Source organism: Labrus mixtus, chromosome 8 (genome assembly GCF_963584025.1).
Source record: "Labrus mixtus chromosome 8, fLabMix1.1, whole genome shotgun sequence".
NCBI classification, from domain to species: domain Eukaryota; kingdom Metazoa; phylum Chordata; class Actinopteri; order Labriformes; family Labridae; genus Labrus; species Labrus mixtus.
Genome location: NC_083619.1, coordinates 1,472,048 through 1,616,226, shown reverse-complemented (window position 1 = coordinate 1,616,226; position 144,179 = coordinate 1,472,048). Strand labels below are relative to the sequence as shown.

Sequence of the window (144,179 nt, the reverse complement as noted above, 5' to 3'; positions counted from 1 at the left end):
TAACTCATCCATTCACACACCGCCGACGAAGCAGCGGGAGCAACTTCAGGTTAAGTGTTTTGCTCATGGACAAATCGGACATGTGGCTGCAGCAGCTTGTAATCAAACCCCGGATAGGAGACGACCGACTCTACTAGTGTTATAGTACTCACAATCGGTCTTAGTCTCAAGACCGGTCTCGAGACCACCTTTTGAAGGTCTTCTCTTGGAATCAAAACCATTCTTACTCAATCTTGTCTCAGTCTCGGACTAGGCATATTTTAAATCAGGACTGGTCAAGACCACCACTGATCGGCTTTTTTTCCTCGTCATTACTGTGGTTAGAAGGAAAATGCCTCTTCCTTTAAATAACAAATAACTTCAATTTATTCATAATTTGATTTTTATCACCCATTTACTTGTCTTGGTCTCGCCTGGCCTTGGTCTCGGTCTAGTCTCATCTGGATCACTAAATGTCTTGGTCTTGTCTCGGTCTCTGAGCACAGCTCTGGTCTCAGGTATGTGTTTGTTGTGTCAAATCCCAATTCATTCACAAGAGCACATTCACACTCTGATGCACTCCAAACCTGCAGAGGGCGACCACATGCAAAATAAGTTGGTGGAACCCAAACTCAGCATGAAATGTTTGGAGGGAGCTCAGTTAGCCCTCTCACCTGCCCCTGGAAACAGGGCACGACCACAGCTCCTGATCAATCAGAAGATGCAACTGGTAGGAAAAAACAACTTTGAATGTAGATGATGTGTTGAGGTCATGCTTCTCCATGACTGTTTGGTTGAATTATTAAGTAAAATGCAGTTTAAGTTGGACAATTTTGGTTATGCTAATTTAAGCTTATGTATTTTGTTGAAACTTTGTGAACTTAATGATTAAGTATGTATATTGTTACTTTAATCATTACATTGGTTTGAGATCCTTGGTTAATTTGAATGACTTTGTTTGTTTGAGAAACAAGTAACGGTAACATTTATTCTTTAGGAAAACTTTGAGGGAAAATGTTTATTGGGATTTATTTGAGACTAATGCATGTCTTTTCTGTTTATCTTGAAGGTCATCAACCTATTCGATTCCCTCATATTCCATCATTCTGTTTACATCCATTGAAACCATCAAACCCAAAACCATCTTCAAGAAAATAAAAATCTAAGAATAAGAAGAATTGAGTTGTCATTTGCATCCTTCAGCAGTTGATCTAGCAGTTTTTCAAGTTTGGGCAGAGTTGTGGTCACAAAAACACACAGAACTTGACAGTTGATAACCAGCGTGGCAGTGAAGACTAGGATCAAAGGCCTGAAGTCAAGCTGTCGACGCAAAGGAAGGAAAAATTGACTGGAAACTCTTCACCATGGCGAAGGAAACTCTTGGGAAAACAGTCAAGCAACTGAAGCAAGAGAGGACCTTAGCTAAAACTGCCTTCACCAAGCAAGCGAACTACCTGAGCAGAGCTGCAGATGACATGATCAAGCATGAGCTACAAGAGGAGTTCAGCAAGCTCAGTTCCCTGGCAAGGCATGTCAGCAGTGCAAATAATGAATACAGGGCGGGGCTACTGGCAGACAATGAAGCTGGAATCGATGAGGGTGAAGAAGTCAAGCTTGGCAAGCAGCAGCAGGATGAGCTTGAAAAGACAATGGAAGAATGTAACGCGAAACTGGATAAAGTCCGGAAAGCAGTCCAATCCAACCTCTGGCAAAGGTATGGTGAAAATTAGGTAATCTCTGCAATCCAAGAAGCAGGGATAGCCTGTGAAAGAGCTCTTGCAAGCCCCATCACTGCTGTCAATAGAGACGGCTTTGAACTACAGCTGGAAGGAGTGAGGAGGCTTGTCCATGATGCAATTGCAAGCCTGAAAGACTGGGAAAGATGGATCCTAAAGTCCGTAAAGGACTTGTGAGCACTTGGCAACAACCTCGAAGCCAGAAGGGCAGAATTCCTCACTGCACAAAGAATCGCAGAGGAGGAAAGAAGAGGGAGAGAGCCTCAACTTATGACAGTTCCACAACCAGTGTTGAGAATAAAGCCGACCAGTCTACCTAAATTCACTAGGTTCAAGAGGAATTTCCACAGATGGAGGAGAGACTGGGAAAGCCTGCAAAGGCAGGGAGAGCCGACTGGCTCAGTGGAAGTGAAGAAGTTCCAACTCCTTGACAGTGTGGACGAGAGGATATGCAGAGACCTGCGCCTGTCAACATACAACAGTGCTGAAGACATATTTAGAGTACTTCAAAATAGGTATGGAAACAAGGCAACAATTGCCTTGGAAATAATTGAGGACCTGGAGAGGATCCCCCCTTCACACCAGCCAAGGAAGGTGATTGACCTAATTCAAGCTGTAGAAAAGGCCTTGAATGACCTCACTGAGCTTGAAAGCACTGGAGCCATCAAGAATCCCCTGGTGATCAGATCCATAGAGAGCAAACTGCCAGACAATATTAAGAGAGACTGGCTCACATTCATGGTCAATCCAAGAAATGGAGTCACACCTGACAATCACTTCGACAGCCTTCTTACATTCTTAAAGACTCAGGAGGACATTCTAGAGAAACTAGACCAACTGGGTGTAAGTGGAAGGTCTGAAAAGAAGCCTACTTACCTGGAAAAGAAGTATGCCTCCACAAAGTCCACAAGGAAAGGAGGATGTGTTATCTGTGGAGATGAAAGGCACAGTGAGAAGATCTTCTTTTGCAAGCGGTTCAAAGAACTAAAGCCTGGCAAGAAGCTAAATGCTGTTGAAAAGCTGGGAGCATGCAGAAGATGCCTCATATGTCATGCAGAGGATGAGGAATATATGGACACTTACCTGTGCAGGAACAGAGACTGCAAGAGAGGAGGCTCCTCAGACCACCATTTCTTTCTTTGCCGGAAAGGAGGATTCAAAGGGAAAGAATCTGAGAAAGTGGGAAAACCCAGCACCAGAAGGCAAGCACTCACGGAGGAACAGGAGAAATTAATATCTGAGCTCACCCCATGGTGGAAAAATTCAGGAAAGCTTTCACCAACATGGTTGCAAAATCACACTGCACTGAAAAGCACCTACCTGGAGTGATGGACTCAAATACATGTGAGTTACCAGTTATTCTTATGCTTTTGGAAGTAACTGCCAATGCAGGACAGAAAATTGGAACTGTCATTGACTTGGCGTCAGATACAAACTACATCACTCACAGAGCTGCCAGAAGACTGAACCTACGGAGTGAAAAGATCACGCTTGTTGTCCATGGTGTCGGAGGCATGGGCATGAAGGTAAAAACCAAAAGATACTCACTCAAGGTGAGAGTCAAGACACCTAGAGGCACGGAGAGAGCTCATGAGCTTATCTGGTATGGCTTGGATGAAATTGCAGAAGTGCACAGAGTAATCAAACCACAACAGCTCAAGAAGTTCTTCCCCGACACCAACCTGGAAGACCTTCAAAGACCAGAGCATGTTGAGCTTCTCATCAGCCACTGTGAAGGAAGACTCGCTCCACAAAGAGTAAAAGTAGTAGGAGATCTCGTCCTTTGGGAAAGCCCTGGCAGAGAGTTCTTAGACTGGTGGAAATGGGACAGCATTGGAGCAGCCTGCGAACCCATGTGTGGAGGATGCCGGTGCAGCAACTGTCAACCAGGAGGCAAAGACATGACTCTGAGTGAGGAAAGAGAGCTGGAGATTATCAGGCAAGGCCTCACCTATGTGAAAGTGGATGCTCACAGTCAGGAGCCTCACTGGGACACAAAATATCCCTGGGTTGAAGATTCAAGTTCCCTGCCCAACAACAGGAATGCAGTGGAGGCCACCTTTCTGAGGACAGAGAGACAGCTCAAGAAAGAACCGGAGTGGCGTGTGGCATACACAACTTAAGTCCATGAGATGGTGGAGAGGAAATCAGCCAAGAAACTCACCAAGGAGACCATCGCTGACTGGAAAGGCCCAGTATGGTACGTCAGCCACTTGGTGGCACCAAACCCACACTCCATTACAACACCTGTGTGACTGGTATGGAACAGCAGCCAGAAGTTTAAAGGGCTCAGCATGAATGACCTCCTTCTGAAAGGGCCTGATGTCCTCAATCCCATCCGAGCAGTGCTACTAAGGTTCAGAAGAGGAGTCCATGCTGCCCTTGGTGACATCAAGAAAATTTACAATTCTGTGTGGCTTGAAGACCTGGAGATGCACCTCCACAGATTTCTCTGGAGAGACAGTGAAGATGGAGAAATTGAGGAATACGCCATCACCAGAGTCAACATTGGCGATCGACCAGCAGGGTGCATCGCACAACTGGCCATGAGAGAGACAGCAAAGCTGTCCATGTTCACTCACCTGGAGGAGGAGCGTAGGATCCTTGAAGAGGATTCCTATGTAGATGACATCCTGACATCCCCCAATGACCTGGAAAAGCTAGACGAAACCACCAAAACAGTTGAAGAAATCCTGAAGGCAGGTGGATTCTCCCTCAAGCCGTGCGTCCGGTCAGGCCAAAGTGGGAGGCAGAAGGATGCATCAGAACATCCAGCATCATCAGATCAGGTCTTCATTCTTCCCAACCAAATGAGAGAAGGAGACAACAAAGCCCTTGGAGTTGGCTACCTGGTCGAATCAGACAAACTGTACCTCATGACCTCGATCAACTTCTCAAAGAGAAAAAAGATGAGAATCGGCCAAAATCTCCTTGGAGAAGAGGTGAGAGAAGAAGCTCCAAACCCGTTGACTAGGAGACAACTGCTTAGCCAAATAGCTAGCTTGTATGACCCAATAGGTCTTGCAACACCTGCCAAACAGAAGGGAGCCATTCTAGTCAGAAAAGCTTTTCAAGAAGCTGGAGGCAAAACTCTGACCCGAGATACATGGGACAAACCTCTGTCTGAGAGACTGAGAGAAGAAGCCATCCACCTGTTTGAGGAATACACACGCCTCAACCAAATAACCTTCCACAGAAGCCTCACACCAGTCAAAAGGATTGGAGGACCCTGGGGAATAACATTCTCTGATGGAAGTAACCAGAGCTATGGAACTGTTGCATACTTCAGATGGGAAACCGAACAAGGCATCCTGGTCCGGCTTGTTGAGTCCAAAGCAAAGCTCACACCACTTGACCAAAAGGGAGAACCAGTGAAGGCTGAGGTCTGTGGTGCTGTCGTTGCTGGAAGACTCAGAAAATACATCGAAAAGCACAGTCGAATGCAAGTTGAACGTTGGCTCCATCTGCTGGACAGTCAAACCGTGCTGGGAGCAATCCAAAGAGACAGCTATGGGTACCAGACCTTTTTCGCAAACAGAGTTGGTGAGATCCAGAAGTCCACATCTGTTGAAGACTGGAGATGGATTCCAGGTGAGCAGAACATTGCTGACCTCATAACAAGAGGAGCAACCCCAGAAGACCTCAAAGGGGACTCTCTGTGGCAAAATGGACCAGAGTTTCTGAAACGACCTGTGGAAGAGTGGCCGACAAAGTCAGCCAAAGACGTCGCTGCGTATGCCAAAGAAGGTATAAACAAGCTCCAAAGGAAATGTTTCACTGCAGCACTGACCTGGGCACAGGTGAAAATGTTTCCAACCTCTGCTCCAGCCAAGACTGACCAAAGCAAGGACCTGCAAAGCAGCCCTAGTGGAGAAGAACGCCAAATCCAAGTCCGGAGACCACCTGCTGGTTCTGCAGTGAGAAAATTCCTTGACAGCAGCAAGTTCAGCAGTTTAACCAAGCTGACCAGAGTCATTGCCTGGGTGTGGAGAGCTGCCACAAAATGGAGAAAAGTGCTGGCCAGAACCTCAGCCACAAGTAAGCCAAAGGGGGAGGGAATTCCTTCAGCCCAAAAGATCAGGTCCAGAGCCAAAGAAGCTGCACTTACCGTCAGGGAGTGTGAAGATGCACTCAGGGATCTCTTCCTTGCGGCTCAAGAGGAGGTAACCTTTCCAGACATCACACTCAACAGACTGACATGCAGAAAAGCCAAGGCCAGAAGATGCCAGCAGATCATGAGTGACCTTCCATCTGAGCGAATAACACCAGCCAATCCATTCGAGTACACAACAGTGGACTTATTTGGACCTTACGAAGTGAAGGATGAGGTGAGAAAGAAGGTGAAGCTCAAAGTGTGGGGAATTGTCTTCTGCTGCATGGCATCCAGAGCTATGCACACAGATCTTGTCAGTGACCAGTCAGCTGAAGGCTTCCTGTTGGCCTACCAACAATTCACAGCACTGAGAGGGCATCCAAGGAAACTGTGGTCGGATCCTGGAAAGAACTTTATTGGAGCCAGACCTGCCCTCAAAGAGCTCTACATGTTTCTGGACCAACTAGAAAAGTCAAACCTTGAAAATGAAGCCTCCAAACACAGCACAGAATGGAGCTGGAAAATCCATCCAGCAGACTCGCCTGACAGGAACGGAGCCGCTGAAGCTGCTGTCCGCACCGTGAAGCGGGCTTTGCACAATCTTGGAGGTAATGGAGTCTTCACATGGGGTGAGTTTCAAACCTTCCTTTATATGGCTTCCAACATCGCCAATGAAGGACCTATTGATGCCAGGACTCAGAGCCGGGAGGACTGTGTAGAATACGTCAGCCCAAATTCACTTCTGCTTGGAAGAACTGGACCCAGTGGAGATCCAGGGACCTTTGACTTTGAAGGCTAATCTTACAAGAGATTAAGAGCCATCCAAACAGAAGTTGACCGGTTTTGGAGGAAATGGAGCCAGTTAGCGGGACCAAACCTGTTTGTCAGGACCAAGTGGCACACAGCACACAGGAACATGGCCATTGGAGATGTCGTCTGGCTGGCTGACCAAAACACCCTGAGAGGTCAGTTCAGGCTTGCCAGAGTCATTGGTGTCAACACTGACAAGAAAGGAATTGTAAGGGATGTGCATGTCAGAACCTTCCCCAGCTACCCAGTTTCAATTAGGAAGCCCACTCAAAAGGTGAAAAAGCCATCAACCAAAATACCTGCAACAGTTCTTCACAGGGATGTCAGACGGATAGTTGTCCTGCTTCCAGTTGAAGAGCAGCAACAAAATTGAAAATGGAACAACTGAATCCGGTACATTATGCAACTGGTGTGACCTCCTTGGGTTGGAGAATCAGGAGGTCAAGTGGGAGGTGTTGTGTCAAATCCCAATTCATTCACAAGAGAACCCAAACTCTTGGAAAGTGCTCCTAGAGGGACCATATTCACCTGCGCACCTACTGGAAAAGCATGGCATGAAATGTTTGGAGGGAGCTCAGTTAGCCCTCTCACCTGCCCCTGGAAACAGGGCACGACCACAGCTCCTGATCAATCAGAAGATGCAACTGGTAGGAAAAAACAACTTTGAATGTGGATGATGTGTTGAGGTCATGCTTCTCCATGACTGTTTGGTTGAATTATTAAGTAAAATGCAGTTTAAGTTGGACAATTTTGGTTATGCTAATTTAAGCTTATGTATTTTGTTGAAACTTTGTGAACTTAATGATTAAGTATGTATATTGTTACTTTAATCATTACATTGGTTTGAGATCCTTGGTTAATTTGAATGACTTTGTTTGTTTGAGAAACAAGTAACGGTAACATTTATTCTTTAGGAAAACTTTGAGGGAAAATGTTTATTGGGATTTATTTGAGACTAATGCATGTCTTTTCGGTTTATCTTGAAGGTTATCAACCTATTCGATTCCCTCATATTCCATCATTCTGTTTACATCCATTGAAACCATCAAACCCAAAACCATCTTCAAGAAAATAAAAATCTAAGAATAAGAAGAATTGAGTTGTCCTTTGCATCCTTCAGCAGTTGATCTAGCAGTTTTTCAAGTTTTGGCAGAGTTGTGGTCACAAAAACACACAGAACTTGACAGTGTTGGTCTCATTTAGTGAGGTCTTGACTACAACCCTAGGCTCTACCAACTGGACCAAATCGTTTTTACAATCCTCCCAGAATTTGAGTTAGTGTTGAAAAAAATCACTTCAGGTGCAGAAAACCAGTGTGTGAGTAAAGCAGAGTGTGGAAGGAAGTGGGACGATGTAAAGTTTTATTTTTAATTGAAGGTATTAAGATGTAGAATTGATTATGGTTTTTCCAGCGCCGTGCGAGATGGCGGTCTGTTGCAGCAGCCCCCGTCGTCCACGTTGTTTTGTCTTAATTGTTGGTCACTTAAATGGATGGCAATGGCTTTGGAGTTTTTTTTTTTTGTTTCTATCAACCCTCTTCGCACAAAGGAGAGAGGGCATTGTTTTCACACGCGACCAGCTGACTGCGCTCTCCAAGAAGCTGCTACCGCCCGGAGCGAGGCCTGAGGAGGCGACGCCCAGGTGGCAGAGCTGGAGCTAAGAGAGGAAACATAAGCCTATCTGATTGAAAAACTGTGATTTCATTTTTCTAATGCAACGTAACGGGTCAGACGCTGTGATGTCGGAGGAAGCAGGTGGCGAACAAAGACTCGGATTAAATCCCCCCCCCCCCCCCCCCCCCGTTTCAGTGTGTGTGTGTGTCTATATTCTAGAGTGAAAAATGTAAAGATGAGCTTAAGGCCTGGTTTATGTAAATCCTCTCTTAATACGGGCTGCTCGGGAGAACATTGAATATTAATACAGAATATATTGACGTTGATAACATGGAATCAAAAATATGATTTGTGTGATATTTTCCACTCTAACCCGGACTAATCTAAACTGTCACTGTGAACGTTAGAAGTTAATGTGAGGAAATAGTCCTCGTGTTGGGACTCTAAATCTCCACCTTGATGCAGTTATTAATGCTGTGATGTGAAACTATTGATTCTGTGTTGTTTATTAGGATATACTGATGGCAGGAGCGTTCAGATGGAGTTAACGTTTAAGATCGTTTTAAAAACTTGGTTCAGTAACATAGTCCACGCCTCAAACACAACCCGTTTTTATTTCATATGAATTCAAGAATGCCTTAATCACTCCACTTACTCCTCTGACGCTGATTTCAAATCCCTCCCCCACAAAACCCCTCGGTGTTGTTCGACCCCGAACCCCCTCCTGTTTCTCCCTTCTCTTTCTCACAACCATTACTGTCATCCATCAATTTCTCGACCCTGACCTTCATCACAAGACCCTGACCTTCACCCCCTTCCAGACAGCAACGAAGAGACGGCTCCCCCACCCAGAATCTTGACCCCTCTGGTTTCCTCCCGTCATACCTAAAAAGGCTGACTCAAGTCCATCGTCCTTCTTCCATTCACCTCTCGACACTAACCTTCATCTCTTCATCCCTTCACCCTTAGCCCCCTCCCTTCATTTTACAACCAATATCTCTTTGCTCCAGCGAGCGGTGGAATTAGACAGCAGATTAGCATTTGGCTCGGGAGCCTCATTACATGTGATCTAAACAGATGGAAATCCTGATCTGCCAATAATGAAGAGGGAGAGTTAATGCTGTTAGCAGCCTGTTGGGTGGGGAGGGAAGCATCAGCCTTCACTTTCTGAAGATATAAAATGATTAAACATGGCCTCTAAGTTGCAGGAGGAGAAAGTGACTCTCCTGTTACATTTGCACTGAACCCCCGACATGCACACACACACTACCTCCATCTCCCAGAAACTTCCAAACCTGTGTGCGTGCATTAAACTCAGAAGACTGCCTCAAAGTGTGACCAAAAGATAAAAAACAGAGACTTGATGATGTGAAGAAAGAAAGAAGGAAAATAGCAGGCCGGGTGGATGGACAGAAGGATGCAGATTAATCTCTGCCCTCCGTCAGTGGAGGTGGCCTATAAAATCTGTTGTTAATAAAGCTTCTGCATTGGACTCCCTTAAGCTGCTGGTGCGGCTCAGGGCTGACAAGCTGTATTCCCCTGAAGACAAGCTTTCATTAACGTGCGTGTGTGCGTGTGTGTGTGTCCCTCGTCTTTCCTTCTCAGCTGCAGCTGGTTTGCCTGCACTGCAAATGGAAACGAGGGTACTTTCCCAACAGCATGTCTCCAGACCTCTAATAAAGTTTGATTAAAAAAGAGTTTGCTCATCACTTGCACTTCTAAGACAAAGCATATACTGAGCACCTGCTTTACTGCACATCTACAGGCTCTCTCTGTGACATAGATCTTTATCAAATTCATCTCATTTAGTGCCACCGACTGGTGATGAAAGTGTCCACTGTGCAATCAAACGTGGGGTTTGATTTGTTGTCCCACCACCCAAACACAGACAGTCTGAAATAGGTGGCTCAGTCTGACGCGAGACAGCCGACATATCAAACTCACAGTGGGCTGGAGGATGTGGAGAGAGAGTGCCAAAGAAAAAAATCAAAGGCTTAAAACCGTAGTAATACTCTAAACATGAACCAGAGCAGGCAGACAGAGCGGCAGCTGGTATGATATAAGAAGGAAGTCAGGTGGAAGGGCTGAGTCAACAGAACATCAGACTGCAGGTTTCCTGTTACCCTAGCTACAAATTGATGTAGCTGGAACCATTCCTCTGCAAACACACAATCATTTAATTCAAAGTTTCTGTTTGGCTCCAGAGCCGGGGGACAGATTCTGTGTTGTGTCAGTTATTTGTTGGACATGGTGTATGCAATGAAAAAACTTTCAATAAGTCTACATGTTCCAATCCTCATTTTCCAAAGAAGCTAAACCAAAACCTAAACTGACACTTCTTTCTGTACACATCGTCAACGGTTTGAGCTGGTGATGGGAAGCCCCGTTTCCACCAAGCGCTCTGGTTCGGTTCAATACAGTTTGGTACTTTAACTTGGTAAGCGGGGTGTAAGCTGGATGGCGATGGCAGCGCCAGCTACCTAACATCAAAGCAGCATGACACAATGTAGCCCGCCAAGAAATTCAACGAGGAAGAAGCTACACACTGACATTAGTCGCCAAAAAGACGGGAAAGTGACGAGGTGTGTCATGTGGGGAACTCCTGTTTAGTTCTTTTATTCCTTGTTTTGTTACTCAGCGGTCATTCCCTGCTTTATTTGGTCTTTACTTCCTCGTGTTTCTAAATTTCCCCGTGTGTTTACCCCAAGTCTTGTCCTTAGTTTGTTTTCTGTCTTATTTAGAAATGGTAGTGGAAGCTTTTGGACGTGTGCTCGAAGAAATTAACACAGTCCATTGATGTTGTGATTTGGATATTTCAATCCATTTATTTTAAACATGTCTCATCTATAAAGGAAAATATGACAAACCACTATGTCTATAAATAAAACAAACAAACTCAATGACCATTTAATTTAAGTTCTCCCACCAACCCGAGGACTGATCGAGTCTCGTCGAAACCGCAAATGTTGGCAAGTGAAACAAAACAGTACAACCCGTCAGTCTTCAATAATTAAGCACCAAATCAATACCAGCATTGAATGGAACTATAAATGTGTTGTGATTTATTGAAGTCCATTACTGTGAGCATGGTCTTCTACCGTAAACATTGTCACCTGATCATTTTGAACAAAGCAGCCGCAGGGTCAGATTAGCGTGTGATCACTCACCTTGTGTGAAGTTGTACCGAGCAGAGAAACCGATGTCCTCCAGCTCACTATCAGCAACAAACTTGATGTAAAGGTACCGCCCACTGGAGCGGACGTAAGCCGGACTCTCCTGCCCACAGTAGCGACCAATGATGGGTGAGAAACCAAAGGGCCCATCGCGGACCTCGATGTGGTCAAACTTGCACTCCCAAGACGGCTCGATGGAGTACCTTTCATCAAAGAATAAGTCGATGCACTGCCGTGGAGAGGCTGAGGGGGACAGGGGAGCGAGAGGAGGTGAGAAGGAAGAGGTGGGAAGTAAATACAAGGTAAAAAAAGAACAGTGTGAAGCCTCACCTTCTATGATGTACACACACTCCCTCTCAGCTGGGTATTTCTGAGGGTAGTTTGGCGAGGTGAAGTAGCCTCCTTCAGGCTCCTTTACCCAGGCCCCACACTGCCCCGCTGGGGTCACACCTGAGTTGTTCTTCACTGGTGACACAGGTAGACATTGAGAGGACAAACAGTCATCAAAACATTCACCCCCGTACAGTGTGTGCTGATCGAGACATGAGCTAATCAGACCTATTTGTTTTTTTGAACCAGGCTGTAAACATGTTAATCTCTGCTGTAAAAAAAGACTTTTTAGAATGGGTGTGTATGTGACTTCCTGTGCTTCTGCAGCCAGCCTCTAGTGGACACTCGAACTGGAACTGCAGAATTTTGCACTTCAGCATCAGCTTAATTTTTAAACACTGCAAGTTGCTGCTTGAGCTCGCTTCAATGTATAAAGTGCCTGTCCAATAGTTCCTGAGGTCCGACTTCTTGCTCGCTCGCTCACTCTCTCCCTCTCTCTTTCTCTTCCTAGCTTCGTCCTTCACCGTCTTCTTCCTCTTAACCTCAGACGTTGAGTCATATCATACAACAAGCACCCGCAAAGTATTCTAAATATAATATAAAATGTTCTCTAAATGAAGGAGAAAAGCTGTTAAAAGTGCTGCTGACAACCTGGTCTTCACTAGGAGCTATCCCAGAATGCTTTGCAAATGTTGATCAAGCTTATAAATTAATTGACGAGTTGTATTAACTTTTAATCTGACCTTTATTTCAGAGCGCTTGGTTTGATGGCTCACACTGTGACAGCTGAGTGTCAGTCGTAAGCATGTTTTCCTTCTCAAGCTGTAGTCTATTGTGGATTTAAACCAGACAGTAAGAAATGGGTTCACAGGGAAGGATGCACAGTGACTGAGGATGGATGAGGATGGGATGTGATACCTTGAGTTTTGGTTTTGGTTGTGGAGGCACCTGACAGCACAGGTGAGATGAGGCTGGCTGCTAAAGCTGAGGGAAGAGAGGAGACAAAAGTTTTTTTTTCTTCTTTTACAAAAGTCAAAGTCTTTAGCTCAAATCATAAACTGAAGATAAATGCAACAGCTTCACACACGACACATATGCTGAATTATAATCCTCCGATGAAGAATGACAGACTAGATTAGGAAACATGTTTGCAGCTGGAAACTTACCGAGGGGCAGCAGAACTTTGTGTACCATTTCTGTTCCCTGAGGACGGGCAGCTCCGTCTCAAATATTTCCATTAAACTTTCCTGACCAAACGTCCCATCGTTGTGGAAAAATGAATCGCATCCCATCAGTTTGTCCCAAAATCCACGAGCAATGAGTTTGACATTTCCATCCCCCTCTCTCTCTCTATGTGTGTGTGTGTCTCTCTCTCTGTCTCTCTCTATGAGTGTGTGTGTGTCTCTCTCTCTGTGACTGTGTGTGTGTGTGTGTGTGTGTGTGTGTGTGTGTGTGTGTGTCTCTCTCTCTCTGTCTCTCTCTCTGTGAGTGTGTGTGTGTGTGTGTGTGTGTTTGTGTCTCCCTCTGTCTCTCTCTCTCTCTCTCTCTCTCTCTCTCTCTGTCTCCCCGAGAGCTCAAAGGATTACAGTCCCACAAACGTTCACAATTTCTGCTCCACCTTTAGTCTGCATTAATCCTCTCATATATACGGTCATTGACAGAGCAATGAAGGCGTGTGTGTGTGTGTGTGTGTGTGTGTGTGCGTGTGTGTGTGTAAGTGTGTAAGTGTGTGTCATATACGTTTCTTGAACAGAGTTTCATCTGTTATGCTTCAAATGTTTGTACCCTAATGATGCTTAGATTTTGATAAATGATCTTGTAGCTGAACTAAAACCAAATGTTTCTTTCTACAGACTTTAAGGAAACTCACACAGCGGGTTAGAGTGAACGACTTCTTCTTGAAAGAAGGATACAGAATAAACACAGACTGCAGCTTGTTAATTGAACAGGAAAAACAGAAGAGAAAAGTTAGTGTATTTAACACCATGAGCACAGAGTACACGTGAGCAGACATGAACAGCTGTTATACAGTTCTCTCACTTTTACTTTTTATTTAGAAACAATTAAAATTCCTGTGAGGAGGAACTTTTGGTTTGTGAGGATTTTGGTGCCCCCCCTGTGGACTACGCAGACACAGATCTCTCAGCTGATCTCCTGTGTGAGTGGTGTTTCTGTGTAAGCTACAGGACAGATGCAGAGAGACAGGAAATGTTGAGAGTAGAGAGTGGGGGGGGGGGGGGTGACATGCAGCAGAGGGTCGAGGTCGGAGCTTGTATAGTGCTTTTCTATAGCCTTCTGTCACTGCAGGTCACACCTACACATTCACACTCTAAACTCTGATTGCTATGTAGTGAGACCATCAGCAGTAACTAACCCTGTTCATACACATTCAAACGGCGCAGACGAAGCAGAGGGAGCAACTTGGGGTTAAGTTTTCTTGCCCAAGGACACAGGGACATGTTGCTGCAAGAACCCGCGACCTTCCGGTTGAGAGACGAAGACTCTACCAACCGAGCCACAGCCGTGATGTGTTTGAACAGTCTGTTTTCTCAGGAAATATTCCCAGCAGGTGATTCATTAGACTGTGAAGTGCTGAATCGTGAAAGCATGAAGCCATTAAAAGTGAAATGGAATTTAGAAACAGATCACTCTGCTCATAAAGACAAACCTGTTGACTTCTGTGATGTTGACATACTGGTATGTTTTTGTTCTGTCTCAGGTCCAAACTGCACCATTATTCTTGACATTAATTTGACTGACTAAAAATGTTGATTAAACACCGTTTTCCATCAGACATCAATCCACTGCACTCAAACAGCGATGTGTTGGACAGACTCCGGTCTGTAGCCCCATACAGGAGCCTGATTTGAGTACTTTCTGAGGTAAATGAACAAAGGCCCTGCAAAAACTATTTCCCAGCATCCCCTGCAACATCTGACGAACTAGGACTCAATTCCCTCATTGGAGGAGATGTGGGCGATAACTGCATGGAGTCCCAAGCTATAAAAGATGTGGTCTCCCCTTTATATAATGTGCTAGCCATGTCATGGTTTTAAAGGCCCTGACACACCAAGCAGACGGCAAAGAACTAGTGGCGATGAAGGCCGGCTGTGGCGTCGCCTCATGTCGCCTTTCGTCTTGGCCAAAAAGTTGCACTTGAACACACCACAAAGACTACAGCCGACGGCCAACCACCACGTACATTCTTCAGTGAGAGGAAATAACTCTCCATGCCAGCAGGGGGCGGTAGTCCGTTGTTATGATACGAGAAGACCATTTTCACACCGCTGTCGCTCACCACTCTTATTATAGGTAGTCTACTAATGGAGAATAATGTCTGATAAAAAGTTGAAAATGGCGCTGGCGTTGTCACTTCTTTGTCTTTTAGTGGAAAAAGAAAAGAAGAGGCGGAGGAGACAAATAAGGAGAAACCGCACTAATGGGTGAAAGCATGGATACTACAGCGACATGCTCAAGGGGCCAATTCCAAAAAAAGGCGGGTTAGTGTTGTAGCTGGACACACCTCAAAAACTAGGCTGACCATCAATCTCCTTGGTTTGTCAGGGCCTTAAGAGTTTTGGCCCACATTCAGCAACAAGTGAGTTAATTTCACAACATTAGTTCAGGGGATGAGGATGCAAAGAAAGTCTGAATCTTGCCATTCAAGGTTTCATGAAATGGTTGACACATTAAAGAAACGTATTCACACGCCAACCACAATGCAGTGAGATTCAACACACTCAAATTCAACACAGTGCAACTTCATGAGATACAATGTGATTTTAATCAATTCAAATTATGACCTTTCACAAACAAGTCATGTGGGAGTTTTCTCTGTCTAAAGTTTACAGTACACATGAAAAACACCTGGCTCACCGAGTTAAGAAAGATGAACCACCAGGGGACGGATGTGTGGTATAGTGTGTTTTGAAGAGAACTAGACATACATTTGTCTGAACATTGTGTGCTGTAATGAAGAGAAAACAAATATCTCATGTGTATAGGAAGCTCAGAAATGTCAGATAACACTTGTCAAATCAAAAGACAGTGGGAACTGGAACTCCATAAAATAGTGGACGCTTGGGAAAACATATGTTGTAGAAGTCAAAGAGGGATTGGATGGCAGATATGGAAAGAAGGGTCCCACTAACAGCCTGTGTTTTTAAAAGTAACTCTTCTAATAAATGCTGGAGAAACTGTGATATGGTGGGTGACCATATCCATATATTTTGGTACTGTCCGAATATAAAAACCTTCTGGAGATGTGTCAAAGAGGAGATGGAGAAAATCTTGAAAAAATACATTCCGCTGTACCCGCTATTGTTCCTATTGGAAGTATCTCCTGATCCCTTGTTCACTACGGACAAACATTATACACTGCATGTCTTGTTGATGATTGAAAAAAACGTTTTACTATTAACTTGATGAAGCCTAGCCCCCCATCCCTTGACTAAATGGTTATGGACAGCAGTTACTTCAGTTAGGACTTTTCTGTTTTATCTTTTTGTCTAATTGTCTGTAGATCTATAGACTTATAGAAGTAAAGGTGTATATGTCACTTTCTGTGCGTGTGTTTATGCTTATGAAGGTTCATCCTCTGTGGATCATCAGGACACAGCTGCTCCTCTTTGCACCACCAGCGTCCTGATCGCTCACCTTCTGACAGAGATCAAATCTATCGCCATCTAATGAGAAAAGAAGACAGATCACAGAAATCATCAATCATTTTCTACACTGACTCCCTTCTTCAGCTGTAAGTCATCAGATTCCCCCATAGTGCTGTAACAAAGCTCCGTCCCTACTCCACCTTTGTACTTTTACACTGAACCACAGAACAGTTTAATATTGGTGTCTGAGTGGGTGATTTTACATTAAGTTATGGGAGCTTCATGTCAAAACACACAAACAGCGTCATTCTGTCCTCCCAGCTCCGAAATTTACACAGCCGACAATTCACCAGTTACTCTGCTGACGGCTCAACTGCAGAATCACTGCCATGACTTTAACACAGACAGTAGAAAGGGCCTGATGATTTAACACTTAATCTTTATTCATATAGCTTCAACTCATAACAAGTGTTACAGATGAAGCCAACCAAACCGCCCACCGTGGTGGGACCTCAACCGTACCGGGTCCTTGCCAGGACCGTGCAGGGTCCGTGACTCTAATGAGATCCCCCACTCTGACGTAGAGTGTCTGTGTCATTGCCATTAGGTAAAAATGTAATTTGAATTTTGGATTTGATTAGAATTATGTTTTTGAATACATTTATTCGTTTGGACTTTTTAATACTAGAACCGACAAGAATCTCTGACTGACCTTTTTTTTTTTTAAATGCAAATAATTTGCAAATAAATGGGTTGATGTGTTCTTGTGAGGGAAGCGCCATCTCCTGGCGAAATCCTGAAATTAAATACATGGGCATGTTTAGGCACACCCCCAAGGAAGAGGGGGGATCTCTCTTTGCCTGGGAACTGCATTGCCTGCTGACTGGCTACCGGCTTGGAGGGGCCATACTTAAAGGCTACCACTGTATCTCAAGACACTTTACAAAAAGCAGGTAAAAGACCTTACTTATTGCTATATTATATGATTATATGATGTACTGTATATGCACAGTGAGAGACAGTGTGAGAGAGAGAGAGAGAGAAAGAGAGAGGAGCTCAAGGTGCCAGTTCCCCCGGTAGTCTAAGCCTATAACAGCATAACTAAGAGCTGGTCTACACCAGCACCAGCCCTAACTATAACATTTATCAAAAAGGAAAGTTTTAAGTCTCTTCTTACAAATACAGACTGTGTCTGCCTCCTGGACCCCAGCTGGAAGACGATTCCAGAGGAGAGGAGCCCGATAACTGAAGGCTTTACCCCCCATAGTACACTTAGAGACTGTGTGGGGGCACTGGTGGCGCAGTGGTTAGTGCGCGCGCTCCCATGTATGGAGGCTGTAGTCCTCCAAGCGGGCTGCCCAGTTTCAAATCCAGCCTGTGGCTCCTTTCCCACATGTCATTCCCCTCTCTCTCCCTGATTTCTGAATCTATCCACTGTCCTATCCCTTAACCCCTGAGGCCCCTTTATAAAAACATACACTTTCGTCCCTAAGAACGAAACGGGTCCCTCTCATAAAAGTGTAATAAAAATCTTATATATGATTTTTTTTTTTACTTTCACCGCATCAAATTCTTTCAACTACTTCAGACCTAACCATAGATGTAAAGTTTTTTAGAATTCTTTTTTTTTTTTAAGCCCTTTTTGTCATAAGAATCCTGGACTTTTTCAATGGGAAAAACACAAAATATGCAATTTTTCCAAAAAAATGCTGCAAAGTGGAATATTTGGTATGAGGCTATTACAACCTTGACTAGGTCAATAATTAATCACAACATTGATTTTGATGCATTATTATTTTTGGAGCAATGAGAGTTTATTCACAAAAACGCCTTCAGGCGGACAGCCTGGAGGCAGGGCACAAAGGCCAGAAAGCCCAACCAAACACAAAGAGTAGTTCAGGTGGGCGGCCGGGATGCCAACCAAACGGGCAGACCAGTGGAGGTGGGCAGCTGGGAGACCAACCAAACGGGCAAACCAGTTTAGGTGGGCGGCCGGGAGGCCAACCAAACATGCAAACCAGTTCAGAGGGGAGGCCAGGAGGTCTTGGTCTGGCCTCCGACAGGAAAACTGGGGACCACAGGACCTCTGATGAGGACACAGAAGTGGGCAGAGTCGGCAGGGCCTCTGACGAGGGGACAGGTGTCGGCAGAGTCAGCAGGATCTCCGACGAGGGTGTAGGAGTCAGCAGGACCTTAGACGACGGCGCTGGAGTCGCCGTAACCTCCGATGAGGGAGCAGGAGTCGCCAGGACTTCAGACGAGAGCGCAGGAGTCGCCAGGGCCTCATACGAGAGCGCAGGAGTCACCAGGGCCTCAGATGAGAACACAGGAGTCAGCAGAACCTCTGTCGAGGGCACAGGATTCGCCAGGGCCTCAGACGAGAGTGGGACCTCCAACGACCTCCAACAAAGAAACAGGAGTGGGCAGATCCTCCCACGGAGACAAAGGAGTCGGCCGGACTGCCGAGGGGATGTCAGGAGTCGGCCGGACCGCCGAGGGGCAACCAGGAGTCGGCCGGACCACCGAGGGGGAACCAGGAGTCGGCCAGACCACCGAGGGGGAACCAGGAGTCGGCCGGACCACCGATGGAGAACCAGGATGAACCCCCCACTCTGTAACAGGGGGCTGGAGTCTCTCAGTAGGCACAAGGGGTTGACGGAGCTCAGTAGGCACAGTCAGCGCTCTGCCAGAACAGGAACAGGGGACAGACGGCGCTGGGATCTCACAGACGACACAGGGAGGCTGAGGCTTGAGCTGAGGCTTGAACTGAGCCCTAGGCTGAGGCCTGTGCTGAGACTTGGGCTGAGGCTCAGGCTGTGAAGATTCTGGGGCGCTGGACAGAGAAGGCAGAACATGGAGACGAGAGCCATGGTGGCCACTTCTTTTTCTCTGGCCTCCTCGGCTGCCAGAAAAAATGGCCAAGCGGGTGCCAGTCCAAGGAGACTGCTCTATTATTGCAGTGCTCCTGGCCAAACGAAAAATATCTTCAAAATACCTTATCTTTGCAAAAGGATCCATTCTATCAAAAGTTTCTGCTGGGTCCATTTTTCTGGTAAGATTATTCTGTCACGGATGTGGGAAAACAAGGGAGGTGGACCCAATTGCAGAAACTCCAAAGTAAATTTAATTAACACAAAAGACATAGCAAAACTTACTATCCAAATGTCCAAACTGAAAAATCCCCAAAAAGGGTAAAAATACTGAGAAACACTGACGTAGACTAACCAACAACTAACATACAATAATCTGACACAGAAGGGAAGAAACACAGAGACTAAATTGACACAGGGGTAATCAGACACGGGTGAGACTAATGACACAGGTGAAGACAATCAATCAATCAATCAATTTTTATTTGTATAGCGTCAACTCATAACAAGTGTTATCTCGAGACACTTTACAAGAAGCAGGCCGTTGACTGTTCTAGGCCGTCAACCGACAATCTTGAGGAGCCTAGGAGAGCTCAAGAGCTCCCAGGAAAGTAGGTGGTTAGTGACTGAGATTTATAGATAGATACATGCAGTAATATGATGTACTGTATATGCACAGAGAGCATATACACCAGCACCAGCCCTAACTATAAGATTTATCAAAAAGGAAAGTTTTAAGTCTATTCTTAAAAATACAGACTGTGTCTGCCTCCCGGACCCCAGCTGGAAGGCGGTTCCAGAGGAGAGGAGCCCGATAACTGAAGGCTTTACCCCCCATAGTACACTTAGAGACTGTAGGTACCACCAGCAGGCCTGCACTCCGGGACCGTAATGTTCTCGATGAGAACAATGAGGGCAATCACACTGGAGGCAGGATAAAACACAAGAAGCACTAAAGACAACTATGAAATAAATCAGGAAACACTGAAGACAGAGAGCTCGAAAATGTAACCAAAAACTAGAATATAAAGAAACACCAGGATACGAAGCTACAAAATAACACACGAAACATCAAAGACCAAACTAGAAAACACACAAGGCAAACACCAAGGAAGACTGAGAACTAAAAGATAAATACATCTAAACTCTGAAAAACAAAACCAAAACAGACCAAATCATGACAATTAATCTATTGTTCTACTGACAGCACTGATGATGAAAAGAAAACACACCTCAAATGTGCACACAACAATGTAAAATAAAAGGCTTTACTCTCGCTCTTATCCTGGCGTTGTCATTCAGGAACCTCCAGTCTGAGAGCCAGGTGATGTTGTGGCCCATAAACAGCAGGAAGGCCTTCACCCGGCTCACCTTGGAGCTGGCATTCTCCCGCATTTTGGGGCTGGTACCCGTCCAGGTAGGTCTCTGTAGATGCACATCATTTGTCATGTTAGCACATACAGCTGTGGAGAGCGATACACTCACAGGTAGCAATACTTTGAAATGTAATAATTTCTACTCACGCATGCTGGGAGGGAGGGTGATCAAACCTATATTCACTTAGAGGCTAAATAAAGGATCAAGCGCCTGTTCCCCCTGACCGAGGCCCTCGGGTCATTAACCCCAGTGGTGGGAAAGGCCTTCGTCCTGCTGCTGTTACAGGATATTTTCCGCAAAAATGACGATAGCCCTCTAACACAGCTGACAGGGCAGAGGTGCCACGGCAACATTAGAGGGTCAGTGTCATTGGAACATCTGACAGAGAACCTGGCAAAACAGGACTCCTTCCCTGTCCCCTTTACATTCGGGAGAGCCAGACTCCTTGTGACACGCAGTGGGTAGAATGTGACAGACGCCTTGAGCAGGGTTGGCGAGCTACAACATCAGATACTTGTCGGACATAAAGTACCGAGACATAAGGAAGACTAAGCGCCTGTATTGGAAGGAGGGCAACAATGTTGAGATCTTGGAGGCTGGCAAGTTACCCTCGCTCCAGGCATAGGCCGCAGCCTTGACAGGGGACATGTGTAACGTGATTGAAAGGAGGGGTCTCAGTTACGCACAAAACGTCCTGAGATACAGGGAGTGGGGGATGACCTGGATGGACAGTTGTCTCAGTTATCTCCCCATCTCATATGCAGATGCATTGAATGTCTGCACGTTCCTCAGCTTCATGGGGATGTTGATGAATGGGGACTATGTGTCTTTTGAACAACTGAAGACCCTGACTCTGGAGCTCCCATTCCTCCAGTCCAGGAATCCTTGGACTCACTATTTGGAGGCTCCATGAGAGCATACCGTTCAAGATGGCTCCAAAGGCTCTTCCATTCCAGAAGAGGAAGAAGGACGAAAAGGACCAGGACCAGGTCTGTCAGTCCTGATCACCAGATGCAGAAGGTAGGATGTTTTTGGTGATATAGTATTTAATTCATTAGATTTAATTTTCCTTTATTTGATTTCAGTGGTCAAACAGGTAAAAGCAGTAATTGCACATAAATGTTCCATTATAATCAACTGTCCTGAATTCATAACAGATTTAAAGGAACATTGAGGAGTTTTTAACTGGCGTCTATATGACCTACAAAAGTAAAGCGGACCATCAGGAACAATATGGACTATTGTAATATCCAATACCTGTTACCGAGACCACAATGCCAGTGTCAGATGAAGCAATATTCATCACACAGAACCTGTTTTTACATTCCCCAAGAAATAAAATAACAGCATTTCATGAGCTGACATTAAAAGACACTGTGAATAATTTAAGTCACACATTAGCTCACATTAAATGTTGAAAAGTAAGAGTACCCATTTTACAGATTTGTCCATTTCAGAATAATATATATTTTAATATATCACGTTCCGCTTGAGTCCTAAATTCTGATTGGCTGGAGGATTTTAATTAATAAGTAAAGTTTATCCATCCATCCATTTTCTTCCACTTATCTAGAGTCGTACCAACTGACCTTGTCTAATTTTTCTAACAGTGGAAATGTTCAGTTTGAGTAATATTGGATTCAGAGGTCACGGCAAAAAATATTCTTTGTCTTCGACGGAATTTTTTGAACAATTACGGAAAAATCGCAAGGCGGTCTGTCATTTTGACAGATTAGAATCACCGGGTGTCCACCGTTCCTTTCTAATTCTCACACAGCACTGTCATTAACCACATGTAAAGCACCCGCAGTACATCTCCACGTCCAGTAGGTGGCGAGTGACCATAATTAATTAGTTGTTTTCTTCTGTAGCAGGCTATCTGACCTCACGTGCATGACATCGTTGTCTAGCCAGTGTTGGAAGCATGGCGACTTTCTTGCTAAACCTGGCAACTTTTTATGTCAAAAGCTACTAGCGACTAATCTAGCGACTTTTTCTGGTGTTATTGGAGACGTTTATGGTGTTTTGGAGACTGACGTGAAAGCACGTAGCGCTCTGCAGTTACTGTCCTCAACGCTGCCGTGAGCCCCTCCCCCGTCGCAGAGCACTCACAAGGGGTCAGTCTCGCAGTAGACTCGCGAAGTAGTCCCAGCTGCAGTCAGAGCAGAGAGGAGTCTAGTGGCTGGTTGTTTTCATAGCATTGTAAAGCCTTCATTATGGAGAAATCCTGTAGTTTTGTGATTGAGTCTGACTAAAGTGACTCAAAATCAGCCATAAACTCAGTAAAGTAGCCGTCATGGTCTCTGTGTTGTTCTCCGATGTGCGGGCACGGATCTGACAGCGCGTAATTTTTTTTTTCTGGAGTCCGTCTGTCTTGTAAAATAAGCAGGCCTCATAATTACGTAAAGTCATTTGACCCTGTCCGCCAAAATGACAGACAACAAGAAAGTCTAGCAAAACCTCTGATTAGATTAGCTCAGTTTAAGAAATGTTCAGTCTAATGTTGTAACAGCTAGCTTAGCTCATTTTATACAGAATCTATTTTGATCAGGTAAAACCAGCAGGTGTCTGTCAGGAAGGTGATAGATAGATAGATAGGAACTTTATTAGGTGAGACTCTATTCAGAGACTTTACAGAACTAAAACACTGAAAGGAGCTCAGAGCTGATAACATTATTAAATTACCCATTTGAGGATATTTGACTTTTTCTTTATCTCTGTGGATCTTATATCTTAACTTTTCACAGGCCCTATGAAAGACACTGGGGACACAAAGGCTGGAGCAGGTGGGATTGAAGTATCCAGTCGTGATACGAGCTGTTGACACTGAAATCTTGAAATTGTCACCTGTGAACCACTGGAAGCCTGTTAGCCTTAGTGTCTTTTCTTGAGTTCTCAGCTTCCTGTTTCATATTTCATATGCTTCCTGTTTCATATTTCAGGCAATAACAGAAATCATGTCCTAACTCGGGGTGTGACCCTCAGCTCATGAGACGAGATTTTCGAATCCTAATATGAATCCTAATAATGTATCACATCCTTTGTTTTCTTCACCATCTACTCATTGATCCATTTCCAATAATAATAACACATCAGTTAAATGAAGCTGAACTCTTCAAAGTACAGACTGAAATATGAAAAGCTGCATCAATTTAAAACAGTATTTGTTCTCCTCCATCACAAACATCAACTTCACAAACACCGTTTGGATCCCCATTAGCTTCAGCATAGCCAGAAGCTATTCTTCCTGGAGTCCGCAGATTACTTTATGATAATGCATTTTACACATTCATGATATATATATATTCTTTTCACACTAAACACATTTCAACAACATATATCATATCTACAATAACTAAAAATGATAAAGACAATTGACATAAATGAAAACAAAAACAAAAGGAACAGACACAAAGGCTCTGTCTGAGTTAACAGCATCTAAAAGATAAGCATGGTTACACAGAAAGGCCCATCGTCCCTTTAGTACTGACTAAAGTTTCTCCGTAGATAATGTTCAGAAGCACAGGATCAGGGCAGCAGTAGCTCAGTCTGTAGGGACTTGGGTTGGGAACCGGAGGGTTGCCGGTTCAAGTCCCAGTGTGGACCAAATATGATAGTTGGTCTGGTAGCTGGAGAGGTGACAGATCACTGCCTGAGCACTGCCAAGGTGCCCTTGAGCAAGGCACCAAACCCCCTCCCCACCACCAGCCCAGGAGCGCCTGCTGTGGGCAGCTCCGTCACTCTGACATCCCTCCATTAGCACATGTCCATAGGTGTCCTGTTTGTGCATGTGTATATTTCAGCCTATGTGTGTGTAGCATGACTTATAGAGTGTAAAAACTGAAATTTCCCCTTGCAGGGATCAATAAAGTTAAATATTTAAGTATTTTTTCAAAGCTGTATACAGTGTTTCGTTATTTAACATGACTTGTTAGGGAATTCCATCCCAGCATGGCTATATACGTTACTGAGTGTTGAGATGATGATGTTTTTGATTCAGGAAGAATAAAACGACCTCCCACAGCACGCCTTGTTGGATAATGGTGTGTGTCAGTACTCAAGGATAATCTTCTACACAAGTTGGAGGTGTACAGAGCTATACTGCCCACTAGAGACAGAGAGGGGTAACTACAGTCACAGTAAAGGAAAAAGCATTTCATGTTTCCATGGTGACAAACAGGTAGAGAGGCTGTAATAGGTCAATTTAATGTGTGAAAATCAGTGATATAAAAGCTGCTACAACCACAAACTGTTGATTTACAGTCTAAATGTATCTCTGAGTCATATTTCTATGGAATAAATCAACATATCATGATATTTAAAACTATGATATAAAGGTAGTTTAAGCACCAAATCAAATGAATTAGTCAAAGGTCACTGAGATCTATGCTAAGCTAGTAATCTTTAACAGCAGTTGAACTGTTGTCAACATGATCACATTTAGCTGCTGCTTCATTTAGTCATATAGAAAAACAGACTGAACACAAGATGTGAGTTTATCAAAAATATAGTTTCTATTTACAGATAACAGCCAGGGGGAGATCAGTTAGCAGCTAAGCTAGCAGCTTTAGTAGCAGCTTTAGCTAAGGATAACTGTGCTCTATAAGCAGCTAGCTTAGCCTTGGTGAGGCTGGCAGGTAGATGACAGATGACACAGTCAGAGTGCAGTCACCGCAGTTTGAGTCACAACACATTTAAAAAGCAGTTTTTACAGAAATTAAACTGTTCTCTGATCTGATCTTTTTTTTAAAAAAAGGAAAGCAAACATCACAAAGTCTGATTCAGAGCAGAACTCTGCTTGGACCAAATATGGAGTCACTGCGTTTAGTCTTTGTTGGCTCGTATGACACATTAGGTCAAAGACTCCACTTGAGTTCAGTTTGGAGGTAAATATTTGTTCCTTCACTAAATCAATTTTCTGCCTCTTTAAACTTCTACTCCAGAACATCTCAGAGGTAAGAAATGACTTAATACTTTCATTGAGTTTGAACTCAGAGGAAGAACAAAGCTATGGACCATATTACTCAACACGGGAAGATTATTATTAGAGACCTGTCCTCTTTTTCTGTCCTCCGCTTCTCTTTTTTTAATATATTTCAGATCACATTAAAATGTTGTATTATTTATTCTACATTATATTCTTCTACATCAAAAAAGTAAAACTCTAGACCAAGTGAACAAAAAGATCCCAGCAACCTATTAGACACACCCATCCCCCCACATAGAACTGTCTGATCCTATGTCCCTGTTCCTGACCTCGGCCTACAATCGGCTCATCAGCAGAACCAAACCTCAGACCAATATCATCGTGAACACCAGTGTGCACCAGGGCGGTGTCCTCACTTTACTCCTCATTTCTACTCTGCAGACACCACACCCATCGCTCCAACACTTTGATACATTTGAAGATTCCTCATCAAATGTGGGTCTGTTATGGATAAGTGTAAAGAGCTTTCAGAGAGGAGGTCCAGACATGATCTGCATGGTGCACTGACAACAACCTGAGTCCCAACAGCAGCAAAACCAAAGAACTAATGTTTAGCTTCAGAAAGGAAAAAGTTTAACCACTTCAGGAGGAGGTGAATCAGGTTGCCAGTTTTTAGATTGTCCGAGTTCATGAATCTGAGGACCTGACCTGGAGTCTGAAGACCTGGTTCCTGGTAAGGAGGGCCCAGCAGACAACAGACTGCCTCAAACACTTTCCAATCATAACACAATATATCTGATATCAAAGCAGTAAAGGATCATCTGACACAATAAACAAGCTTCCTTCAATAAAATGTTATAAAGCTGTGACCTTTGATTCCCTGTTGCTGTGGTGATTATTAGACTTTGGTATGTCCTGGTGTCAGGAGACTTGACTTTGACGTTGTCCTGTTGTGATGCAGATCTGTTCTCCATGTTGAAGGTAAGAGACACTTTTTATACTGTTTGAAAGACTCATTTAATTTAAGTGTAAACAGAGCTGTAAGCTAACAGTTAGCCACCGGGATCATTAGCTTCTCTGACTAAAGTAAAAGTGAAGGAGACACAATGGGCCTCATTTACTAATATGTGTGTAGAAATGTTCTTACTATGCACATAAAATAAGTGCATATGTAAAATCACCGTCGCATTCATGACACGTGCATACCAGTCAATTTTGTTCTCACCACCAGGTGTATGTTAGTGAATCAGAATCATTCTAGATCAACAGGCGCGTGCACGCAGCCTGCAGTCAGCATACTACCACACCCCCATCTCTCCATGTAAGAGCATCCGATTGGTGTATCAGGACAAGAGCGGAGAGGTGGAGACATGTAGAAGTTTTTAGGAGATAGCCCCAAAAGGTAAAAAAGATTGTTGTGTCTGGGGTTTAGATGATGTTACAGTGAATTACAGAGCTGCAGCAGTATGTGCATTGGCAGACAGAATCAGCTGATCAGTCATTCGTCATACTCTTCAAACGTGTTCTGATGATCTGATGCGCTCTCTTCTGAAGGCACCAGCTGCTATTTGTTTCAGTAAGGTTGATCTGTACACTTTCTTAGACGTAAATCATAATCATGAATGTTCCCTGCATGCTCTTAAATATTCTCAGATTAATCAGATGGTTTTGGTATCAGATGTGATATTTCATGGCGGTGGGAGTGGTCGACGATTAGATTTCAGATTTTAGATTAAAAGATAAGGTGAACATTTCATGGTTATTTAATACATTTAGTAAATGCCTCAGTTAATTCACGTTTTTAATGCTTGTCTTTTCAACATTTTTTTAAAATATATATTTATATATAGCCTATATTTTTTTTTTTACTGAATGTATTTTTAACATGTCATGCATTTAGTTAAAAGAGTGTACGTTAACATTTTCTGAGAAAGCTGGTCAATCATTTGTGCGTACGTATGGTCTGAGGAGGTTCTATTTTTGTTCGCAGAGTAAGAACAAGTTCAAGTAAGAATATATTGATGAATCCCAAATATGTGCTTCAAACGTTTGTACGCACGGTTTAAGCACATATTTGTTTGTACGCACTGTTAGTGAATGAGGCCCAATGATCCTCAGTCACGATGCAAGCTATGCTAACCATGCTAACATGCTAACAGGTGGATTGAAGATGAGCCCGCTCTGGAAAGTTTCTTTCATTGAGTTCATCACCTTCTCTTCTGTGATCTAAAGATTTGAATTCAAACTAATCAGAGTGTTGTTCTCAACATCATTTTTCTCAATGATTATTTTTTTTACAGTGAAACTCATTCTGAATACATTCACAAGAAGTTGTAAAATCTCTCTCAATCAGCTGACTGTGTTCTTGGTTAATCAATAACAAGAAGGAGATGATGGCAGACTGTAAAAAAGAGTGATTCATTTCCTAGTTACAGACAGTAAATACACACAGAACCTACAACTACTTTAATACTTCAGCTGGATAATCAGACAAGAACAGAACATCTGAGAGTAATATAGACTGACAGTGAGGTGATGATGATGAAGGTGAACCAGGTAGATGTGATGTTTGTAGACTGACAGTGAGGTGATGATGATGATGAAGGTGAACCAGGTAGATGTGATGTTTGTAGACTGACAGTGAGGTGATGATGATGATGATGATGATGAAGGTGAACCAGGTAGATGTGATGTTTGTAGACTGACAGTGAGGTGATGATGATGATGAAGGTGAACCAGGTAGATGTGATGTTTGTAGACTGACAGTGAGGTGATGATGATGATGATGAAGGTGAACCAGGTAGATGTGATGTTTGTAGACTGACAGTGAGGTGATGATGATGATGATGATGATGGTGAACCAGGTAGATGTGATGTTTGTAGACTGACAGTGAGGTGGTGATGATGATGATGATGATGATGAAGGTGAACCAGGTAGATGTGATGTTTGTAGACTGACAGTGAGGTGATGATGATGATGATGAAGGTTAACCAGGTAGATGTGATGTTTGTAGACTGACAGTGAGGTGGTGATGATGATGATGATGATGATGATGATGATGATGATGATGATGAAGGTGAACCAGGTAGATGTGATGTTTGTAGATTGACAGAGAGGTGATGATGAAGGTGAATCAGCAGCTTCATCTCTTTGTTTTCTCCACAGCTGAAGATCTTTGACTGGATGTGACTTCATCAGCTGAACTCCATCAGTGTTGTTGTAGTGACAGAGTGCAGCTCTTCCAGCAGGGGGCGCTCTGCTATGAATCAGTGTGAGGACACAGAGGTCCCTCCCTCTAAAACCTCTCTGTGTGAGGAACATGAAGCTCTGAGGTGAGGATCTCTAACTGTCCATGACTCATCTCCATGTCTCAGCTCAGCACTCACTCCACCTTCATCATCATCTTCATCTTCATCTTCATCTTCATCTTCATCATCACCATCACCATCATCATCATCATCATCACTGTCTCATCTGCTGCTCACAGTAATTAATAATGTTGTTTGTTTGTATCAGGATGCAGGAACAGAGACCAGACTCTCCTGGACCCAGCTGTGTGTCCATGAAGAGTGACCAGTCTAAACTTCTTCCTATCTTCTTTAAAGATGGACGTCCAGCTGATGGAAGGTGAGAATTGAAATTAACAAAGAGCTCTGTTCATCCTCAGCCATTTACATCACTCTCAGTCTTCAGTCCATGTTCACCTCTCCCAGGACTCGTACTTTCCTCCTGTTTCTCTTACTTCTCCAACAGAGGTCCTCAGAATTCACCTCCTTCTCTTCTAGATCAATAGCCTATACCTTCCCTTCTACTCTACTCACCTGTCTTCACTCATCAGCTTCATTTAGTTTTCTTACCAATCTAATCCAATCCAACTTTATTTGTTAAGCACTTTAAAACAACCACAGTTGACCAAAGTGCTGTACAGAAGAATAAATAAAATACGTAACAGCTCATATGAGATAAAAGAAAACTACATGTGAAATACAGAATCAAGTTAAAAGACATAAAACATAAGTAAAATGAATAGGCACGCAAAAAAAAAATAAAACAAACAAATAAATAAGTCGACGTCTTACTGTGTGTCTTCTCTTACTGTGAGAAGAGGCCTGTTTAACGTGCTGAGGTATATCATTCCATAATTTTGGAGCCGCAACAGCTTCCGCTTGGTTTTAGGCACCCTCTGGAGCAGCTGATCAGCTGACCTAAGAGAGCGGGTGGGCGTGTACGGGTGTAGAAGCTCAGAGAGGTAGGGCGGGGAAAGACCATTGAGAGATTTAAAAGCAAATAAAATCATTTAAAAATGTATCCTAAATTGTATGGGCAACCAGTGGAGTGAGGCTAAAATGGGGGAAATGTGGTCATATTTACGTGTGCCAGTTAAAAGACGTGCAGCTGCATTCTGTACCATGGAGACGGGCTGTCGTCTGCATAACAGTGGAATGCAATGCCATGCTTTCTAAGTATTGAACCTAGCGGTAGCAAATAGAGAGAAAAAAGGAGAGGGCCTAGAATTGAGCCCTGTGGGACTCTGCACGAGAGAGGAGCAGAGGAGGATAAAAAGTCACCAAGGCTGACACAGAAAGTTCGATCAGCCAAGTACGACCTGAACCAATCCAGTGCTATGCCCCTGATGCCCACCCAATGCTCCAAATGAGAGATCAAGATATCATGATCCACAGTGTCAAATGCAGCAGTTAAATCTAAAAGAACAAGGACAACACAGTCACCAGAGTCGGTAGCTAAAAAGATTCGGTGCTGTGCAGGGTTTTAAAACCTGATTAGAAAACCTCTAAAACATTATGCTCTTCTAGAAAGGCCATTAATTGACTGTGAACTATCTTTTCCAGGGCTTTAGAAAGAAAAGGCAGTTTGGAGATAGGCCTGAAATTAGCAAGAACTGCAGAATCCAGACCAGGTTTTTAATCAGAGGTTGCACTACTGTATGTTTAAACAGTTCAGGCACCACACCTGAGGACAGACTGCTATTAATGACTGCAATAACAGATGGTCCTACAATGGGGAAAAACTATTTAAATCATAGACTGTAAAAATAATGGACGGGACAAGGTCCCCGGTCTAGTGTAGCTTTTATTTTTAGAGCTCCCCCTGCTGACTGGCTGCAGTATAGGTCATAAACCCCGCCTCCTCAATGATAACAGATGGGATGTGGGTCAAACTGTAAAGCTAAAATACTCATCACATAATTTTTTTCCAAACCTAAAATCTGCTGTGATCATTAGTTATTATCACCCTACATTGTGTTCAAGTGCTCATTTTTCTGTGAAGTTTGTTTTAAATAAGTTATTTGAGGTTGAAAAACGGGATTTTACGTCATATTTGACGATGATTGACAGCCGCCGAGCTTGCGTAGCTCTCAGTGAATCACTGTGAATATCAAAAGTTACGTAGTGAAAGAAAGCCGAGACGCCATTGAATTTTTCCGTTCAGTTTTTTCGTCTTTTTTGAGCTGGCAAAATGAGTTGTTCTGCAGTAAACTGTTCTAACCGACCTGTGGGATCTAAGGGATCTTTGCAGTTTTTTCGGTAAGTATAAAAGTGTGATTTATGTGTCATTGGTTGGTTAAAGTCGTTATCTAGCTAGCTAACACATAAGCAGTCTAAGGTTAGCTGAAATGTTGTAAAGCTAGGTTACTTATCCGGCATGATTTATCTTTTTATTTTATTTTTTAAAATGAGCAAACCTAATAACTGACATGCTATGTTTCTTGATATTGTTATATCATTATTGTGATTTAAATTGTATTTAAAACCAAGAATCATAATATAAAATCTGCTCATAGATGCGGTTCATTGACTGTACAGTTATTTTACAGCAAAAATAAATACGTCTGGTAAAGTCTCAAAAAAGTATCTAGGGCAAAAACAAAGCCAAATAATTGTAATCTGTCCTGCATCATTACTAATGTGTACATGTTTACAGTCTGAGTGATAAGTGGGCTATACCGAGAGTAACAGGTTTTACTTTCACCGTGCAGGCTGAAATTCATAGTACTATATAAGAGGGTAGAATATTTCTCTATGTATCCAGATAAAATTAAAGGTAAGATCTGATTTAATATAACTGTTACTGATTTAAGAGACTAACTGAAACGGGAACACAAACATCAACAACCTGCGGTGGTGTAATGTAATATTAACCGAGCATCATGCTGCTTAAACGTGATAAATATTCTGCATTGTCTTCCACACACTAATTCAACAGTCACAAGTTGATCATATTGTAAATTTAATGACGCTCATTGAGAATTTGTACTAAAAATTGACAAAACCTGACAAACATTGCGGTGATTGTGACTGTGTCTGTATTTAACACCTTTGAAAGGAAGGTGTTAATACAGGAGACCAGTGTTACACACAACATGCTGCTGTTATTGAAGTTAGGAGGAGACATAGGTACAATAAAAGAAGACATAAAGATCGCGTTTTTCCCCACACATGTTAATATGTTTTAAATGTCATGCATTTATTTTTTATTTCGCTTCAATAATCGTTAACAAAGAGAAACACCATGATTAAACTACAGGCTATTGTTTTTATAGCCAAAGAAAACTGAACATCCACAGCCTCTGCATTCAAAAGAATTTCAACATTAACATTTATGTCTTCCTATTTCCCTCTTTTCACCAACATTATATTTTAAACTGAGGATTTCCTTTTTCTCGGGTTGCGCGTCTCTCCCCCAGCTCGCCCCCTCTGGTGCGCTCCTCTCCATAATGCGCTCGTCTCCTCCCTCTACAGCCCGCTGCTGCTGCTACTCTGTAGGACGCTTGGATTGGGGGACCTCACCAATAAAATACTATTTTATATTTTATAAGCAGTTTGCCACCACACTGCACTTTTACTCTCCAAAGGCATATGAGTATGTGCGTGACAACTTTAACAAAGCTTTACCACACAGTCACACCATCCGCACAGCTGATCCAGGATTTACTGTAGCATCTTTTACAGCACTAAGAGGTCATGTACAGGCAAACAGAGAGAAGGGAAAAGAAACAATCTGTGCTCTCAAATAACAAAGCAGTCTCAAATCTTTTTGAGGAATTACAGCTAAAAAAAATTCTACTTTGCATACAGTACATCCTCTGATAAATAAAGTGAAGTACTTTGATTGCATTTCTGTGGTGTTCCTGTAGGTGACCATAATGCAGCCAGACTGAAGCAGCACGTTGTGAAGGTGGACGTCATCATCTTGTCTTTGCAGCGTTGATTCTGAAGAGAACGCCTTCACATAGGACTCAAAGGTAAAATTATCTCTCATATGATTGGACCGTGTTATTGTAACCGCTATCAGCATCAAAGTAATTTTAGTAACAATTTATAATCCTTCTTAAAATGTAAGGAAGACTAGAAGAAGATTTTAACAGCCTCTGTGGTTCTGCAAGAAGTTCATGTTTAAATTGTTCTTCTTTCTGTCTTCAAGGAAATCAATGCTTAAAGGAAACAGCAGTCCAGAGTCCGATTCCAGCTCCGGTGAGGTTCTGCACACAAATTGGCTGTCTGATTATATGAGAATATTTAACATTAGTTTAATTTATCAGGCTGGCCCATGTGATGACAGTTTAAAATAATCTTCAATAGAAAGTGGCAGGAACACTTTTGTCTTAAAACATTCATAAAGCTGATCATATTATTGGATTCATCATGTCTTATTATATATTTTATTTTTCCTCTTAAATAGTTCTCCTGTCTTAAAAACAAACTTTAGAACCTGAAATTTAGCAGAACCTGAGGACAGATCTGATTTCAGGTCTGAGGCATAAACATCACAGTAAAATTCATTATACTTTACATTTAACTCCATGATTGTTTTTCTCTATTACAGAAGATGCCCTCAGATTCAGATCCATCAGCAACCACTGACAACATGGAGGACTCGTCCCCTGAGCGTTTCCTGTCCTCTCTCGATGGAGTTCTTCTCTTCAGTTATTAACTCTTGAAAACAGCAGCACAACATGCCAGACTGTTTGACAAGTCTGTGATTGAATAAATTGAAGTGGAATCTCATGCATATCTTGTTATGCTTATTGGCTAATATTAAATAAGTTTGAAGGCCATTTATCTTAGACGAGACCGGCTGTGACAAGCTGAGCTCGTCTGTAAGCTTTGCTGTTGTCTTAGCTGTTGTTGGTCAAGAAGAAATTAATGTCAGTTCAAGGCCTTTTCAAATGTGAGCTATAAACTTAACTGCTAAATTATTTAACTGTGACCAACACTTTGTAGTGCTCCAGTTAATCAGAGACAGTCAATTCAGATTTAAAAAGTTTATTTAAACATTTTTGAAAAAAAAAGAAACTTCAATAAACAACCCCTGGCTTCATTAACCATGTGTAAAATAAGTAAGGGAGACCAACAGGTTGAACTGCTGGGACATAGGAGAAAGTATAAAAAACAATTTAACAAAGAAATCCCAACACTTCAAATAAAGTATAGAGATCCTGGATGATTGTTTGACTGTTAAAATATGATGGAAAAGCAAATCCAACACAACCCTCCAGCATCTGGCCTTTCAAACACAGGGCAACATCATGGAAAGAAAAATAGCAGCATTGAATATTGACCAGGATCTCTGTGTTTTCTCTGAGGATGACTATGGTAGCCTTCTCACTGTTCACTGTCACAAAGCACCAGACTCTGTCCACCTTCTTCAGTTGTCGATCAGCTCCTCTGGGTGATGGCAGAGAGGACTCTTCATCTGGGAGAGCTGCTGGTGTAAGGTCATTTCTACCAGTGGATGAGCAGGGCGTCTGGCACAGGTGAAAAAAGGAGGAGGTTCCTTCAAACTATGTGACCCCAGCCTGACCTCTGTAACAGGTGTTCAGATGAAGGTTGAAATTAGTCATTTTTAGTTTCTGTTGATTGTAAAATGGAAAAGAAAACATCACCTTTCTATTTAACATTTAGCTGGTGTATGACTCAGTGTGATTTTTATTTAATTTTAGAAGACTGTATTGTTAACAATAGCTTGTTTTTACAATCCTCTTATGAAACTTCAAAAAAATCACAGGATATATAACTTTTAACAGATGATTTTAACTTACACTTCACCTCTGTGGAAGATGTCAGACCATCTGCTTTTATCTCTTCTTTGCCTAAATGAAGACACAAAAAACAATTGATTTACTGTTCACTTAAATATATTAGAAAAGCAGACATGAATCACATTACAGACTATCAGTTTCTAACAAAATACAACATATCTTACCACCTGTAGTCTACGGTCTGTGGTGCTAACCTAGCTTAAATATAGAACGATTTTGTTAAAAACAGAGGACCCAGCAGCCCACGTATTTTCAATAATGATCAAAATAGCGGGATTTTTTAAAACACAGTTTGTTTAAATATTAGACTTTGAATACGGTGGTTTGTTGTACTTACACATTTCTTCATAAGACTCGTAGACCGGCGGAGCGCTTTCGGCGTAGCTGGGCTGCGTAAGTCATCAGGGCAGTACGCTAAATGGGCGGGGCGTCTTACCAGGGCTCCTGCCCCCGGACCCTACTGCGCAGACACTGGCTCCAAATGACGTCAAAATCGCAAGATGGAAGCGCCCGTAAGCAGCATATTTTGGCTTCAAGAACGTTGAGTGGGAACAGCTACAGTGCGCGCCCACTGATTTAAATAGACGAGGAGGGACAGTATCATTTGGAGAACCTGAGAACTTTAAATGACCAACAATCTCCTGTAAAAAGGACAGTCACAGGCTCAAACTGGTCAAAGACAGCAGAGCAGGGGACAGATATTGAGGGGTCATAAGCAGACAGTCCATTAACATTTGAAATGACACCTGCAGTTTGTCCTTTTTCCACTTGCGCTCAGCTCTACGGCACTCGTGTCTAACAGCATGAGTCGTGTCATTTAGCCAGGGCTCAGATTTAGTTTTGGGCTGCCTGGTTTTTAATGGGGCCACAGTGTCTAAAAGAGTTTGGCAGGTTGAGTGAAACCATGAGCTAAGCTCCTTCGTATTACACACAGATTCGGGTATGACACAGTTCTGATTGAAAGCGGCAGAGAATTGAACAGCAGTGGAAGGGTTAATAATACGACAGCGCCGAGGAGCAGCGGGAGTTTTAACTGTATTGCAGGCAACAGCAGCCTCAAATAATACAGGCATATGGTCAGAAAACACTGCATCACAAATCTCAAGGTTAGAAACAGGCAAACCATATGATAAGACGAGATCAAGTGTGTGTCCATGTTCTTGTGTGGGACCAGAGACAGACTGCACAAGATTAAAAGAATTAATGAGGTTCAAAAAGTCTTTTGCCATTGGCTTATCAGGACAACACACATGAACATTAAAATCACCAACAATAAGAACAAGGTCATATTTAGGCATGATTTTAGCCAGGAAATCAGAAAAGTCATTTAAAAAGTCCTTATTTTACTTGGGAGGCCGATAGACCACAGCGTGAGAGCGACCCAGCTCGAATAAGCTCAATTCAAAGCTGGTGAAAGAGGATGACAGCAATAGCTGCTTACATTTATAATCACTCTTATAGACATACCACTTCATGATCTTTGTGTGCTTTGGTTCTATCTTGGGTTTTTTCTTTTGAAGTGTTTGTATTTGAACCCTGACCTGCCTGAAGGCTGTAAAATGTGGAAAAGAATAATTTTATTGCAGCTGTGAGTCCATTTATTTCTGCATTTGGGTCCTTCCCTGCACCCTATTTTCCTGACCCTGTCAGAACTTAACCTGCCTGACACAGAACCAGCCCACAGTGTGATGGACTTTATGTGTTACGGCTAGTACGAAATCTGGACCCAAAAGCACAACTCAGACAGGCAGGATTCGTGTACAAAGAGTTTATTCCAAACGTGATTCAAAAATGTGCAAGGGGGAGGGGTAGTGCGAAGTCCAGAGGTCCCAAGTGGCAGTGTCCGTGAATCCCAGTGCGGTGTCCAAAAATGCACAGTTGAGGTGAAGAAAACATGAAAGGCGATCTGGTGAGCAAAGACAAAAAAAACAACGAGGTTAGCTACAAAAGTTTCGTCGATACAGAACATTAAACTCTAAGGAGCCAAGAAAGCTGGATACTTGTATTTAGTATTTCATTCTCTTAATGAGCTGACTTTAAGACTTTATACCTTAATCTAATATTAATAATTAGTAAAAAAATAAAAAATAAAAATACACAATGACACATGACTTCTTTAAATCACGTAGAAAAATATTTGAATTTGTCTTAAATTAAGCTTTTTGTTCCTGTGTTGGAGAGATAGGACAGTGGATAGAGTGTAGTGTCCCACCTGTAGGCATGTATTCATAGTCCTTATAATCAACATCTATATAAAGTGGTCATGAATAATCATAATAGTATTTCAGTATAATAATGAACTAAAAGACAGACATTATGCTAGTTAGATAAATAAATAACAATAGTGTGAGGGTTGCATATTATAAACATAACATAATCAACTAAGGATGAAATGCAGAAGGGCAAATGTGTACATGAATTCAAACTGAGCCTACAAAGTGAAACTCATCAAGGATAGAGTGAAAAAGTCAATGCTTAGATGAAATCTTGCATGGTCAAAAAGTGAGGTCTCAAGTTTCATACGAGCTCGCTTTTGGGGTAATTAAGTAATAAATCTTAGGCTAACCTGACATTTACGAGAGGTGAAGGAGAGACAAATACAAGAACAAGGACCATCATTCCAAGAAAACTTGACATACATGCTATGTTGGTGTGTCGATGTCCGGTCACAAGATGGTTGGCCAGATATTTACCCCATTTATCAAGAAGACATGACATTGCAGTAGGTTTTTTGACTGCTAACTTCTGAGAATATCATGTGGCAATGTATGGGACATGGCTGGGGCTGTGAAGCCCACGTGGGGCATGGCAGGAGCTATAAAGCCCTTGTGGGACATAGTCAGAGCTATCTAGCTCGCGTGGGACATGGATAGAGATATGAAGCCCGCATTTCATGAAGTAGAAGAATCTAATGGTGGAGGAGGCGGATACCATCCTCACAAAAAAGTATATATTGTGTGATATTCTTTGTCTTAGTCAGTCGTCTGCAGGCGGCTCACTGCTTTGGATTCTGAGAAAGATGAATAAAGCTTTCAGTACTCAACTTGTTGGTCTCCTGGGTCCAGTCTCTGAAGAAAGACAAACAAGCTTTAAAACACCACTTAGAACTTAAAAAGGACAGTTAGATTTAGAGTTTAAAATGTTAATGTCTTTATTGGTCCGGTCACAGGCAAAAACTGACCCTGCCTATTTTCCGGATTTATTAAAAAAAGGACACGACAAGAGCCGAAAATCAGGGAGAGAGGGAGAGAGGGGAATGACATGCGGGAAAGGAGACACAGGTCAGACTTGGAGGGCGTACATGGGGCATGCGCACTAACCACTAGGCCACCGGCACTCCAATAAAGCATTTTTATTGAATGAACATTTATGTTTGTCCTTCAGGCAGAATGAAAATCCTCTCCTTCCTCACTCCCAATGATGCCCAAAACAAAAAGATATACTGTCCACAATATCAGATTTCATTCACTGAGAGTCTGCTTCTGCACATCCATTTTAAAGCATGCACCATCAAGGATGGGAGCCACGGTTTAAAACTGTGATTAGAGGATTAGTGTCCCAGAGGTGGATGTCCTAACCTACCTACTTCATTCCTCCTGCTGATCCAGCTGAGCATTGTTCTGATATCTGACTACACTTTCTCCTGGACTACATAGTTTAATACTTGATCCTTGTTTTAGTGAATGGTACCTGAGTCCAGCTGAGTACATCAGGGATGATGTCATGGTGGTATACTGAACATTTGGTCCAGTGATCTTGGCTGAACACTGGTGAGCACATTTATTATGAAGACTGCAGACAAAGATCTTCAAAGCTCTGAAGTTGTTTCTCAGAGAAAGATGAGATTTAGCAGCTGACCACAGTGAGGCCCAGTTTTTGATTGAAATTATTTTGGGGGCATTTTTTCCCTCCATATGACAGGACAGCTGAGGAGAGACGAGAAATGTGGGGAGTGTCGCAACCTGGCTCAACATAGCAGTGACAAAGACCACACATAGTCGGCAACATTATTCAAAGGAGTTTAATTAAATTATTAAATTAAACAGTATTACACCTGTGAGGAGGTCAGTGTGTATGCAGTGATGAGTGTGTGTATGCAGTGATGAGTGTGTGTGTGTGTGTGTGTGTGTGTGTGCGTGTGTGTGTGTGTGTGTGTGTGTGTGTGTGGATAAATGAGTATCAAACTCCAACCAAAGCACAAACAAATGTTAACAGCAGTAAGCAGGAGAGAAGAGAACGAGTAGATTGAGCAGGTCTGCTTTGTAGACTCCCAAACCAGCCAGCTCAGGTGTGCTGCATTAGAGTCCTCCCTGACTCCACCCACATCTACCTGCAACCAGGAGAACACAGCCAGCAAAGGGAAACAAACAGGAAGAGGCCAACCTTGAGGCCGTAACAGGAGTCTAAAATGAGTGAGAAGCTTGCTGGCTTTGTTGTTGTCAGCACCATGTTTACATATGAGAGGTCAGCTGAGGAGAGAAACGTCTCAGAAACACAGCAGCAGAGAAACTAAGTGAATTGAGGAAAAGTAGATATTTTTCACAGCAGGTATAAAACATTTTGCAGCAAGTGAAATATATTTTGGAGTCCCTGAAAATGTTCATGTTTTTTAAAGTGTTTTTTTATTTCATGAAATACTTTTGCATGTAGTGAAAAGTTTTTCTCAACCATGAAATATTTGCACAGTTGACCTTCAGGGCCACCGTAATTTTTTCCCAAAATGAGGTGAATTGTTCCAATTTGACAAAAGCAGTTGATCACATAGCGCTGAAAAGAGAGCAGCTTCTCTCTGAAGTCTGAAGCGCTGTCCTGCACCTCAAACACAGTCCATTTAGCTGCATCATTCGCCGGCACCAGCCAACGTTGGCTTTAGACTCATTGGCGGGAATTTTAAGCTCTCTGGCGATTTCCAATGCTTTCATGTGAATGATGGCCCAAGTAATTGGCAGTCCCTCCTCTCGTTTTTCAATCACATACTCACATATGATCAATCTCATGGAAGCGGCCGGTTTTGGGACCACTGAAAGCTTTTCTCTGACTGTTCGTAGTTTTAAGATGGTCATTTTGGGCTCGCCATTTCCTTACATTACATTCTCCGACACCATATTTTTACGCTGCTTGGCAGTTGTTTGACGACTCTGCCAGGTGTATCACCATCATCTTAAAATTAGCATCAAAACTTCTCCTCATCTGTCTGTTGACTTGCCCCACTTTTGAGCAGCTTTGTTCCGGACAGTCACTGAGTCTCTCCATCATCACGCGAACTGTCACTGTTTTTATTGACAGCTCCTCCAGTCATGAGGGGCACATTCAGGTTATGAGGATTTGGCCCCACCTGCTGTTGTGGATGTATATTGCTGTTTAAATGTCTAGACCCCGAACATAGTACGACCCCTCAAATCTCTGATATTTCAGAGATTTGTTTATATTCGGGTCAATACGGTATTTAAATTGATTTCTCATTTAGTGCATATTGAATGTAGTTAATATCTACTGTCCCGTTACAGCCTTTATTTTGACATGTTTCACTTGAATTCACTCTTTTGATGCTGTTTTCCTGGTAAGGATTGTTCTTCTTGTTTTTTTACTTGTTGATTATGTGATGCCTCTAGAGGCCAGTACAAATGTTGCATGCCTTCACCAGTGCACACCTGTGGTGACTGCAGCAATAATGACTCTCTTTGTCTCAGTGGCTGAATCTCGATGTCCTCCCTAAACCCTGACCCCTGAGCCCTTACTGACTTAATTGCCATCACCTGGAATGTGATCGAGTGCATGAGGCTGCGAGGGCTCCAATGGTTAAATACAAATGGGACAGCACTTTGAACTTCTCTGTAACCATGACTACATGATGTAATGTGGCAAAAGCTTATTTTACGTTTTTTTTTACTTTTCTCACTCAGCCATGGCGCTTATAAAAAGGTCTACTCAATATGCCTATATATAAATGTATTCTGGGCCAGTGTGTCTCTGCACCCTGAAGAAGGTGTTAGCTGATACACGTTGGTGTATTTGAATCAGCCCCGGCGCCAGGATCACGTAATTGAGGGGGCAAATCTTGTATAGGCTTTCATACAACAGAAGGTAATCATTATGTTATTTCTGCATTCTTTCATCCTGGGGCCGGGAAAATAGTTGTGTTTTTATGAGATGCGAACAATTCCCCGCCTTACCTAAGTTCCCAAGGCTGAAATCACGGGGGAGGGGGGACAGGTGGGTCCGGACCCCCCCAATACTAGAAAAATAGAGAATTGTCCCCCCCAGTATTCATGTCATTATGAACATGTCATTTTGAGTGACATAATAATATGCATTGAAAACACTTCGTGAAAAAAAATTTGTTCTTTACGTTTTTAAAGATTAGATCCCCCCTTGCCTGACAGTGGTTTGGTCCACTGCTGAAACCCCTGCAGGCATTACAGTTCACCGCCGCCAGATTTAGCTGAATATAGCTGCTGGATCAGTGGAAGGATGCAAACTGTTACATACATAGGGTAACCTATAGACTAGTGCAATGATAGTTCGGTGCAATTTCTCCGCGTGTTGCGCTATTGAATCATTAGAACAGTTGTTTAGTCAATCACATTTCTCTTAAAGTAAGGAGTGCTAACCTCGTTTTATTCAGAAGAAAGAGTGCTTTTCAGAGAAATAAGCAGAAATATTTAAAACCATGATCACTGAAATAATAAAAAGTACTTAAACTTAAACTGAGGGGGCAGAAAATTCAACTGACAGGGCCCCACCACCTGGACCTGGATTATTTATACCTACGTCTGTTTTGGTCTTACATATTCCTCCACTTTTTTGAAGTCTTCCCTTCCATGAGCACCGGTGGTTTGAGGGATACCAGAAGTGCTCCTGTTGTCTCTCTTTAATATCCCCCTTTAGTTTGTATTTTCCTATGATAGTTTTCCATACTTTAAGACTGTGTTTCATCCAGGGGTCTTTAGGAGTATTTATGTAATTTAGTCAATTGTTATCCTCTATGATTGCCTGTATGGGGATGGGAGATAGAGTGTCCTCAATACTTTTCCATTGAGCAGTATATGATTCAATTCAATTCAATTCAAACAACTTTATTAATCCCTCTTGGGGCAATTGGTGTGGAGCAGCTCATACACATGAAAAGGAAACACAAACAATGACAAGTTGTTGTACAAGAAACAGATTACACAAGGAGTTAAAACATAGATAAGACCTAAAGGAGACACTGATATTAGACTGATTAGAGGTCAGCCAGACTGAAGACGAAATGAAAACACACTAGAGTGATCAGTCAAATAAAAGAATAAATAAAAGAGCTGTGGCACCAAAAGATAAAATTGTTAACCTAAAGAGCATTCAGTAATCTGATCGCAGAGGGGATGACCGATTTTGAGTAGTGGTTAGTTTTACAGGCAGGTAAAACATAATAACGCCGATGACCAGAAGAAGCTAAAATACTCTCAGCCTTTCTGAGTATATGCTGGTTACAAAAAGAGTTATTTAACAGATATGAACAATTCCTGTTAGGCTGTTTCTGTCTTTAACTGAGAGCTTGTGAAACCAACAGATAAAAGAAAAGCAAAAGAGACTCTCAATAAAAGACTGATGAAAACGACAAAATATTACAGGACTGAATGAGAAAGAGTTCAGTTTCCTTAAAAGGTGAATTCGCTGTTGCCCCCTCTTTACAATAGCCTCAGTGTTGACATCAAATGTGAGTTGGTCATCCAAATATGTGCCCAAGTATTTGTATGACCTTACAATCTCCACAGTTTTATTATGGATGATGAACTCTCTGGCTGCCTCCCTCTTATGTCTAAAGTCGAAGATGAGTTCTTTGTTTTCGAAACATTCAATTCCAAAAAGTTGTCGTCACACTATAAAATAAAATCAGGGAGCGCTGTCACATGGTCTGACTCTGGACCCTGGAGGAGAGACAACAAGGCTGTGTCATCAGAAGACCAGGTGTCTGCCCTCCTGAGAGCTCCTGTAAGCATCAGTATACATGATGAAGAGGAGGGGGGAAAGGATACACCCTTGTGGTGAGCCAGTGGAAATGGTTGAGTCTGATAAATGGTCATTTACAGACACCCTCTGAGTTCTGTCAGTCAGAAAGTCCATAATCGGGGCACTGGTGGCGCAGTGGTTAGTGTGCGCGCTCCATGTATGGAGGCTGTCGTCTCAAGCGGGTGGCCCGGGTTCACATCCCACCTGTGGCTTCTTTCCTGCATGTCATGCCCCACTCTCTCTCCCTGATTTCTGACTCTATCCACTGTCCTAGCTCTCCATTAAAGGCACAAAAATAAATATAAAAAAAAAAGAAAATCCACAAGCTGATGAGGCAGTTTAAAATCACAGATCATTCTTTCTATTAAAAGCAGATGAAAAATCAGCAAACAAGAGCCGAGCGTGAGCTTGTGGCTTTTCTAAATGTTCAAGATCTAAAGTTTTGCATCCTCCACACCTCTCCCTGCCTGGTAGGCAAACTGAAGAGGATCAAGGTTACCCTCCACTGTTGAGAGACAAGGGTTCTTTACCATTTTTCAAAGGTCTTCATAATTAATGAGGTAAGTGCAACCGGTCTAAAGTTATTTAGTTTCCTCGGACCAGTGATCTTTGGAATAGGCACCACTGTGGAAGATTTCCAGATGGCAGGAATAAAGTGACAATCCAGTGACAACTGGAAGATGTGCTGGAGAACACTGTTAAACTGGTCAGCAGAATAACGTAATGTGTGTCCACAAACTTGATCTGGACCGGGGGCCTTTCTCATGTTAATGTTTTTAAGATGATCTCTTAAACGTTCTTTAGAGATGACAATATTGCCTTCCAAAAGGACAGATTCTTCGAGTTATGGATTTCAATTCTTGAGCTGAAACTAAAGAAAGGAATCAAACTCCATCTTGTGATATCCTCCTAGATTTTTTCATTTAAAGGTAAATAATCTCATTCTGATGGCATCGTCAAGTCTTTAGGTATGTTGATACTTAGATATTTAATAGACTCTGTGTGCCATGTCAGTGGATATCTGCTCTGGATTTCTCCTGCTTGTTCATAGTTGTAGGATAGAATTTGAATCAGATACTGATCTTTAGGGATGTAAGGATTCACTCAACTCACAATACTGGGTTCATGATACGATTTTCACGATTTTTTTTCCAAAATAAGACTGAAGACAAAGTATGACTGAAAAAAATTCCATACATTTTTGATGAAAACACCAATGCTCCTCCTAATCTCTTTGGCTCTTCAAACCCGCTTGTCAGTGTGGTTTGGCCTTTTAATGTTTTTTTTCTCTCAACAAGGGGAGGTGATTGGAGCTTCTCATCGTGGTGTTGATTAAATGCTGCATGATGTTGGTTGTGCTATATGTGTAGTTCTCTGTCTTCTTGCAATACTTGCACACAGTTTTTGTCCTGTCTGTAGCATACCCCATGCTGTTACAGATGGCCTGGCTCTCAAACTGATGTTTCAGACTTTTTTTTGAAGTTCCTTACTTTCTGTTTTTAATGGAAACAGCGTAAGAACTAAAAGAGAGTAATAAAGAAAATATTACTATAGTGTATAACTACAAAATATATGAACTTAAACCTTTAAATGTTCTTATGTGTAAAATTATGACCTATAATATTGTTATTTAAAGCCTCATGAATTAATATGAATTAAACCTTATGCACACCTCGACATGAATGCGCGCGCACACACACACACACACACACACACACACACACACACACACACACACACACACACACACACACACACACACACGTTAACCTGATCAAATTACGGTTCCAAGATGCAGCATCTTTGCTAACCAACACACATTCTAAAACTTAATAAAACTTAAAAATGCGACTTTTAAGTAACTTCTTATCAATGTGCATGTGAACAAAATAAATACAAACCTCGTGCCTCAAACAGCGGGGTGCTTAATAAAAGAAATGACCGTAATACTTAATGTTTGAAACACATGTAAGCAGGTTTTACTGCGTCTCTGCGACGTTACTTTTTCCCTTCACTTCCTGCACCTTTCCTTTCAAAATAAAAGCATCCGTCTTTTCGATGTAACTAACAGGAAGTTATCACAAACCTTAAGAAATAATTTCAAATTAAAATACACACTAACAACAGACTACTGGGTCATTTACACTGTCTGTTATCTTCTCACCTGCTTCTTTATCTGTCTTGGGGAAGCCAAAATGCTTCCACAACTCCGAATTAAAAGACGGTGGTGCGTCCTCAATTTCAAAATCGGCCTGACCATTGTAACCACTGGCCCAGGAACATTACTTTTGATTCAGAAAATAACAATCAACAATTTACTCTTGAACCATTCTGATGCAAAAGTAATTAAAAAACAACTTTTATTTAATTCATTGAGCTCTAATTATATAAAATATTTAGTATTTTCTCATATTTATTTGCTTATGTTTATTCACCATGCTGGTAACTGTAGGAGTCTATTTAATCTAATTGATATTAATATGAGGCTGTGATAGAGCTGGAATTGTGAGTGTGATCATGTCTCAGAGACTCCTCATCCTTAGATTTTTACTTTAGGAGCTCTCATCAGGGCTAAGATGCTTTGTGAATAACTTCTTCAACTTTTTGTCGGGATCTGATGGTTTTAAAACCGTTTTACCAAACGTGTTTTTTATTAGAGAAAACCTGTTCTAAAATCTGAGAGCGAGTGTACAATTCAAGTGTCGCTCGTGGGAGTGACAGCAGTGAAGCTGTTGGCTGTCTTTCAACTGTGACACACATGCTTATGCTACGTTGATGCTGTAGCAGTTATTAGTGAGAAGTTCTCAAAATAATTACTGACAAAACACCTGTATTAAAGGAAGCGCTGTGAAATTGAGAATGTGTTACTATCTTTTTTTTCTTCTTCTTCAGGCAGTATTTTAAGTGCTCGGGCCAGCTGAACGTGCAATCCGCTGACCTGGACTCTGTCAATCATTCGCCCGGGCCAGCGGTCCAGTTAAAATGTCGAGCCCTGCTGTTTCCTTTAATGACAGCAATCAATATAACAACTGAACAATTTGAGCTGTACATTGAACTAAACATCAGAACATTTATTTTTATGATGATGTGGATTCCCGTTGTTGATATGTTTGATGATGAAGAAAGAAATTCGCCGTTGAGACTGACTTGCTTTCAAACAAAATTGTTTCTTAACAAGATACAGAATCACTGAACACGTCTGCTCAGGAGAGACAAGAAGCCAATACCGATCTCTCCCGAACATACACTGAGAATGCTATTTATACACAATGTCACAGGACACATGAGGACATCTGTTTGTTTTTTAGGACAACCCCTCTTACTTCAACAGCAGCAGGGGTTTCTGTCTTAATCATATGTATGTCATAAACTTAAAGGACAACACAGGTCACAGGTACAATCTCCTGTCTAGATGTCCCTGGGCAACCCTCTGGACATAAGGGTCCATTTGTTCACATTCCACTGTGGGGGATCCTAGCTTTGCTCTAAGCATTTCCTGACACTCATAACTCATCCTGCGAACAACCCCTCTAAACAACCATTCCACTGAAGGAAACCCCTTTAACAGATGTGTGCAGTATACACTTAAAGATCACTATAATATCTCTGTCCTAGATATTTAAGACACTTCATATTTCCCCCCTTCGAGACGATAGTCTTGAAAACAAGAAAAATGATACAATTATGATGTTAATTGGCCTCATAAAAATCACTTCTATCCATGCTTAACCTTAGCAATATAGGAAAAATATTTGTTTGTTCTTGAGTGTGAGAGCGAAAAACCCATCTGGCAGCTATCTTTCTTTTTTATCCATCAAACAATCTAGACAGGAAAACTCTCTCACGGTCCCTCTGCCCCAGGCAACCACATATAGTACTCCAAACCAATCAAATCAAAAAGAAAATGGTTATAAAAACTTTATAGGACGATATAGAAATGCATACATTTAAACCCTCAGAAATAAAATCAAAAAAGTTGTCCAAAGTCAGGCTGGTCGACCCATCGCACCTTCCAATGGACCTTTCCCTACCTAACACCACTTTCCCTAAGGATCGATAAAGAAAGAAAACACCTGAGGTCCCAATATATGCATCTCATACAGTTCCTGAAAACTCCAATACTAATCCCAATAATATGTTTAACTAAAAATATCTACTATAGAGTAAAAAGTACATTATAATAACCAATAATACAAATTACATTGTAATGAAGAAAATCCAATACTATAAAAACATACATAAAACATACATAAAACATACATATATATCAAAACTGTTGCTTTTTAGCAGCATAAGCTTCTACTGTAATAACCCCTCAATGATTTTTCAATCGAAACCCCTCATCATGATGTCCTCATTCAGGGTCCACTGTCCATGTCCATCCTCCATTGTCCTAAGTTTGGTTGTTCAAGTCCATTAGGCTGGAAGGATCTCTGGACAATTAGCCACCCTCACTTTGGTCTCCCAAATATTGTCCTAGGAAGAAAAATCAACAACCAGTATCTTACAAAAACATCAAAAATATATTCATTTTTGTATCATACTTTCACATTATTCCACTACATGATTAACATATTCATTTTCCCCCCTTTTATCCATTCACTTCTTTGTTCAAAATAATAGGGAGTCAATGATGAAGTCAGATATTCAAAATGGATATTTCTCTACCAGTTCTTGTCCAATCTCTATGACCTCCTCATCTTCGCTTAGATCATTACCACTCAGTAGTGGCATCTGAATGTTTTCTCCCATCATCACAACTCCTACCCATCTCAATATCATAGCTTTAGCAAAGGTCAACAACAGCATACAAAAACAAAACATCACACATAGTGATAGAAGAGTAGCCACCAGAATCTGAGCCACTATAGCTCCCATTGGTCCTAATTGGTCTTGTAACCAAGCATTCGCAGACCATCCTGCTCCTTCTGATGGACCAAATGAATCCCTTATAAGTTTCAGTGCATCTATGACACTAGTCATATTGTCAGTAGCATCAGGGATCAACGTATAACAGTCACCTCCAGTTAAATTTAGACTTTTACCTCTAAGTGGCTTTAATCAAAACACCATTAACACCAACAGAAACATCTTCATCAAATTCAGACCTATGTGTTGGCAGATTTTAACAATACATTTTTTAACACATCATTCATTTTTTCACAAACACCTTGGATTCGCAGATGATAGACAGCTCCTAGACGTTATTTAATTTCCAATTTTTCAAAATTAGTCTTACTGTTTTATTCACAAACTCTTTCCCATTATCCGAAGATATGCAGTCTGGGAGACCCCACCTGCTTATAACCTCACGACACAAAAACCTGAAAACTTGGCAGCAGACTGAGCATCTTTCCGCTTGGTTGGACAGGCCTCAGGCCACCTTGAAAATCTATCCACAACAACTAGCATATATCTTTTACCTCCTACCGGTCTTATCATATCAACAAAATCCACAACTAACTCACACATAGGACCTATTGGTGTCCTAACATTGTTTTTAGACAAATTGTACACCTGCCTATGACATAATCAATCTGCTCAAGCAAATACAGTACCCAAAAACCATACTCTTTCTTAATCTTTCTCCTAACTCCCCCCTTGCACATGAGCTAAACCATGTGCTTCCTAAATCATCAGACCTAGCAGGTCTAACAATTTAATTATCTGAGCATTCACTTATCTCTCTACTTCCTGAACCTTCACTATTCTACCTTACAATTCCTTCAACATAAATCTAACTCCTTGACCTTTCCTGTAAACAACAGAAAAGTCCTCTCCAACCTCAGCATCTATCTATACTCCTCTGAAACTTCCTCTATTCTTCCTCTTTTCTGTAACATTCACAAGCAAAGTGGCTTAGCTGTCCACAATTATGACACATTCCTAAAGACTGTTGGAAATTTCCTCCTCTACCTCTTCCTAAACTTCCTATCTGTGGTTGATCAAAAACTGACTGTGGAAAAGGTGCAGTGGGGATCATGGATAACAGTTGAGGTATCTGAAACTGGATCTGTTCATGCTGTGATTGTGGTGGTAATTGATTTGGTTGAGGTTGACTTTGCATAACCACAGCTTGTTTCTTCTCTTTCTTATTATCTACCAGCTGTAGTTGGTTAAGTTTGGTTAAGAGTCTCCTGGTCCTGTTCTTTCTGGTCATGCTCCTTTTTCCGACATAGCTCAACTTGATGTGCTATGTGATCCTTATACACACCTTTTGCCATGCTACCAAGACCAACTACCTCTGCCAACTTGCTCCTCACTGGTAGGGGCAACCCCTTCTGTATCTTAGCTCTCAAAATTGATTGCTCCATTTGATTCAAATCCGGGTCATTTCCTGTGACATTTCTCCACACTTGATGAGCTCTTGACACATAAGCTCTTGGGTTTTCCTGTGGGCCTAATGATTCAATGAGAATATTATCAGGGTGCACATTTGTTGGAAACGTATCTCTCAATGCTCTCCACATCCGACCTCTACTTGCAGCTAACAATTCTGGATCATACACTGCAGTCGCCACATATCTATTAAGGCCTGCTGCTTGCAGGATTTCTTCCATCGCTGGGACCCCAATGAGGCTAGCCAAAAGTCTCTTAATGTCTCCCATGGCAGGCTGTGTTCCCACCAAAACCTCTTCTAACTTTGAAACCCAAGGATGTGCTCCATCCTGAAGAGTGGGTAACTTTTCAAGTATGTTTGACATATCTGTACTTTGCCAAGGTTTATACTCTAAATTTTGACCTCGCACAACTACTGGACACATTTTATCAAGTCTCTTTTCTTTTCTTGGACGTAATACATATCCCAAAGTGTCATACTTTTGAGACTTCTTCTGTATTTTCTTCTGTGTTTTTTGCAGTTCCTGTAATTGCTTTTCCAATAATCGCTTAGTTTCTGGACTGGTAGATTCACTTATGTTCACAAGGCATCTATTTATAGTTCTCTCAACCTCTCTTAAAGTGCTGCATCCATCATCTGTGATATGATAGTTGCCCTCCTGTCTAATCACTGGGAGCTGAGGATAAACCTCAGTAAACTTCACTTCCTTCTCATAAGGTGGGGGCTTCTTTCCTAATGCAGTATGTGAAAAGGATGTGTTAACCTTTTCCATTAACTTTCCTGCTGTCTTATCATTTTTCTGTATTTCTTGCATACTGTGGTCTCTTTTTTCTCTCGCAGCTTCTAACAATTTCTGGCCCTCATTTTCAAACAACTGCAGAATGCCAAGTTCAATTTGTCTTTTCTCCTTACGTCTTGTTCCCATTTTACCTTTCTTCTGATTTACCTTATATGTAGACACAAGCACCTGTATTGTTTTGATCACATCCGGGTTCAAAGTCCCCTCTACTGGCCAAGGCTGTTCAATGTCAGGCCAACGCTTGCTCCATTTTTCCCCGATATTTTTGGAATATTTTTAACTAGAGGATTCGTCTTCTGTACTACATCAACCGGAGTGATTGCTTTTGTAATTTTGGTGTCCATCTTTGACATTGCAATGACCCTCTTAGTTCCTTGTATTGTAAGTCGAACTGAACTAGTTAAAAACTATTTTAGAAAGTACCGTGTTACCACACTTGAAAGTGAATAAATTTGCCAACCCCAAAGGAGACCAAAGGCTTCTTACTATGAAAGCAAAAGCACTTGTTTATTACCTAATACATCTAATCACACCTATTTATCTTAAATTATGGCAATAATGTCAATGTTCCATCTCAAAATAGCCCCAAATCAAGATAAATCATACTCAGATAATGAAACCAGCATTCACAGCATTTGAATCAAATCAACTTCTCCACAAATGATCAATCAACTCATCAATACTCCATTAATTAACCAAATGCTTCAATTAGTCAGTCTGTTGCCAAGATTTTCTCCTGCAATGTGATATATACAAAGAAATACTGTAAGCCCATGTGTGAAAACAAACTAAGCATGTGTCAAAAATGTTGACTATAAATAAATGTATACACACATAGAGAAATGCAGGTGTTTGTTGAAAGAGTTTGTGGATAAAACCGCACTGGCCTTGATCAAGCTGGATTCAGGATCCCTACTCGCTGTCATCCGCAAGCTTCCAGTGTTTGTGAAGTAATGCCAGGTTTCTTATCATCTGCCTTTTGGACTGATCCAATTCAGACACTCCATCTCCTCCAGTTCTCGCGCAACATAGTAAAAACAGAGAAGACAAAAGAAAGAAACAAAACAAAAGTTTAGTGTCTTAGGGTCGCTCTGAATTTGTATACACAATGCAATAACAATTCAGTGAAATATGCACACATTATCTGTCATTCATTTTTTTTTCTCTATCTGTGGCAAAAGCTGTCTCCCTGCTGGGGGTGTGTTTTCCTTCCCTCTGTGTCCCCCAGAGAGAAGAAGAAGAGGAAGGCTCCCTCTCCACTCCTCATCAAGAGGAGTAATCTAATTGACTCTCTATTTGAGGCAACGCCTCTTGGAGCTTCCAGTATGAACTGGCTGTCAAAGAGTTAACATCATGTCCAAACCCAGTGCAGTTAATGCACAGAGTCTACAGACACACAAAAGCCAGCACAATATTCTCCCAATCAACAGCCAAATACAAAATGTATCCTCTGAAAAACTAACTTCTCCACCTATTTTAAAGAAGACTATTCATTCTTTTGAACTGACAAAATTCGCAGCATAATGTGGTCACACACATACACACAAACAGACAGAAAGAGGAGAAAAATTCACACTCCAATCAGCCGGCAGTTTTAACTTTCTCAGACGATTTTCTTTTCACTATTCCTATTCCCTGAATATGTGCAGACTATCCTCACTGCACTCTCCACTTCTGTTAGAAAACAGATACTATATATATGTATCTATAAACGTCCTTTATTAGGCTCATTAGTATTTATCAGATTATATAAACGTCCTCTGAGGGGCTCATATTTTATCAAGTCGTATATATAAACGTCCCCTGAAACAAAGGGCTCATAGGTATTTTAACACTGATGAAGATCAGATTAAATAAACGTCCTCTGGAACAAAGGCTCATAGGTATTTTAACACTTATGAAACAAAAAATGTCCCCTTATCAGTTACTAAATCACCTTTAACCAATCACCTGCTATATATGCCTATTTAATAATACATCTATTCTATTTATCAATCACACACAAACAAGAACATTTCCGGATCCAACACACATAGCTTCACAGATCTCTCAAAAACATCCAAATCACAGTGCAACCCACAAGACACAGGCTGTCTTGTAACACACACACACACCCAAGCTGTACAGCTGCACACAAACACACACAAGCTTCAACCGCGATTCACCTTAAATCTTAAAGTCGACTCACTTATAATTTTCCCTTCTAACTTTTTTACTTTGGCCAAACTTTTAACAAATTGTCTTTTAACAAATTACTTCACACTGCATGTTTCAATGCACACTGTTTCTCTATTCAGCACTTTAATTTTTCCACTTTTCTCAAAACTCTTTTATCTCTCTTTTCATCTTTTTACTTCTCTTCTTTATTTCTCATCTATTTAATCTCTGTATTTCCTACATTATACGTTTAATTTCTCCAATTTCCCATTTCCCTGGCCAGGGATCCCCTTTGTTTTATTTTTACTCAATTTGACTACTTCTTAAAGCCAACTTTCACTTCAGTGTCTAATTTACACATGACTTACTGTTAAAAGGATACGGGCCCTGTCCTTGTTAAACTTGCATAGTTTTTTAGCTAACTGGTCTCTAGTTAATTGTTGCGCTTATACTAACTCTACCTTTCAATTTTATTCTCTTTTCTCTTATTTATCTCTTATTCTCTTTTATTTATTTTATCTCTTATTCTCTTTTCTTTTCTTTATCTCTTATTCTCTTTTCTTTTATTCCCCTTTATTTATATATTTTTTAACTCAATAAACCCCAATTTAGACGGAGAATTACTCCAACATCAACACATCATTGCACTTCAGTTCTTTGACAGTGGAGCCAAAGTTCAGACAGAATCAACTCCCCAATGTGTAAAAACAACACTCACGCTCTGAGGTGATGGAGGAATGCTCCCACTGAAACTCTCGTCCACTGCAGAAGGCCCCAACTGATCCTGTTCCGTGACGCCAAAATTGATGTGGATTCCCGTTGTTGATATGTTTGATGATGAAGAAATTTGCCGTTGAGACTGACTTGCTTTCAAACAAAATTGTTTATTAACAAGATACAGAATCACTGAACACGTCTGCTCAGGAGAGACAAGAAGCCAATACCGATCTCTCCCGAACATACACTGAGAATGCTATTTATACACAATGTCACAGGACATCTGTTTGTTTTTTAGGACAACCCCTCTTACTTCAACAGCAGCAGGGGTTTCTGTCTTAATCATATGTATGTCATAAACTTAAAGGACAACACAGGTCACAGGTACAATCTCCTGTCTAGATGTCCCTGGGCAACCCTCTGGACATAAGGGTCCATTTGTTCACATTCCACTGTGGGGGATCCTAGCTTTGCTCTAAGCATTTCCTGACACTCATAACTCATCCTGCGAACAACCCCTCTAAACAACCATTCCACTGAAGGAAACCCCTTTAACAGATGTGTGCAGTATACACTTAAAGATCACTATAATATCTCTGTCCTAGATATTTAAGACACTTCAATGATGTGTGTGTTTGTGCGTGTCCGTGCGTGTGTGCACACATGTCTGTGTGTATGTGTGTGCATCGTAGCAGAACTCCAACGTGCGCGATTCAGAGAGCAGAGGAGAATTGTAAACGCGCAACTATGTAGAGACAGAAATGACAAGCCGTCTTGTAAATAAGATAAATAACATAAGGCTATTTGTTCAATAAAAGGAGGAGGTATAGACCTGTTCTATAGGAAAGGTATCCTTATGACTTCTGTTGTGATCTGGCGCTTTGCTTCACTTGTCCTTATAAAGGGTGGAAACTCTCCCTCAACCTCACATATGAGCCCTCACACAAACATAATAAAGAAGGCATTATCTGCTCTCTATGATCATCTGAGTGTTTACATTGTGTTTAATAAATCTTCATATTTTCTATCAGTCAACGATCAGTTTAGTTTTAAAGACATGTCTTCACAGGGGGACGAAGAGGACTCATGTTATAGAGGAGCAGCCGTCCTGTGCTGAGTGTCAGGACGTCCTGAAGGATCCCGTCTCTACCAGCTGTGGACACTGGTTCTGCAGACAGTGCATCACCTCATACTGGGACCAGTCTGGTTCACCAGGAGACTCGTCCTGTTCTCAGTGTGTAAAAAGATCCAGAACAGGACCTGGACTGCAGCCAGTCAGTCAGAGCCGCACTGAACAAAGTAAGACTGTACACCTTTCTGCTTCTGTGATCTCCTCCTAAAACAGGACTTTTATTGGTAAATGTAAAAAGAATAGAAATTAAAACTATTTTTTACTTCTCTTGCAATAATATTTGAAAATAATAAGCAGATTCTATCATTCTCTCTTTCAGTAGATAGAGGTCTGCAGGAGGTTTTAGATGAACATAAGGTCAGTCTGAGGACGAGATGTGAACGTGTGACTGAAGGAAGTGATGAAACAGGAAGTAGAACCCTCCTCAACAGGATCTACACTGAGCTCTACATCACAGAGGGACAGAGTGAAGAGGTGAACACCCAACATGAGGTGAGACAGATTGAGACAGACTCTAAAAAGAAGACCCTCCATGAGACTCCAATCAAGTGCCAGGACATATTTAAAGCCTTACCCGACCAACAGAAACAAAAGACAGAAGCTCAACAGAATCACATCAGAGTGGTTCTGACAAACGGCGTCGCTGGTGTTGGAAAAACCTTCTCAGTGCAGAAGTTCACTCTGGACTGGGCAGAGGGCTCAGAGAACCAAGACATCAGTCTGGTGATCCTGCTTTCATTCAGGGAGCTGAACTTGATCAGAGATAAGCAGTACAGTCTTCTTGAGCTGCTCCGTGTTTTTCATCCAACATTACAGAAGATCACAGCAGAGACGCTCGCTGTCTGTAAACTATTGTTCATCTTTGACGGCCTGGATGAAAGCAGACTGTCGTTGGACTTCACAAACAGGGAGGTTGTGTCTGATGTCACACAGAATTCATCATTAAACCCACTGTTCACAAACCTCATCAAGGGGAATCTGCTCCCTTCCGCTCTCATCTGGATAACTTCTCGACCTGCAGCAGCCAATCACATCCCTCATTCATGTGTTGACAGGATTACAGAAGTACGAGGCTTCACTGATTCCCAGAAAGAAGAGTACTTCAGGAGGAGGTTCAGTGATGATGAAGATCTGTCCAGCAGAATCATCTCACACGTCAAGACATCCAGGAGCCTCCAAATTATGTGTCTGATCCCAGTCTTCTGCTGGATCACTGCCACAGTTCTGGAGCACATGATGACCACAGAGCAGAGAGGAGAGCTGCCCAAGACCCTAACTGACCTGTACTCACACTTCCTGCTGGTCCAGACAAAGAGACAGAAGCACAAGTATGATGAGGGACGTGAGATGAGTCCACATGAGCTGATTGAGGCCGACAGGGAAGTTCTTCTGAAGCTGGGGAGGCTGGCGTTTGAACATCTGGAGCAAGGAAACATCATGTTCTACCAAGAAGACCTGGAGCGGTGTGGTCTGGATGTCACAGAGGCCTCAGTGTACTCAGGAGTTTGTACTGAGATCTTCAAAAGAGAGTGTGTGATCCTCCAGAAAACAGTCTACTGCTTTGTTCATCTGAGCGTTCAGGAGTTTCTGGCTGCAGTCTACATGTTCCGCTGTTTCACCAACAGGAACACAACAGTTCTGAAGGCTTTTCTGGGAGAAACATCTGTAGATTCAACTCTTGATGTTCTCCTAAATGAAGCAATGGAGAAATCCCTGAAAAGTCAGAACGGTCATCTGGACCTGTTTGTTCGCTTCCTTCATGGTCTCTCTCTGGAGTCAAACCAGAGAATCTTAGGAGGCCTTCTGGGTCAGACAGACAACATTCCAGAAATGATCCAGAGAGTCATCAACAACCTGAAGAAGATGAACAGTTATGAAATCTCTCCAGACAGAAGCATCAATATCTTCCACTGTCTGATGGAGATGAACGACCTCTTAGTCCATCAGGAGATCCAAGAGTTACTGAAGTCAAAGAACGGATCAGAGAAGGAACTCTCTGAGATCCACTGCTCTGCTCTGGCCTACATGCTGCAGATGTCCGAGGAGGTTCTGGATGACTTGGACCTGAAGAAGTACACCACATCAGACCAGGGACGACGGAGACTGATTCCAGCTGTGAGGAACTGCAGGAAGGCTAAGTAAGTCCAGATGTGATGAGCATTATAAATCAGTGTCATGTACTAATTTACTTGTTTATTTTTCCTCACTGTTCACCAAATAGTGTTCCTCTGCTAACGTTCAGGAGAAATAGTCAGTCGTATTTTTTTTGCCCTGAGTTCAAAAATAGATTTGATACAGTAGTTTTTTTTTTGTGAACACATTGAGGGAATTCCCAAAGAATGGTCTGAGATGGCTGATAGTGTAATCCCTGAAAAGGGAGATATCAGATGCTGTGAGCTCCCCCTTCCAGCCTCTGAAGGCATTACAAATCAATCATGAGCATCATCTCTTAAAAACTCAGCAGGTAGATCACAGAAAAACTGTTCTGGCAGGAGATCCTTAACCTCATTACATTTTATTCTTTGCTGACTTGTTTGATTTGCAGCGGTCACTGTCTTTCCCGTGTATAGAAATGAGCCAGACAGCACAAGAATGACATCCTCCTCCTCCAGAGTTACTGTTCAATGATTTTCAAATGGTTTTCTAATCCAGAGAGATTCATCTGAATAGATCACACTTTAGATCACAAACTATAGACATGATGGAATCCTAAATAAAACTACATTTGTTTCCATTCATCTGCAAAATTTAGTAAACCATTGAAAGATTAAAAATGTGCAGGTTTCAAGACGAGTGATGAGACTTGTCAGTGACGATTTCCACTGGTGTGTAAAGTTAAGACCAAACAGGACATGCCAAACTGTTTAATAATCAAATGTGAGACGTAAAATATCAAACGCTTGTTTTATAATTCATATTTCTCTATTATATCTCTATTGTGTCACAACAGACTTTCTGACTGTGACCTCTCAGAGACTCACTTTGACGTTGTGGCCTCAGCTCTGAAGTCCAACCCCTCCCACCTCAGAGAGCTGGACCTGAGCCTCATCAAGCTGGAGGATTCAGGAGTGAAGCTGTCTGCTGGACTGCAGAGTCCAAACTGCAGACTTGAGTCACTGAGGTCAGGTCACTGACTGTAATATAGAATACAAACTGTGTTAGAATTTGAATGTATTATAAGTTAGCCCTTTCAGATGCATTGTCTCATATTTAAGGGGGTCCTTACACAAACAGTAAAACACAAACATCCAAAACAGCATTATTTAACAGACACACTTACAATTACACAAATACAGATAGCTCTCCCTCAACCCCAAAGGCGAACAAAAACGTTCTAAGATTCAAAGTCCACGAGGAAAACACTGGTAAGAAGCCCTCAGGGACTAAACATTCTGGGTTATCAAACACAAGACCAACAAGACACAGGTGAGACCGACAAGACACAGGTGAGACCGACAAGACACAGGTGAGACCGACAAGACACAGGTGAGACCGACAAGACACAGGTGAGACCGACAAGACACAGGTGAGACCAGCAATCAGAACTGGAGGGAAACATACAGAGGCAGGAAGAAAGACGAGAAGTACTGGGGACAAGTCCTACAAAATATAACGAGAAACACTAAAGACACACAGACACACTCATGAATTCAACAATACACACTAGAACAGAGAAACACGGATAAAAACTACAAAATAAAACAGGAATCACTAAAGAGACAGAGAACTCAACTGAACTCCTCTGAGACGAACCCATCCGACACCATAGCCCTGAGGGAGGAGGGGGTCTGAAGGTGGGATCCCTCGTTAGCTGAAGACGACCCCTCAGAATCAGAAGATGCCACCTCGTCGTCCGGGGGTGGAGGAGTAGGCTTCTTACCCCACCTGGTGGTCATCGTGAGTTGGTCAGGATGCAGCTGGTGGAAGTCCCTGATGAGTTGGGGGGAGAGGATGTGTCTGGCCGGTACCCACGACCTCCCCTCGGGACCATACCCCTCCTAGTCCACCAGATACTGGATACCAAGGCCTTGACGGCGGGAATGAAGAAGGCGTCGGACAGAGAATGTTGGTCCCCCATCAATTAGGCAAGGGGGCGGCGGAGGGGGCGTCCAAGGTTGGTCCCGGGTCGACAACCACACGCTCTGGCTCACTTAGTAGCCGATCTACCACCCTCAGTATAGTAGTGTTGTTGTTGGACGGCGGTAGACCAGTAACAAAGTCCAGAGAGAGGTGGGACCAGGGGCGAAGGGCACAGGCAGAGGTTGCAGAAGACCAGCAGGAGCCTGATGAGATGGCTTGTGCTGGTTGCAGACAGGACAGGCACTGACAAACTCCCGGGTGTCCTTCTCCAAGGTGTCCCACCAGAACCTCCACTGCAGGACCTCCTTGGTGCGCTGTACTCCAGCATGGCAGGTAAGTTTGGAACTGTGTGCTCACTGAAGTACATCCGATCTCAGAGGCTGAGGAACGGACGGGCGGTCGGAAGGGCAGGAACTGGGTCCAGGTTGATCCTCCAGGTCCTCCTTGACTCTTGCCTCCACCTCCCAGGTCAGTGGAGTGACCAGACATGAGAATTGTGTCAGGACCAGCGATGTCCTCCCTCTCCAGAAATTGAAGCGGGAGAAGAGGGACCACCTGGCTTGTCGGGAATTCAGTCTCTTAGTAGTCTGGATATACTTAAGGTTCTTGTGGTCAGTCCAGACAATAAATGTTTGTTTAGTCCCCTCCAACTAGTGACACCACTCCTCCAGAGCCAATTTAACTGCTAAGAGCCTTCGGTTGCTGATGTCGTAGTTTCTCTCAGCCAGGGTTAATCGTCTGGAGAAGTAGGCACAGGGGTGAAGCTTCTGGTTGTAGGGGGCCCGCTGAGACGGGATGGACACCACCCCAACATCGGAGGCATCCACCTCCACCACAAACTGTCTCTCAGAGTCAGGGACTTGGATGATGGGGGCAGAGGTAAACCGGGCCTTAAGGATCTGGAAGGTCTCCTCAGCCGAGGGGGACCACTGGAATGGCACCTTAGAGGAGGTCAAGGCTGTGACGGGGGAGGCAAGCATGCTGCATCGTCGGATGAACGTCCGGTAAAAATTGGCTAAGCCAAGGAACCATTGGAGCTGCTTGCGGGAATCAGGGATGGGCCAAGAGGTTGCGGCCGACACGGAGACAGAGGGAGAGTGGAACTCACACTTCTCAGCTATCACAAAGAGTGAGTTCTCCGAGAATCTCAGTAACACCGCCTGTGTGTGGTGCACGTGTTCATCCATGGTCCGAGAAAAAATCAGGATGTTGTCCAGGTACACAAAGACTTGCTTGTTTAGCATGTCCAGTAGGATGTTGTTAACCAGAGCCTGGAAAACGGCCGGGGCATTGGTAAGTCCAAAGGGCATGACCAGGTTTCGTAATGTCCGGTGGGAGTATTCAGTCATACGCAGTCATATGGGTGGTGCGGAGGAAGAGAGGTAGCCTTGCCAGATAGGAGCATGTGAATGGGCAAGGCAAGTTTATTTATATAGCACATTTCAACAACAAGGCAATTCAAAGTGCTTCACACAATATCAAAAGCATCATGACAGAGGGAAGAAATATTAAAATAGAAAATTAAAAAATCACTACAACAAACAATTCAAAATCACAGAGAAGGACCATTCCTTGGCATTTTTACTACCTCCTGATATTCCAGATTTTATTAAGGGAGTCGGTTTGGTTTACTGTAACCAGGAAAAACTTTTATTAATCTTGAATATTCAGTTTATTGCCTCTTTCCTAGCAATCTTCAATTATCCAGTAATTGGTATCACAAGATATGTTTAAAGTCCTTCCAAGGACTCTTCAATTACCCAGTAATTGGTATCACAGTAAATGCCAAGTTCAGTCACAAATGTAAAATAGTTAAAATAACATAAAAATCATTCAAATAAATTTATTGAAATAAAATATAGAGTAATATAATAAGGGTAAAAGTTGCAGTGCAGAGTTATAGTGATGAAATCAAAAATAAAAATGAAAAGCATAAAAGTTACAGTGCAGAGTTTAAGACCATATTAAGATTGTAAAGGCAGCTGTAAACAGGTGAGTCTTCAACCTCGATTTAAAAGAGCTGAGAGCTCCAGCAGACCTGCGGTTTTCTGGGAGTTTGTGCCAGATATAAAGGAGTATAGAAACTGGGCAGGGTCTGGGGTGTCACCGTCCCCTGTAGGTGACCGTCTAAGGTGCTGGCAGGAACAGGTTTAGGCAGAGGAACATGACCAATACCAAACTGGTGGTCGTCAATTATCAATTAAAATTACGTCAGAACCAGAGTCTATAAAAGGTGGCCAGAGTCTGGGGACCTTCAGGCAGGAGAAGTCAGGCCTGGCACAGGGGGCATTTATCGGGTAAAAAGTCTGAAGTACGACTCACCAAATATTTCCCCGTTATTTCCCCGTTATTGGTGAGTCCGCCCTTTTGCTGGACATTGGGAGACGATATGACCAGCCTGGCCACAGTAGAGGCAGAGATTCCCCTGGGGACGGCGCTCACACTCCTCAGGTGTGAACCTGCATGGGTTCAGCTTCCCCGGGTTGTAGCCCTGACATGATGCTGGTAGCTGCTGAAGGGCCTTGAGGCTGGTGGAAGAGCGGCAACCTGTCTCCCCCTTGCGTCGCTCCTGTCTCTTTGCCTGAATGCGCCTCAGGTTCTCCAGTGTAGAGACTGACGTGCCTGAGCAGCGGTGTTGGCTAAGTGTGCCTCACGCTGCTGGAGGATCACTTCAATCCTCTCAAAACGGGACTGTGGTGAAGAGGTGTGCGCTGGGTCCATGATTGGCCAGATCGTACTGTAACGGGTAGTGTATGGACCCAATTGCAGCACGACAGGAAACTGGCAGATATAGTCACACACTTTATTTCTCAGCAGCAGATGATACAAATACGAACACAGGTAATGAACAATGTCTCTTTTAACCAGCTGGGGAAATTAGCCATGCGTGGCACAGGAATCCGGAGTCCAGAACTGATTGTGCAGAACAAACACAAACACAGGAAAACTCACTTTGAACAGAAAGAACAGGTAATCCACACTCAGCCGGGAAAACAGGCTAACAGGAACCAGAATTCGCTGAAGCAACACTCGTGGTCGGGGACAGAAGGCTGAGGTAATTACTGGGGATTTGACGGAGAAGGTGAGTCCAAGGCAGGCAGGGTCAGTACCGGGAGATCAGTCCAAGGGAAAACGCTGGAAAGAATGTGATGACAATCTGGCAATGAGAAAGTTTGGAGCAGCAGCTTATGTAGGGGCTTGATTACTGATCAGCTGCAGCTGAGAGAGCAGGTGAGCTGATGAGGTGGGTGTGGCTGATAGATAGAGTAAGAGGAAGGGAGTCTGAATGGAAAAGTATTGAGAGGCAGAGCAGTGCTGTGACAGTAACAGTCTGAATATTGTTGTTGCACCAAATAGCTCTACCAAGTGGTGCCTCTGTTAAGTTTCGAGTGTGAGATAGAAACAGTTGTTGATCTCTGACATCCTTCTTCTAACCAGCTATCCCGGGACTTCTGCTAATTGCTACCTGCCGCTAGCTTCTACAACTATGCCAGCTATGTTACAAGATGATGTCAGTGCTGATGTAACTGATCCAGAGTTAACTCCATCAGCTGGATGGTGTGGTTAGCATTCAAACAGAGATAAGAGTCATAAACAGTCTAACACAGGCCAAAGAGTCACACCAATGCAGGATTCCAGCTCTGAATGAAGAGTTAATAAAAGAAACACAATCAATCAGTGCATTTAATGATATACAGATTTAAAAAAGGTCAGTAATTATACTTTGGGGAGGGGGTGTATACATGGGCATGGAAACACAGTAATGTGACTTTCAAAAAGGCAATGTTTCCTTTTTTCAATTAATTTTTGGTGATTTGTATTTCATTAAGGCTCGGTCTTAAAAGAGAAAAACAATAAGGACAGCATTCCAAAGGTGTATTCTAATCTTGCTGTACCCAGTTGTTTGACGATAATAGGGAGTTGAGCGTGTTTTTTCTCCCATTAGGTCTTAAAAGAGCCACATGTGGCCGGAGAGCCACGGGTTGAGTATCGCTGATTTAGAACGACTTTTAAAAGGCTTCTATATCCTGTCAAAGTATTCCAGAATTAGGAATCATCTTCATGCAAAGATTTCTGATAATGTGGAGAAAAGTTTCAAACTCTTCATGAAGATGGAAAACAACGTGCACATGAAGCCTCTGGTTCTGTTAAGAACTCAATAATGTCTGATTTGATAAATGTACTAACATCACAGACATCATCTGTGCACATGAAGCGCTGTATGAATGTTGTGCTGACATTTGGAGGATTTCGATTTTGAATACACAATCAGAAATGATCCTCTAATGATTTAGAGAAACTTTTATTAATCAGGACAAATTGATGTTGAGATCCTCATCACAACCTAAACACATGTGAGTGGATTATACATTATACATATTTTTCTTCATTTATTTTTTATTCAGATTGAGGGAATGCAGTTTGTCAGAGAGCAGCTGTTCTTCTCTGGCCTCCGCTCTGAAGTCCAACCCCTCCCATCTCAGACAGCTGGACCTGAGTGACAACAACCTGCAGGATTCAGGAGTGAAGCTGCTGTGTGATTATCTGCAGAGTCCAAACTGTAGACTGGAGACTCTGAGGTCAGACACCGTTTCTTTCTTTGAGTCTGTGATACTGTTAAAAACCTGAGCATGATGAACCCTGTAGGAATCCTAACCTAAAAACAAGCTGACCACCATGAAACAAGCTAACATTAGCAGCAGCTCTGCTCCAAGCCCCCACTGACCTCCTGAGTCCACTGAAGAGGGTCTGCTAATCACTGTTTGTTAACATCCAAACAAGCTCAATATGAAATACACAGACTAAATGTGTGTGTTTTAGTCTTCTTTCCTCATTTTAAGACAGTTGATTGTTTTTTAAAGATCATATATCAAAATCAACTCTCTGATTTGAAACATACTGTGAGGAGGTTAGATCTGCTGATGAAACAGACTAAAATGAATCTTGATTTCTCTTGATGACTGGTTAAACACAATTAGACCAACAACATTATAAAGTCCTTTTGAAAGTCTGCTTGTTTCCACCTGGTCGCTGTCACATGAGGAGAATTACAGGACGCTGTCTGGAAAAGACTTTATTGACATTTCCTACAGAAGAGATTCACACTGACTTGTAGTTTATAGAGTTCAATGAAAACATGAGGATTTTTTGTTAGGGAATACTATACAGGACAAGACCAGTAAAGAGATAAGAGGTTTCACTTTGTCCACAGGGGCCCCAAAACGGACACGTAATGAAAGTTCCTCACAGGAGCTCTGAGTGTTTGAATCTAAGAATGATCAGGAAGAACTAAAGTATTAATGCATCCTAATGAAGTTCTTCAATGTTGAAATTAACAGATGATGATCACATCAGTGTGTTCATGTGGACAACATCGCACATCCATGCATAAAGCTCACTGTCATCTACATTCACGTCTTTTATTCTTTATTCAGATTGAGTGTCTGCAGTATATCAGAGATCAGCTGTTCTTCTCTAGCCTCAGCTCTGAAGTCCAACCCCTCCCATCTCAGAGAACTGGACCTGTGTGTCAACGAGCTGCAGGATTCAGGGGTGAAGCTGCTGTGTGATTATCTTCAGAGTCCAAACTGCAGACTGGAGACTCTGAGGTCAGATCACTGACTGTTTCGTTCATTTGTATCATTTCAATCCACATCCTCAATTGTTTTTCAAGTTGCTGAATAATTTAGAGATTTGATGTGAAAATGTTTTTATGGCTATGTTAAGTAAAGTTGAACAACGTGCACATGAAGCCTATGGTTCTGTTAAGAAGTGAAATCATGAAGACTTTGGATTCAATAATGTCTGATTTGATAAATGTACTAACATCCCAGAGCTGACTGAGATCAGCAGCCTGTTATTCATCTGTGCGCATGAAGAGCTGTATGAATGTTGTGCTGACATTTGGAGGATTTAGATTTTGTGAATACACAATCAGAAATGCTCCTCTAATCATTTAGAGAAAATTTTATTCATCAGGACAAAGTGATGCTGAAATACACCTGACAACCTGAACACATGTGATTGGATTATACATATCTTTCTTCTTCATTTATTCAGATTGAGATGGTGCAGTTTGTCAGAGATCAGCTGTTCTTCTCTGGCCTCAGCTCTGAAGTCCAACCCCTCCCATCTCAGAGAGCTGGACCTGAGCATCAACAACCTGCAGGATTCAGGAGTGAAGCTGCTGTGTGATTATCTGCAGAGTCCAAACTGTAGACTGGAGACTCTGAGGTCAGACACCGTTTCTTTCTATGAGTCTGTGATACTGTTAAACACTTCAGGAATGAAGAACACTGTGTTAATTCTAACCTAAAACAAACTGAGCACCATGAAACAAGCTAACATTAGCAGCAGCTCTGCTCCCAGCCCCCACTGACCTCCTGAGTCCACTGAAGAGGGTCTGCTAATCACATATTTCTGGGCATCATGTTGTGTTTTTCCTGCCTGCCTTCATGACTCATTAAATTGTTAGATGGTCATGCCTGTGATCTAATAAAGGCTTCCTTTACGGCTCACAGGTTTAAAGAATGTGTGGTGATAATAACAAACAGTTCATGAGCCTCTCATCACCTTTAACTTCCAAACCAGGCTTTATATGAAATACACAGATAGAGTGAAGAGCAGCACAAAGACATTTAGGAAGGTACAGACACCTCTGACAAACCTCCATGAACTGTCCTTTGGTAACAAATCCAATAATGACGGCACATGTGGTTATTTTGGGGGGAAAACCTGGTCTTGCTAGCTAGAGACGGCATCCATCCCACTTTGGACGTTGCAGCTCTATTATCTAGAAACATAGCAGAGGTTATTAGTCCAAAACCTTGACAACAACACAGAGTTCAGACCAGGAGGCAGAGCTGCAGTCTTACACGCTTCTCTGCGCCTCCCTTAGATCTGTCTCCCAGTCACTATAGCTGTAATTCTGAATCGAACTGTAGTTATACTATAAGTACTGGCCCAGACCCGAAAAGTCATCCAAACGTAGAAAAAAAAGGCGTAAATCGTCAAATTCTCATTAGAATCAAAACTACGAATACGATTTTGCAAAAAAATCAGAAAATTCACTACGGACTTTTGAACATTAGTTCTTTAGCATCCAAATCTCTTTTAGTGAATGATCTGATATCAGATCAGCATATTGATTTACTTTGTTTGACTGAAACCTGGCTGCGTCGAGATGAATATTTTAGTTTAAATGATTCCACTCCTCCCAGTCATTTTAGTACTCATATACCTCGAGACACCGGACGAGGTGGTGGAGTAGCAGCTATTTTTAATTCTAGTCTTCTAGTTAACCCTCGACCGAAGCTGAATTTTTCTTCTTTTGAAAGCCTTGTTCTAAGTCTTTCACATCCAATCTCAAGGACTTTTCAGCCAGTTCTAGTTGTTGTAGTTTACCGCCCTCCTGGCCCATATTCTGAGTTTCTATCTGAATTTGCAGAATTTTTATCAAATTTAGTCCTTAGCAGTGATAGAATAATTGTTGTAGGTGACTTCAATATCCATGTGGATGTTGATAATGATAGCCTTAGCACAGCTTTCATGTCACTATTAGACTCTATTGGTTTCACCCAGGGTGTAAACGAACCTACTCATCGTTTTAACCACACTCTGGATCTTGTTTTAGCTTATGGCATTGAAATCCAAAACCTTACAGTTTTCCTAGAAAATCCTCTTCTATCAGACCATTTCCTTATTACTTTTGACTTTGTCCTACCAGAATTATCCCTGCTTAATAAAAATGTGCTCTCAAGAAGTTTATCTGATAGTGCTGTAACTAGATTTAAGAAAGCTATTTCAGCTGCTTTTGATTCAGTACCGTGTTTCAAACCAATTGGAAGCTCTTCTGATAGCTTTAGTCCCTCTCAGCTAGATCAGTTTGTTGATAGTGCAGTGGATTCGCTGAGAGTTACTTCGATTCGATTGCTCCCCTAAAACAGAAGGTTATCAAACGGCAGAGACTAGCTCCATGGTTCAACTCAGAAACCCGTACTCTAAAACAATCGTCGCAAAATTTTTAAAGAATATGGCGCTCGACCAAAACGGTAGAATCTCGTTCATTCTGGCAGGATAGTCATAGAAAATATATGAAGGCTCTATGTCACGCTCGAGCTGCCTACTACTCCTCTCTAATCGAGGAAAACAAAAGCAATCCTAGATACCTTTTCAGCACTGTAGCCAGGCTGACAGAGAGTCATAGCTCCATTGAGCCTTGTATTCCTTTAGCCCTCAGCAATAATGATTTCCTTAGCTTTTTCAACAACAAAATTCAAGACATCAGAGACAAAATTGGTAACCTCCTGCCCTTACCTGGTGCAGATACATCTGATACAGTAGAGACAGTTCCAGGACCAGATATTAGTCTAGACTGTTTTTCTCCAATCGACCTTTCAGAGCTAAATTCAATTATTTCTGCGTCGAAACCGTCAACCTGTCTTTTAGACCCAATCCCAACCAAGCTGTTTAAGGAAGTCTTTCCCTTAGTTAGCAACTCTATATTAGATATGATCAATATGTCTTTACTGGCAGGCTATGTACCACAGGCATTTAAAGTAGCGGTAATCAAACCTCTACTCAAAAAACCTACTCTAGATTCAGGAACTCTAGCTAACTATAGGCCTATATCCAACCTTCCTTTTATCTCAAAGATCCTGGAGAAAGTGGTAGCTAATCAGCTGTGTGACTTTTTCCATGACAACAGTTTATTTGAGGAGTTTCAGTCAGGATTTAGAGTCCACCATAGCACTGAGACTGCACTAGTTAAAGTTACAAACGATCTACTTTTAGCTTCAGACAGGGGACTTCTCTCTGTGCTCGTCTTGTTAGATCTTAGTGCTGCTTTTGACACCATTGACCATCAGATCCTATTATACAGACTAGAACATTTACTTGGAATTACAGGGACTGCTTTAAGTTGGTTTGAATCCTACTTATAAGACCAATCTCAGTTTGTACATGTTAATGATAAGTCCTCTATGCACACCAAAGTTAGCCATGGAGTGCCACAAGGTTCAGTGCTTGGACCAATTCTCTTTACATTATATATGCTTCCTCTGGGAAATATTATGAGGAAACACTCCATACAGTTTCATTGTTATGCAGATGATACTCAGCTTTATGTATCAATGAAGCCCGATGGCACCAGTCAGTTATGTAAGCTAGAAACGTGCCTTAAGGACGTTAGGACCTGGATGACCAGAATTTTTTTGCTACTTAACTCAGACAAGACTGAAGTTATTGTGCTAGGCCCTAAAAACCTCAGAGAGTCTTTTTCTAGTGATTTGACTGTCCTTAATGACATCAGCCTGGCATCTAGCACCACTGTGAGGAATCTAGGAGTTCTATTTGATCAAGATATGTCCTTTAGCTCTCACATCAGGCAAATTTCAAGAACAGCCTATTTTCACCTTCGTAATATATCCAAGATCAGGAATATCCTGTTGCAAAATTATGCAGAAAAACTAGTTCATGCATTTGTTACCTCCAGATTGGATTATTGTAATTCTCTTTTGTCTGGGTGCTATGGTGGGTCTCTAAAGACTCTTCAACTAGTCCAGAACGCTGCAGCTCGTGTACTGACTAGAACTAGGAAAAGGAACCACATTGCTCCTGTGTTGGCTTCTCTGCACTGGCTCCCTATACAGTCTAGAATAGAATTCAAGATCCTTCTTCTCACTTACAAAGCTCTAAATGGCCAGGCACCATCTTATCTTAAGGAGCTACTTGTGCCGTACTGCCCCTCGAGAGCGTTGCGGTCCCGGAGTGCAGGCCTGCTAGTGGTACCTACAGTCTCTAAGTGTACTATGGGAGGTAAAGCCTTCAGTTATCGGGCTCCTCTCCTCTGGAATCATCTTCCAGCCGGGGTCCGGGAGGCAGGCACAGTCTGTATTTTTAAGAATAGACTTAAAACTTTCCTTTTTGATAAATCTTATAGTTAGGGCTGGTGCTGGTGTAGACCAGCTCCTAGTTATGCTGTTATAGGCTTAGACTATCGGGAGAACTGGCACCTTCAGCTCCTCTCTCTCTCTCTCTCTCTGTGCATATACAGTACATCATATTACTGCATGTATCTATCTGTAAATCTCAGTCACTAACCACCTACTTTCCTGGGAGCTCTTGAGCTCTCTTAGGCTCCTCAAGATCGTTGGTTGACGGCCTGCCAGAACAACCCCCCTCTCTTTTGTAATGTTAACAGACAAAGAGTAAGGTATTTTACCTGCTTTTTGTAAAGTGTCTCGAGATAACACTTGTTATGAGTTGACGCTATACAAATAAAAATTGATTGATTGATTGATGTGTTTGGATGGGCGGGGATTGTCCTATATGCTGGATCTAATCATTCTTAATGAGAGTTAACTTTTCAATTGATTTGAAGTACATATGTTTATGGATCATTCTTCCTCTTTTTCATACCGTTCATGTTTTTCTATGATCATATAAAAATCAAATCTCCGATTTGAAGCATACTGAGGAAGTTTGATCTGCTGATGAAACAGACTAAAAGTAATCTGGATTTCTCTTGATGATTGGCTAAAGTCAATGAGACGCAAAACATTATAAAGTCCTTTTGAAAGTCTGCCTGTTTCCACCTGGTCGCTGTCACATGACGAGAATCCCAGGACGCTGGAAAAAATAGGAAATACTGTACAGGACACACCAGTAATGAGATAAGAGGTTTCACTTTGTCCACAGGGGGCGCCAAACAGACACGTAATGAAAGTTCCCCACAGAAGCTTTGAGTGTTTGAATCTAAGAATGATCAGGGAGAACTAAAGTATTAATGCATCCTAATGAAGTCCTTCAATGTTGGAATGAACAGATGATCACATCAGTGTGTTCATGTGGACAACATCGCACATTCATGCATAAAGCTCACTGTCATCTACATTAACATCTTTTATTCTTTATTCAGATTGAGTGACTGCAGTTTGTCAGAGATCAGCTGTTCTTATCTGGCCTCAGCTCTGAAGTCCAACCCCTCCCATCTCAGAGAGCTGAACCTGAGTGAGAACAAGCTGCAGGATTTAGGGGTGAAGCTGCTGTGTGACTATTTTCAGAGTCCAAACTGCAGACTGCAGACTCTGAGGTCAGATCACTGACTGTGACATTAATTTGTATCATTTCAATCCACATCCTCAATTGTTTTTCAAGTTGCTGAATAATTTAGAGATTTGATGTGAAATGTTTTTTATGACTATGTGAAGTAAGGTTGAACAACGTGCACATGAAGCCTCTGGTTCTGTTAAGAAGTGAAATCATGAAGACTTTGGATTCAATAATGTCTGATTTGATAAATGTACTAACATCACAGAGCTGACTGAGATCGGCAGCCTGTTATTCATCTGTGCACATGAACAGCTGTATCAATGTTGTGCTGACATTTGGAGGATTTAGTGATGTTGTGATACTCATCCTAACCTGAACACATGTGAGAGGATTATACATTATTGTTCTTCTTCTTTTATTCTTTATTCAGATTGAGTCTCTGCAGTTTGTCAGAGATTAGCTGTTCTTCTCTGGCCTCAGCTCTGAAGTCCAACCCCTCCCATCTCAGAGAGCTGTACCTGAACTACAATAAGCTGCAGGATTCAGCAGTGAAGCTGCTGTGTGATCTTAAGAAGAATCCAAACTATCGCCTCCAGACTCTGAGGTCAGTATCCCAGTGTTCTTTACTAAACCCTCCACGTATCAGGTCACAAATATATTTAGATTCTTGTTGTTTCTTGTCGGAGAAATCCTTTTCTGGGGCCTCTACTACAGAGTGAGTTCAACATACCCAGGGTTTATTTTATGTAACCTGGCTTCACTTACCCCGACATAAGAGATCGTGCTGAACAGTCACAAGAAGCTGGTTATCAACCTGATAAGTAAACCCAGAGTTTTAGAGAGCATGTCCACATAAAAGGGGCTTAGCTTCATATAACGTATCACAATCATCACTGAGTCATATCGTCAGGTCGTCATATCTAACAAACTCTGAATAAACTATATATATATATATATATATATATGAATAAGTTTAAGAGAAAGGCTACCAAAGACTAAAGTTACACAGCTGCATGAACAAATGCAGGAAGGACAACTGGTCAAAAAAAGACAAAACATCGGCGAGTATTAATGTCCAAACTATGGCTTATTATACTTTTATCCCATCGTTAGTTCATCTTAGAACTGACGATAATAACTCCTTTTTTTGGATGTGTTGCTTTGACTCTTTCACGTGGCGAGTATAACAGTTTGAGAAGTTATATTTCAGCTGAAGCTCTGACGATAACAGAGCGGCATGGAGACACTAAACATTCATTTGAAGATATAATTCAAAGCCATAAGAGGCTATTTAAATAATTTAACATCTTTAAAACACAACTCAAAGGCTCTGGTGCTTTTTCAGTCTCTGTTAAGATAAGATAAGATAATACTTTATTGATCCCCAGTGGGGACATTAAAGTGTTGCAGCAGTAAAAGACAAGAGCATGCATATGAGTACAAGTCAAATAAGAATATATAGGAATCAAATTAAGTTAAAGATAAAGGTACAACGTATTTACAACTATTATAAGCAAGAATTAAGTTAACTATACACCAATTAAAATCTTAACGATACACTAAAAACTATACAGGACATTGAGACATATTAAGTGGCAAGTTGACCTTTTCCTTTTGGAGTTAGAAACGTGTTACATGTCGCTGGTCGGAGAGGACGCTGGCGTGTTTGTTCGCCGCTTCTCCAGCTAAGCCTAAGTGTCAACTACTCTTGATTATTGCTGTATTACTTTGACCTATCCCTCCGTCTCTTGTGTCTTATGATTTAACCTCAGTTTAATCTTAAAGGTTATCTCACTTTATAGCTTCTTTTGAGCGTTCACATAGCCTACCTGTCGTCGGCACCTGTCAACGCCGGCTTCAGACCTTCGGCCCCCGACTACCGACTACCGGATCCTCTGGTAGTCAACAAAACCAGCTGATCCACCACTACTGGTAGCCCCTTCCTCGACACTCTATCGGCCCGCTGTTCTCAGTCTTCGCTAGAAAAACTGCCGTTCTCCACAAGCTAGCTGCTAGTCCGCTCCCGCGGCTAGCCTAGCTAGCCTTCGCTCCGGTCACTGAGGCTAATGCAGCTATCATTAGCAACCGACTCGGCTGCCTCCCGTCTTCTACTTTCCGCCTCCACACAGTCATCCTCTACAGTTCGTCTGGACATCCTTCATTCGGCACCACTTCAGCCCCACTGACTGCTATGCTGTGGCTCACCCTGACTTGCCTGTTACTCTGGTTGACAAGCCTGCGGCTACCGGCTAACAACTCCAGGATTAGCGAACCAACATCCCCGGCTGGCATGGCAGTGAAGTACTCAGTCTCACAACTGTTCAAACTCAACAATAACTCCACTCCTGCATGCATCTCCGCCATTAAAACCTTTGGACTACTACAACGACCCAGATACATCCATAGAAGCTCCCGGCGAAAGTTTGTTTACTCCCGGTCTAGCCAGCATGGCCACTCCATCCCATCACTCTGGTCAGCTGAGCGGACTGACACACCCCCTCTACGTCATCATCACAACAACGAGCAGATGTGCTCTCCCTGTCTACGAGCCCTGCCTCGAGCTCCCCTGGAAACAAACACCATGCAAACCCAGATGAAATTCATTCTGTTTAACACCCGGTCTCTTAACAACAAAAGTGACATTCTCAATGAATTCATACTGGACAATAAACTGGACTTCCTCTGTCTCACTGAAACTTGGCAACAGCCCCTGGATTATCTCTCACTCAACCTGACCACACCAAATGGATACACTTACATAGACAGACCACGCACTGAGGACCGAGGTGGCGGCATTGCAGTCATACACAGACAGGACATAAAAACTAGCCTCATCTCCCTTCCTCCTGCTCCCTCATTTGAATCACTGGCTTTTAAACACTCTGGCACCACACAGCTGGTCATGGCTGTTGTCTACCGCCCTCCCAAGCCTAACCCATCATTCTTGTCCGACTTCTCTCATTTCCTGACCCAGCTTTGTGCTCTCTCTCCCTCCATCCTCCTCCTTGGTGATTTTAACATACACTTGGACTCCACAAACTCAACAATATCCACTGAATTCATCGAAATACTGAACTGCTTCAACTTAACTCAACATGTCAACTTCCCCACCCACAACCGCGGTCACATCCTGGATCTAGTCCAGGCATGGGCAAACTACGGCCCGTTGGGCTTTTTAATCTGGCCCGCCGAACTTGTCCAAATTATATTATTATTAAATACAATTTTATTATAATTAAACCTTGTTCGTTTTCCCCTGTAATGCCCGCATTACCCCAATAGATGGCGCACTTCAGAGTTCTTCACTTTTTCGCTTTGCCCTATGAACCCGTATGAGCCCTTCTGTAAAAACAAGCGGATCAAAGAAAAGAAAAGTGGACAGTGAATGCCGAGTGTTTAATACGGAGTGGACAACTAAATATTTTTTCACTGAAGTCCGATCAAAGGCTGTATGCCTGATATGCCAAGAAACTGTCGCAGTTTTCAAAGAGTACAGTATCAGCCGTCACTTTGCTACGAAGCATGCTAACTACACTAGCAAGCAGTCCACGCAAGAACGGGTGGCTGCGGCAGGTTGAAGGATAATTTACAGACTCAGCAACATTTTTTTCACCAACAAACTGCGATTCAAGAGTCATCTACCAAGGCAAGTTTTTAGCTGGCATTCAAATTAGCAAAGGCTAGCAAGCCTTTCTCCGAAGTTTTTAAAAGAATGCATGGTAGAGACAGCAGGTCTCTTGTGTCCGGAGAGCCAAGGCCAGTTTGAAAAAATCAGTTTATCACGGAGGACTGTGACTCACTGTGTGGAACTGATTGATGAAGATATAGCCAGCGAATTAAACAAAAAGGCTGATTCCTTTAAGTTATATTCACTGGCCCTGGATGAAAGTAATGACGTAAAAGACACTGCTCAGCTCCTCATTTTTTATCCGAGGGATTAATGACAGTTTTGAGATAACGGAGGAGTTTTTGACCATGGAGTCCCTGAAAGGAAAAACGCGAGGAGAGGACTTGTATAACCAGGTGTCTGCTGTCATCGAGAGATTGAAGCTACCTTGGAGTAAACTTGCCAATGTCACAACAGATGGATCGCCAAATTTAACTGTAAAACATGTTGGGCTGCTGAAAAGAATCCAGGATAAAGTGAAAGAGGAAAACCCTGACCAGGATGTTATTTTCCTTCACTGCATCATCCATCAGGAATCTCTGTGTAAGTCTGTATTGCAGCTTAATCATGTCGTGAATCCAGTTGTAAAACTTGTTAACTTGATACGAGCAAGGGGACTTCAGCATCGTCAGTTTATTATGTTCCTGGAGGAAACTGATGCGCATCATCAGGACTTACTGTACCACTCTCGTGTCCGCTGGTTAAGTTTGGGCAAAGTGTTTCAACGAGTGTGGGAGCTGAAAGAGGAGATCAGCGCATTTTTGGAGTTAATGGGGAAATCCGACAAATTTCCTGAGCTAAGCGATATACCTACGTATGTGAGCAGACATTCAGCGTCATGAACATCAACAAAGCCCCTCACAGATCCAAGTTAACTGACCAACACCTCGGATCTATCCTGAGAATTACCACTACAAAACTAACTCCAGACTTTAATGCACTGGCAAAAAAGGGAGATCAACAACACTGTTCCCACTGAAACTGAACGTGAGTTTCTCTACTGTGTTTATTAAAATTTAAATTAATTAAATGAATGCATTTGGAAATCAATTTGTACAATGAGCCTTGCATATTCATGCTTTGCTACCTGTTAAAGGCCAAATCCTTTCATGTAATGGCTTTTACATGTCATTTATATTAGTTCACACAAACACTCCATCCATCTGTTCCTGGCGCAGCCCCTCTGTCAAATTTTAGAACCCATTGTGGCCCGCGAGTCAAAAAGTTTGCCCACCCCTGATCTAGTCTGTTCCACTGGTCTCTCCATTAATCACCTCTCAGGCATGGATCTTACCATCTCCAACCACCTAGCTATTAACATAAACATTGACATTCCCACCCCCCCGCCAAAACAAAAACGCTCAATCCACTTCCGCAAACTCAACACTGTCTCTTCTTCCGCTCTGTCATCTGCCCTCATGGACAAAATGTCTGCCTTCCCTCCCCGTGACCTCACCGCTCCCTCTGACCTCACCGACTACTACAACCACACTCTCTCCTCCTGCCTCGACCAGCTCTCACCAATTAAAACCAAAACAATCTCCTTCATCCACTCTGCTACCTGGTTCACTCCTGTCACATGAAAACCCATGCCCGTCAACTGGAAAGACTACGCAACAAAACCGGACTCACTGTACACGCTCAAGCCTACAAAGATCACCTCCAACAATACAAAGATGCCCTCTCCCACGCCCGATCCACCTACTACTCCCATCTCATACAGTCTGGCTCCAGGAGCCCCAAATCACTATTCTCCACCATCAACAAACTCCTCAACCCTTTGGACAACGTTTCCCAATCCTTCACAGCAGACAAATGCACCTCCTTCCTGTCTTTCTTCCAAACAAAAATAGACACCATCTACAACAACCTGGCACCTCTTTTACCTGGCTCCACAGTTCTCCCTTCCCCCCACATCCGTAACCTTGGTGTCATCTTCGACCAAACCCTCTCCTACGACAAACACATTTAACAAATCACCAAAACAGCCTTTTTCCACCTCAGAAACATCGCCCGCCTCCGCCCATCACTCTCATTCTCAGCTGCCAAGACCCTCACCCACGCATCACCTCCAGATTGGACAATTGCAACAGTCTCCTCTATGGTTCACCATCCAAATCACTCAAGAAACTTCAATACATTCAAAACTCCGCTGCTCATCTCCTCACACACTCCCGCACCCGAGATCACATCACCCCTGTCCTTCATGACCTCCACTGGCTCCCCATCCCCCAGCATATCCACTTCAAACTCCTCATCATCACCTACAAAGCCCTCCACAACCTGGCTCCCCCCTACCTGTCTGAGCTCCTCCACCGACACACTCCCACCCGCACTCTCAGGTCTGCGGATGCAAACCTCCTGTCCCCCCCTGCAGGACCAACCTTCGGTCCTGGGACAGGGCTTTCTCCATTGCAGCTCCCACCCTCTGGAACTCTCTCCCTAAAAACATCAGAGAGTACCCCACACTCACTTCCTACAAGAAATCCCTAAAAACCCATCTTTTCATCACCGCCTACAACCACTGACTCTCATCCTCTTCCCTTGACACTATTTCTATTTTGTATTGTTCTCTTAGTTTTTGCTTTGTTTTTCTTGTTGTCTCCTGTCAAAGCGTCTTTGAGTATTTAGAAAAGCGCTATATAAATCTAATTTATTATTATTATTATTATTATTATTATTATTATTAATTTAAAGTGACCAGTTATGAGATAAAGGCCAATAGCTGCGCGTGCCTTCCTCAAAGGCTTGTTGATCCTGCTGACCTCACCAGTAATAATGCCACCCTACCAGCACACCACAGCAAAGAAGAGTACGCTGGCCACCACAGGCTGGTAGAAGGTTGCAGATACTGAAAGATATGAGTCGGGGTCGGTGTTGTTAGACCAGTCCAGTTTACTATTGATGCAAGGTACTTGTAAGAGTCCACTCTCTCCACTTCATCCCCCTGGATGATGACTGTGGGCAGGGGGGCCTCCTCTTTCTCCCGTAGTACACTACGACCTCCTTGGTCTTGCTGGTCTTTAGGTGCTTGCTGTTGCACCATATGACGAAGCTCTCTATCAGTCCTCTGTACTCCACCTCATCGTCATCCATGATGCATCCAACAATGGAGGAGTCTTCTGAAAACTTTTGGAGATGGCAGGAACCAGAGTTAAACCGGAAATCTGAGGGGTAGAGGGTGAAGAGAACTGTTACTTGGGGTACACCAGTGTTGTTTGTCACTACCTCAGAGACACAGCCGTCCACTCTGATGTATTGCGGCCGGCAAGTGAGGTAGTTGAGGATCCAGTTTGTAATGTCAGGGTGCAGAGACATATCCAGCAGTTTGTCCCTCAGGAGGCAGGGCTGGATGGTATTGAAGGCACTGGAGAAGTCAAAGAACATGACTCTCACAGTGCTTTCCTGCTTCTCCAAGTGTGACAGGGCCTTGTGGGTCAGGAAGATGATGGCATCCTCCACGCCGATGTGCTGCTGGTATGCAAACTGCAGTTGGTCCAGAAAAGGAGTGAGCCGGGTCTACAGGTACTGGAGAACCAGCCTCTCAAATGTTTTCATGACATGTGACTTGAGTGCCACAGGTCTACAGTAATTGAGAGCACTTGGATGTCCTTTCTTTGAAACTGGGACGATGCAGGAGGTCTTCCACAGTTCTTACACCTTCATCAGCCTCAGGGAGAGGTTGAAGAGGTGCTGAAAGACCCCTGCAAGCTGCCCAGCACACACCTTGAGGATCCTGGGACTGATGTTGTCTGGCCCACTTGCTTTGTTGATGCAGAGTCTGGAGAGCTGTCTTTGTACCTGGCTGGTAGTAAGAGTGGGATGGTGGGGGGGGGGGGGGGGGGGGGGGGTAGCAGGTTACTGTTCATTGTTGTGCAGGTATCCAAAGACAGGGAGCTGGGTGGTGAGGGGGATCTGTCCTTTGAAGCTGCTGGTGAGGAGCTGATAGAGGGGGAAGCAGTCAAGTCCTTGATTGGAGGGAGAGCAGAATCTCCAGCAGAGGTGTTAATGGGGACTGTGATGGTGGGGAGAGACCTAGACACACTATTTGAGCTCACTAGGCTGGAGGTTGTGCTTATCAGCAAATTCTGTGTCTCCTTCAACTCTGGGTGCAGGCTTGCTGCAGCCCGTCATCTGCGTCATGCCATTCCACACCTCCTTTGTGTTGTTCTGTCCTATTTTGGCCTCAATCTTCTCTTTGTAGCTTTTCTTGGTCTCTCTCAGCTTCCTCTTTAAGTCCTTTAGGACAGCCCTGAGCTCCTCAGGATCTTTAGCCATGAAGGCCCTCTTTTTGCTGTTGAGAAGTCGTTTAATCTCTTTGCTGATCCATGGTTTATTGTTTGGAAAGCAGCAAACTTTTTTGTTTGACAGTGTCCTCACAGAAGGGGATGTAATGCGTTATGCGAGAGAGACCTTCAATGTCATCGTCGTATTCCTCCTTTAACAGTTCCCAGTCTGTGACATTGAAGCACTCCTGCATGGCCTCCTCTGTGTCCTTAGACCAAACCTTCACAGTCCTTGTGCTGACCACCTGTTGGCCTGTAGGTGGTCTCAAGGTGGGTCAGGTTGTGGTCTGATTCCCCCAGGGGGGGAGGGAAGGTGAGCTGTATGCTCCCCTCACGTTAATATAAAGGAGGTCCAGGATTTGATTCCCTCTCGTTGCACAGTCCACATATTGTCTCTGTGAAGCAAAGCAAGCTGCACTCCCTGTAGACACGCTGGCTGTTTACCAGGGCTGTAACTTCGTCAGTTTTGTTGTGACCATGATGATCGATGGTAGAAATTAAAATTTCTTGTCACTCTCGATCCCCTCCCTGACTTTAGCACCGGCTTTCTTCCCTCGGCGGACACATCTCCAAATCTCCGCCGGGATGTTTGTAGAGGGAACTCCGGCTGCCTGCAGTGCAGTAGTTCCTCACGGGTGTAAGTAAACATCCGAACAATAACAAAAACCAACTTCCTGAAAGAAACAGCTAATTTTACCTTAATACCACAGCTAAAGCGCTGCAGTAACGAAAACACATTGAAGTGTTTGTTGCTCTCTCTCTCTCCCCCCTCCGCTCTCTCCATCAGCTCACAGAGCTCCACCATCAAGAGATCTGATTGGTCAATGGGCGGAGATTTTCACAGGTTGATTGCTTAACTTGAACATAACCTGCTCCGGAGCTCTGTCATCATTGTTCCCTTTGACAATTAAATCTCTGTGAAAAGGATTTCTAAAACTTATTTCAAAGTAGCGCCCTCTACAGGCCTGGAGCTCCTCTGTTTGCTTTCTGTTGTGAACAGATCTTTCTCTGTATTTTCCTCATGTCCTGTCATAAAGCATATTTTCTATAGTTCATCTCTTTCTGAACAAATATTTTCTGCTCAGGATTCTATCTAACAAAGACTGTGTTGGGTCAACCAAAGCCTGGAGGTTGTTTTGTTCTCTGAGGAGAAAGTAGGACAGACCAACGCTGTGTGTGTCTCTGAGTGTGTGTGGCCATGAAGCTCCCATAACTCATGTAAAATCACTCACTCAGACACCAATAGAAAACTGTTCTGTGGTTCACTGTCAAAGTACAAAGGTGGAGAAGGGGCAGAGCTTTGTTACAGCTCTGTGGGGGAATCTGATGACTTCCAGCTGATGAAGGGATTCAGTGTAGAAAATTATTGATGATTTCTCTGTTCTTCTCTCATTAGCTGGGCTGATGATCTCTGACAGAATGTGAGCGATCAGGACGCTGGTGGTGCAGAGAGGAGCAGCTGTGTCCTGATGATCCACAGAGGATGAATCTCCACCATCTTGTGGGTGGAGAAAATCTGCAAGCTTGGGAGAGCTTCATCCATCAACGACTGACAGAGGAATCACATCAAAGTTCATTTCAGTTATATTTCTAATGAATTTGTTCTACCTACATTACAGGAGTGGAAGGTAAAAAATGTATCAGCTGGTAGAAATGTTAAGAGGTCAAAAGCTACCAAGAAATGCTGCAGTTATTCTTCTCATGTGATGATTATTTGTATTATATTTCTTACAAAAAGTACAAACCAGAACTTGATCAAATGAACATGTAATTAATTAAAATCATATTCTCTCTATAGCCTCTTTAAAAGATGCACCGCATTCTTAAAATGTCCTGACCTTTTCAAGCTGAGCTGCATGTGTGAACAGCGAGTTTCATTTCAGACTACACATTGGACGTTGGCTTGAGAATTTGTTTTTGACACTGATCATTAAAAAAATGTTGTTTATATGTTTCTCTTCTGGTCGGCATCCTGCATTAACTGCATTAGATGTTAAGATCAATGGTCGGTCAATGAGTCAGGTTTCTGAGGTCTACTGCTGGATTCTTGTCTGACATTCCAATTATAGTCTGAGGAAATCAGGCTATTATCACGATTATTTTTGCATGAATTTCACAACATTACATACATGTATAAAATCCCATAAACAGTAAATGGTAAATGGACTTGAGTTTGTAAAGCGCTTTTCTAGTCTTCTGACTTTTACAGCGCAGGTGCAAGGGAATTTTGGTAAACTTATCTTTATAACAGGAGTAATTAAAAGCAGAAAGGGGGGAAACTGGCTCTATATTTCAGGAATTCCTGAATCAGCTCTCTTTGACCTACCAACCTGGTAATTACACTCTTTAAGAAAGGTGTGATTGCCTTTAAGCAGATGTTCTGCTATTGATTGTATGTAGGTGTAGTTGTCTTCTGTAGTGTTTTATTGTTTTAAATGTTTTTTGATATATTGAGAATGTAGCAGGGATTTCTGTATTTAAGGTCAGTGTGAAATACCCTTCTGGAGAGAAAATCATGGGAACTCTTTTCTCACCGAGATCACGTTAATTAAAGGTTCCCTGGGTCATATCACATTGAGTTCTTATTTTTAGAGAAATATATTATTTTTGGGTTAGGGTTAGGGTTAGGGTTATTTTCTAGATTTCTCTCACTTTAATGTTCAACAACTGCCCTCTCCTGTAAATTCCACTTCTGGGTCCTCCTCTGCACTGGTCACCTCAGATACTGATATATCTGATCAAAATGCTTTTAAATAAAGATTTTGTTTTGGTTTTTTTGCATCTTAATGTTTGAAGCTTGCTTAGCCCTAACAAACATGATCATTTAAGTATCCTGCTTTCGCAAACTCAATGACTGACAGGGGCCCTAAAATATATTAGAACATTAATTTTTTTTATTCATATTAATTAATAAATGTAAGCTATCACTGAGAGAATAATTCACAGTGTGCTTATAACAATAACTACTTCATTGTATTTTCTTGGTTTTTGGTAACATCCAGACCGCCTTTCCCCCTCTTTGTATACATTAATGATTCTGTCCTGCCTCGAAACCTGGTGCGAGTGAGGAGAGCTCTGAACAGAAAGGTGAGCACACCTCACAGTTTGAGAACGAGTGAAATTAAACCAGCTGTTAAAGGAATTCAGTGAAAAATATCATTTTGATCATATTTGTGTTTTATGTATAAATGTATCTTATTAATCCCTTTCATTGGTACGATTTGAATACGACCCTATTTTCTAAAAAATTGTATCATGGTAAGAAAGAGTCAACTTTGGAGCGATACTTAGCGCCTTTCCCATCGACACTAATAAAATTTGATATCAACAGATTCATTGTGAATTCATATGACATCACTGTTGTCGTGCTAGCATTAAAAACATTAAAACATTTTTATTGTCAGGTTAGACAAATGATAATGTTATAAGAATAAAGGTTAACTAAGAACTGAGAAGAACTATTACATCCTCATTTTAAAGTCATGCCAACAAAGTAATTCAGATTTATTGTATGTTTACAGTTTATCATTAATGACAGTATATTTTTTTATTCCATAATCTAACCAAAAAGATCACTTTAAGACAGTATAAGCCCTAAGAACAATAACTATAACAAGTTAAAAAGTAAAACAATGCTGCTAGAAGTCGTTCAAGTGTCTGAAAGGTGCAAATATTATAAAGTTTCAATTATTTTTTAACTATGAGGAAATATTACAGTGATTATTTATCTCCCATGTTCAGGGTGTAAAATAAAGCATAGTTGATTAAAGTGTGAATAGATCATTTGTGTGATGGAGGTGTGGTTATAGAAATTATTATAGGGTTAGTTTGGTCTGTTTTAGGGGCCCAATGTGAGATCTTTTCATGGGCGCAACCCACATACTCAGCTCTGCTGCTCATCCCACTAATGTAAGTTCCTTACAAATATGGCACCATTTAAAAGGGACTGGCTTTCCAACAGTATAAGATTTGTTGACAAGAAGCATTGTTACAACAAAGAAATAATCTACTAAACACAAATTTCCTCACTCTTTGGAACGGCCGATGTGTTTTTGATGCAGATGTTGGGCTGCTGTGACAGACTTTATCTCATAAGTATCGTCCCGCCCAGCTCACCACACACTGACTCACACACACATAGAGAATGAAGCAAAAGTGATGAGCAACGAAGCCTTACACAGTAGAGAAGTTAATCGTGTTGATATTAGGTATAGGTTTCCTGTGTTTACATATGTGAGAAACGAAATTTTGCTTCTTAATTTTTTTATCTGGGAAGAAGGTAAATAGATCAATTATGGGATCATCTCCATCTGGCTTGTTGAATGAGGCAACAATCAGCAACATCAAAGGTAAATCTCAAGACTTTTTCTTCCATTACTTTTAAGCTTTTTTATTGAAGTCTGCAGCTGAAGACATTTCTTGTTAAGAAGCATTTATTAGGACCGTTGGACCAATACAAAGTTTTCCTTAGAAAGTTAAGTGACTGAGGAAACTAAAAAAACAAGCTGTTGGGAGTTGGGTGCCACATAAAAAAACAGAAGCAATACTGGCAACTGGCATAGCAATATCAATAAGTAGTGTTACTGTACACTTAATTTTGCAGTTATAGCAAAAGGATGAGCTCCAGTGATAATTGGTTTAATGTAAGTTGGTCTACCCTCCATTGTTTCTGATCTAGAGAAATCCAACAACCTGTCTGTCAACCAATCTGTCCTTAAATCATAAATTATTGCATAAAGGTTTTGGGGTGTATAATGCACTGATAATCTTTGATTGACATGCTGTAAGGGACAGCTTAACACACTAAATTATTTCATAGAAAAGAACATACAGAACGTGTACTGTATGTGGAAATGCAGTTGGGTGCTTTGTGAGCGGTTTTTCTTAGTCTGCATTCCTATACATCTTATCAGCACAGTCACATCCTGTCACTAATCTCCACTGTACACAAGAATGTAATAACAGCTATTTTAACTATTACATTATCATGGGCTGTGTGTGTGTGTGTGTGTGTGTGTGTGTGTGTGTGTGTGTGTGTGTGTGTGTGTGTGTGTGTGTGTGTGTGTGTGTGTGAATTTGTGTATTTTATTATTCATTTTGTATTTCGCTCTGCTACCAAATGTCTGTGTATGCATCTGAGGTAATTGCTCTCTTCCTCTCACCCTTCCTTCCTCCTGTCATTTGCAGCCTGTCCCCCATACTCAGCTGTAGCAGTGAGATGGTTCTCTGTCTCTTATCCATTTCTTTTAAGAATAAGTCACTCAAAGCCTCCATACAATATAAATTGTATCATTGAATGTGTTTACTTACTCCAACATTATTCTTACCCACACTTGATTAAACCATCATCTTGGTAGAACTGAATGAAGACGTTTTTCTTGTTTTTTTGGCAGTTCATTGGGAACTTGCGGTTGAAAAATTAAGCTAGTACGGAAGTGCATAAAAACTGCTATTCCTTGAGTGTCCAGTTGAGGCATGTTCCAAAAGCCTTGGAAATCCCATTAATACTCCCTGTTAGAATTTCCATTTTAAAGGCTTGTTAACACACTGGTATAAAAAAATAACAATTTTGTCTTAATAGCTTAGCCATTATTGGTAAACAATGTATGGAGGGGTTTTGTGAAGGTAAATGTAATTGCTGAGAAAGAGCACAAAGACATTATGAAACTATTACACAATATGTTTCCTCACTTTATGTGATGTTTGCATTGTGTATCTTTGGAAATGGAGAGTTTTACAAGCTATGAGACCAAATTGTGAAAAGCCTACAGTAGCTCATACACAAATTGATGAGAAGATAAACTGACACTGGATATGTTGAATGAGGGGATAACGATTGTCACAGATCAGAGATAATCACAGAAAATACATATATAATACAGTCAGAACATGCATGTAAATGTTACAGATATGACTTAGATAAGCCAAGGCCAAGACAAAAGGCGTTGTGCGTCAATATCACAACGCCACTAGTTTTTTGCCATGCAAACAGTCATTTTCAGATATTTTAGTGCTAGGCATGTTTCCAAACAAACAGACGGGAACTTTTCCTTCAGTGTACTTCACTGCAGTCTGATCAGCTCCGTGTGGAGTTTCATGTTCTTTAACTAAGAAAAGTCAGTAAAACTACTTTTAATATGAGTCAGTTGTTTGTACTATAGTGATCTAACTCTGTTACTGACTTTTTATGGGCCTTGAATCTGTGCCATCTCCGTGCATAATTCAAGGAGTCTTTCTAGCACTGCTCTGTGGCTAAACCAGCAGACATCTATATGAGCGGACAGCCTGTGTGTGATATCGTTTTAGGATAAGAATTAAATGTTCAGTAGTCTATTACAGTCTGAGAGCTGGTGATTAAGACACAACAGCATTTAGAAGTGATCAGCAGAACCCTTTCACGTCTGGGTGACCTAAAAATGAACCATCTGTAAATACAATCAGTTAATATTCATTTGACATGACCGTTATTACAATAATCAGAGTTTAAATAAGTTGGGAGAGGCCAGAGGCTTCTACACTTGGTGTGGTGAGACGGTCTGGTCCGTTATGAATGACAGAAAGGAGTGTTTTTATGCGGACAAGCTGCTCTTTGTGGCTCACTCCATAGGAAGCTCCTAAAGGCATCTGCAGGTGAAGCAGGAGGAGAACTGGTGGGAGACTTTTTGGCATCACAGCAAAGGAGAGAGGAGGGCCTGTTGGCAGAGATCCAAGGCCTGAGGGCTTCTCTTCCAGGGCCTGAGCAGCCTTGTCAACCTGTGCCCCAGTCCTGACAGACTCTTGCACCACGGGGTCAGAGCAGGCCAGCCCATGTCACTACTCCAAGTAGAGCCACTGCGAGCAGCCCAAGATTCGAACTCCCGACCCCAGCAACCCGGCGAGGACGTCAGGATTCAACATCTGAGGCGCCTTCTTTCCAGTCTCAGGATGCCAGCAGTAGACCTGAAAAATTTATAAAATTCCACATCTCTCCAGAGACGTACTTGCAGCAGTTCCGTTCCACCGCTGTGCCCTCTGGTGAGAACCCCACCGAGACCCACCACCGCCTAAAGGGACTCTACCGACACTGGATCCGGCCCGAGCAGAACACCAAGGAGGAGATTGGGGAAGCCATCCTGGGTGAAGGAGCACGAGCCAGTCGAGGGACTCTCAGCTGCCCGACTGGTGCTCCAGTACCTGAACGCCCGGACAGGAGGACCTGCTCCACGTTTCACTAGTGCACCACACAGACCAGCTTTCCAGCATCCTCAGTCACGGCCTACAAGGGGAGAGAGACACCTTCAGGTGACACCATCTCTGCCCCAAACCAACGAGGATCGGGTAAGGACCTTGTTTGTTTCTACTGCCAGCAGCCAGGCCACAAAGCTTCTGTGTGTCCCGTACGCAAAGCTAAGGTCACCGGCACTTGTTATGCACCCCGGTCAGAAGTGGGCCCCGAGGCTGACAGGGAGGTCACGAGACACAAAACTCTTACCATCAGGTGACAGCCCTGTTAGACTTCGGGAGCTACATGTCTCTGGTTAAAAGTACTCCAGTGCCAGTATGTGTGGACTACAGCAGGCAAGCAGACATTTTGTGTGTTCACAAAACTGACTTAACTGTGATTATTGATGATCTTACCTACTGACTGTTGGGGTGGTAGAGAACCTGCCTGTTGATGCCATCTTGGTCGGGACCAACCCATTCCTCAACCAGGAGTTGTTGAAGGTCAACCAGCGTGGTTGTTGAAGGTCACTCTGGCATGAACAGCACGTCCAAGATGATCCACAAGTGCTGTCAATCAGGTGTCAGTCATACACCTGTAACTGGAACACACCTGACAGCACTTGAACTCAAAACACAATGAATACCAACAGAAGAACTTTGCAGAGGATTTCGTCAAAACATATTTGGGCTTTACCCACACGTTTAGCTGAGTTGCTCATTCCAAGAATGCATGAGCCTCACAAGTCATACCTCGTTGTAAAGGACACCAATCAGGCTTTCCAACAATACATACAACACCAATTAGTATTAGTAAGTGACCGAAATAACATTTCCAAACTTTTTGAGGAGTTTAGTTCAAAGTGTCTTGTTTAATTAGATTTAGTATCATATCATTACTCTTTACGTTGCTCATTATACATAGGTTTTTTTTTAATACCAATCCGGGGAAAATACGTTTTAAAATATTTAATTTATAAAAAATCTCATTAAAATATTTTAATACATTTCCACGTCTTCTCAAAACGTCTCGTGGGCCGGAAGAAACCCGCTGTCGGGCCGGACACGGCAATGTAGGCCACGATCCACACGATTGGCTGCTCAGTTAGCAACGTTTTTTTCAGCTCTCACCCCCTACTGAAACTTTTTGGCCAAGACAAAAGGCGTCGTGCACCGATGCCACAGGCGGCCTCCGTTGCTACGTTTTTTTTTGCCGTCTGCTTGGTGTGTCAGGGCCTTAATTCTTGGCACTAGAGAACTTACTTATGTCGGACAAAGTATGTCTTACGTAAAGATCACCAGACTCTAACCACACAACTAGCTACAAAAGGCCTGAACCATACAGCAGACTGCCTTTCCACTTGTCACTGCCAAATGAAGGTCTCTAGACAAACTTACGAGGCTCCATCAGGCAAAGGGAATCCTTTGCCTGATGGAGCCTCGTAAGTTTGTTATAACAATTGGTCAAAGTTACCAGAGATGTGTAATGCTCCACAGTGCAATGCGGTTACAGTGATTAACTTCACTGATCAATCAATCTTGCTTTGTGCCAATTCATGTTGTGTTATCTCAAGACACTTGACAAAAACAGCAGGTCTAGACCGTTTTCTAAAAATGAAATAAAAACATGGCTGTGGTGACAGATCATGGCCTTCAACTAACCTCTTCAGAATTGGCCTTTATTTCTGAAACGAGATTCAATTAATCAGGACCAGACTGTGCCATCCAGAGGGAAATGGGGCTGTGGCTGCATATTGTGCTTACTGCACAAGGAGAAGAAGCTCCATGGAAAACTCATATCCAAACCATGCCTCCTGCATGTTAAAGTGTGTGTTTGTGTGTGTGTGTGTGTGTGTGTGTGTGTGTGTGTGTGTGTGTGTGTGTGTGTGTATAACCAGGACTTGTAGGAAATGAGTTCCAGAGCTTCAGCGTGTATTACCATCAGCAGTATTTGGCAGCCTTCTTCAAACATTTACACCAGGAGTTGGAGCCTAAAAGAGAGGGAAGGGGTCTCCTGCTCAGGGAAAAGGTAAGAGCTGCACCTGACGACTTGTCTATCAACCATAACTTGTTAAGTCTAACAACAGAGTCTTTATGGATGCAACAGTAAATCAGTGTTTCTGTAGCCTCAGGTTGCCCTGGAGGAAGTGGTTTACCAAGGAATTGTTCAATTCTCCAGCTGGAACGAGCAGGGAAAGAAAAACAGAGGGCGATACATAATCATGAGAAGGCACAACAAAGTGGAGATACATGAAAACATGGAAGTAGGAGCATGCTTTCAGAAACCAAAAATTACATTCAGCATCTAAAAGACACATGCAAGTGCTGGACATTGCTCTCTTCTTTTCCATCTGTAGACTTTCAGGCAGGGGTGTGCAGCTACATTGGTTCTTCAGCCAGCAGGGGGAAATGTGTTCACCACTGAAGAGGAATCCAGACGTTACCTTGAGCAGACCTGTGATGGAATCCTCAGCGGTATTCATATATTTTGAAGATAATAGGAGGGTTTTTGGAGGAATAAGCAGACTTACCAAAAACAGATTAATCAGGTGCAACTCTATGAAATGCACCAAGAAATTATAACATTTCCTTTGCAGTTTCTCAACACATATTTGGAGGAGTAAATTCCACTTTGCTTTTTCTCTCTTCTCAAGTTTCTTATTGGATTTTAAACAATACAGCGCACAGAAAGGGACGTTATTGCTGGAAGTCATTTAACTCCAAATGTTGGCTACACAAGAATTACAAAAAAGTTGAGTATAATTTCCAGCCTATAGGTTTTGAGATTGATTCATATATAATAATATACCAACAGTATACTACAATAATAAATCAACATCCAAATCATCTGTGTAAATTATTTGTGATAACTATTGTAGAGGTGACACTGATATAATCTCCAAATGTGTCTAACCATCAAAACTGAGAGTTGACAAAATCAGTCTGAAATCCTTGTGAGTGAATGTGACTTTGGTGCTAGAGAGATGCTTCCCATTGTCTTTGCAGATTTCTTTCAAATATCAAAGCTATATATTCCAAACTTCTGAAAGGTTGTTGTGGAAGGCTATGGCAGATTACCAGTTTTTAAAAGGACTCAATAAAAACATGCTGTAGTATTTAAAAGCAGTCTATGTTTTAACCATAGTTTTAACCTGAACTGCTAAACACACTGACGTCATGTCCGGTTGCAGTGAGTGAGAGCGTGGAACGCCGAGGCCACTGAATCCTCAAACAATTATAACAAGTAACCCAGAATTCAAAAGATCCAAAAGCATCTACTTTCCAGTAGTTGATGTTAAACACTATCTAAAAAGTGGGAGAGGAGCTGGAGAAAATCTGATGCCTAAAAAAGCTAAAAAAGAAACGACAATCATCTCACCTGTCACAGCTGAGAGTACCGAGATGGCAGCTGGAGCAATGCAGGCAAATCAATCCGAACTGGCTGCATTAATCCGTTCGATAATTAAAGAAGAAATAAGCGAGGCAATAAGTAAATTAAAGCCTCAACTGGACACTTTACAGATCGGATTAAAGGAATGTAAGAAAAAACTGGATGATGTGGAGCTGGCTCTATCGGATGTACACAATAGGATTGCTGAAGTGGAGAATGAGTGTACAACTCTCCGCAAAGAAAACAAAGAATTAAGAGAAAAAACTGAAAAGCTGGAGATGTACAGCCGCAGATTCAACATCAGAGTGTTTGGCCTTGACAAAGACGTGGAAAAGGGACGTCCTACCGAATTCATGCAGTCTTTCTTCAATGAAGTATTTAAAGAAAAAAATCTTCCATGCCAACCAGATGTGGAAATTGCGCACAGAGTGGGGCCTGCCACAAAATCTGGTTCCAGACCGATGATCGTCCGAATGCAAAGGTACATGGCGAAAGACGCTATTTTACAAATAGCAAAGAAGGAGAGGGTGCTGAATTTCAAAGAGATGAAGATACAAATTCTTCCGGATTTGACAGCGGAGGTATCCAAAAAAAGAGCGCAGTTCAAGGATCTCAGGATGAAGTTACATCAGGCAGGAATAAAACACGGTCTGATTCACCCAGCAACACTAATCATAACACTTATCGGAGAAACAAAATATTTCCAGGATAAAAAAACTGCAGAAAATTACCTTAATCAATCAATTACGCCGACGTTGCCGGTCAGTTCATGAAAGGTGATGGCAGTGTGCAGAAGGGACAAGTAATGATGGTAAGAAACAGTTAATATTAAAACGACTTCAGCTGGATCAAATATTGTGTCAGTCTGAGTTACTGTATTAAATAACAGAATACTTTAAAGAAAAAGAGGAGATCAGCCTACCTAGGAGTGCAACTTTGACATCCAGAGTGGCAAACATTATTTTTTGTGTGTTTTTGAGTGTCTGTATGTGTGTGTGGTCAAATGTAGTTCTCTATTTTGATTTGTGTTGCTCCGATGTTGAATTTAGCAGTATGAATCCAAGTATTAATCTTTAGTATGATACTTACGTTACCTAAGAAAGGTCTTAAAATAGCCCATATAAATATATGTAGTTTAAGGAATAAATTAAATGATTTGACAAATGTACTTTTACTAAACAACATACACATATTGGCAGTCTCTGAAATCCATTTAGATTCTACATTTGACGACACATCCCTAATGATACATGGATATAACATTTATAGAAATGACAGGAATGTATATGGAGGAGGGGTTGCCATCTATATTCAGAGTCATACCTGTAAAAGTGATGCCAGATTTCATGTTTTCTGATATTGAAGTAATATGGCTACAAGTTGCTTTGAAACATTTGAGGCCTATTATGATTGGATGTTGTTACAGACCTCCTAGTGCTAATAGTGGGTATTTAGATCAAATCTGTGATATGTTGGACTATGCTAGTAGTACAAATCATGAAATTTACTTCATGGGTGATCTGAATATAGATTGGAACTCCTCCTTCTGTCCAATGAAGATGAAACTAATGAGTGCATCTTGCGCCTGTGGATTATCACAGGTCATTGATAAACCAACAAGAATATACATAAAAGGAGATGGCACTCAATCAGTTTCCTGTATAGACCACATCTTTGTTAATAGACCAGAATTCTGCTCAAACGCCACATCTGTACCAATCGGCTTTAGTGACCATAATCTTGTTGCTATTGTGAGGAAAACTAAAGTTCCTAAAGCGGGTCCAAAAATCATAATGAAAAGATCCTTCAGGAGGTTTACGCAGTCCTGTTATGTAGATGATGTAAAAAAGGCTAACTGGTCAGAAGTATTCTTACAAGAGGATCCAGGTTTTTGATCAAACTTTGATGACAATTGTTGATTATCATGCACCGATCAAAAAGTTCACAGTTCGAAATGTTAGTGCCCCGTGGTTAGATGAAGAATTAAAAGACCTAATGAAGCAAAGGGATCAAGCCAAACTAACAGCAGTTTCATCTCATTTTAAGTCGGATTGGCAAATATACTGTAAACTTAGGAATTTTGTCACAAAATCAAATAAGAAGAAAAAGAAATTGTTTTATGAAAATAAAATTAAAGAAATAAAAAATGATAAAAAAAACGATTATGGAATACCTTGAATTATATATTAAGAGGAAGTACTAAATCAACCCCAGCTTATTTAGAAAGTGAAGGTGATTTTTTTAACTAAACCAAAAGACATAGCAAATCATTTAAATGATTATTTCATAACCAAGATAGACAAACTTAAAAATACAGCACAACCACAGAAGACTGATCTATCAAACAAACGAATAAATAAGATAATTGAAAGTAAAACATGCAGCTTTGAATTTAAGAATATCAGTGTTGCTAAAGTGGAATTACTTCTTGTGAATTGTAAAAATAAACCACCAGGGGCTGACTATCTTGACAGTAAGCTGCTAAAACCTATAGCCTATAATTGCTCCTATGGTTGCACACATTATAAACAAGTGTTTTAATGAAAATGTATGTTTGCAATCATGGAAAATGTCAAAAATTGTCCCAATACCTAAAGATAAAAGAAAGCCGTTCTCTGGTTCCAATAGTCGACCAATAAGTTTATTACCAATTCTAGGTAAGATAATGGAAAGAATTGTCTATGAACAAATTCAGGTTTATTTTTCAATTAATAATTTAATAACACATTTTCAGCATGCATACAGAGAAAAGTACTCTGCAGCCACTGCACTGACTCAGATGGTTGATGACTGGTCTAAGGATATAGAGTTGAGGAAAATAATTGGTGTTATTATGCTTGATTTCTCTGCAGCTTTTGATATTATTGATCATAAGTTAATGTTGGAAAACACACCATTATCCAACAAGGCACGCTGTGGGAGGTTGTTTTACTCTTCCGAAATTAAGAACATCAGCATCTCAGTGTTCAGTAACATACAGAACAATGCTGGAATGGAATTCACTCCCAAGTAATGTTAAACAACAAAGCACTTTATACAGTTTTAAAAGAAGTCTTAAAGAACATTATCTACAGAGAAACTTTAGTCAGTACTGATAGGACTACTGGGCCTTTTTGTGTAACCATGTTATGTCTTAGATGCTATAAATCAGACGGAGCCTTTTGTGTTTGTCTGTTTCTTTTGTTTTGTTTTTTTTGTTTGTTCATTTATGTAAATTTTCTATTATTTTTAGTTATTGAATAAATGTTGTGGAATGCTTGAAAAGAATAATATATGATATGAATTTGTAAAATGTATTGTCACAATATAAACTGCGGACCCCAGGAAGAATAGCTTCTCACTATGCTGAAGCTAATGGGGATCCAAATAAAACAAACAAACCAACCTAATCTGTTAGATGACAGGGAAAGCAAGCCTTGAATGATGTAAACCTGTTTTTTGTGTGTGCATGTCTTATTCTGTTTAGGAGTAATGGAGGATTCTGTACTGGTGGGACTGGGGCCATCTTCAGATATGTTTGCAGTTTATCTGCACATGTCTTTCACAGGCCAAATCTGTTTCCTGTTTCAGCAGGAAGAGGAGCGAGATCAGTTCTTGTCTGCCCTCCAGACCTGCATTCGACACTGCAACCTCGGTAAAACAATACAAAATTAAATGACTTTCAAAATCCCAGCATGCTTACGCTGCTGGATATTTGTGAGGGATGCTTTGCATTTGTTGTTATTATTACTATTACTATTATTGGTAGTAGTAGTAGTAGTAGTAGTAGTAGTAGAATTATTAGTATTATAAGTATAATTATGATCATTACTTAGTACTCATATTATTATGATCAATAATATTATTATTAGGAGCCGGCAGCTCTTCCTCTGGCTCCTCCTCCCTTTGATCGGACCAGTATCTTTATTGTTCTGCTTCTGTGCAAGGATCACTTAAATGCAAGAAAAATAAATATTTTCTTCTTTTTGAGCCATGGCTTTGACACTTGTACCAAAGTGTTGGCCCAATTAATCATGGGCGATCATTGTGTAAAAACATAGAGCATAATAAAAGAAGCATCTCTATGTTGTTTTTGTTCTGTCTATAGGTGAGGTATGGTCGTTTTATGTACAGTTGTTTTCACCACCATGCAACTTGCCTTAGTCTGTGTCTGAATCCACGTCTTTGTCTCTCTGTGAGGCTCAGGAAGATTGTAGTGTATTTGGTTCTTGTTTCCTCTCTTATGGAAGATCATTGTTATAAAATGGAATGACATCATCATGTAAGTGGTTGATTCATGATATCACCGGGCAATAGTAACAGCGCATAATGACAGGAAAATTATGAGGTTATTGGAAATATCAACATTTACTCAGACTTATCAAAATTACTAATAAAAAAAACCATAGAACATTACCATCTTACAAAAAATAACTTCCATGGCCCTGAAATTTCAAAAACTTCACTAAACAATCCCAAAAAGTGAAGCTCAATGCTTCAGAAAATGTCCATAAGGTTGTAAATATGAATAAGTGGTTGCCTCTCTTTGTGAACATTGTTCACTCAGTTTAGAGAGGGTAGGTTGGGATGAACCGATTATTTTGCTGGACTGATTAACGACTCAGGAAGTTGTATCAGGGTGAGATATTAAAAGTGAGGATGTATTCAATAAGTGATTGGCATAGTTCAAATGTGTTTGCTAACATGTAAAGTCCTTCCTCATCGGGTGGAGGGGCACTTCTAAAATATCATGTCAGTGACATCATAATGCTTGCCTGCAGCACTTGTAGGATTAATAGAGATGGTGTTGATGATCAAGGGAATTCATAATTATAACAACATTCATAATCATGGGTGGTTCTAGGCAGGGGCCAACAGGGGCCAGTGCCCCTGTAACACTGAGCTTGGTCCCCCCTGTGGCCACCCCTCCAAAAGGAATAGCCCCCCTCATAACACATACACAGTATTTGACTCAACAACTGGACTCACAATCTAGTATTAAATACTGTTACTGAAACTAATATAAATCATGGTATTTAATGATGTGCACTATTATTTGGCATAATATATTTTTAAAGCAATCCTCTTTGTCTATTTTTCACCTGGGTTTAATGTTCCCCTCTGACAAAACAACTGGCCCCAGTTTGGCCCCCTCAGTTAAAATGGTCTAGAACCGCCACTGTTCATAATCATAACTTAATCCAAACTCCCTGCAGACCCCTGGTGTGAATTATCCTATGAGACCCAGGCGTACATCAGAGCCCTCAGGCTCTACCGACAGGACAAGGGATGCTATGAATCATGGGAAATGCTGCTGGGCACTGAGGAACAAGTCAGTAAACACATAAACACTTATGATGATTCTAAGTCGTCAGGCTTGTTAAAAAGTGTTTTTGTTTGTGTAGGTGCTGGCCAACCAGGTGATGGAGGAAGTGTTGCCATGGTTTCAGAGTCTGTTTCAAACCAGAGTAGAGGGAAAGAAGACTGAAAGGATACAACAGTGGTTGGCAGTGAGTCGAACCATTACACAACAAAGGGATTAACAACGTATGATTCATGCCTGTTCAAATCTTCTCTTCACTAGATAGATATGATGTCATAATTATTTTGCCTTTTCTGCATTTCAAGGTTATTTTCCCCATGGACATGTACATGATAAGCTTTGCATGCAAGTGGTTCATTTTGGAACACCACTGTTGCATGATGGCAACATGTTCCCAAAAAAACTATTTATATATGACACAAGTTGGGGACTAGAGAAACTCAGTGTGACTAAAGAAGAGATCGATTGTTATCTTCATATATATTTGGGCAGCAGTAGCTCAGTCTGTAGGGACTTGGGTTGGGAACTGGAGGGTTACCAGTTCAAGTCCCAGTGCAGACCAAATCTGGAAGTTGGTCTGGCAACTGGAGTAAATATGAAACACAAAGCAAACAGTACATGTTTGAAAATGACCATTGTCATGGTTGTTTATTTTGTTTTAATTGCTAGTTCGGCTTTTATTATTTATTGTTCTTTATGTTTATTCTATTGTGTTTTGTGTTGAGCTTTGCGTAGGATTTTGGTTGTTTTCTGTGCTTCATGTTTTGCTGCAGAGGTTGGGAGGTGTGGTGTCATTAGGCACAGCTGCAACTCATCAGGAACAATCAACAGCTGCTGATAAACCCCCTCTTAACAGTCCTCTGGTTGCCAGTTCATGGGGTCCCTGCGGGCCTCACTCCACCAGCACAGTACATACATACAGCAACCTTCTCACCAGGATTGCTGTGCATTATTTCAAAAGGCTGTAATAAATACCTGTAACCCACCCCATCGTCTGCGCCTAGCTTTTGGGTCCAGCTCTAGTAATCGTCACACTTTATTGTGTTGACAGTGTGAATCCAATGTTAGTACCAGAGTTAAAATCATGTTCCCAAAACATTATTTTACCCCATCCTTGCCAAAAAAACTCTTTGTGCCTCATCAAGACCCTGCTACTAAAATAATGAATTTAACACTTTTATTCTAATTTGTTTTATGACACAAAAAGCACAGAAAAATGAATAATTACAGTGTACAATCAGTATTTTTAATTGGATGGACCATTGACGATGGATAACACATCTCTACCCCCTCCAATTGTACACAAGTGAAGCCAAAACACTCCCCACCCCACAACGGGCTCTTGTCATAGTGCTATTTGAAACCAGAGTTTGTGCAGGGATTCTTCATCTGCTAACACACACACATTCAACTGGGTGATAAATCTTCAAAGACCTCTCAGGTTTGTACTGTCCACAGCAGAAAAGATTATTTCTGGAACGGACACATTTACGGTTCTGGAAAGTTCATTGACTCTCATGCTAGTGTCTTGTTAAGTTTCCTTTCACTGTTCCTCCTCTACTCTGCTAATTCTGCACGCAGCACTGCAGGAGCTGCATCGCTCAACAGAATGGTCAATCATGACTTTAAACCCTTTTTTAGCATCAAATCACCAATTTATGCTCAACGTCTGAAGAAAATGAACATAAATCAGCACAATACCATTGTATTTGATAACTGAAACCATCTTTGAGATAAATGTAATAAACTTGAATTTGGTTTTAAAGTTTTAATAATATCTACATATTTACAGGAGGACTTCTCCGGAGATTCTCCCGAACTAGCCGTTCACATATGCTCCTCACAGCGGGGGCTTTCCCTGTCAGAGGGGAGGGGCCGCGGGGGATTTCCCGACGTAAGACGTGACGTAACTAAACAACGCGGAAGTAGCGGCCGAAGCAACAGAGTCCGCTACACGATGCTATAATGAGAATATTTGTCTTTATATCAATGCTATGTGTAGTTCAATGGAATGACAACATCCACAAAAGAGAGGAGAACAACATACTGACGAACAGAAAACATAATGCAGCCGTTTAATTACGTGCACGGAGATCGTAGTGGTCGCGTGCAGACACTTTAGCCGGTCACTATATAAACGTCATTCTCTTCTCATTGGCTGAAATGGAAACCTCCGGAGTATATGCGGCCGCGTTCAGACATCAGCTCACTCGGATATTCTGCGGATAAAATACTAGGGGTCTGGCCGGAGAAACTCCAGGTAAAGTCTGCGTGAAAAATGTGTCTGTTTGCGTTCACATATAGCCTAAAGAACCTCCGGGTAGATTAATCTCCGGAGTTTTTCAGGAGATTACCGTATTACCGTATTTTTGCATCCCATTTTAAACCAAGAGACTTGTGCTATATTATTAATACGTCTTCATATATGTGTAGAGCTTGCAGGCAATCTACACTTTGGTGCGAGGACAACTCATTGCAAGTTTGCAGGCTCTGAGGGAGGAATGCCGTCAGACAGCATCAGCCATTCAATCACCTATCAGATCCAACATGGACCAGATAATGTCCTCTCACTGTTTCCTGGAGGAGAAAGTCAGAGGTAACACAAATTGAAAATGAACCCATTAAGAGAATGAATCATTTATCATGAATGTCTCTGAGGGGGAAACAGTTCTGTTCAAGAAAAGTCTAGGGTACAAGAGTCCCCAGTAACCATTTTGTGTCCCTTAATGGTCACTTTCTGCATGTGTTTCAGCGTGTATATGTGAAGAAGCAGAGAAAGTGTTCACTGACTCTGTAGCACCCTATATGTCTACCCTCCTGGAAGCACTTACAGAAAACATAAGTGCAGGGATTCAGGAGATGCAACACACTCTGCACATGCAGATGGACTCTGCGCACAAACACATGAATGAGGGAAAGAGGAAACAAATAAGGTAAAAGATGAGAGGTTTTAAACAATGTTTATGGGGTAAACATTTGTGTTGCTCAAAGTACCCTGTGATATGTCTTACTTTAGTCATTATGTTGTGTTTTTTTCAGGGTTTGACCCCTCTGCGCTCCATCATACTTGATAAGAGCTACAGACGATTGGAGAATCTGAAAGAGAAACTTGAAGGCTTTAAACAGCAGTTTGGAATGAGCAGCACTCAGAGACTAGTTGACAGTGCATACCTGGTGATGGAGAAGGTTTGCAACAGTTTCAGAGCATCAGCAAATGGGTTCAACCAGGTTTGGCCAAGATGCAACATTTGGTTAACATGTGCCACAAATGTCAACTTGTTTGAATAATTGACAATTAAAATAATCGATGATATTCACACTACAGCCATTTCCTGGTACGTCACGTCAAGGGCAGGGAGCTCATGTCCTACTGCATTGTTTAGATCGTAGCTCATAAATATCGAGACTGTCCCGCCATCATCCTGACTGTTGACCAAAGACATAGACAGGGGTGTTGCAAGGATTTTTTGTGCCCAATGAAAAGATAAGAAATGTGGTCCCTCCACCACAGCCTCAGTCAATCTTGATTTTACTATAACCACATTTTCACTGAGAGCTGGGCACATGTCAGCGAATCTGTTCATTTTTCATAGTTGAGGCTAATGTTTTGGTTAATCTTTAACATGGACGCAACATTAATTTGAATTATGATTATCGGAAAATATAACTTTGAGTAAATTTGGTTTCTGTTAACATCATTTTCTTACTTGAATCCTCTATCGCCAACTCAAGTCAGCTGACCTTATTTGCTTATTTGGTGAGCCATAGGAGTTACGAGTGCAGAAGATTAAAGTAAAACACATTCAGTTGGCATGCCGGTTTAGTCAAGTCGAAATTGCCATAAAATACCTCTACATTTTTTTAGATATTGGATGACCTGCTGTTTTTGACCAATTTGTTATTCAAGAAGGTTAAGATGCACATCACACAAAGCAACATCTGTCTCTTCCAGTTGTTGGACAGTGCTGTGTATACCTTAGAGCTGTTTCTCCAATCATCTGATGGACTGCCTTCTTCTCAGAAGTTTGAGAAAGCAAAGGAAAGAGTCCTCAAGGTAAAGTTTATGAAAATGGAACATCAAATATCACTTTTAAGCATTCAAATATTAAAAAAGCTAGATTTTGACTTCCTATATTTAGAGAGTGATATATAATAAATTACAATGTATGGATATTTGTTTCGGATCCACGATTGGAACAAAATCGGTTGTCTTAGAGCTAAGACGTAAAAAGAAGTGATACATAAATCTTCCTCAATACTTTCTGTAGAGGCAGTTGTATATGTATATTTGAATATAGGCCCGCTCTGCACTCTCTATATTGTAACATGCAATACAAAATATTCTGTATAGCCGAGTAATCAGTTTTTGTTCTCACTTAGTGAATCTGTATCAGTTTTTAGGAGTCAAAATGGATCAACAGTATCAAAACACAGAGGAACTAGTTTATAGAAATAACTTCTCCAATGGTACCAAATCAGACTCTTTATTTGACGATATTCCATAGCCGTTGACGTCCTGCCAGTTTGATGTCATTGGGTTAAGTATTGTCAAACTAAATGTAAAGAAGTGATGAAGTGTGTTTAACATGTTTGAGCAGCGGCTGGACTATGACAGCAGAGTGGTCCAGAGGAGGCTCTATCAGGAAGTTCTCCTGGGCATCACTCTGCCTACTCTCACCAGGGGAATGGACAGCAACTGGAAAACTGTAGGTCAAATGCACTTCTCCATCTTTTCTTTACTCACTACAGTAAACATATGGAAAGTACTCTAAGCATTACATCTGTTTTTGTGCAGGAGCTGCAACAGTTGGAGCAGTACATTTTCTCAGACTACAGCAGATTTATTCTGCTGTATAGTGTCTACAGTGACGTACTGACGAACATCCTCAGTAAGAAGATAGAAACAGGTAAACACACACACTCACACAGTCAATGAGCATGAACATGTTGTGAATGTAAAAACTAAAAGCACCCAGGCTGTCCTCTCAAGCATTATTGGGCCTCATTCAATAACATTTTAACAATTTGTTCTGAAGAAAGTTCCTTAATAAAGTCCAAGTCAAATGCATGACCCTATTGTTAAACTGCAGAGTTAAAGAAATGCGGCTGTTTATTGATGTCATGTCAGGTTGTAGATGTCCTAGCTGTTCACAATGGGTAAACATAATGCTCGTAAAAAGGCATGACTGCAGGGCGTTAAAATGATGGGTCATGTGACTTATTTATCAATTTAAAACCAATTTGTTATAGAGTTTATTATTGGTGTTTTTTTCAAAATACATCTGAAAATAGTTTCCTAAGTGTTTAGTTTGTATTCAGAATTTAACACTTTGCCGTCTCAACCAAACATTACAAGTACACATCATCTTATACAATGATTTGATTGTTGCAAAATCATTTAGCGTATCATTACTGAAACATACATGTGTATTAGTAGATTTTGTTCTTATCTAACACATTGTATCTATTGTTCTTATCTAAGAACAAATCCCAGACAAGAAAACTTTGGTGATTTTCAAATTCTTCTTGAAAACAACTTGTGTAATATCAGACATGAAACTTTATGTGAGAAAAACTCTTCCTATCTGAGTAACACTCAACCCTGTATGAGTCTATGAGTTAATATTTTAAAGTTGTTATCAGAGCTGCTGAGGTGTTCTGGGAGCAGATCAGGTTCTGTTAATCAAATGAAAACCGCACAATCATTCTCCAGCATACGTACCTTCCATTATTTCTTCCAATAATATATTTTGCCTTCTTCAGGAAGTTAAAGCTGATGTTTTGTCTTTTTAATACAATGGCCCACATGACATGATAAAATATGCATTATGCAAAGTGAAATCAAATTGGTCATAACAATATTGATTGCAATGAATGAACAATTTTTTAAATCCATAAATAAATAGAAATGACAACATAACTGTCCGTTCAAAACAGTATTTCTTCCCCTCTATTTTCAGTGATTCATGATGCTGCCAATAAGAAGAGCAACAGTGTCATGTTGGACACTTCTGATATGGTTAATAATCAGTACAGTCTGTTACAGTCTGATCCCAGCTCATTGTCACCCAGTGAAGATGAAAAACCTGCTTTGGTGGTTGAGAGGGGAGGAGAGACAGTCACATCAGGGCTTACAGCTGATGTCAACTCTGTCCCCATCCAAAGCTCTGAACAGAGCACTGTGCTTCTGTCTCCTGTGAGCGTTGGGACCCAAGAGTTTGACCAATCTGCTATAGATTCATCCTCATCGTCACAACAGCCAGTTAAACCTTTGGAAATAACCCTTGGGACACTAATAGAGGCCATCAGTAGCAACTCTGTAGCACCGTCTGTAATGCAGAAGATAAAAGAGCAGACCATGGACAGAGCTGTCTACTTGGCTGGAGAAATAAAAGAAAAGTGGGAGTTGGAGAGGGGAAAAGAAAAGAAAGAGAAAGAGGAGAAAGTAATTCATGAGAAAACCAAAGAAGAAAGGGAGACAGAAAAAGGGAAAGAAGAGTGTTGAGGATCAAATGAAGGATGCAAGGATGAAAAAAGACGTACATTACTTGGGAGCTTGTCTATGTTCCCACATTTACATGTTCCCACATTTCCTTTATCATAAATTTGTATCAGATTTTATCCCCCTTTCTCCCAATTTGGTAGCCAATTACACCCAACCTATTATCCAGTAGCAATGGACTACAGATGGAATGTAGCTTTCAGCTAAATCTGGTGCTCCCATCTCTTTGTTTATTGCAAACATTTAATGTAAGTGTGCATTGTCCTTTTAAATAAACAAACTAAACTAAGTAGCACAGAGGCCTCACATTGACTAGCTTCCAGTCAGATCAGTCGAATGAAGCGCAGCAACTGGACGCAGTGCATCAATACCTCTGGAAAGCCGTGTTGGCATAGAGAGGCATCATAGGCTCATGGATAGAAATGTGGGAACACAGGGCTGACCCCCATTACTTCACCCAAAAAATAGAGACCGAACAGCCAGCAGCTCCATGACACCCATTGGTTACTGACGGGGGCTTTGGAAGCCTGTTGATGGTGGTCGCAATGCTGGAAATTCTGTCTCAACCTAACTTTCAGTCAACTGAGAGACAGACAAAGACCTGGGCCAGTATTCACAAACATTCTGAGAATCCTCTCAGAGAGATCCTAACTTAGTCTAAAGAATCCTAACAAAGATTTCTAGCCTCGGAGTGATTTAGGAACATTCTCAGAGCGACTCTGACCGAGGAAGAGACGGACACTTTTATCTTAGTGAGGAGGCGTGGTCGACCCGCTTGCTAGGTATGACACATTTTTTCAGAAGCTGTGATTGGTTCATCAAAAAAATTAAGAGAAAAGTAAATCATATAATCTAGTCAGACATTATGTAATTATGAACACTATGAAATAAGAATGTGTGATGAATTGTAAAAAGTACTTTAAAAGTATACAGCCTAAAATATGTTTGATATCACATGCCCACCTGTGCAGCAGCTTCTTCACCTGCTGATCGTTACTTCAGCTGATGAGAGAAACTCAACATGCATATCTCACTTTGTACTGAATAAAATCAGAGATGGATTGAAAATGTCTACACAAATCATTTCAGTCTGTTCGGCCCAACAATGAGTCAAAAAGATTGTTCTGTGTTCTCAGCTTGAGAAACTCTTCATCCTGTTAAAAGTCCTCCTCACTACTCCTCACAGTGTTACATCTAGGAGCTCTCTAAAGGGCTAAGACACTTTGTGAATTACTTTCATCTTCACAAGGATCTAGTCCTAACTTTAAGAGGAAATTCTAAGGAAATGTCTTGATTCTAAGAATTTTCTTAGAATTTTGTCACTAGGAGAAACTCTTAGTACTTAGGAGGCGTTGTGAATACAGCCCCGGGTCTTTTGGAACCAACCTCAAGCAAGCACTCACAGCTTTTCACACTTCTGCATTGGCTTCACTTTTCAAGCCCAGAGGTATCCGCTTGGCTTGTGAAGGAACCTATGACTGCCAAGAATTCAGTTTTACATGGGGTACTATGGGTATGTGCACTCTTCCATTGTTTATGTTTATGTGTGCCTGTGACAAGGCACCTGGATGTCCCTCTTCAGTGGAATAGTAAAAATGACTGCAGATACTACTCATCAGGATGAAAAATCTTTCTCATGTATGAACTGAGAAAAATTAGCGGAGCTAGCAAGAACCAGTTGAGGTTAACTCAGTTAGCCCTGTATCCCAAAGTCGTCCAGTCTCCTCCACAGGTTGTAAAACGGGTCAAATCTCTGGCGAGCAGAGTTTGTTCATATTGATTTGTTTTTGGACACATTAAAAGTGATGAGACATGACTCTTTAGGCCTTCTTTTATTTGAATTCATAGTGTTTGAACTCAAGACATACTAAACATACAAACTTGGTCACATGCTGAAAAAGTGTCAAACTCTGAATATAAACAGATGAGTGAAAATATTCCAGCCGTTTTGGGAGTCTGTCCAACCCTGTCAGACTTTCTTTTTTTTTTAAATGAACCTTGTAAATCCCACTGCCACAAAGCAGTCCAATTCTGAGCTGTAACTTCGGATTCACACTGTCTGAGCAGTATGTGTAACTTAGTGATTTTCATTTCAGCATGTACGTTAACATGAGCAGCACTACTCAGGAGAGGCTCACACACTACTGCAGCACAGACAATCTGGAAAAAAAGGAGGTTCCCCTAATTATGCCAGCCTTTAAACTAAATATCAATAAAATATGTGATGAAGCAAGTTCAATGTTTGATCAGCCATAAGAAAGGCAGTGTAGAGAGACTGACACACGGCCTGTCAGTGTGAACACCATGATGGTAGAAGCTGCAACATTTCAGCGAAGCAGCCGTCTCAACTGGTCATGAAGGATGAGCCGTGATTTGCATGGTTAGTAACCATGGAAACAGTGATGTAACAGAGGTCACCTTTAAAAAAAACTAGAGCTAGTTAATAGCAACGCCTTTTCCTTCCGCCTTGGTCAGGTATTGACCACTGCTGCATGGAAACAAGGTTGGTGCCTTTTTGTTTCCAACATGCATGAAGAAAATGGAAAAAAAAATGGCGGAGACTTGTAACTATGACAAGGGGAGTTGCACCGCCTGAAAGGCCTGCAAAGAAACAAACAGGCACCTCTTTGTTCGACTAACCTGTTAAGTGTAAACAAATCATCTTGCTTGAATAAAGAGGTCAGCTCTAACAACGAGATCAGCAAACATTGTTTTAAAATTGTGTTGGGAAATACTAATAGATATGTGCAAAAGTTAGTAAACCATTTTGTGAATCCAGATGTAGCTAACGGCAAACCTGATCTCTCTCCTGCTACAGTGTGTGTCTCACTTCAAATTCTCCACACTTAGAATTTATGTAGAGGACAAAGTCTAGACAATTTGGAAGAAGGAAGTGAGTTTAGTAGAAATTAGCTGTAAATCTCTTCCTCAGGCTAGCTCATCGTGGCTACATGTGCTAATAATAACATATCACAGCTGAATCTCTGACAGTCATGTTGCATTGTGGGTAAACGGATCAAAGGTTTATACAAGGAGTGTAAGGAATTAAAGAGACAAAAGATTTATTGATTCCTTTTTTAAATATTGATCATGCAATGCTTCATCACTGGAGACTCATATCAGACTACTTCATTCAGACAGGTACTGACCAACAAGTGTAAACACAGCCTGATGTACGAAGACCATGAAAAACAATGTTCCCATTTTACAGAGACAGAGACTGAAGACATCAGCATGTTGACATAACATCAGATGATCTCAAACCATGTAACAATGTGATGTTAGAAAATCCATATGGCTAGGGATGTAACGATACAACTCACTCCTTTCATCAATCCACAAAGACATTAGAAAGAAGTCAAATTATAAATATATCATTAATAACATGATCGTTTTATTACAACTCCCTGGCAATGAAAAAAACATCTCAAATTGTATTCATTAATGAACCATGAGGCTGTAAAGTTACTTAAAAACACATTGCTCATTTTTCATTCTAAAAAGTAACACTGATATCTTACAAAATGCTTTTTTGAACATGATTTTTGTGCCTTCAATGTAGAGATAGGACAGTGGATAGAGTTGGAAATCAGGGAGAGAGAGAGAGAGAGAGAGAGAGAGAGAGAGGAATGACATGCGTGAAAGGAGCCACAGGTCGGATTTGAACCTGGGCTGCCCGCTTGGAGGACTACAGCCTCCATACATGGGGCATGTGCACTAACCACTGCACCAAAAAAAAGGATTTTAAAACAAATCCCAGGTCAAATAAATATGAAAATTAAGCAGTAAAAAGGATCATCTTTAGTGTTCCTGGCTATTGACATTCAGGCAGCTCTGTGTCGACTAGTTTTCATGAATGTCTTTGAAAAGTTGGGTCATAACAGCTGTTAATAACTACTAACACATTGTGAGCAGTATTTTATCTTTAGCATGTTATTTATGAGCTCAAATCCTTTAAACACCAACACTTTGTTCCAACTCTTTTACAAACCAGGCAGTATGTAGTGAAAACATTTTATACATGTTCAGTGTCTCGAGCTTCTCAACATGGTGCAGATTGAAAAAGACCATCAGTGCATCTCACTGTTTGAACAGTCTCTTATCCATATCACTATGTTACAGTCTCCCAAAGTATCGTTACATCCCTTCATATGACTCAAATGTTTTTTACACCAAATGTAAAGAAGCAACAAATATTTACTATAGTGTTGTAAAGACTCAAGAAATCAGTTAGCAGTTCACTTTCTTCAATGTCCTCGACCCACTGTGAAGTCAACATTAGAAGACTGAAGACGTTATGTACATATCTGTTTAACAACGTTATCACTGCATGGAGCTGCATTCTTTCAGGTTACAAGTTCACATTGTGCACATGCAGAGTGTCTGTCCTCATGATTTCTTCTAGCACTAACATGAGGAAGGGGACATGCAGATTGAGAATACAAAATGGACCTTAGATGACAGGAGGTCTTTGAATGTTAAACGTTTGTCTACGAGTACTGATAGAAGGGTTGTTCATCAGGTCTGAATCCGTAGGCAGTAGCTGGTCGTCCAGGTGAGGAACTGGTCTGGTCAAAGACATCGTTTCCATCTCTAACAATGAAACATTAACACAGGTTGTACATTTTAGATTGTTAAATGACAGGAAGAACAGTGATATAAGTTTCTTCCCCTCTGCTGTCAGCCTGATGAACAATGTCCTGGATAAGTCCTCTAGCAGGAGAGGAGGGGTAAATGTGTGATAGAGCTGAAATATAAAAAAGTGTGGCCATATTTCTTGTGGCCAGACATGTCATGTGGGTGTGTCTTCAGTGTCAGATGTTCAGAGTAGTCTGGTCCCGTGTATAGAGCAGTCAATTATCTTTGCACATTAGATCACATATTCTCTTCTGATTGGTGTTTTAAGGGGGGACCTGGCTATGAAGGCAGGTTCTTTGGATAATTAACTGGTATGTAAAATGGTTGGTCTGGTTGGGGTTCTGGTTCTGAGAAGGCTTTTTTATGGTGTATGCAAAATAAACAAACATGTGGACAATAGCAGGACAGAACCTCTATATACACACAACATCACATCATAATAGATTCTCAGACTTACACTGTGAGGTGTGAGTCTCCGTTTTGAGGCTGCAGGTCCCCGAAGAACTCTGGGCTGACCGAACCATCGCCTGGAGTAATTCCATCTAAGGACGGAAAGGAGGATTGAATGCTCGTACGCACACGCACACACACAATTGACTGTACTCACTATTTTTAAATATATTTCAGTTGTGCATTTTATTTTTATTTTCCTCTAATTGAACTTTTTCCACTTTTATTTGGGAAAAAAGCAAACTGGTTACAATCAACACAAACAAACAGAAAAACAGAAAGAGTAAAGTCTCCACAGGGAGACAGTGATGGACTGAAATAATAAAACATGTATATTAAAAGAAGAAGGGATAGGGGGGTGCAGTTGAGTAAAAGAAAAATGTAAACACACATCATTTCCAAATCAACATTTTGTTTTAAACTCACCCCTTCAGGGGGGGCAAGCTGCTCACACCCTTCTGCGATAACACGCCACTCTATACATTATCAGTTACTTAAAGAATAATCAGCCACTTTCAGTCTAGTGGATCTCACACTTTGACACCAGTCCCCTACACCAAAACAAAATTGGGTCAGTGCATCCCCTCCCCCACCCCTCCCTTAGTGTTTCTTCTTGTGTTTCTCATATTCGAGGCCATCGGCCTGATCAACTTCGACCTTATGACCCTGAGTATTATGATGGAAGTCAAGTTGAAGATTTATAGTTCAGGGAAAATTTGTGTTATCATGTGACCTCTACTTTGATATTATCTGAATTATATACAGAAAAAAACTGTTTTATTAAAACCCGTACAATGATCAGTGGCAGTTACTGTTATTATGTCTACTTGTTTGAGTAATGTATGTGTACCTGCACTATAAAATAGATCAGTCCTGTCGTTGTCGTTGTCATAGAAATACGGTTCAGACTCATCCGCTTGCCGGCTCTCGACCATCTCCAGCCACTGGTTGTTATGGAAACGGAACTTCTCTGACTGAATCTTCCTCCCCCACTCCTCATCGTACTCCTGAAAGATAAAGAAAAAGATGTAATATGACTTATTGAAGTGTCACCTTTGTTACTAACCAATGAGTTTGTTTGACTTACAGCGATGATATCCAGGGTGTTGTCACACACTTTTCTGATCTCTGCATTCTTGTCATGCATCAGATCGATCAGGTAGGCTGGAGCCTCTTCAATGGCGGTTAAAGAAAAAACATCTTTTGATGTTGGAGTTGTAACATATCACAGTCTTAAGAAATCCCTTCAAAGAGAATCTGAACACAGTCTATGAAGGATACGTGTGTCTTTGATGATGACATCTCGCGTGGCTTGATGAAACACCATTTGATAGAAGACGTAGACAATCTGACACACAAACTCGTCATCCTCCTGTTGGGCTACACTCAAACAAATGACAATAAAAACAGATTCAGAATCGAAGGCATATCTGTGAGTTGGATTTTTTGTGTTTCAAGAGAGTTGATGGTGGCTTCAATGTTTTGTGCTTCTTCTTACAAGCTTTGTGGGTAAAAGCAATTATGTATAAAACAAGAGGCTTAATTGCACCTAATTTAATCATTTCTCAATTCAATCTGCAGCAATACTGATGTGTAGCCCGGATCAGGACATTCCTAAAAGAGGGATTTTTATTTCAGTATTTGTGTCCTGAAGACTTTAAAGGCTTTATGTGTGATTTTTTTGATCCAGCAGATGTCGCCCTTGAGCACCAGCATGAAACCAAAACAACTCGCGCTGCATTGTTGTGTTAGCATGCTAATGCTAGTGATCTTTATTCTGCTCGTATCTTCACACTGCATGTAAATTTACCTGAAATGAGCGTGATCTAGAAACACAGTTAAACAGTGAGTACAGTATGTTATTCTTCTTTTCTCTAGTCCCTCAATTAAACAACTTTTATACGTGAGGGGAGGAGTCAGCCGGCTGTCCGGGCCATGTAAACAAACTGAGATAGGACTCTGAAAACTCTGAAAACATCACAGACAGTGGGACTCGGGTGTTACACCCATTGTAGACAGTCATGACTCACAGAGTTATTTTCAGAGGATCTACTTGATTTATATTATATTTAAGTGTGGAAGATCACATATAAAGCCTTTAAGAGGAGGGCATATAGAGATAGGAAAACATAAGATCTCTAAGAAATCAAAAAATGTAGTATTCAATGTTTTTGTGTATCTTATGCACAACATCTTGAAAAAGAGCTCAGTTGAGTGTTTACCATTAAGTAGCTCAATAAGTGCAGGAATAATGCCAGATTTAGCCAACATAGCAGCACAGGCATCATCCATGGAAACAGTTCCAATCATAATTACTACCTCCAGGATGAGGTCATCCTCTGCTGAGCCTGAAAAATGAACACAAACAGTTAAAAACTCACAGGACCAAATGAAATGAAATGATGGTGATCTCTTCTGTTGTAGTACAATAGTGGTAGCAAAAACAAATGTTACATGTGACAAAACACAAACACCACCAGCCTCAGAATCAACGTTGATAGATGTAATTGGTGCAACTGATGCTGTTAAAGACAGCTCGACAAACTAACTTGTATCATCACTTGGGAATACATTTTAAGTTAATGAATAAGACCTGTTTCTATTAACATCATTAAGTAAGCCTAATATACTGTTAAGATCCAAATACAGGGGCGCTGGTGGCGCAGTGGTTAGTGTGCGCGCCCCATGTATGGGGGCTGTCGTCCCGGGTTCACATCCCACCTGTGGTTTCTTTCCCGCATGTCATTCCCCACTCTCTGTCCCCGATTTCTGAATCTATCCACTGTCCTATCTCTCCATTAAAGGCACAAAAAGCCCAAAAATAAATCTTTAAAAAAAAAAAGAAAAAAAAGATCCAAAATACAAGACTTTTCTAAACACATTTTGGAGGGTTGCAAAAAATATCGTTAATTATCGTTATCAGCAAAATCCCTGAAAATATAAAGATATCATGTTTAGTCAATATCACAACACCCTTAAGCATGGTTCTCTAAAACGTATCAGTACCTGGTTTCAGTCTGTCTTTGAGAAAAGGTACCAGATTGTACTCCTTAACCACCAACTCCCAGTCCAGGTCAGGAATGGTAAGGTTGGCCAGAGTACCCAGACACTCCAGAACCCACTCCTCCTCTTCCTCTGCACGGATCTCTGCTGCCAGGTCACCAACATAGTCCTGACAGAGACGGAGGAAACAGACTGAAGGGACCACCTCATAGGCTTACACAACCCTTCAATAAGATGGTAAATGGACTTCAGCTTATAGCGCTTCTCTAATCTTCTGACTACTCAATGTTCTTTAACACCGCAGGTCATGTTACGGCCTCCCTGACGTACAGTAAGTTAAACCATAAATGATTTGTAAAAAGAGACCAGAACATATAAAAAGGGACGGCACACAATGTTAACTGATTGAACCCCGAGCTTTATTTAAAGGATCTTATGGAGGCTGTCGTCTCAAGCGGACGGCCCGGGTTCACATCCCACCTGTGGCCTCTTTCCCGCATGTCATTCCCCACTCTCTCTCCCTGATTTCTGACTCTATCCACTGTCCTATCTATCCATTAAAGGCACAAAAAGGCCAAAAATAAAATCTTTAAAACTATCCATCTGAGGTAACAAAACATGCATATTGTTATTCAGCCCAAGCTATCATCATTAGTGTTGGGTATTAGTATTGGGAATAGTTCATTTGTAATGTGTATGTATTACTCACTATGAACAGTGGTTTGGTTGGCCCATCATGTTGTGAGATGTTTCTGATCATCTTCATCAGAAGGCAGTCTTTCATTTTCAGAGCTTTCTTCATCAGCATCTTCAACCCATTCCCTGGACAGAAAGAAACATCAGAAGCTCTTCCTAAACACAAGTACCGTTTTCCACTTATCATGGATCAATCAAGTATGGTTAGGTACAGACATCCCTTCTTCTAAAAATCAAATTAAGAGAAGTCATAACTCGATTGTACAACCCCATTCCTACAAATTTGGGATGTGTAAAAAATGAAAATAGAATGTGATGAACTGCAAAACAATGAAACCCCATATTTCATTGAAAATGGCAAAATGACAAAATATCAAATGTTAGAACTGACAAATGTCATTGTTTTTTAATTAATTAAATTAAATTAAAATGTGTTGCCGACAACATGTTTCTAAAAACCATCTTACACAGTTTGTACACTGACGACGGCTGAAGTTCCCAACAAGTACGACACATTCTGAAGTTTGGCTGCTGAACAAATTTCCCCTCAGGGACAATAAAATGGAAGTTACATTAACACTGTTAGTAAGTCCAGCACATATAAATATACCTTCACACATGAGCTGTGCATTCCTCTTGTTTGCAGCCAGGTTGATGCAGACGGAGATGAGCTCAGTTTCCATTTCCTCCTCAGTATGCTCATACAGCAGTCGCATGAGCTAAAAACAAGCAGAATATTACCCATGACATAAGAATGAGACTAAAGCCAATATTATGAAGAGATAAAGAGTCTGAGTGGATCTGAATTTACCTGCTGTATGCATTCGGTGTAAACAAACATGCCCTTGAAGCGGTCATCGATGCTGATATGATAGAGGATTCGCAAGGCTACCTGATGGTTGTTCTCATCACCTGCATGCCAACAAACATACATCAACCTAGTTCAACACAGTGGACACCACTGCAGATGTAGAAAAATCACTACAATCTTTTAACCATGAAAATCAATACTTGTAAAAATGTAAACAGGCTACAGGGCCCGGTGCATAGTTCATAGTTCAAGAGCACGGTCAGCATTTCTTTGACTAACTGAACAGTAGGCATGCAACAATTCTCAATAAAATATTGAACCGTTCAGTACGGCATCCACAGTTCAATACTGACTTGTGAATTGCGGTTTTAACGGTTTGGCATTGAACTAGTTTCCGCGCATTGTATTTCTCTCTAAATTGGCTCTGTCTGTGTGTGCCTGTGAGTCAGTGTGCAGGGATGAGGAAACCCCGCCCACCAAGTGAGTTAATAGCCAATCACCACGCGCTAAAGTTTGGTAACACACATGGCGAGCAGTGAGGAGCAGCCAGAAGGGCCGCCAGTGCCTGAAGGGCCGCCAGGGCCGGTACAGTGACAGTCTATAGATCATACAGACTGCAGTCATTGCTCAAGTAGCGTTACACTATAGACCAGTTTCTGATAGTGTAGGGCGAGCATGTGCGCCTGGAAAACATGTACTGCGCAGTGTTTCCCACTCGTCCAGGTATATTAACGGCCGCAAACGCCCTTTTTCCGAAAGCCTCTCTCCCTCATTATGTCAAAAACATGCATTAAAAGATAACTGTGGGTCCGCGAACGTAAGAGGGAGAGAGAGCTATACGGGTGAGCAAGAGTCGGGGAATGTGCCATTACGCATATAAGTGGACAGACAAGAAACAAAAAGTGAAATTGATCATCTGCTCTACAGTTTACATGTTAACCAGTGAAGTATGTGAACTACATGGCAGGCTGCTGTCTGTTAACTAACTGATGTCTTTCAACATCAACTGAGTGCTCCTCTGTCTGTGCGTCTGTGCATCACACTCACTGCTCTTATTAAAAACTCTAAACTGGTCATAAACCACGTCTGAACCTTCAGTGTGAGGTTTGATGTCTTTTGAAGTGTTCTTAAATCGTTTGAGCTGCTGTTAAAACTCAAAATATTTACAATACTGAACATTACAAGAATAAGAGAGATAATCATAACTAAAAGAGAAATATGACAGTATGCCACCAATGCACTTTTTTGTTGACATCCATTGAGCTAATTGTAGTTTACTTCATGTTCAAATCTAATCTGACTTTGCAATAGGCTGAAAGGAGAGCACCTGAATTTGTTTTGCTTCAAAGTAAAACAAATAGTTTTAAAATGAAAAAAAGTAGCTCTCTTTCTAAAACCCTTGATGTTCTGTAAAATTTGCCTAAAATCCTTAACACTGGAAACATTTTAATGGCCCCACCCGTCAGAACCGAACCGAACCGTGAACCATGACCAAAAAACTTTTGCGCCTGGAAAACATGTTTTTTGGTCATGGTTCGGACTGTATTGTTGCATCCCTACTGAACAGTGTATCATTAAGCTGCAAAGTAAGATGAAAAGGTTTGTATTTAGTCTCCAAATTAATCACACGCTCAGTGGGTGTCACACCAGTTAGTGTCAAGACCTGTTCCTTCCAACTGCCAGGTCCACCTGCACCTGGTGCACCTTGATTTATTGCCTTCAATTTCTGATACTATTTCCAGTCTGTTTGTTCTTTTAGGATGCCAATGTGAAAGCTGTAGCTCAGTGTTAGAGTCAGATGAGTTAATACTGATGGACTCTTTACTCAGCGGCCTCTACCATCAGTGTGTGAATGTGTAGGTGTGACCTGCTGTGTAAAAACACTTATAGTCATAAGATTAGAAAATAAATATACAAGCTCAAGTCCATTTACCACTGAGTGAAGCACTTGAAGGCTGCATTTGAAGTCTGAAAGGTGCTTTAGAAATAAAAAGTATTGTCTTGTTGTATTGCCTAATTTCTTACAAGTGAAACTTTGAAAATATTGTGTTGAATGTTATTTTGAGAGCAACCATGCTCACGACTACTCTAACGTGCTGATGTTGAGCATCTGACACTATGTTCTGTAAATTCACAATCATTGGAATAACTAAAATGTTCGCCTGATTAGGGTACCAAATATACATCTGCGGGTTCACCAAAGTGAGAGGCCTTAAATTACGGTTTCTCATTTCACATAAATATACAGGTATGTCAATCTCCTAAAAAAAAGGTTGGGAGATCACAAAAATCCTAGGTGTCATTTTGTGGGGTCCATTGTGGTTTGCACAAAATGTTAACATATTTCAATCTTGACGGAAATGTTGTAAAAAGATTGAAGATCCACAGAAGTAGTTATTCATCATGGCAACAGCACTGTCAATAAAACCAAAGTTACTGACAGTGCAGGATATGTAAACGGTACATATGGATGATTATACTTTAGTGTATACTGTTACCTAACAGAGCAGTCAGTTTAGGTAACAGTCCAACTTCCACCATCTTCGCTCGGAGTCCAGAATCAAAAGAGAGGTTGAGCAGCAGCCGCAGAGTCAGGTTTAACAGGTCTTCATGGTCACAGGGGACCAGATGAGCCAATCGCTCCACAGTATTTACCTCAGCCTGCGAAGCACAAACACAGATTGATAGTTTTTAGATTTCAAAAGGGAAATTGCCAAAAAATATTTAAACACCAAAAACATATGAGGCAGGTGAAGAACCAGAACAACTCTCTTCTTGGTCGGATATTTTGACCCAGCTAAAGAAATGTGATCCAGTTTCCTTACTGTGCCATCATTGTTCTATACTGGGGGGGGGATGATGTAATTTGAAGTGTCGAAATTACCTGAAGTAAACAGATAAAAATGTGAGGAGGGAGACTGCAGGTGGGGGGAATCACAGATGAAAATCCCTGGTATTGACCAATGAAAAGACAGCACTTCACAACTAAACTAAAGCAGAAACAGAGTTAGTTACCATGGTGATCTAGGCAGGTCAAAAGACACTAACACACTAAAAACTCTGTCATCAGGCTCAACAGACCTCCCTCTAATCTAGTTTCTTCGTACGCCCCTCAGCAGTGATTGGCCATTTTCTCTGGTTTCTGCCGGGTTGCGAGTAAAGTATTACCGAATAAACACAGAAAAGATTGATGACTAGAGATGATGAAACTCTAGATCAAGATACTAATTAAATGTTCAATTATAAATAATATTTAAATAAAGAAATAGATTCTTCATCCTCCCCCTCCCTCTCAATGTTAATCTTTTCCAACAGCATGAATCATTAAGCACATCTCTTCAAGTCACCATGTCATTCTTGTTCTCCAGAAAGATGGACAGTTTTTTAAGGAATGAAACAACCAGGACGAGCAGCTCTTCATCCTCCCGTTCAAGGACTTTAACCAATAGACCAACAATGTTTTTGTTCCTCATCTTCAGTTCTGTCCTCGTGTCCTCAGCCAGGTTCAACAGGAGGTAAAGAGACACTGGGAGAAGGTGAAGGCGCAAGGAGGACATGAGCAAGAAAGAGAGAGAGAGAGAGAAAATAAGCATCATGATATTTCTATTTGGTTAAAAAATAAACAACTTTAAACTCCCATAATTAGTAATTATTTTTGTTCATGAAACACTTAAACTCTATATATACACAAGTCATTCATACAAGCCCACGCTGCATCCTCTGAGCTAAAGAGGTTTGGAGAAACGTGTGCTGCCAAATAGATCAGGGAATAACCAAAGTGGGGTTGGGACCCAGGGGCATATATAAACACAGAGGGGGTTGCGAGATGCCTTCAAAAAAACTAATAAAAATTTGACATAAGTTAAAATTGTATATTAACCTATTAAATAAAAAATACATACAAAAAGTAGCTCAATTTCAAATAAAGACATATCGTTAAGTGAGATGAAAATGCCTTTCTTACAATAAATTGCTATATAAAATAATGGCTTGGGTTTTACGCTGTTGTGTGTTTTGTTTGTGTCTGTGGCTGCTGGCTCAGTCTAAGCCATCTCCAGGGACACTGGGGGTACCAAGTCTGTGGTACGGTGGCTGGTAGGGGTCAAACGCTCAGCAACTGATGAAACGACATACATTTAGAAAAACGCGCAGCATATATAGAAACACTGCACATTCAAAAGCAAATGCAAACTACCACAACAAATGTAAAGACACAAACACGCTGCAAATAGGCAAAACAACTGCAGAAGCGTCAAACGCGCTGGAAGTACAGAAACAAAACTTAAGTCAAAACACAAACAACCAGAAAACAACTGCAAACACAGAAACGCTGTAAATTAATCCTTAAACTGAAGTGCTCCAGGCCTGTAGGGGCGCTGTGGATCTGTTTATTTCGGTTTATTTACGTGAGAGAGTAAGAGAGACAGCTAGGATCAGAAAGTTATGTTTAGATAGGGAAGTTGTATCGTTGAAAGACACAGGATAACTTCAATGTCACTGAACAGTGGAGATAAAACGAGTCCGACCGGGACTTTGACATCGGGGACGAGAGCCGAGTGTGGGCTGCGGAGGGGGGAAAAACACAACTTTGAGAAATGAGGTCTTGTTGAGCGGTAGCTTTGCTAAGTTGGCTGCCCGGCTACCGGCACCGTTGCCTGGCTTGAGTAGGCTACGGGACTTCCGTCTGCCAGGATTTTGAACTTGTCAGGCCCGGGGCAGAGGGCTCTCTGTGGGTGAAGTGTCAGTGTTTGATGACAGGGAGAATGTTAAACTGTAGCAAAGAGATGAGTAGCAAGTTCAACATGGACTCCGGGGATGGCGAAAGCACAAAGTGTCAGGCTGGTAAAGCGGGTGCAGAGACTGCGGTCAAGCCAGCCGCTCCTCGCTTTTACATGGTGGAGTGAGCCGCCCCTAAATTTGAAGTGCCCACGTATTCTGATCTTTATGGTAAATGCTCCGGACTGCAGAGCGAGCAGAGAGAGAGACCGATGAAGTGAAGTGCTAAATGCCTAGGTCTTACCATAAAACTGACTATGAGATATACGTGTATGAAACGGGAGCAAACAAAATACTGTTCAGGGAATAGCTTCGGAGGTCGGTGAAATTAGTTTGAGAATAATACTGCGAGTCTGCGATAACTTCCGTTTTTCAAAATAAGGTGTTTTCCTGGGAAAAAAATATAAAAATATATGTTCTTCCATAAGTAGACAATGATTCTGATATGGGTGGACTTAGTACGTCCTAGACTACGTGCACAAGTAATATGAAGTACTTTTACTGTGTACTTTTTGAGAAATCCATTGACAAAGTCCTTTATAAATCACTATAATGAGTCTTTCTTATGACTTTGATGTCTTGTAAAAAATAATTCTTCCATAAGTAGAAAATGATTCTGATATGGTTGGACTTAGTACGTCCTAAACTACGTGCACAGGTAATATGAAGTACTTTTACTGTTTCACTGTGTGAAATCCATTATCCATAAGTAGAAGCATTTTCTACTTATGGAAGAATTATTTTTTACAAGACATCAAAGTCATAAAAAAGACTCATTATAGTGATTTATAAAGGACTTTGTCAATGGATTTCTCAAAATCAGAATATCAGAATCATTTTCTACTTATGGAAGATTTTTTTTTGTCTGGAAAAGGAGATTAATAACGGGTCAAAATCGCTCTCTCTGTCTGTTACTCCTGCTCGCTCTGCAGTCCGGAGCATTTACCATAAAGATCAGAATACGTGGGCACTTCAAATTTAGGGGCGGCTCACTTCACCATGTAAACTCGAGGAGCGGCTGGCTTGACCGCAGTGTGCAGAGGGATGAGTTGCATCTGGAGCTCATAGCCCCAGAGCTAGCACTAGCTCCAGGCATCCCGGGGCAACAGCCACGGACCCACACTCGGCTCTCGTCCCCGATGTCAAAGTCCCGGTCGGACTCGTTTTATCTCCACTGTTCAGTGACATTGAAGTTATCCTGTGTCTTTCAACGATACAACTTCCCTATCTAAACATAACTTTCTGATCCTAGCTGTCTCTCTTACTCTCTCACGTAAATAAACCGAAATAAACAGATCCACAGCGCCCCTACAGGCCTGGAGCACTTCAGTTTAAGGATTAACTTGCAGCGTTTCTGTGTTTGCAGTTGTTTTCTGGTTGTTTGTGTTTTGACTTAAGTTTTGTTTCTGTACTTGCAGCGCGTTTGATGCTTCTGCAGTTGTTTTGCCTATTTGCAGCGTGTTTGTGTCTTTGAATTTGTTGTGGTAGTTTGCATTTGCTTTTGAATGTGCAGTGTTTCTATATATGCTGCACGTTTTTCTAAATGTATGTCGTTTCATCAGTTGCTGAGCGTTTGACCCCTACCAGCCACCGTACTCTGGCACCCTTATTTTGGAACACCTAAAGTAGATGACATCTTTTTGCAGGGAAAGCTTTGCTTATTTCAGCAGGACAATGCTAAATCACATTCTGCACAAAAATAGTACAGAAGAACAAACGAGACCCTGAACATCACATCTTGAAGAGAACTACACAGCCCTGCTCCTCCATACAAGAAATGGTCTCTTCAGTTCCCAAATGCTTACAAAGTGTTTCAAAATAGGTGATGCAACAGAACTTTTTTGAAGACAAAATCTTTTCACGAAGATTTTCAACTTTTTTGAAATCCCAAATTTTCAACTTTTTTGAAGCCGAAATTTGTTAATGAAAATGTTCAACTTTTTTGAAACCGAAAATGTTTCAACTTTTTTGGAGCAGAACATTTTTGAAACTTGTATGCAGGACTCAAATAAAAAAAATGGTTGTGTAATTTTCCAAAAACAATTACATTTCCCAGTTTCAACATTTTATTTGGTGTCTTTTGCCTTTTTTTCAGTATATGAGTATTCATCTTTTGCAAATCATCAGATCCTGTTTTTGTGTACATTTCATACTGCGTCCTAACTTGTTTGGAAACAGGGTTCAAGAGGTACAAGCGGATATATGTAGTGTACAGGAAATCCACCAGGCAATTCCCGTTGGTCCTTTTTATGGCTCATCAAAAATTGTTGGTTGTCAATCACTGACACAAACTGCGGTTTCCATAAATGTATTTGTTAATTTTTTTGCAAAAAACGTTCAAAAGGACACGGAGGGGCCAGCAGATGTGTTTGAGTAAAATGTATGGCATGATGCATCAAAACTGCATTCACTAGGGAAAAAACCACCTTAGGTCATACTGCAGAGTACGACAAGAACATGATTCTGTGAGAGGGCGAGCCTACCTCTGAGCAGCTGCTCCTGTTTAGCGAGAAGGCCTTGGTATTTCCTCAGAGCTTTGTCCTGGTCTCTTCTCAGAGAACCATTTTCTGGTGCAGACTCATGTACACATTAAGTGTTAAGGAACACATAATAAACCCTAATAGAGATAAAAGTCAGGTAAAATTCACAGGAGGGGGCAGAAGAACAACTTACAGCCTTAACAGTTGAGGGAAACAGGAGTTGATAAAAAGGATATAAGCCTGGTTTTTCTTGCGTAACTCCTCGCGCCAAACATCGTGTCTCTTCAGCTCGTGTTCCACCACACTCATACACAAAGCACCTATTTTATAATGACTCACCACGCCATGAAACTGACTGAAACTATCAGAAAGAAGAGGAGAAGAGTTACAAGATGATGTAGAACAGTAACATGTTACTGTGTGTGTGTGTGTATCTGTGGTACCTTGAGAAGCAGAAGAAGATGTAAATGATGATGGTTGCCAGTTCTACACTCTGTTTCCAGTCCTCCCTCAATACTCTGGCCAGAGCACCTAGAGCTGCCTCTACACACAGAAAAACACCTTTCATTTAAAGTGACATGACCTGTGCAGGCACAACCAGGGGTAAGAATAAGCACGGTTTGGACAGTATTAAAGGAGTAAGGGGTTTGGACAGTATTAAAGGAGTAAGGGGTTTGGACAGTATTAAAGGAGTAAGGGGTTTGGACAGTATTAAAGGAGTAAGGGGTTTGGACAGTATTAAAGGAGTAAGGGGTTTGGACAGTATTAAAGGAGTAAGGGGTTTGGACAGTATTAAAGGAGTAAGGAGGCAGTGGCTTGTGAATAAAGAAGAGGATTGTTGCTAGCACCACCTAGTGGCTCGTAACAGAAACTTCAAACTCTTCAAATATAATGGCTTTCAAACAAAAGCTTGTTGCTGTTTTTGATTAATATTTCAGATAGCTGTAGCTTTTCTTAAAAATAATGTAGTCAATCACTATTGCATAAAGGAGCCAAAGGAGTCAACTTCATAAATCCCTAAGTATCAAAAGTTCCTCCCCGGGACAAAATTCTTCGAAAAATCTTACAGTAGTGACATTTTCTATCAATTTCCCCTTAGGGTTAAGACTGGATCCTGGTAAACATTAAAGTTATGAGAAACTGTTAGTAGGATTGAGGAGGACTTAAACAGGATGAGTTTCCCAAACTGAGGAGAAAATGTTCTTTGAACACTACATGAAGAATATTTTTGAATCAGACACAAAAATGATTCGTTCAGACATTTGAATCCATCTCTGACTTTTTTCAGTGCAGAGTTAGTGGGTGCGTTCGAATTGTCCCTCCTATCTCCTTTCACTATCCACTTTACCTTAACCCTGGGGAAAACGTCATGAGGTTAAGGAAAGATGTTAGGAGAATTCATAAAGGACTTAGGGAAAGGCGATCTCGTTGCTCTGACAATCCGACCACATTTTCCACTAGGCCACGTCATTAAATGCGACGGGCCGGCGGAGGTTAATGACGTGAGTCTGCCGTGTTGAAACTACAATGTTTAGAAAATGGACTACAAAATACGCATCTAAAAAACTTTCCCCTGTGCCTTCTTACTGATGAAATAATCCTGATCACCACAAGGTTGGGATTGAAATAAAAGAAATATAGAATACCAGGCTACAAGTAACAAAAGTGAAACCATCAGCTTCCTGTCCACTCAGAAATCAACATAAGTATGAAATTAATTGTTACATTTATGCAAGACAAGAATGTACAACTGAAGAAATGCACAAAACATTCTGAATTGAATGAAATATGTTGAATAAAACATCATCTGGCTCAGAATGTCTCTGATCCCTTTTTACCTGAAAGACAGGGTGATGTTGTTTATGGTGATTATAATCTGATTATATGGCTTTGCATAATATCTCAAGAACCTTAATCAAGGCAAGGGTTTCAGCATCTGTGACTGAAGGAAAGTTTAACGTTATTTATGATATTGCTTACGGCTGCCAAAACACTCAAAGTGGATAAATAACGAATGTAAACTGAACATAGGCTGCAATAAAAGTTAAACTCACTTTGATCGTTTTACAACATCAGCATAACGTTCATAGTTCACCTACAGGTTAAAGATTGTTGAAAGTTGTTCAAGGCATATTATTGCAATGGTAACTTACATGATCTGTGTCACTTTACGATCATCGTTAATGTTCGTGAACGGTCAGATGCGCGAGTCGCTTTAAATGTTGCAGCCGCAAGGAATTGTGGGGCAGCATATCTCATCTCCTTTGGTAAAGGATGGTCCAGTGTATCCTATGCTAAAGGAGGTTGTAAAGGAAGCATTGACCCACCTTTCCTTAACTTTTAAAAAATTTGAACGGCTCTTATCATGGCCGCCACTTAAATGCTTCCGGGGTTAAGGTAAAGTGGATAGTGAAAGGAGATAGGAGGGACAATTCGAACGCACCCAAAGTCTCACATGCATGTTGAGTTTTCTCTACATGTGGTTTCCTCCACAGGTGCATCCAATCACTGATTAAGGTTATTTATGCTGATGTAACACTCAGCATGTGAAGAGGCTGCTGCACAAGTGAACATGTGATTTAAACATATTGTAGGATATATACTTTTAGAGTACGTTGTACCATTTATCACACTGTCTGTTTCAAACCAGACAAAATCACTAATTTGGGGTTCTTAATTAAGGAAAACTTGGAACATGTGTCTACGTTGAGATTGATGCGTGCTGTGACACTCGTGGTGATTTTTATTTGTAGTTTCAATGTTCTACCTCTAGATTCTGTGCCAAAGCATGCTCAGAGCTGTGCTCATATTTACACACATTTATAAGTAAAAGTACAAGTTGATAAATCCCACTCTTTGCGTGGGAATGTTCTTACGCACAGATCCGTGCTCACGCACTGTTGATAAATGAGGCCTCTGGTATGGACTAGCACCTATTTTGGATAAGTATAAATTAGTCCCACCTGTGAGTGTTGAAGAAGAGTGTCTGCTCAAAACGTTCATGTGGAAATTAAAATACAATTTTGGAGGGCTGTCCTAATCGTTTTTCATGTTAAAATGCTATTTACCCATGTGGTGTGTCAAAGAGTGTTTTTGAATGTATGCTTCGCTAGCTACATAAACCATTTAATTTACATGTAATATGGGGCCAGTCTGCATTTGAATGTTTGTGTGTTAGTGCATAAACAGCATTTTGGAGCCAAAGTGAAGGTTAACGTCTGGTTCATCACACATGTGAGAAGGTACACACCCACTACATACACACAGCACCTGTTCACCCGGCTGGCTCTGATCTTTACAGTGATGCCATTTTTTACCCCCCTCTGTGAAGCTGGCCCAGTGGGGGAAAAGACTTCATGACACCATTATGCCTCTGTGACATTAATGGAAATGTGTAACAGTCCATTTCATTGGGAATTGAAAAGGGGGTTAGTATTAGCAGGTAGACACTATACCGTTGTGAAGCAGCTCCTCCAGGTTATCAGGGTTGCGGGCGAGCTGCAGTATGAGAGCTGATCCTCGGATCTTCTCAGGGATGCCCTCGTAGAGAAGTTCAACATACTCATCAACTCTGGTTATACTGGCCTCCTCATTTAACTACACAGAAAAAATCAAGACACATTCACAAACGTTAATTACTACATTAATGCACTTCATAAGTCAAACAAAACATGCAACAGGTTTCAATGTTACAACAAATTATAAGACATCCAGTTTTGCATGAAAAAAGGCTTCAGAATTTGTCGCACTGCAAATCACAGGACAAAACATAGTGAATTCTGTTTGAACAGAAATGACTCCAAAGCAACAACATGAATAAACATTCGCTTCACAGTCGCTCAGGGATTTAAATACTGAATGGTAAATGGACTTGAGCTTCAACAACACTTTTCTAGTCTTCTGACTACTCAAAGCACTTTTACTCCGCAGGTCACACCTACACATTCACACACTGATGGTAGAGGCTGCTGTGTAAAGAGTCCATCAGTATTAACTCATCCATTCATACACATTCAGACACTGATGGTAGAGGCTGCTGAGTAAAGAGTCCATCAGTATTAACTCATCCATTCATACACATTCACACACTGATGGTAGAGGCTGCTGAGTAAAGAGTCCATCAGTATTAACTCATCCATTCATACACATTCACACACTGATGGTAGAGGCTGCTGAGTAAAGAGTCCATCAGTATTAACTCATCCATTCAAACAAATTCATACACCGCTGATGTAGCAGTGGGAGCAGAGGTTAAGTGTCTTGCCCAAGCACACATCGGACATGCGGCTGCAGGACCTGGGGATCGAACCCCCGACCTTCTGGTTGAGAGACGACCAACTCCAATGAGCCGCCGCCACCCCATTAATTCATTGTCTACATTTTTTACATTTCCAGGAGATAAAATAGGAAACACAAAAACGAACAAGAAATCAGTTACCCAGAGTGAACCAAGAAATGAGCACAGTGCACAAACATTTAGCTTGTTACCTCCACTCCTTCAAATGGTGTAAGCTCTCTGGGTTTCACAGTTTGTTTCTCTTTCTTCTCCCCTAGTGGCACAGAAATACAAAACAAACATTGAATACCTTACAGTGGCACATTCACATTTACAAACGTATTATGAATTGTTTTTCTAACTGGATAGCAAATCAATGAACTGACTTACTTTTGCCCTCAACTGGGGAGGATTTCCTGTTCTGCAAGTAGTATAGGAGCTGCTCCACCTGAGGCATACGGGAAGAAGGGATGAGTTTACACTCCTCCACCACTTTCTTTGCCAAAGCTCCCACATCTGTACTGGGAGAAAGGCTCTTCACACGGATACTGGAGAAAGAGAGAGAGAGGACACAGATAATGGGTCACATATGATGCACTAATATATATAACACAAATATGTGGCCCTATTCTGTCTACAAACCCCCCAATTGATGAGACTTTTTTTTCCCAGGGAGATTTTCCCTTCATGACATCACAAAGGGCAGTAACCCCTCCCCCAGGTGGGTGCTCCCCTCTGATCTGCTTTCTCAACTGCCAAATCAGAAATACAGCTGAAGAATGAAGCCGGGTTCATCTGATAAGGTTAAAATGAGACCAAAACCAACACTGTTTTTGGACTCATCTATGGATTTAAGGTACCAACTGAACTACTACAACTAGAAAGACAAGAAGAAGAGCGTGCATACGAGTGCAAATAAAATAAGAATAGATAGCAATAAAACAAAAATAAAGGTACAATGTATTTACACATTAACTAGTAAGTATTAAGTAAACTATACACTGAACTAAAAACTATACAGGACATCCAGACATGTTGTGCAATAAGTGGCAAAGTTAGAAAGAGAACACTCACATTTTTTGACCTTCCTTCCGTTCACCCACCACATGACCTCCGCCTTCTCCCAGTATAGATGCTTCCACCTCATAGTGGACCACGAGGGCTTTCTCTGTGGGATGAACATCCAAACTGCCCACAGTCACCTTTCTATTGGTCAGAAGAAAAGGAAGTTTAAAATACAGTATCTGAAACCTTTTTTCTGTTTCGTTCCATTCAGTAAACTCGACTTGGACACATGAACAATATTTCTGTCAAATGGTTAAAAGTTTAATATCAATGAATTCTGGAATGTTTCTGTAGAGTTTAGTTCATGACATTCACAAGATCTTTAATCAAGCCTTTCAAACATTTCACATCAAAGATTTGATAAAGATCTGATAGTGGCTTTAACTGTTTATTAATTCAATATGATGAACAGCATTAGAGCCTACTTGTCATGACAGTGAAAACACTTTGAATCATTTATCAATTTGTTCATAGACAATAGTTTTATACAAGATGACACGCCCAGACTAGCGACATGCAGACGGCTGGATTATCGGTGTCCCACTCCCCTCTCTTCTGGACCTCTACGGTACCCGCCTCACACGCAAAGCAACCAGCATTGTGCGTGACCCCACCCACCCCTCACACAGCCTCTTCAGCCTCCTGCCATCGGGGAGACGGTACCGCAGCCTGCGGGCCGGCTCCACCAGACTGGGAAACAGCTTCTTCCACCAAGCTGTCAGGAAGCTTAACTCTCTCCCCTCTCTTCCTTCCCTCCCCTCTGCCCCCACGAACACTGAACGTTGAAACCCCCTCCCGTTTGCCACCAAGAACTCTGGACTAATAACTCTGAAGCTAACTATTCAAAAGTACACTCAGTTTACTGCACATTGCACATATTGCACAAGTTCACTTTTTCTTTAAATGTTATTTTATTTTATTTACCATTTTGTACCTTTTGCAAAATTTAGAATTTATTACTGTAAATATTATTTATCTTATTTTACCTTATTTTGGTTGTATTGCACCGTGGGACGGAGACAAACGCAATTTTGATTCCACTGTATGTCTGGCATATTTTGAAATTGACAATAAAGTTGACTTTGACATATCGTTCCTCGAGAGATTGAATAATGAGACGAATTAAACCAACTCAAGATAAAAGGACATTAATAAGTTCAAATGAGAAAGCTGACTTCACAGGCAGTTCATAAGAACCCTTTAAAGGGGTAATATGTGATTTTTCACACTTTAATATGATAGAAATCAAGTATATCCTCTGAAAATAACTCTGTGAGTCATGACTGTCTACAATGGGTGTAACACCTGAGTCCCACTGTCTGTGATGTTTTCAGAGTTTTCAGAGTCCTATCTTCACTTTGTTTACATCGCCTGGACGGCCGGCTGACTCCTCCCCTCTCGTATAAAAGTTGTTTAACTGAGGGACTAGAGAAAAGAAGAATAACATACTGTACTCACTGCTTAACTGTGTTTCTAGATCACGCTCATTTCAGGTAAATTTACATGCAGTGTGAAGATACGAGCATAATAAAGATCACTAGCATTAGCATGCTAACACAACAATGCACCGCAAGTTGTTTTGGTTTCATGCTGGTGCTCAAGGGCGACATCTGCTGGATCCAAAAATCACATAGAAAGCCTTTAACCTTCATATCCCAGCCCTTCATTGATCAACATAATCAGTCCTCCCTAATTCACCATCAGTACAGTTTCTAATGTTAATATTCCACTGATCAGTCCTGCTCACACTACACACATATGTTTACCACCTGACATTGTAGCTACAATCTGTCTTATTTGTTGTTGTGATTCTGATCCAGGGTTCTGTCTGTTCATCATGAGTCTGCTTCTGATCCAGGTTTCTGTCTGTTCCACATGAGTCTGGTTCTGATCCAGGTTTTTCCTCTCCACTGTAACTTTGATATATGTTTTTAGTGCTCATGATGGATTCATGTTGCGTCTTCTCATTATAATCTCACATAACAATAAGTAAAGTCTTTTACCTGCTCTTTTGTAAAGTATCTTGATGTAACATTTGTTATGAATTGGTGATAAATAAAGATAGATAGATAGATAGATAGAGGGAATCTGTACCTTCATAGACAGTCTGATTGATTAGATTGATTTAGTTAAATTACGATTCATTCACTGATGGAAAAAATGTTTTCAGTGATTTTTATGGTTTGGTTGCTGAATTCACATCTTGGATAAACACCACGCAACATATGTTGTTTCCCTGTAGACTACAATTATAAACACCAATATTAATTAAAGTTAAGAATTTCATCACACTGAGAACGGCACTGTAAAATGTGGAAAACAAATAGGCCTATGTCTTGTGTGTAGATGACATTTATGCAGAATTGATTGAGCCATTGTGGGTCACAAAAGCTTCTGAATATTAAACTATTACAGATTTCATCCCTAAGTTTCACTAAATGATTGAACTAACCTGATGGACTGTCAGTCTAGGTTCACCCAGGTGCTTACTGAAGCCCTGTAGTACCAGCTGACAGGAGTATAGATACCTCCTTCATTGTATTGACTCGTAAGATTCATTCAGGCTAGCAAGCTTGCGTGACCATTCCACTCAAAACATGAAAGCAGGTGAACAAACATGATATCTTCATCACGTCTCACCTTTTGAGGTAGCGCGCGTCATCCTGCATCTTCTTTTAATCGATGTTTCAGATTTTTATCTGATTTAATACTTGGACTGCGTTAAATGAATCCCCAAAATCACGGCCATATATTCATATGCAACTGGCTAGCAGGGCTGGTCCTCTTCCTCTTCTTCTTTCAACATTTACAGCAGCCGGCATCCGTTTCGGTGCATTACCGCCCCCCTGTGGTGTGAAGTCTCCCTCATCTCCCATTTATACTGAAGTCTAACCCAGTCACTTTAATGGAAATCTCCACTCCGCAGTTTCCCATTTCTAAAATACTTCTGATAGTGTTCTGTCCTCTGTTAGTAACCTGTTCATCAGTCTATTATGAAGATGTGTTTCACTTCCTATTGGTTGTTTATGTGCATGATATAGGACTGTTTAAATTGCTATGCCCTATCCTTAGTCTACTTATCATGATCTGCTCTTTACAATGTGTTCCCCACTTCTTGATATATCATCCCTGATTTGAATACAAATGTCTGCCTTTTCTTCTATTAGCCTATCTCACTGCTGTTGATGCCTTTCCCTTCAGAAGTTGCTGGTGGACTTATTGGCTTGGCAGGAAAATAAGGGATGTATGGTTGCTGTTGACTAAGTGAGAGTAGTTTGCACAATTGAAATAAGTTATAGTTGCTGGTCTGTGGAAGTGAGGGGTTGAGTGAAGTTTTTTGACAGGTACAAACATTCTCTTGGGTCACATTTGCTACATGTGTAGCAACAGTTATGAAAGATCCCTTTTTCATTCCATGAACTCCATTGGCTAGGATGGATCCTGATTTTGAGTCCATTGCGGTGAAAACAATTATTGGAAACTGGGCAGTTCTGCCTTCTTTTTTTTACGAGACATTCTACCTGCCCTTGAATGTAAATGAAGAGCAGCTTAATGTCGAGGTTTAAACTTGATTTGATTTTTCTGCAGCAACCATCTTTACAAACTACAAACAATCATAACAAATGAGTACATGCTACCTTTGCATCCTTTAACCAAATGAATGTGTCCATTAGAGAAAATGTTTACCAGCCTTTGTTTACCTTTTTCCATAAACTCTGTTCAACCACATTTGCAGTTGTACAGTTCTAAGCAAACAGACGCTGACAAAAAACCATTTGATGAAGTCATCTTTTATTGGAGAGCAGTGATATGACAGCAAAGCATTTTATTCAACAAGGTCTGAAATGTATTACATCCAAATCTAACTGATCAAATCATCAGCCATCAAAAAGTCAATCAATACAAAAATAAACCATCAATCAAAATCATCTATCATTCATAATTGCGTGCAAACAATCAGCAAATCACCTTCTTCCATGAAGTTAACACTGTAGATAAGTTTTGCCTCTAAAGTTGGTTTAAATATTGTGAAAGTAAAACTATAATAAATACATTTAAAACACCAGATGTTACAATATTATAGGGGGAAAGTCTTTATTCATTTTATTTGGGGAAAAAAAGTTGTTATATAAGGAGAATACACAGTTATTTTATGCTATGGTTAGTGTGGAGGCTATTTGTCATGAAAAAACAAAAAACAAAAACAAACTGCATAAACCTAACAAACGGCCACTGATGCACCAATCCAGTGAGGTCATACGCAGGCAATAATTGCAATGTCCAGTCGGGAATCACTGTTTCCTCATTTTAATTCAAACAAACATTTAATTCATTGACCTGGTGAAAAACCTGTGTCCCTTCTTGGTGCAGCAACCCCAGTGACACACACCTGCAAAATTTAAATAGTTCCTCTCAACCCAAGTGCTGCCCCCTGGTGTTTACAAACAAAACAAATGCAAATAACAAATAACTAGAAAATGGCTGCTACAGTTAGCCTGTATGTTATTTTAAAGGGAGCTATCAGAAGAGCAGCAAGGTTCCTGCACTCAATTTGTTTTCATAGCAGATTTTTTTTATTACGTCGTTCATACAGCGAATAACCCCAGCATGAAAACCTGTTTGTAGAATAAAGCCTCATAAGTGTATAATTAATGAGGCTTAGGGATTATGCTGCTTGTAGCCATACCCGTCTTTGCTCTGCTCACTGTTATTGACATGCTTTATATTGAGTTGTTTGTTCACTGTTATTGACATGCTTAAATTGGTTTGTTTTGTTATTGACATGCTTTATATTGAGTTGTTTGTTCACTGTTATTGACATGCTTAAATTGGTTTGTTCTGTTATTGACATGCTTTACATTGAGTTGTTTTGTTCACTGTTATTGACATGCTTTACATTGGGTTGTTTTGTTATTGACATGCTTTATATTGAGTTATTTTGTTCATTGTTATTGACATGCTTTACATTGGGTTGTTCTGTTATTGACATGCTTTACATTGGGTTGTTCTGTTATTGACATGCTTTACATTGGGTTGTTTTGTTATTGACATGCTTTACATTGGATTGTTTTGTTATTGACATGCTTTACATTGGGTTGTTTGTTCACTGTTATTGACATGCTTTATATTGAGTTGTTTTGTTATTGACATGCTTTACATTGGGTTCTTCTGTTATTGACATGCTTTACATTGGGTTGTTTTGTTATTGACATGCTTTACATTGGATTGTTTTGTTATTGACATGCTTTACATTGGGTTGTTTTGTTCACTGTTATTGACATGCTTTACATTGAGTTGTTTGTTCACTGTTATTGACATGCTTTACATTGGGTTGTTTGTTCTCTGTTATTGACATGCTTTACATTGAGTTGTTTGTTCACTGTTATTGACATGCTTTACATTGGGTTGTTTTGTTCATTGTTATTGACATGCTTTATATTGAGTTGTTTTGTTCATTGTTATTGACATGCTTTATATTGAGTTGTTTTGTTCATTGTTATTGACATGCTTTACATTGGCTTATTTTGTTCACTGTTATTGACATGCTTTACATTGAGTTGTTTGTTCTCTGTTATTGACATGCTTTACATTGAGTTGTTTGTTCACTGTTATTGACATGCTTTACATTGAGTTGTTCTGTTATTGACATGCTTTACATTGAGTTGTTTTGTTATTGACATGCTTTACATTGGGTTGTTTGTTCACTGTTATTGACATGCTTTACATTGAGTTGTTTGTTCTCTGTTATTGACATGCTGTACATTGGGTTGTTTTGTTATTGACATGCTTTACATTGAGTTGTTTTGTTATTGACATGCTTTACATTGAGTTGTTCTGTTATTGACATGCTTTACATTGAGTTGTTCTGTTATTGACATGCTTTACATTGAGTTGTTCTGTTATTGACATGCTTTATATTGAGTTGTTTTGTTATTGACATGCTTTTTATTGAGTTGTTTTGTTCACTGTTATTGACATGCTTTACATTGGGTTGTTTGTTCATTGTTATTGACATGCTTTACATTGGGTTGTTTGTTCTCTGTTATTGACATGCTTTATATTGAGTTGTTTTGTTATTGACATGCTTTACATTGAGTTGTTTTGTTCACTGTTATTGACATGCTTTACATTGGGTTGTTTTGTTCACTGTTATTGACATGCTTTATATTGGGTTGTTTTGTTATTGACATGCTTTACATTGAGTTGTTTTGTTATTGACATGCTTTACATTGAGTTGTTTTGTTCACTGTTATTGACATGCTTTACATTGGGTTGTTTTGTTATTGACATGCTTTACATTGGGTTGTTTTGTTATTGACATGCTTTACATTGGGTTGTTTTGTTCACTGTTATTGACATGCTTTATATTGAGTTGTTTTGTTATTGACATGCTTTACATTGGGTTGTTTTGTTATTGACATGCTTTACATTGGGTTGTTTTGTTCACTGTTATTGACATGCTTTACATTGGGTTGTTTTGTTATTGACATGCTTTACATTGGGTTGTTTTGTTATTGACATGCTTTACATTGGGTTGTTTTGTTCACTGTTATTGACATGCTTTACATTGAGTTGTTCTGTTATTGACATGCTTTACATTGAGTTGTTCTGTTATTGACATGCTTTACATTGGGTTGTTTTGTTATTGACATGCTTTACATTGGGTTGTTTTGTTATTGACATGCTTTACATTGGGTTGTTTTGTTCACTGTTATTGACATGCTTTACATTGGGTTGTTTGTTCACTGTTATTGACATGCTTTATATTGAGTTGTTTTGTTATTGACATGCTTTACATTGGGTTGTTTTGTTCACTGTTATTGACATGCTTTACATTGAGTTGTTCTGTTATTGACATGCTGTACATTGGGTTGTTTTGTTATTGACATGCTTTACATTGGGTTGTTTTGTTCACTGTTATTGACATGCTTTACATTGGGTTGTTTTGTTATTGACATGCTTTACATTGGGTTGTTTGTTCACTGTTATTGACATGCTTTACATTGGGTTGTTTTGTTCATTGTTATTGACATGCTTTACATTGAGTTGTTCTGTTATTGACATGCTTTACATTGGGTTGTTTTGTTCACTGTTATATACATGCTTTACATTGGGTTGTTTTGTTCACTGTTATTGACATGCTTTACATTGGGTTGTTTTGTTCACTGTTATTGACATGCTTTACATTGGGTTGTTTGTTCTCTGTTATTGACATGCTTTACATTGGGTTGTTTTGTTCATTGTTATTGACATGCTTTACATTGAGTTGTTTGTTCACTGTTATTGACATGCTTTACATTGGGTTGTTTTGTTCACTGTTATTGACATGCTTTACATTGGGTTGTTTGTTCTCTGTTATTGACATGCTTTATATTGAGTTGTTTTGTTATTGACATGCTTTACATTGGGTTGTTTGTTCACTGTTATTGACATGCTTTACATTGGGTTGTTTTGTTCATTGTTATTGACATGCTTTATATTGAGTTGTTTTGTTCATTGTTATTGACATGCTGTACATTGGGTTGTTTTGTTCACTGTTATTGACATGCTTTACATTGGGTTGTTTTGTTATTGACAAGCTTTACATTGGGTTGTTTTGTTCACTGTTATTGACATGCTTTACATTGGGTTGTTTGTTCACTGTTATTGACATGCTTTACATTGGGTTGTTTGTTCTCTGTTATTGACATGCTTTATATTGAGTTGTTTTGTTATTGACATGCTTTACATTGGGTTGTTTGTTCACTGTTATTGACATGCTTTACATTGGGTTGTTTTGTTCATTGTTATTGACATGCTTTACATTGAGTTGTTCTGTTATTGACATGCTTTACATTGGGTTGTTTTGTTCACTGTTATTGACATGCTTTACATTGGGTTGTTTTGTTCACTGTTATTGACATGCTTTACATTGAGTTGTTTTGTTATTGACATGCTTTACATTGGGTTGTTTTGTTCACTGTTATTGACATACTTTACATTGGGTTGTTTTGTTCACTGTTATTGACATGCTTTACATTGGGTTGTTTGTTCATTGTTATTGACATGCTTTATATTGAGTTGTTTTGTTCACTGTTATTGACATGCTTTACATTGAGTTGTTTTGTTATTGACATGCTTTACATTGGGTTGTTCTGTTATTGACATGCTTTACATTGGGTTGTTTGTTCACTGTTATTGACATGCTTTACATTGGGTTGTTTTGTTCATTGTTATTGACATGCTTTATATTGAGTTGTTTTGTTCATTGTTATTTACATGCTGTACATTGGGTTGTTTTGTTCACTGTTATTGACATGCTTTACATTGGGTTGTTTTGTTATTGACAAGCTTTACATTGGGTTGTTTTGTTCACTGTTATTGACATGCTTTACATTGGGTTGTTTGTTCACTGTTATTGACATGCTTTACATTGGGTTGTTTGTTCTCTGTTATTGACATGCTTTATATTGAGTTGTTTTGTTATTGACATGCTTTACATTGGGTTGTTTGTTCACTTTTATTGACATGCTTTACATTGGGTTGTTTTGTTCATTGTTATTGACATGCTTTACATTGAGTTGTTCTGTTATTGACATGCTTTACATTGGGTTGTTTTGTTCACTGTTATTGACATGCTTTACATTGGGTTGTTTTGTTCACTGTTATTGACATGCTTTACATTGAGTTGTTTTGTTATTGACATGCTTTACATTGGGTTGTTTTGTTCACTGTTATTGACATACTTTACATTGGGTTGTTTTGTTCACTGTTATTGACATGCTTTACATTGGGTTGTTTGTTCATTGTTATTGACATGCTTTATATTGAGTTGTTTTGTTCACTGTTATTGACATGCTTTACATTGAGTTGTTTTGTTATTGACATGCTTTACATTGGGTTGTTCTGTTATTGACATGCTTTACATTGGGTTGTTTGTTCACTGTTATTGACATGCTTTACATTGGGTTGTTTTGTTATTGACATGCTTTACATTGGGTTGTTTTGTTCACTGTTATTGACATGCTTTACATTGGGTTGTTTGTTCACTGTTATTGACATGCTTTACATTGGGTTGTTTGTTCTCTGTTATTGACATGCTTTATATTGAGTTGTTTTGTTATTGACATGCTTTACATTGGGTTGTTTGTTCACTGTTATTGACATGCTTTACATTGGGTTGTTTTGTTCATTGTTATTGACATGCTTTATATTGAGTTGTTTTGTTCATTGTTATTGACATGCTGTACATTGGGTTGTTTTGTTATTGACATGTTTACACTGGGTTGTTTTGTTCACTGTTATTGACATGCTTTACATTGGGTTGTTTGTTCATTGTTATTGACATGCTTTATATTGAGTTGTTTTGTTCACTGTTATTGACATGCTTTATATTGAGTTGTTTTGTTATTGACATGCTTTATATTGAGTTGTTTTGTTATTGACATGCTTTATATTGAGTTGTTTTGTTCACTGTTATTGCCATGCTTTACATTGGGTTGTTTTGTTATTGACATGCTTTACATTGGGTTGTTTTGTTATTGCCATGCTTTACATTGGGTTGTTTTGTTATTGACATGCTTTACATTGGGTTGTTTTGTTATTGCCATGCTTTACATTGGGTTGTTTTGTTATTGACATGCTTTACATTGAGTTGTTCTGTTATTGACATGCTTTACATTGGGTTGTTTTGTTCACTGTTATTGACATGCTTTACATTGGGTTGTTTTGTTCAATGTTATTGACATGCTTTACATTGGGTTGTTTGTTCACTGTTATTGACATGCTTTACATTGGGTTGTTTGTTCTCTGTTATTGACATGCTTTATATTGAGTTGTTTTGTTATTGACATGCTTTACATTGAGTTGTTTTGTTCACTGTTATTGACATGCTTTACATTGGGTTGTTTTGTTATTGACATGCTTTACATTGGGTTGTTTTGTTATTGACATGCTTTACATTGGGTTGTTTTGTTCACTGTTATTGACATGCTTTACATTGGGTTGTTTGTTCACTGTTATTGACATGCTTTACATTGGGTTGTTTGTTCTCTGTTATTGACATGCTTTACATTGGGTTCTTTTGTTCACTGTTATTGACATGCTTTACATTGGGTTGTTTTGTTCACTGTTATTGACATGCTTTATATTGAGTTGTTTTGTTCACTGTTATTGACATGCTTTACATTGGGTTGTTTTGTTCACTGTTATTGGCATGCTTTACATTGGGTTGTTTGTTCACTGTTATTGACATGCTTTATATTGAGTTGTTTTGTTATTGACATGCTTTACATTGGGTTGTTTGTTCACTGTTATTGACATGCTTTACATTGGGTTGTTTTGTTCATTGTTATTGACATGCTTTACATTGGGTTGTTTGTTCACTGTTATTGACATGCTTTACATTGGGTTGTTTTGTTCATTGTTATTGACATGCTTTACATTGGGTTGTTTGTTCACTGTTATTGACATGCTTTACATTGGGTTGTTTTGTTCATTGTTATTGACATGCTTTACATTGAGTTGTTCTGTTATTGACATGCTTTACATTGAGTTGTTTTGTTCACTGTTATTGACATGCTTTACATTGGGTTGTTTTGTTCACTGTTATTGACATGCTTTACATTGGGTTGTTTTGTTCACTCTTATTGACATGCTTTACATTGGGTTGTTTTGTTCACTGTTATTGACATGCTTTACATTGGGTTGTTTTGTTATTGACATGCTTTACATTGGGTTGTTTTGTTCACTGTTATTGACATGCTTTACATTAGGTTGTTTTGTTCACTGTTATTGACATTCTTTCCATTGGGTTGTTTTGTTCACTGTTATTGACATGCTTTACATTGGGTTGTTTTGTTATTGACATGTTTACACTGGGTTGTTTTGTTCACTGTTATTGACATGCTTTACATTGGGTTGTTTGTTCATTGTTATTGACATGCTTTATATTGAGTTGTTTTGTTCACTGTTATTGACATGCTTTATATTGAGTTGTTTTGTTATTGACATGCTTTATATTGAGTTGTTTTGTTATTGACATGCTTTATATTGAGTTGTTTTGTTCACTGTTATTGCCATGCTTTACATTGGGTTGTTTTGTTATTGACATGCTTTACATTGGGTTGTTTTGTTATTGCCATGCTTTACATTGGGTTGTTTTGTTATTGACATGCTTTACATTGGGTTGTTTTGTTATTGCCATGCTTTACATTGGGTTGTTTTGTTATTGACATGCTTTACATTGAGTTGTTCTGTTATTGACATGCTTTACATTGGGTTGTTTTGTTCACTGTTATTGACATGCTTTACATTGGGTTGTTTTGTTCAATGTTATTGACATGCTTTACATTGGGTTGTTTGTTCACTGTTATTGACATGCTTTACATTGGGTTGTTTGTTCTCTGTTATTGACATGCTTTATATTGAGTTGTTTTGTTATTGACATGCTTTACATTGAGTTGTTTTGTTCACTGTTATTGACATGCTTTACATTGGGTTGTTTTGTTATTGACATGCTTTACATTGGGTTGTTTTGTTATTGACATGCTTTACATTGGGTTGTTTTGTTCACTGTTATTGACATGCTTTACATTGGGTTGTTTGTTCACTGTTATTGACATGCTTTACATTGGGTTGTTTGTTCTCTGTTATTGACATGCTTTACATTGGGTTCTTTTGTTCACTGTTATTGACATGCTTTACATTGGGTTGTTTTGTTCACTGTTATTGACATGCTTTATATTGAGTTGTTTTGTTCACTGTTATTGACATGCTTTACATTGGGTTGTTTTGTTCACTGTTATTGGCATGCTTTACATTGGGTTGTTTGTTCACTGTTATTGACATGCTTTATATTGAGTTGTTTTGTTATTGACATGCTTTACATTGGGTTGTTTGTTCACTGTTATTGACATGCTTTACATTGGGTTGTTTTGTTCATTGTTATTGACATGCTTTACATTGGGTTGTTTGTTCACTGTTATTGACATGCTTTACATTGGGTTGTTTTGTTCATTGTTATTGACATGCTTTACATTGGGTTGTTTGTTCACTGTTATTGACATGCTTTACATTGGGTTGTTTTGTTCATTGTTATTGACATGCTTTACATTGAGTTGTTCTGTTATTGACATGCTTTACATTGAGTTGTTTTGTTCACTGTTATTGACATGCTTTACATTGGGTTGTTTTGTTCACTGTTATTGACATGCTTTACATTGGGTTGTTTTGTTCACTCTTATTGACATGCTTTACATTGGGTTGTTTTGTTCACTGTTATTGACATGCTTTACATTGGGTTGTTTTGTTATTGACATGCTTTACATTGGGTTGTTTTGTTCACTGTTATTGACATGCTTTACATTAGGTTGTTTTGTTCACTGTTATTGACATGCTTTACATTGGGTTGTTTCTTCTCTGTTATTGACATGCTTTATATTGAGTTGTTTTGTTATTGACATGCTTTACATTGGGTGGTTTGTTCACTGTTATTGACATGCTTTACATTGGGTTGTTTTGTTCATTGTTATTGACATGCTTTATATTGAGTTGTTTTGTTCATTGTTATTGACATGCTGTACATTGGGTTGTTTTGTTATTGACATGCTTTACATTGGGTTGTTTTGTTATTGACATGCTTTACATTGGGTTGTTTTGTTATTGACATGCTTTACATTGGGTTGTTTTGTTCACTGTTATTGACATGCTTTACATTGGGTTGTTTTGTTCACTGTTATTGACATGCTTTACATTGGGTTGTTTTGTTATTGACATGCTTTACATTTGGTTGTTTTGTTATTGACATGCTTTACATTGAGTTGTTCTGTTATTGACATGCTTTACATTGAGTTGTTCTGTTATTGACATGCTTTACATTGGGTTGTTTTGTTATTGACATGCTTTACATTGGGTTGTTTTGTTCACTGTTATTGACATGCTTTACATTGAGTTGTTCTGTTATTGACATGCTTTACATTGGGTTGTTTTGTTATTGACATGCTTTACATTGGGTTGTTTTGTTATTGACATGCTTTACATTGGGTTATTTTGTTCACTGTTATTGACATGCTTTACATTGGGTTGTTTTGTTCACTGTTATTGACATGCTTTACATTGAGTTGTTTTGTTATTGACATGCTTTACATTGGGTTGTTTTGTTATTGACATGTTTACATTGAGTTGTTTTGTTCACTGTTATTGACATGCTTTACATTGGGTTGTTTTGTTATTGACATGCTTTACATTGAGTTGTTTTGTTCACTGTTATTGACATGCTTTACATTGGGTTGTTTGTTCACTGTTATTGACATGCTTTACATTGGGTTGTTTGTTCTCTGTTATTGACATGCTTTACATTGGGTTGTTTGTTCACTGTTATTGACATGCTTTACATTGGGTTGTTTGTTATCTGTTATTGACATGCTTTATATTGAGTTGTTTTGTTATTGACATGCTTTACATTGGGTTGTTTGTTCACTGTTATCGACATGCTTTACATTGGGTTGTTTTGTTCATTGTTATTGACATGCTTTATATTGAGTTGTTTTGTTCATTGTTATTGACATGCTGTACATTGGGTTGTTTTGTTCTTGACATGTTTACATTGGGTTGTTTTGTTCACTGTTATTGACATGCTTTACATTGGGTTGTTTGTTCATTGTTATTGACATGCTTTACATTGGGTTGTTTTGTTCACTGTTATTGACATGCTTTACATTGGGTTGTTTTGTTATTGACATGTTTACACTGGGTTGTTTTGTTCACTGTTATTGACATGCTTTACATTGGGTTGTTTGTTCATTGTTATTGACATGCTTTATATTGAGTTGTTTTGTTCACTGTTATTGACATGCTTTATATTGAGTTGTTTTGTTATTGACATGCTTTATATTGAGTTGTTTTGTTATTGACATGCTTTATATTGAGTTGTTTTGTTCACTGTTATTGCCATGCTTTACATTGGGTTGTTTTGTTATTGACATGCTTTACATTGGGTTGTTTTGTTATTGCCATGCTTTACATTGGGTTGTTTTGTTATTGACATGCTTTACATTGGGTTGTTTTGTTATTGCCATGCTTTACATTGGGTTGTTTTGTTATTGACATGCTTTACATTGAGTTGTTCTGTTATTGACATGCTTTACATTGGGTTGTTTTGTTCACTGTTATTGACATGCTTTACATTGGGTTGTTTTGTTCAATGTTATTGACATGCTTTACATTGGGTTGTTTGTTCACTGTTATTGACATGCTTTACATTGGGTTGTTTGTTCTCTGTTATTGACATGCTTTATATTGAGTTGTTTTGTTATTGACATGCTTTACATTGAGTTGTTTTGTTCACTGTTATTGACATGCTTTACATTGGGTTGTTTTGTTATTGACATGCTTTACATTGGGTTGTTTTGTTATTGACATGCTTTACATTGGGTTGTTTTGTTCACTGTTATTGACATGCTTTACATTGGGTTGTTTGTTCACTGTTATTGACATGCTTTACATTGGGTTGTTTGTTCTCTGTTATTGACATGCTTTACATTGGGTTCTTTTGTTCACTGTTATTGACATGCTTTACATTGGGTTGTTTTGTTCACTGTTATTGACATGCTTTATATTGAGTTGTTTTGTTCACTGTTATTGACATGCTTTACATTGGGTTGTTTTGTTCACTGTTATTGGCATGCTTTACATTGGGTTGTTTGTTCACTGTTATTGACATGCTTTATATTGAGTTGTTTTGTTATTGACATGCTTTACATTGGGTTGTTTGTTCACTGTTATTGACATGCTTTACATTGGGTTGTTTTGTTCATTGTTATTGACATGCTTTACATTGGGTTGTTTGTTCACTGTTATTGACATGCTTTACATTGGGTTGTTTTGTTCATTGTTATTGACATGCTTTACATTGGGTTGTTTGTTCACTGTTATTGACATGCTTTACATTGGGTTGTTTTGTTCATTGTTATTGACATGCTTTACATTGAGTTGTTCTGTTATTGACATGCTTTACATTGAGTTGTTTTGTTCACTGTTATTGACATGCTTTACATTGGGTTGTTTTGTTCACTGTTATTGACATGCTTTACATTGGGTTGTTTTGTTCACTCTTATTGACATGCTTTACATTGGGTTGTTTTGTTCACTGTTATTGACATGCTTTACATTGGGTTGTTTTGTTATTGACATGCTTTACATTGGGTTGTTTTGTTCACTGTTATTGACATGCTTTACATTAGGTTGTTTTGTTCACTGTTATTGACATGCTTTACATTGGGTTGTTTCTTCTCTGTTATTGACATGCTTTATATTGAGTTGTTTTGTTATTGACATGCTTTACATTGGGTGGTTTGTTCACTGTTATTGACATGCTTTACATTGGGTTGTTTTGTTCATTGTTATTGACATGCTTTATATTGAGTTGTTTTGTTCATTGTTATTGACATGCTGTACATTGGGTTGTTTTGTTATTGACATGCTTTACATTGGGTTGTTTTGTTATTGACATGCTTTACATTGGGTTGTTTTGTTATTGACATGCTTTACATTGGGTTGTTTTGTTCACTGTTATTGACATGCTTTACATTGGGTTGTTTTGTTCACTGTTATTGACATGCTTTACATTGGGTTGTTTTGTTATTGACATGCTTTACATTTGGTTGTTTTGTTATTGACATGCTTTACATTGAGTTGTTCTGTTATTGACATGCTTTACATTGAGTTGTTCTGTTATTGACATGCTTTACATTGGGTTGTTTTGTTATTGACATGCTTTACATTGGGTTGTTTTGTTCACTGTTATTGACATGCTTTACATTGAGTTGTTCTGTTATTGACATGCTTTACATTGGGTTGTTTTGTTATTGACATGCTTTACATTGGGTTGTTTTGTTATTGACATGCTTTACATTGGGTTATTTTGTTCACTGTTATTGACATGCTTTACATTGGGTTGTTTTGTTCACTGTTATTGACATGCTTTACATTGAGTTGTTTTGTTATTGACATGCTTTACATTGGGTTGTTTTGTTATTGACATGTTTACATTGAGTTGTTTTGTTCACTGTTATTGACATGCTTTACATTGGGTTGTTTTGTTATTGACATGCTTTACATTGAGTTGTTTTGTTCACTGTTATTGACATGCTTTACATTGGGTTGTTTGTTCACTGTTATTGACATGCTTTACATTGGGTTGTTTGTTCTCTGTTATTGACATGCTTTACATTGGGTTGTTTGTTCACTGTTATTGACATTCTTTACATTGGGTTGTTTGTTATCTGTTATTGACATGCTTTATATTGAGTTGTTTTGTTATTGACATGCTTTACATTGGGTTGTTTGTTCACTGTTATTGACATGCTTTACATTGGGTTGTTTTGTTCATTGTTATTGACATGCTTTATATTGAGTTGTTTTGTTCATTGTTATTGACATGCTGTACATTGGGTTGTTTTGTTCTTGACATGTTTACATTGGGTTGTTTTGTTCACTGTTATTGACATGCTTTACATTGGGTTGTTTGTTCATTGTTATTGACATGCTTTACATTGGGTTGTTTGTTCACTGTTATTGACATGCTTTATATTGAGTTGTTTTGTTCACTGTTATTGACATGCTTTATATTGAGTTGTTTTGTTATTGACATGCTTTATATTGAGTTGTTTTGTTATTGACATGCTTTATATTGAGTTGTTTTGTTCACTGTTATTGACATGCTTTACATTGGGTTGTTTTGTTATTGACATGCTTTACATTGGGTTGTTTTGTTATTGACATGCTTTACATTGGGTTGTTTTGTTATTGCCATGCTTTACATTGGGTTGTTTTGTTATTGACATGCTTTACATTGAGTTGTTCTGTTATTGACATGCTTTACATTGGGTTGTTTTGTTCACTGTTATTGACATGCTTTACATTGGGTTGTTTTGTTCACTGTTATTGACATTCTTTCCATTGGGTTGTTTTGTTCACTGTTATTGACATGCTTTACATTGGGTTGTTTGTTCACTGTTATTGACATGCTTTATATTGAGTTGTTTTGTTATTGACATGCTTTACATTGGGTTGTTTGTTCACTGTTATTGACATGCTTTACATTGGGTTGTTTTGTTCATTGTTATTGACATGCTTTACATTGGGTTGTTTGTTCACTGTTATTGACATGCTTTACATTGGGTTGTTTTGTTCATTGTTATTGACATGCTTTACATTGGGTTGTTTGTTCACTGTTATTGACATGCTTTACATTGGGTTGTTTTGTTCATTGTTATTGACATGCTTTACATTGAGTTGTTCTGTTATTGACATGCTTTACATTGAGTTGTTTTGTTCACTGTTATTGACATGCTTTACATTGGGTTGTTTTGTTCACTGTTATTGACATGCTTTACATTGGGTTGTTTTGTTCACTCTTATTGACATGCTTTACATTGGGTTGTTTTGTTCACTGTTATTGACATGCTTTACATTGGGTTGTTTTGTTATTGACATGCTTTACATTGGGTTGTTTTGTTCACTGTTATTGACATGCTTTACATTAGGTTGTTTTGTTCACTGTTATTGACATGCTTTACATTGGGTTGTTTTGTTATTGACATGCTTTACATTGGGTTGTTTTGTTATTGCCATGCTTTACATTGGGTTGTTTTGTTATTGACATGCTTTACATTGGGTTGTTTTGTTATTGCCATGCTTTACATTGGGTTGTTTTGTTATTGACATGCTTTACATTGAGTTGTTCTGTTATTGACATGCTTTACATTGGGTTGTTTTGTTCACTGTTATTGACATGCTTTACATTGGGTTGTTTTGTTCAATGTTATTGACATGCTTTACATTGGGTTGTTTGTTCACTGTTATTGACATGCTTTACATTGGGTTGTTTGTTCTCTGTTATTGACATGCTTTATATTGAGTTGTTTTGTTATTGACATGCTTTACATTGAGTTGTTTTGTTCACTGTTATTGACATGCTTTACATTGGGTTGTTTTGTTATTGACATGCTTTACATTGGGTTGTTTTGTTATTGACATGCTTTACATTGGGTTGTTTTGTTCACTGTTATTGACATGCTTTACATTGGGTTGTTTGTTCACTGTTATTGACATGCTTTACATTGGGTTGTTTGTTCTCTGTTATTGACATGCTTTACATTGGGTTCTTTTGTTCACTGTTATTGACATGCTTTACATTGGGTTGTTTTGTTCACTGTTATTGACATGCTTTATATTGAGTTGTTTTGTTCACTGTTATTGACATGCTTTACATTGGGTTGTTTTGTTCACTGTTATTGGCATGCTTTACATTGGGTTGTTTGTTCACTGTTATTGACATGCTTTATATTGAGTTGTTTTGTTATTGACATGCTTTACATTGGGTTGTTTGTTCACTGTTATTGACATGCTTTACATTGGGTTGTTTTGTTCATTGTTATTGACATGCTTTACATTGGGTTGTTTGTTCACTGTTATTGACATGCTTTACATTGGGTTGTTTTGTTCATTGTTATTGACATGCTTTACATTGGGTTGTTTGTTCACTGTTATTGACATGCTTTACATTGGGTTGTTTTGTTCATTGTTATTGACATGCTTTACATTGAGTTGTTCTGTTATTGACATGCTTTACATTGAGTTGTTTTGTTCACTGTTATTGACATGCTTTACATTGGGTTGTTTTGTTCACTGTTATTGACATGCTTTACATTGGGTTGTTTTGTTCACTCTTATTGACATGCTTTACATTGGGTTGTTTTGTTCACTGTTATTGACATGCTTTACATTGGGTTGTTTTGTTATTGACATGCTTTACATTGGGTTGTTTTGTTCACTGTTATTGACATGCTTTACATTAGGTTGTTTTGTTCACTGTTATTGACATGCTTTACATTGGGTTGTTTCTTCTCTGTTATTGACATGCTTTATATTGAGTTGTTTTGTTATTGACATGCTTTACATTGGGTGGTTTGTTCACTGTTATTGACATGCTTTACATTGGGTTGTTTTGTTCATTGTTATTGACATGCTTTATATTGAGTTGTTTTGTTCATTGTTATTGACATGCTGTACATTGGGTTGTTTTGTTATTGACATGCTTTACATTGGGTTGTTTTGTTATTGACATGCTTTACATTGGGTTGTTTTGTTATTGACATGCTTTACATTGGGTTGTTTTGTTCACTGTTATTGACATGCTTTACATTGGGTTGTTTTGTTCACTGTTATTGACATGCTTTACATTGGGTTGTTTTGTTATTGACATGCTTTACATTTGGTTGTTTTGTTATTGACATGCTTTACATTGAGTTGTTCTGTTATTGACATGCTTTACATTGAGTTGTTCTGTTATTGACATGCTTTACATTGGGTTGTTTTGTTATTGACATGCTTTACATTGGGTTGTTTTGTTCACTGTTATTGACATGCTTTACATTGAGTTGTTCTGTTATTGACATGCTTTACATGGGGTTGTTTTGTTATTGACATGCTTTACATTGGGTTGTTTTGTTATTGACATGCTTTACATTGGGTTATTTTGTTCACTGTTATTGACATGCTTTACATTGGGTTGTTTTGTTCACTGTTATTGACATGCTTTACATTGAGTTGTTTTGTTATTGACATGCTTTACATTGGGTTGTTTTGTTATTGACATGTTTACATTGAGTTGTTTTGTTCACTGTTATTGACATGCTTTACATTGGGTTGTTTTGTTATTGACATGCTTTACATTGAGTTGTTTTGTTCACTGTTATTGACATGCTTTACATTGGGTTGTTTGTTCACTGTTATTGACATGCTTTACATTGGGTTGTTTGTTCTCTGTTATTGACATGCTTTACATTGGGTTGTTTGTTCACTGTTATTGACATGCTTTACATTGGGTTGTTTGTTATCTGTTATTGACATGCTTTATATTGAGTTGTTTTGTTATTGACATGCTTTACATTGGGTTGTTTGTTCACTGTTATTGACATGCTTTACATTGGGTTGTTTTGTTCATTGTTATTGACATGCTTTATATTGAGTTGTTTTGTTCATTGTTATTGACATGCTGTACATTGGGTTGTTTTGTTCTTGACATGTTTACATTGGGTTGTTTTGTTCACTGTTATTGACATGCTTTACATTGGGTTGTTTGTTCATTGTTATTGACATGCTTTACATTGGGTTGTTTGTTCACTGTTATTGACATGCTTTATATTGAGTTGTTTTGTTCACTGTTATTGACATGCTTTATATTGAGTTGTTTTGTTATTGACATGCTTTATATTGAGTTGTTTTGTTATTGACATGCTTTATATTGAGTTGTTTTGTTCACTGTTATTGACATGCTTTACATTGGGTTGTTTTGTTATTGACATGCTTTACATTGGGTTGTTTTGTTATTGACATGCTTTACATTGGGTTGTTTTGTTATTGCCATGCTTTACATTGGGTTGTTTTGTTATTGACATGCTTTACATTGAGTTGTTCTGTTATTGACATGCTTTACATTGGGTTGTTTTGTTCACTGTTATTGACATGCTTTACATTGGGTTGTTTTGTTCACTGTTATTGACATTCTTTCCATTGGGTTGTTTTGTTCACTGTTATTGACATGCTTTACATTGGGTTGTTTTGTTCAATGTTATTGACATGCTTTACATTGGGTTGTTTGTTCTCTGTTATTGACATGCTTTACATTGGGTTGTTTGTTCTCTGTTATTGACATGCTTTACATTGGGTTGTTTGTTCTCTGTTATTGACATGCTTTACATTGGGTTGTTTTGTTCACTGTTATTGACATTCTTTCCATTGGGTTGTTTTGTTCACTGTTATTGACATGCTTTACATTGGGTTGTTTGTTCACTGTTATTGACATGCTTTACATTGGGTTGTTTGTTCTCTGTTATTGACATGCTTTATATTGAGTTGTTTTGTTATTGACATGCTTTATATTGAGTTGTTTTGTTCACTGTTATTGCCATGCTTTACATTGGGTTGTTTTGTTATTGACATGCTTTACATTGGGTTGTTTTGTTATTGACATGCTTTACATTGGGTTGTTTTGTTATTGACATGCTTTACATTGGGTTGTTTTGTTATTGCCATGCTTTACATTGGGTTGTTTTGTTATTGACATGCTTTACGTTGAGTTGTTCTGTTATTGACATGCTTTACATTGGGTTGTTTTGTTCACTGTTATTGACATGCTTTACATTGGGTTGTTTTGTTCACTGTTATTGACATTCTTTCCATTGGGTTGTTTTGTTCACTGTTATTGACATGCTTTACATTGGGTTGTTTTGTTCAATGTTATTGACATGCTTTACATTGGGTTGTTTGTTCACTGTTATTGACATGCTTTACATTGGGTTGTTTGTTCTCTGTTATTGACATGCTTTATATTGAGTTGTTTTGTTATTGACATGCTTTATATTGAGTTGTTTTGTTCACTGTTATTGACATGCTTTACATTGGGTTGTTTTGTTATTGACATGCTTTACATTGGGTTGTTTTGTTATTGACATGCTTTACATTGGGTTGTTTTGGTCACTGTTATTGACATGCTTTACATTGGGTTGTTTGTTCACTGTTATTGACATGCTTTACATTGGGTTGTTTGTTCTCTGTTATTGACATGCTTTACATTGGGTTGTTTTGTTCACTGTTATTGACATGCTTTACATTGGGTTGTTTTGTTCACTGTTATTGACATGCTTTATATTGAGTTGTTTTGTTCACTGTTATTGACATGCTTTACATTGGGTTGTTTTGTTCACTGTTATTGGCATGCTTTACATTGGGTTGTTTGTTCACTGTTATTGACATGCTTTATATTGAGTTGTTTTGTTATTGACATGCTTTACATTGGGTTGTTTGTTCACTGTTATTGACATGCTTTACATTGAGTTGTTTTGTTCATTGTTATTGACATGCTTTATCTTGAATTGTTTTGTTCATTGTTATTGACATGCTGTACATTGGGTTGTTTTGTTATTGACATGCTTTACATTGGGTTGTTTTGTTATTGACATGCTTTACATTGGGTTATTTTGTTCACTGTTATTGACATGCTTTACATTGGGTTGTTTTGTTCACTGTTATTGACATGCTTTACATTGAGTTGTTTTGTTATTGACATGCTTTACATTGGGTTGTTTTGTTATTGACATGTTTACATTGAGTTGTTTTGTTCACTGTTATTGACATGCTTTACATTGGGTTGTTTTGTTATTGACATGCTTTACATTGAGTTGTTTTGTTCACTGTTATTGACATGCTTTACATTGGGTTGTTTGTTCACTGTTATTGACATGCTTTACATTGGGTTGTTTGTTCTCTGTTATTGACATGCTTTACATTGGGTTGTTTGTTCACTGTTATTGACATGCTTTACATTGGGTTGTTTGTTATCTGTTACTGACATGCTTTATATTGAGTTGTTTTGTTATTGACATGCTTTACATTGGGTTGTTTGTTCACTGTTATTGACATGCTTTACATTGGGTTGTTTTGTTCATTGTTATTGACATGCTTTATATTGAGTTGTTTTGTTCATTGTTATTGACATGCTGTACATTGGGTTGTTTTCTTCTTGACATGTTTACATTGGGTTGTTTTGTTCACTGTTATTGACATGCTTTACATTGGGTTGTTTGTTCATTGTTATTGACATGCTTTACATTGGGTTGTTTGTTCACTGTTATTGACATGCTTTATATTGAGTTGTTTTGTTCACTGTTATTGACATGCTTTATATTGAGTTGTTTTGTTATTGACATGCTTTATATTGAGTTGTTTTGTTATTGACATGCTTTATA

At 40.3% G+C, this 144,179-nt stretch overlaps 3 protein-coding genes, 1 long non-coding RNA gene and 1 pseudogene across 15 annotated transcripts in view; 2 read left to right on the top strand and 3 right to left on the bottom strand.

Annotated features, from left to right (window-relative positions):
- Nucleotides 1-13,223, bottom strand: part of LOC132978590 (neuropilin and tolloid-like protein 1) — a 609,128-nt gene extending 595,905 nt beyond the window's left edge. For all 3 annotated transcript variants that reach the window (XR_009673951.1, XR_009673952.1, XM_061043811.1), the window contains exons 1-4: nt 12,901-13,223; nt 12,653-12,718; nt 11,735-11,869; nt 11,399-11,647 (exon numbers count right to left, since the gene is read on the bottom strand). Coding sequence is in view for 1 of the 3 variants with exons in the window: in XM_061043811.1 (XP_060899794.1) it covers nt 11,399-11,647; nt 11,735-11,869; nt 12,653-12,718; nt 12,901-12,928 (478 nt within the window). In the remaining 2 variants the exon portion in view is untranslated. The remainder of the gene's footprint in view (nt 1-11,398; nt 11,648-11,734; nt 11,870-12,652; nt 12,719-12,900) is intronic.
- Nucleotides 13,224-26,370: 13,147 nt separating this feature from the next.
- On the top strand, nt 26,371-79,368 carry LOC132978584 (NACHT, LRR and PYD domains-containing protein 12-like). Of its 10 annotated transcripts, none has more exons than XR_009673943.1 (13): nt 26,371-26,496; nt 28,682-28,848; nt 29,033-29,143; nt 53,652-53,881; nt 54,034-55,852; nt 56,665-56,835; nt 62,201-62,374; nt 63,230-63,403; nt 63,855-64,028; nt 68,713-68,886; nt 69,277-69,450; nt 77,885-78,080; nt 78,196-79,368. XR_009673943.1 is itself a non-coding variant. In XM_061043802.1 (12 exons), the coding sequence occupies exons 2-12, from the start codon at nt 28,778-28,780 to the stop codon at nt 78,212-78,214; spliced, it is 3,291 nt and encodes a 1,096-aa protein (XP_060899785.1). In that variant the 5' UTR covers nt 26,936-27,091; nt 28,682-28,777; the 3' UTR covers nt 78,215-79,368. The 10 variants fall into 10 exon arrangements, 1 of the variants encoding a protein (XP_060899785.1); XR_009673942.1 differs by lacking the exon at nt 26,371-26,496 and adding an exon at nt 26,936-27,091; XR_009673944.1 differs by lacking the exon at nt 26,371-26,496 and adding an exon at nt 28,037-28,592 and having other exon boundaries at nt 28,645-28,848.
- Nucleotides 31,749-32,671, bottom strand: LOC132978595 (uncharacterized). The gene is made up of 2 exons (XR_009673953.1): nt 32,415-32,671; nt 31,749-32,063 (listed from the first exon to the last, which is right to left on the bottom strand). It is a non-coding gene; the product is annotated as an uncharacterized LOC132978595 (long non-coding RNA).
- Nucleotides 79,369-79,444: 76 nt separating the features above from the next.
- Nucleotides 79,445-101,383, top strand: LOC132978594 (protein Niban 1-like; annotated as a pseudogene).
- Nucleotides 101,384-102,232: 849 nt separating this feature from the next.
- On the bottom strand, nt 102,233-124,194 carry LOC132978588 (kinesin-associated protein 3-like). Its single transcript, XM_061043808.1, has 20 exons — nt 124,030-124,194; nt 121,399-121,530; nt 120,715-120,872; nt 120,537-120,598; nt 119,504-119,645; nt 116,492-116,591; nt 116,285-116,409; nt 116,052-116,150; nt 112,140-112,318; nt 111,291-111,453; nt 108,793-108,893; nt 108,592-108,700; nt 107,995-108,107; nt 107,289-107,454; nt 106,505-106,630; nt 105,564-105,662; nt 105,370-105,455; nt 105,133-105,289; nt 104,290-104,374; nt 102,233-103,787 (listed from the first exon to the last, which is right to left on the bottom strand). The coding sequence occupies exons 1-20, from the start codon at nt 124,056-124,058 to the stop codon at nt 103,685-103,687; spliced, it is 2,334 nt and encodes a 777-aa protein (XP_060899791.1). The 5' UTR covers nt 124,059-124,194; the 3' UTR covers nt 102,233-103,684.
- Between the last annotated feature and the right edge of the window lie 19,985 nt (nt 124,195-144,179).

Excerpts from the sequence above, each read along its gene's own strand:
- LOC132978584 (XM_061043802.1), top strand. The coding sequence starts at position 28,778 with ATGAATCAGTGTGAGGACACAGAGGTCCCTCCCTCTAAAACCTCTCTG. Across the intron at positions 28,849-29,032 it reads GAGGAACATGAAGCTCTGAG|GATGCAGGAACAGAGACCAG; the intron begins GTGAGGATCTCT and ends TGTTTGTATCAG. Across the intron at positions 56,836-62,200 it reads TGCAGACTTGAGTCACTGAG|ATTGAGGGAATGCAGTTTGT; the intron begins GTCAGGTCACTG and ends TTTTTTATTCAG.
- LOC132978588 (XM_061043808.1), bottom strand. The coding sequence starts at position 124,058 with ATGCAGGATGACGCGCGCTACCTCAAAAG. Across the intron at positions 120,873-121,398 it reads CGGAAGGAAGGTCAAAAAAT|TATCCGTGTGAAGAGCCTTT; the intron begins GTGAGTGTTCTC and ends CTCTTTCTCCAG. Across the intron at positions 104,375-105,132 it reads TGATCTATTTTATAGTGCAG|ATGGAATTACTCCAGGCGAT; the intron begins GTACACATACAT and ends TTCCGTCCTTAG.